Genomic DNA, 116,213 nt, shown 5'->3' on the forward strand with positions numbered 1-116,213 from the left:
GATGGAAGACCTCTCTCTCTCTCTCTCTCAATCTGCCTCTCTTCTTTCTGTGTAATTCTGACTTTCAAATAAATAAATAAATCTTTTTTTAAAAAAAGAAGCTGGATGTTATTTTAAAGAACCAAACGCAATAGCCTCATATATATAGCTTAATACAGTTAAATATTAGATACTAAAATGTTCCTGTTTTCTTAGTCCTAATCTAATAAAAGCAACAATTAAATCTATAATTAGCAGTCTAAATACTCAGTAAATAAACAGGGCCCATCCCATTCTATTCTTAGATAAAATCTGATGCTTATCTCTATATTTTCTTAGTCTATGCAGACAAACAGAAAGGAATTTTCATGGAGGGAATGGAGTGCTTGTTGTTGGTGGAGTATTTGGAGATAACAAGATGGATCAAGGCTGTTTTCCAGTTAGTGTCTTTTATAGATAAAAATAGAAAATATCTATAGAAAATAAATTCATTGATTTGATGGGGGAATATTAGAATTACAGGGAAGGGAATTAAAAATTCACAAAATAAAAATGAAATTATTTTATCTTCCAAGTTCTATTGAAGTACAGGTGCTCCTCTATTGACAGTGAGATTATGTCCTGATAAACCTGTCAAAAATGTAAAATATTGTAAATCAGAAATGCATTTAGTAAACCTAAACTACAAAACTTGATAACTTAGCCTAATCTACCTTAAATGTTCAAGGATTTACACTAGCTCAAGTTCGCCAAAAACGTCTAACATAATGCATATCTTACATTAAAATGTTTAATGCATTATGTAGTTTTAAATATTAAAAGTGAAATAATATGGCTCAATAGGCTAATCCTCCGCCTTGCGGCGCCAGCACACCGGGTTCTAGTCCCGGTTGGGGCGCCGGATTCTGTCCCCGTTGCCCCTCTTCCAGGCCAGCTCTCTACTATGGCCCGGGAGTGCAGTGCTTGGGCCCTGCACCCGCATGGGAGACCAGGAGAAAGACCTGGCTCCTGGCTTCGGATCAGCGCAGTGCGCCGGCCGCGGCGGCCATTGGAGGGTGAACCAACGGCAAAGGAAGACCTTTCTCTCTGTCTCTCTCTCTCTCACTGTCCACTCTGCCTGTCAAAAAAAAAAAAAAGTGAAATAATAGTTATATGGGTATATTTTACAACCATCATAAAATCGAAAAACTATAAGTCAAACCATCTTAAGTCAGGGATAGTCTGAATACTTTTCAGCCATGAATGGTCATGACAAACCTTTTTTGTGCAAGTAATTATGAAGGTACGGTGTGTGTATGTTTGCATGCATGTCGGGGTCAGGGAGAGAGCAAGCAGAAGATTAGAGGGAAAAAAGACATTGCTGTTACAATGCTGTGCCTAGTCTAAAGCACTATATTGTCTGAATTCTTAAGACTATAAAAGATAAGAAAATATCAAAACTGAGACAAGTATCCAAGTAAGTTCCTTCTCTAGATTTCTTTAATGGTATTATTTTTGACATGTAAGGAAAGGATAATAATAACTTCTTTGTTACCTCACAAAATTGCATAAACAAATCAAGAAATATAATGAAATGCAAATTGTTTTGAAAACTGTGGAAAGCAATTTAATAGCAAAAGACTATATTTAGTAATTAACAATTATCACATCAAGAATCTTGCTTAGAAAGAAAGAGAATCCAAAATTTGAGTTCAGTAATGTAACTGGTCTACAGTAATCTTGCTTGCTTTGTAATTTTCTCATTCCTTTCCCCTCTGTGAGTTTAGATTCTAGGCCACTTAATAAATATGTAGGATTGTTAAGTATTTCATTTTTGTTAGCTGACGTCACTTCTTTCTTATGAGAGGAAAGAGGGATATAGATATTTGAGGAATAATTGAAGGATCGGATAATCAAGATAGAATTTTGAATTTGAGAAAAGTACTTTGTTAACCTAATTCTGATCCAAACCCGGTGTCTAAAATACTTCAATCCCATTCATCTAAATTTAATATTTGTGATGGTTTTTAGAAATGAGGAGTGATTAGCAGAGTGTGTGATGAATCTTCTCTGGATTTACATCATTCCCTAAATGAAATAGAGGAAAAACCCTATTTACAGGAGCCAGCTGACAGGAACTTCCAACATTAGGGGTGCTCCTTGAATCTTCTTTTGGCCACTTTTTCCTCTGGGAGATAGTTATCAGTTCCAAACCTCTTATTCATCATTTCAGTAGGTTCTGTGTGTTAGTGAGTTCTTTGCCAGTAATAAGGAAACTGACTCCTTCAACCTTTCCTCATAACAGAGATTCTTGAGAGAGGCAGTCATCTGTTGGTTCTTGTGTTCCACCCCAACACCATTTCCACACCTGGGAATACTGTCCATTTGAGTTAGATATGGGATCATCAGAGCATGTTACACAGTCACCAATTCTATTGTTGGGCATTAAACTTTTGTATCGTAATTATGGAGTATGTGGTTGCGTCTCATTTCATATGTTCTGAAAGGAATGATGAAGGTTAAAAATATTAGAATATCAATATCTAGAAGAGATTTTTATAGAAAGGTACAAGGAATCAATGATGGTTGAAACCCAGCACTGATTTGGTAGATTTTAAGCAGTTAATGGTTTGATTTGTTTTAGGCAGTGTAATTTAGAATACAGTTACAAAATCAAAAAAGGTAACATCTATTATTCTGTTTTAATTTTATTTCAGAACATGATAAGGGAGTTACTTTACACTGAATAACCTTAAAATCTGTTATGATCCATGTTCAAGAGATGTTGACTTCCCGCCGGCTCCGCGGCTCAGTAGGCTAATCCTCCACCTTACGGCGCCGGCACACTGGGTTCTAGTCCCGGTCGGGGCGCCGGATTCTGTCCCCGTTGCCCCTCTTCCAGGCCAGCTCTCTGCTGTGGCCAGGGAGTGCAGTGGAGGATGGCCCAAGTGCTTGGGCCCTGCACCCCATGGGAGACCAGGAGAAGCACCTGGCTCCTGGCTCCTGCCATCGGATCAGTGCGGTGCACCGGCCGCAGCGGCCATTGGAGGGTGAACCAACAGCAAAGGGAAGACCTTTCTCTCTGTCTTTCTCTCTCACTGTCCACTCTGCCTGTCAAAAAAAAAAAAAAAAAAAAAAAAAAAAAAAAAAAAAAGAGAGAGAGATGTTGACTTTCCTTATAATCTTAGAAATTATTTAGGATAATCATTATTATTATAAAATGAAAGATCAGCTGTCATTAACTGTAAAGCTTATCACAAGTACTTGGTGTTGTTCTAAGCATTGCAGGCACACACAGACAGACAGACATATATGAATTCTAAAACTTGTAAAATTGTACAATGTAGATATTACTATCTCTGTTTTATATATTAGCAGACTGAGGCTCGGGGAAAATAAGTGACTTCCTCAAGGCAACATAGCTAATAATTGGTGAGACAAGATTGGGATCCTTGGGTCAGTATTTAGTATAGCAGTTAAGTAATGATTGGGATGCCTGTGTCTCATATCAGAGTGCCTGGATTCAAGTCCCAGCTCTGCTGTCAGTTCCAGCTTTGTGCTGATAAAGACTTCAGAGGCAACAGTGATAGCTCCAGTAGTTTGTTCCTGCCACCCACTTGGGAGACTTGGATTGGCTTCCTGGTTTCTGTTTTCATCAGTTCCCACCATTGTGGGGATTTGAGGAGTAAACAGGTAGATTGGTGGATTGTATCTCTCTCTCTCTCTCTCTCTCATGCCTTCTACCTCTGGCTCTGGCTCTCATCGTTTCAAATTGAAAAGACAAGATTAGAAATAGATTTCCTGCTGGTGCCGCCATGGCTCAATAGGGTAATCCTCCGCCTGCGGCACCGGCACCCCGGGTTCTAGTCCCAGTCTGGGCACCGGATTCTGTCCTGGTTGCCCCTCTTCCAGTTCAGCTCTCTGCTATGGCCCAGGAGGGCAGTGGAGGATGGCCCCAGTGCTTGGGCCCTGCACCCGCATGGGAGACCAGGAGAAGCACCTGGCTCCTGGCTTCGGATCAGCGCGGTGCGCTGGCCACAGCGGCCACTGGGGGGTGAACCAACAGAAAAGGAAGACCTTTCTCTCTGTCTCTCTCTCTCTCTCACTGTTCACTCTGCCTGTCAAGAAAGAAAGAAAGGAAAGAAAGAAAGAGATTTCCTGTGGCCGGCGTGATAGCATAGCAGGGAAAGTTATTGCCTGCATATGGGCACCGATTTGTGTTCCAGCTGTTCTGCTTCTCATCCAGCTGCCTGCTAATGCCCTGGGAAAAGCAGCAGAAGATGGCTCAAGTTTTTGGGCCCCGGCCACCCACATGGGAGACCTGGATGAAACTCCTGGCTTCTGGCTTCTGCCTAGCCCAATGATAGCCCTTGTGGCTGTCTGGGGAGTAAGCCAACAGATGAAAGATTTCACTCTGTCTCTCCTTCTCTCTAACTCTGAATTCAAAATACATTCTAAATACATCTTTAAGAAATAAACACATAAGATATAAAACCAATGTCCATTATGACTTAATGGAAAAAGAGATCATCCATTCTCTGGTTCACTCCCCAGATGGCTGAAATCAGCCAGAGCTGATCCAGGCCAAAGCCAGGAGCCAGGAGCTTCCTCTGGGTCTCCCACGTGGATTGCAGGGGCCCAAGTACTTCTGCCATCTTCCATTGCTTTCTCAGGCCATCAGCAGGGAGCTGGATCAGAAGTGGAGCAACTGGGAAATGAACCAGCTCCCATATGGATGCCTGTGCTTTACCCACTGTGCCACAACTCCAGCCTCCAATTTGATTTTTATAGGAAAATAATTATTTTATGGGGCAGAAAGAGACACATTCTCACTTTGATGGTTCTCAGAATATTGGCATTATTCTGAAGTTGATCTGCCTTGATTAGTTTTATCAAATAACCATGAAAATGCCTTCATTTACATGAAGTGTAACTTTTCATCTATGAATGTGGAGACCTTGAGAAGTAGTAGAATTAAACTGGCTCTGGCCTCAGTCATCTTGGCATTGTTCTTCAGATGCTTTCTTAGGCTGATAGGGTGAAATAAACTGGTAGATATGAAGTATAGTTTGTGGAATGGAAAAAGAGACAAAGGAGAAGGAAAACTCTATAGAAAATGTTACTATATATCTTTGTATTTTATAGTTTAATTCTTCTTCCTTGGGATTCTAAAGAGTGGGGCAATGCAAGAATCAATTTAATTTAGGGAAAACCTGATGGAATCAAAAATTTTTAAGCTATAGTTTAGACAGTTATGGGCTATGGAAGGCTAAACTTTGAGTCTTTTTATAATGTTTGGTTAGAGTATAGAATTAAGTTTTAGAATATAAAACATCATTGAGACATAAAATTTTTAAAAAGTAGTTTTGAACAAGCTTTGTTTTCACAAAGTTTTCGCCCTTCCTAATGTAAAAGGGTGAAGCAGTGTATGGAAGGGAAAGAAGGCAAAACTTGTCTTGCGAGTGCTGGCTTTGCTTCTTCTATCCAAACTGTGTGCTCTTGGGAACATCATTTCTCCTTCTCCAAGTTCCTGTCCCCATGTGTATTCAATTTTGGGATTTTGCAGGTTGTCTCAGGGTCATTCAACTCTATGAGTTTGTAACACTGAATTCAGATACTTCAGAACATCCACAGAGGGAAGCGACAGAAATTCTCAGTTCTCAGTATAAGCAGTGCTCTCCAGGTGTGGAAATCTTTAAATCTGTACCTGACTTGCGGGACAACCAGTCTGTCTTCTCATGCCCTCCTCTCTCCCTTACACAGGAAGCCTAGTTAGAAGCTTATTTGTGGGGCCGGCGCTGTGGCACAGTGGGTTAAAGCCCTGGCCTGAAGCACCGGCATCCCATATAGGCACCAGTTCTAGTCCTGGCTGCTACTCTTCCAATCCAGCTCTCTGCTATGGCCTGGGATAGCAGTGGAAGATGGCCCAAGTCCTTGGGCCCCTGCATCTGTGTGGGAGACCCGGAGGAAGCTCCTGGCTCCTGGCTTCGGATTGGCACAGCTCCGGCCGTTGCGGCCATCTGGGGAGTGAACCAGCGGATGGAAGACCTCTCTCTCTGTCTCTACCTCTCTCTGTAACTCTGTCTTTCAAATAAATAAAATAAATCTTTAAAAAAGAAACCTATTTGTGTATGAGGTACTATGTCTGTGTTGCTGAGGAATTCAGTGTTTTGTATGTTTATGGAATTTTCAACTTCGTGTAGGGTCCTTAGATCTGGTCTATTGCCTTATTTGGGAGGTATTGTGAAAACACATTATACCTTAGAAACAGACATTATCTGCTCAAGTCTGCCACCCTGACTGCACTGTAAGGATGGAAGTCATTTGGTTTGGTATATTAATCTAGCATGAGCCTGACCAACTGGTTTTAGAATGTGTCACCAGTTGTGCCAGTATATAAAAAAGTGAGCTGCATCTCTACGAGTTCAGTCTTGGAGCACCAGCTGAGCAATGCACGGAGTAGACTTGTAGCTGACTTACATCATCTTCACCATGAAAACAGTCACAGTGCCCATGCTTCTGACCCTGGCTCTTTGCCTCATTCAAGGTGAGTAATTTGCATGTAATCTAAGCCTCTTGCCACACATCTCAAAGCTGTGGGGAAAGGACTTTTCTTCCCTTACCCCTGACCAGAAAATATTTATATGAGTATGTGTAACTTTGAATCTTGTGCCAGACTCAGTCTTGGGGATTTATGTAAGTGGCTTTATATTAGGTTGCTGTCTTTAACGTTGGCACATAGTCTAGTTTTGAGATAAACTGAAATTTTATCCATGAGAAATTCTTTCAGTAATTCTATATTCTGAAAAGTTAAAAGATTCTTCATCTTCCATTCACCAAGCATATCCATTTATACCGCATAGAATATAATATAGATATGTACACATATTTAAAACATATGAATTAATATATGTTTTTTATTACTGCACGTGTAGCTAAAATGTTTTTTAAAACAAATTCAATCGCCTCTTGTTTTAAAGCAGTAGTGCCATTTAGCTTATTTTATTTTTGTGTTTTCAAATCCTAACTGGATTGAAAGTACTTCTCCTAAAGTAAGAGGAACTTCTGTGGGGTTTTGTTTGTTGTTTGAATTTTGAAGAGAACACAGATTACCTAGACTTACTTTGCCCTGAAGCATTTGCACTTTTAAAAAGAGAATCTCAAAGAATAAATGAAGTCATTATACACAAATGAGTCCCTAAATAAGTGTGTAGATACAAAAGAGCCTGTTAATGTGAGTGTAGCAGTCCAATTTTAATTGATCTTAGTTTTTTGCAAAAATTCAGAAAATCTATTTTATGTGTATATAAATTGTATTCGTCAATTATGATTGGTATTGTGCATTAGATAGGTATGCTATGATTTTTAAGTAGATCATATTATACTTCGGCATTTTGGAAATGAGATACTTTGAGGCAATCAGAAAGTACATCAGTATTCTTTTCCAAGGTAATTGAACCTTTCTGAGTGATTGGACCTTTGTGAATGCATAAACCTGTCTTCTAGTGCAACAGTCTCATTTTATTTGCCGTGATAACCATAATGTGTTCAAAAATTGTCTGTAGTTTTACAACATATTGTCTTTAAAGCAATCAAGACACCACATGAATGAGTTATTTATTAAATATTTTACATTCCTTAAACTTTGGTTTCTGTATTTTTGTCCAGATGCTGCCAGTGAGGATGAAAATCAGGTTAGTCCTGCTTTGTCTATTCATTGAATTCATTCCCAAATCCTTAAGAAAAATGGTTTGTGGCCAACACCTTCATTTTGATAATACAGTTGTATTATACTGATAGGTACTAAGAGCTTTGGTTAAAAACATAAAAGCAGATCTTTATGAATCAGGACCTGGGTCTGTCAATCTCCTTCACTCTCTCTCTCTCTCTCCCTCTCTTGCTCTCTCTCTCTCTCTCTCTCACACACACACACACACACACACACACACAAACACATACACATAATGATGACAGATGGCTATATGAGGCTATCTACCATGCTTAAGAGTACTTTAACAAGTTATGATACACCATGTAAGAAACTAAAATGACTTTTCTGGCAATCATTATGCAGAGTGTTGTCCGTATTTCATATATAGCCAGTGTATGTATTTCATCCAGTAAATATTTTATGAGCATCTATTATATATCCAATCCTATTTGATATGTTAGAGATAGTATAAAGTGAACATAATCATGACAGATAAGTTAAAAAGTAAATTAGCAAGATTTATTACTATATATTACTAAGATATATTGCATTAGCACATTAACTAATGATTAGTGCTAGAAGAAAAAGCAGGATGCCAGAATGGAATTCCAGGGAATGGAGGTCATGTCCATTCTTAACGGGATAGTTGAGGAAGTTCTTCTTGGAGAGATAGTACTAGAAAAAAGATCTGGAGGTCATGAGAGAGTAAGCCATGAAGATCTTTACAACTTATGGCAGACCAGGCAGAAGCACCTCTGACAGCAGAGACCCTGATGCAGTGGGGCATGTTAGCAATTCTGAAAGATCTTTTATTGGAAAAATAAAGGAATCAATTTCTATAGAACCTACATTATTCATCTATTTGAAAGATAAGAGGGCGTTTTTCTCTGTCTCTCTCTCCTACACACACACACACACACACACACACATTATATCTAAACACATACCACTGTTCATGCCATTATATGAGCACTTAAAACAGTTCTAGGTATATATTAAAATTTGTTATATATCTCCAAGATTTTGAATATTAGGATAATAAAAACATGAATAGGTTTTTTTTACACCATAACTCTTGAGAGTGTAGTTAAAATACTGGCTCTCTGTATTTTATTGCAAGAATCTTTTAAATAAACTCTTAGGGATAGTCTAGAAGATTTCTTCATAGTCTCCATATTCCTTCTAAGTTTTCTGGTTAAGGAGAGATTCAGAAAGAATGATAGAGTAGATCAAAGGCTGGATTTGGGGAAACAAGAGAACATTTTCTCTTGGATGTTTTATATTAGAAAAATAGAAGGATATTGTGTGAATCTAACCGTATATAGAGTCATCATTTTGTTTTTCAGAGTCCATGGTAATGAGTGGTGATTTCTGGAACATATTATTATTTTGTACTGATTTTTTAATTTATTGTTAGCTATTTCACAGAAAAAGAGTTCTAAAAATAGTAGTTTAGCCACCTACTATATTGGCATAAAAGGCAAGAAGAACACAAAATAAACAGAAATATTCTTTGGATAATGTGTCAAAACTAGAAGCTATTGAAATAGCCTTGTGGTGCTGGATATTTTGTTATTTTCTAAATTCAATAGTTTGGGTTCTTTCTTGTGATGTAAAAATGTATAACATATTGAATATTATATGCATGAACTCAAATAACAAGGAAAAGCACTTAAGACCTGCAAGGATCTCAATTATATGCTTAAATTTGCCACCACAGAAGGTTTGTTATGAAGCCCAAAACACACTTGTTGGTGTCCTATAGTTGAGATGGATTAATGCCAACTCCCAGAGAAATTTAACTATAATGTCCCAGGTTAGACAGTGGATGAGGTTGTAGCCCATGAGGCAACCAGAAGGAATTTCACTTTGGAGGGCTCCAGGTTTTCCAAGACATGTGAAGAAAATGAGAACAGTAGCAACAATAGGAAAATAAAACAAAAATTAGCCAAGGGCTGGAAGTTATATTGCAAGTACATAGTTTCTGACAAAGATGACTCTTTGGTTGAGGTCTATTCCTGATTAAGTCCGCTCTGTTGTGGTAATTGAGGGAGGACACCATTTTCCCCAGAGAAGAATACAACTGCTAATATCCATACACTTTGTCTTTTCCTCTTTCTCAAGAGACTACGCTGGACAAAGGCATAAACAAGTTCTGAGATGACTGCATGGTCTTTCCATGGATTTGCAGTTTGATTCTGCAGATAGTGTTAGTTGGTAGAAATGGTGACTGGGGGAGGCAACGGGGGCCACTTTTTGAAAGGTGAATAAAAATTTGAGAGTCCAAATGGCTAAATCTCGTCTGAGATCTTGGGAGGAAGATGTGAGAGTGAAGACTTCTTAAACTTAAAAAAATAACATTTTTTTATTTATTTAAAGACAGAGATATAGAGAAACAAATATCAAAGGTTCTACTTGTTTTGTTTTGTTTTGTTTTCAGAAAAGAAATCAGTCTGGAAATTCCAAATGTGTATGACCAAGGAATCCTTCTTTCATTTGCCAACTGTTCACATTTCTAGCTGTTGGTGTCTTGCCGTATAGCCTTTAGGAAATGTGGGCACAGGCACTTTGTGGTTTCCAGTGCTCATATCAGAAACCTTGTCCTAGTCCTTTCACAATCAATCATTAGTGTTGGCCTGATATGTGCAAGGTGCGTTATATATGTCATCTCAGTATATTCCAGTAGTTCTAACAGCAGGCACTACCACACAATGATATAAAAGGAGAAACAGGAAAGAATGAGCATTTACTTACTGAATATCACTACATATCTTTGAGGGCTTTCCATACATAATAATAGCTAAGCTTCATAAATACACACACACACGTACATACACGTATATATCCACTGTTTTATTTTCAAAATGTTAATTTACTTCTTTGTTGCATACTTAAAGAGAGAGGGAGAAAGATATCTTCCATCTGCTGATTTACTACCCAAATGCCACAGCAACCAGGGCTGGGCCAGGCTAAGCCAGGAGCCCAGAATTCCACCTGGGTCTCTCACATGGATTGACAGGGGTCCAAACACTTGAGCTATCAGCTGCTGGCTCCCAGGACACATTAACAAAATGCTAGATATGAAGCAGAGGATATGAGACTCGAACTGGCACTTTTGTGTATGATGTAGATGTCCCAATCCACTGCACAATGCTCATCCAATATATCCCCTATTTTAGATAGCATAACGGAGCCTTTGAGAGGTTGGCTATTGAGGTAATAAATGAGAACCAGGGGAATATAACCTCAGCTCTTTTGGCTCCAACTCCCTTGTTTTTCTGTTTCACTAATTTTCAGATTACTACATATTATGCAAATTTGCAATCTCCACAGGCAAATCCAAGTCATTTTTTTTGTGTGTTATTTATATCAACTGAGTGTTTTCTGTACAAAGAGGGTAGTGGCCACTAAAATTATGTCTTTGCAAAAATTTATGAAGAGAGGAAAGTAGGGGTTTGGGGGAAGGAGGGAAATATGCTTATCTTGTTAGAAATGTACCTATGAAATGCATGAAATCTGTTCTATTAATTAAAAAAGAAAAGTTAAAAAACAAGTCTAAAAAATAAAATTAAAAAATACTGTTCAGGTAAGTTCATAGGAGAAAGCCTACTTTTAATGCTGTTTCAGTAAACACAACTTTTTTTGTTTCATCCTCAGGAAACATGCAGTAAATTTCGAATCTTGATGAAAAATGGAAAGTTGCTCTGTCCCCAAGATGAAAAACTTTTTCAAACCCCTGATTGGATAACATTCATCAACAAATGTGTCAAGTGCAAAATGATATTGTGAGTAAAGTTTCTCATTCATTTCACATGTTTGAGTTTCCGGCTATTCTCTGAAATAATAAATGTATTCCTTTTCTTTTCTTTCAATTGCATTTTTCTAAACCTGAATGGTAAAATAAAAATGTTCACTAGAATATTCTTACACATTCCATCAGATAAATTGGGCTAATTACTACTCACCTGGAAAGATTTTATTAACTCCACAAATAGGATTTGAATAGCATTCTGGAGAGCCCAGTGTTAATACAAGGGCACTCTAAAAAGCTCACCAAAAAATGTAATTATAAAATGTTTATTGGGGCCAGTGTTGTAGCATAGTAAGTTAAGCCACACCTATGAAGCCAGCATATCCTATTGGAGGACCATTTTGAGTTTCAGCTGCTTTACTTCTGATCCAGCTCCCTGCTAATGTGCCTGGGAAAGCAGCAGAAGATGACCTACATGGTTGGGCCCTCAATACCCACATGGGAATGGGAACTCAGATGGAGTTCCAGGCTCCTGGCTTTAGCGTGGCCCAGCCTTAGTTATTGCAGCCATTTGTGGAGTTAACCAGTGGATAAAAAAACTCTTTCTCTCTCTGTCTCCCCTCCGCCATCATGTTGGCTTTCAAATACAAAATAAATAAATCTTTAAGAATGTTTATTTTGTTATAAAAATTGTGGAAATCCATGCATAGTTTTTTTTTTCTCAATAGGCATTTTCTGTGAACTTTTTGGAGACCCATCATGCCTAATGTAGCACTGCATAATCTTTTGAGACTTTGACCTTCCTGGCTCTGGAGAAAAAAAGAATTTAAGAATGAAAGTCACATTCCTTGGACCTGTTGGGACCTGATTCTGTTGTAGCCTAGGGGCTGAGAAGCTCCTCCTGAGAAGGATGCCAGTCTCTGCTGTGGCAGCCAACCAGTAGAATGACTAAAGCAAAATACACTCTGGTTGTGTGAGCTGCCAGTGTCTTCAGACATCTGGGATTATGCCAGGATGAAGTGGACTAACATGTTGATTGTGACTTTCAACACTGCAGATTAGAAAGAATTAGTATTCTGGAAAATTACCGGTATCCATCCAAAGCTGTTTAACTCAGTTTCCCTCTGTCCATTGACATCTCAAAGGTAGAAAGCATCTTGTGTTATCAATTGCAAATCTTCAACCAGACTATCTTAATTTATTTTTGAACAGAGGAGTCATCCCAAATGTATGAGCATTGTCAAAACTTCCATATTGCTACCCAATCAATTCTAAGCATATTCATTTATTATAATTATGTTATAATTGGCTTTTTATATGTCAGGTTGGTGTATTGAGGGGATTTAACTTGACATGTTCAGTGATATTGGGATAATGAAGCTCCGACTGTAATTGCTGCTTCTAGTGAAGACACTGTAGAAGATGAAGAAAGGCAGATCAAGATTTGAGTGAGAGAAGTCTAGGAAAAGTTGAATAATCCTTTCTATTCTCTTAAAAAGCTCAATGTAAATCAGCAGGTATATAATTTGCCATAAATTTCCTTTTTTTCTACATAGGATGTTTTAATAGGAGAACTCAAACTTTGAATATAATACATGGATTGAAAAATAATATAAAGCAAAAATGAGGCTGGTGCCGGGGCTCACTAGGCTAATCCTCTGCCTGCAGTGCTGGCATCCCGGGTTCCAGTCCTGGTTGGGGTACCAGATTCTGTCCCAGTTGCTCCTTTTCCAGTCCAGCTCTCTGCTGAGGCCCAGGAAGGCAGTGGAGGATGGCCCGGGTACTTGGGCCCTGCACCGGCATGGGAGACTAGGGTGAGGTTCCTGGCTCCTGGCTTCGGATTGGCACAGCACGCCAGCCGTAGCGGCCATTTTGGGGGTGAACCAATGGAGGGAAGACCTTTCTCTCTCTCTCTCTCTTAATAAAAAAATAAAAGAAAAAAGAAAAAAATGAAATACCTGGAACCTCACAAAATAGTCACTTTGGATTCATTCACTTAGTTATTTTTTATTGCCTATGTAATTATATTGGGATAAACTACATTTCTTGACCCAGAAAGGGGACTGTGCGAGACATAAAAGCTATATTCAATTTGCTAAAAGGATCAGCATGTGGAAAAGCCTTTTGATTTGCTCCATAGGGCAACTGAGGTTGGAATCAAAAACATTACAGAAAGGCAGATTTTTGTTTAGTGTAAATATAGTCTTTGAAAGACTGCATTCACACAATGGCATGGACAGCTTTTAGAGTTGGTGATTAACTGGTTGTTGGACCTATTCAAGGTATTCAGGTAAAGGTAAAGATTCTTGTCAATAATATTCCACATTTGAGATATTTTTCCGTACTGCAGGAGTATTTGTGCTACTATTCCTATTTTTGGCCTTACATCTACTGCTGACATGCCAGATTTATCTGGGAAAGAGTCAAAATTGTTTAATATATAATCCTAAAAGTTGGTCAGACAATGTCTTAGGCTGTCTTATTCTTTATTCTCTTCTAGGGAAAAAGAAACAATACCTCAGAGAAAGGCCAGGCATTTAACAAGAACCACCAGGGCCACAGCTCCAGCAGAGGTGAGATGATTTGGAGTCAATCTGTCATGTTTGCTTTCAGAATAATGTTTTACTCTACGTAGAACTATCTATTTCCTAATTATGAGGTTATGCCAGTTTTGAAGCCAGCTACTTAGAAGGGAGGGAACACGGCTTAGTCCAGGGGTGGGCTGAGTATCTGGTATATCTTGTCCCTTGGCCCAACCCATGAGCTGACTCTGAAAACATTCTGGGCACTGAAAGATGCTCAGAGGTGTAGTAGGCCAGGGTGCTGCTGTCTGCTCTCCATGGCCAAGTCTCATTCCTCTTATCCTAACTCCAGTGAACTTTCCTGAGACTAAAGATCCAATATCTAATCTCAGAATTCTTATTGTCTATGTAACTAGGGCAGTTTTTTCATCTGTGACATAGGTTGTATATTAAAAGAGAAACTAACTATGAAAAGCCACCCACAATGGTTAATTTTGTGTTGCCAGGCATTTGACTCTATTTCCTTTCTCTTTTCCTCCTTTGCTTCCTACTGTGTGTCTTTTCTAATATCTGAAGGGTTCTCTGAGTTCAACTAGAATTGCTTGCTGTTATCTGTTTTTCAGTGTGGGACTCAGGCAAATGTCTTTTCTGAGAAAAGTATTTGGTGGTAAAAAAAATTTAAATATTAAATTAAATAGAGAAATTGCTCAGATTTAGCCCACCACAAAACCATTTCACGTTATAAATAGTTAATTAATAAAAAATATAAAAACAGAATCAAGAAAATAAAAACATGGCCCCAGATTGGTTGAAATTTCTGGCCTTCGTTATCTCACAATTACTTAACAAATCTGAAGCTGTCATCAGCTATTTTCACAACTACTCACATCACTCCAGTCCTGTGTGATTTCTTTTCTAGTTTAGTATTTCTCTTCCTTCTCTCTCAGGCCTAACACATAATTAAAATGATCAGTCAGAGCAGACGCACCCCTAATTACCTATAACATCCGTGTTCTAACCAAGCTGCCATCTTTCTTGGCAGTGTTACTCAGGTATGTCTGAGAACCTCAGCCTCCACGGTAAACATTGTCAAGTAAATACTTTGCTTTGGCTTAACCAGTCTCACTTTTAACACAATAACATGGTCACCACCCAACTAGTCAATAACTGCAAATCCTTTATCTGTCACAAAAGGAAGCTACTCCTGTATGCTACAGAAATCTGTGAGGGTTGGAAAGGTTTAGTGGCAACTTCTAATTCTACTTTTGTTTTTCACATTCAAAGTATAATCTGTAAGATTATTATTCTACTCCTCTTCCATAAAAGATAAAACTAATAAATCAATAGCACTTAAAATATGAAATATAAATAAATGACAAAATATCCCCCCGCACTTAAACAAATTTACTTTTTAAAAATATTAATGGAATCAATGTTTCTGCTGGTGGAAACAAATTTATTAAATTTTAATCAAATAGAAGTTTTGAGAAATAAGATTAAAGAATTTTAGGACATTTTACATATCTGCTAATATCTTATGTCTGAATTATAAATTTTGCCTGTAAATAAAATGCCTATGGCTATATGATTTCCTACCAGAAAATGACTATGTATAAGTTAAAGGAGTTAGTATCTCACTGTGTACTTTTCAAGTAATTTTTGTCTAGATTTTTATTTGTTTGTGTTTTGATGAATTCTTTCAATTATAATGTCATTTTCTTCTCTATTGTAAAACAGAAGAATCTACCCACTTTTCTCTCCGTAGATTCCCCCCATCAGAAATGAGCCCTACTATTCACGCTGAAAATAAGGTGCTTTACTTAAGAACTTTTCTGCTGCAGAAATCCTCTGTGTCTTTCTTATCAACTTCTTCATCATTACATCATTCTTTACCTTTCAAGTCATAGTTCACATCATCAACAAGTGTTGTTGGTTCTGCCTTCAAAGTGCATCTCAAATTTTATTTCTTTCCACCATTTCTTTATCATTCTAGTCTCCATAATTTGTAATCTCTCAGTTCTTTGGTCCATATTGATTCTTTTGCATTTAAAATGATGAATTAATTCATTCGATGTTTCTCATGATTCTGATAGCCAGTTTTATAAAATATTCAGTATGAGTGTATGCATGTGTTTATAAACTCCTTGTTCTTTTTAGATTATTTAATTGCTTTAATAGCTAAGAAACTATTCAGGCAAGTCCCCTTTCTTAGAAAATGTTATTAACATTTGGCTTACATGTACATACATTTAATATTAGAAACAGAAAACCACTGAGGTTATTAAAAATTCAACCTGAATTTGGAAATTCAATGTGATCAGAAAGATGATTTATAAATTAATTTGGGTAAAATGACTTTTTAAATATTAATTTACCAAACTCAAGAACATAGAATATCTTATCATCAATTCACCTAATTTCTATAAATTACGAGAATATAATTTATGAAATTATTCTTCAGATATTTTAATAATTTTTGTTAACTATAAAATGTATCTTATTGATTTCTGCTGGTTAGTCTTTTATCAAACCACTTTTGGATATTGTCTGTTAATTCTGGTGGTTGATTCTATTGCTTTGTTCTTGGCAGATGATTTTATCTCCTGCATATAAAAGGATTTTTATAATTTCCCTTCAATATTATTACTCATTTATTTATCTTGCATTGCTTATATTTTTAGCATAGATTTATGATTCAGTAGTTTAACAAAAGTCATGATAATAAACATCAGAACTCCCTCCCATTCTCCTTCTCTCTGTATTTAAGGAATACTTTGGCCAGCGCCGCGGCTCACTAGGCTAACCCTCCGCCTTGCGGCACCGGCACACCGGGTTCTAGTCCCGGTCGGGGCGCCGGATTCTGTCCCGGTTGCCTCTCTTCCAGGCCAGCTCTCTGCTGTGGCCTGGGAGTGCAGTGGAGGATGGCCCAAGTCCTTGGGCCCTGCACCCCATGGGAGACCAGGAAAAGTACCTTGCTCCTGCCTTCGGATCAGCGTGGTGCGCCAGCCGCAGCGCACTGGCCGCGGCGGCCATTGGAGGGTGAACCAATGGCAAAAGGAAGACCTTTCTCTCTGTCTCTCTCTCTCACTGTCCACTCTGCCTGTCAAAAAAAAAGAAAAAAAAAAGAAGGAATACTTCTAAAGTTTCTTCATTAAGTAAAATGTTTATCATAGAGTTTTTTAACCTGTAAACTTTATCAAGTTTCAGAAGATGCTTTCTATTCTTAGTTTGCTGAATATGTATTAGTTATCATTCAGTGACTCTTCTGCAACTATTAAAATAACCTGATTTTCTATTTTAGTCTAGTAATACTAATTTCTTAATGTATTTACTAATTTTAAGCTATTTTTGTTTTCTTAGGGTAAATCATACTTAATCATAACTTTTTTTTTTTTTATTTTTGACAGGCAGAGTGGACAGTGAGAGAGAGAGACAGAGAGAAAGGTCTTCCTTTGCCGTTGGTTCACCCTCCAATGGCTGGCACGGCCGGCGCACCGCGCTGATCCGATGGCAGGAGCCAGGATCCAGGTGCTTTTCCTGGTCTCCCATGGGGTGCAGGGCCCAAGCACCTGGGCCATCCTCCACTGCACTCCCTGGCCATAGCAGAGAGCTGGCCTGGAAGAGGGGCAACCGGGACAGAATCCGGCGTCCTGACCGGGACTAGAACCCGGTGTGCCGGCGCTGCAAGGTGGAGGATTAGCCTATTGAGCCACGGCGCCGGCCTTAATCATAACATTTTAAATACAATGTTAGATTTGGATAGTAACATTTTATTTAGAAAATTTGTGATTTTGTTCATAATTACAGCTAGTATGTACTTTTCTCTTTTCAATTATTCTTATATGGTCTGAGAACCTATATAAAATTACTCTGAACCAGGGTACTTCAAGCTATTGCTAAATTAGTAGGTCAGAAAATCTTCTCCCTCAAAAAGCAACTATAAAGCTAAATAAAACTTACCATTGGCCGTGGCTCACTTGGCTAATCCTCCGCCTGCGGTGCCGGCACCCTGGGTTCCAGTCCCGGTTGGGGCACTGGGTACTAGTTCCAGTTGCTCCTCTTCCAGTCCAGCTCTCTGCTGTGGCCCGGGAGGGCAGTGGAGGATGGCCCAGGTGCTTGGGTCACTGCACCCGCAGGGGAGACCGGGAGGAAGCACGGGGCTCCTGGCTTCAGATTGGCGCTGCACTGGCCGTAGCGTCCATTAGGGGCGTGAACCAACGGAAGGAAGACCTTTCTCTCTGTTTCTCTCTGTCTATAACTCTACCTGTCAAATAAAAAAAAAAAAAACTTATCAACAAAACTTATCAAAAACATTCCTTTTATAACTCCAAGACTACAAAGCTCTGAATAAGATGAACTGGAGTCTGTGATGTTCTTGCTTACATGTTCTCCCTTCTTACCCCCTGGCTGAGGTGGTCTGGATTTTCTATGCAGGGTAGACTGAGTGTATCAGTAACTATTTGGCCACTGTTGAAGGGGGTTCCTAATTTGGAGTAATCAGTGACAACCACACCCAGAGGTATTTTCAGTAAAAAGGGTGATCTTTTTTTTGTTTTTTCAGTAAAAAGGATGATAACATGAGATTGTAGTCATAGTTTTGTCTAGTAAAATTTCTGACTGAATCCTCACAAATGAATATCAGAGACTTAAAAGGACCCAAACAATTCACAAACTACTGGTTGAACACAGGGCTGTGCTCATGCATTTAGAAGACACAAAATATCCCAATGGCAAGCAAATGTGGATATGAAAATGACTGAATTTTATGTCTTCCTCTACACACAATGTTTCATCTTAGAGGGAGGCTTATTTGTTTGAAGTATTTGTGCACTAAGCTACAAAGGGATAAAAATCTAGCAACCTAGAGTTGAAAATTAGCAACAAAAACATTTTTTAAGCACATACATTGGCAACCGCAGATTATGAGAGACCAAGATTTAAGAGCTTTAGCCCAGCCAAAGAAACAAGAAAACAAAAATTAAGATAAATTGGTCATTAACGGAGACATCATAATTCTGAGTACCTACAATATATTATGTATTAATGACAGTTTCAAAAAAATTATGAAATCTTTCAAGTAGCAAGAATATATGAACCAAACGGGGAAAAACATGTGAATCAAAATTGTCTTTGGGTATCTACAGATGTTGATTTTGCAGGCAAAGACTTGAAGCAGCTATTTCAAATGGGATAAATGCAAACTACATTAGTTATGTTCAACAAAAATATTAAAATCCAAAAGCAAAGTTTTGAGGTAACAGGGTAAAAAACACATGATCCATACAGCTTATAAATACAGATTGGTTTTTCATTTAAACTAATGGTGGTAAAAAGGCAATGGAATGAATGCTCAAAGTGCTGAAGGAAAAAGGTTATTTATTTATTTATGACAGGCAGAGTTAGACAGTGAGAGAGAGAGACAGAGAGAAAGGTCTAGTGGCCACTACGGCTGGCTGCAACCAGCTGGCACACTGCGCTGATCCAAAGCCAGAAGCCAGGTGCTTCCTCCTGGTCTCCCATGCAGGTGCAGGGCCCAAGCACTTGGGCCATCCTCCACTGCACTCCCAGGCCACAGCAGAGAGCTGAACTGGAAGAGGAGCAACCAGGACAGAATCCAGCGCCCCAACCAGGACTAGAACCCGGTGTGCTGGCGCCGCAGGCAGAGGATTAGCCTAGTGAGCCGCGGCACCAGCCGGATAAAAGGTTAACCAAGATGCTGTATACTCCAAAAGTGTATTACAAAAATTGAGGCAAAATAAAGATTTCCCCATATTAGTAATATCTGAGAGACATTTTTGTTAACCAAACTGCCTTACAAATCATAATAGAGGAAGTCATTTAGCTAAAAGGGAGTGGCAATCAGATGGTAAGTTGGACTTAGGAAAACGAAGGAAAAGTGCCAGAGTAACTGATGGGTTAAAGAATCAGTCATGCAAAAAATCAGAAAGTCCTTCGAACTGAATGAAAACAAAACACCAATCAGGCATGGTGCTCAGCTAAAAAATTATCTAGAGCTTTAGATGTTTCTGTCAGAAGAGTGAGAAGACTCAAGTCAATAATTTAAAGATTTTTCGTTTGAAAGGCAGAATTATAGAGAGAGAAAGAGGGAGAGGGAGATGGAGAATGAGAGGGAGAGGGAGAGAGAGGGGCAGAAAATATTGTGTCCACTGGTGCACCCCTCAAATGGCCACAATAACCAGTTATGTTTGGCCAAAGCCATAAGCCAGGAAACTCTTCACTTGTTTCCCACTTGGGTGGCAAAGGCTGAAGTACTTGGCACATTCCACTGCCTTCCCAGGCACATTAGCAGGAAACTGGATTGGAAGCAGGATAGCTGGTATTTGGATTATCTGATGTGGGATGCTAACATTGCAAGCTACAGTGTAACCCACTGCACTACAACTCCAGCCCCTCAAATCAAATCAGTTAATTTCTCACTTTAAGAAACTAACAAAAATGAGGGCAAGCGAAATTCAAAGTAGGAAGAAGGGTCATAATAAAAATTAGGAAAAATTAATAATATGCAAAATATAAAGTAATAGAAAAAATAATTAAACCAAAGTTGATTCTTTAAAAGATCAAAAAAGTGAATAAAAATATTAGCTAAATTGACAATAAAACAAAAAAAGAAGAAAAAAATTACCAAAATCAAGGAATGACATAGGAAACATCAAAATATGCTTCAGAAAAATTATAAAGCTTATAATGGAGCACTGTGAACAATACTATTCCAACAAATTAGATAATTTAAATAAAATGGAACAATTCTTAGAAATAAACAAGCTATTAAAAACTGACTCCAACAGAAAGAGAAAATCAGAATATACCCATAACAAGCCAATAAATTGAATCAATAATTAAATCAAAGAAAAACCCAAGCCTAGATGACTTCATTGGTCATTTCTATCAAATAGTGATAGAAGAAATAATATCAATCCTTTATAGATTCACTTAGTAAACAGAAAGAGAGGAGACACTTCTCAACTTACTCTGAGGCCAGCATTATTCTAATACAGAAAACAGATGGGGCAGATATTTGGCTTAATGGTCAAAATGCTGAGTCAGATGCCTACATTCCACAGCAGAATACCTGGATTCAAGCCCTGGCTCCAGCTCTTGATTCCATTCCAGTTTCTTACCGATTCAGGCCCTGGGATCTAGTGGTTCAGTCTCTTCTACTCACCTAGGAGACCTGGATTGCATTCCCTGCCCCCGGATTTGGCCTGCCTTATCCCCAGCTGTTGTGAGCACTTTGATAGTTCAGAACCGGAAATAATTCCATTGTCTAAATGTCCTCTGGTAAACGGGTTAACAAAATTATCTATACTCTTATAATGGAATATTTAGCAATAAATAGGAAAGTACTACAGATAATGTTACAATATGGATGAACTTCTAGGACATTTTGCAAAGGGAAACGTGAGAATCAAACTTACATATTTATGATTTTATTTATATGAAATGTCCAGAAAAAGCAAATCTACAGGGTCCAAAAGAGTTCCATGATTGCCTAAGGCTGGATGTGGAAACTAGGATTAACTATAAATGAACACAGAAATCTCTACAAATGATGGGAATACACTAAAACCAGGTTCTGATGCTGGTTGTCTAACTCTGTAAATTGTCTAAAATTCATTCAATTGTACATTTAAAATGGGTGAATTTCAGGGTATGTAAGCAGTATTTTGATAAAGCTGCTTGAAGATTAGTATTTTAGTTTACATACTTCAATTTTGGACCAACTTTTAAGTTAGTAATATTCAATACAATTTTCCTAAAATATAAGAAATAAAATGTAAAACTATTGGGGGTGGGCAATTTTAGGGGCGGAAATGTTTCAGGCCAATATAGTCATTTAATCAGTATTTATTGATCTCTTCAGCTTATGTATTTTGTACATTTTTTGGTAGCAATATTTCCATTTTGGTTTTTAGATATACTGGCATGCAATACTTATGCTATTTGCAATGATCATTCTATATAATCTACTAGCAATCTGCCCTATAAGTTTTATCATTACTTTTCTCTATTGTTTTTGTTTTCCATGGAATTCATTCACATTTATTTATATTTGCTTTTGATCATTTTACAATGAATTGAAAAATACTTAATTCTTTAATTTTTGAAACAATTTTAATTGATTTCTATTCATTGTATTTGAAAGGCAGAGGAAACAGAGAGAGAATAAAAGAGAATAGATGGAAAAGAATAAAAGAGAATAGATGGAAAGAAGATTTCCATCTACTTTTTCACTCTCCAGATGCCTACAACAGCCAGGACTGGACAAGACCAAGACAGGAGTCCAAAACTCAGTCTGGGTCTCCCACACGAGTGGCATAGACCCAAGTATTTGAACCATCATCTTCTGTCTCCCAGGATACTCGTTAGCAGGAAGCTAGATTGGAAGCAGAATAGCTAGGATTCAAATAAGACTCTCCAATATGGGATGTGGATATCCCAAGTGCAACTTAACCACTGCACCACAACCCCATTCCTGGTTTTTAATATTTAAAAAAAAAATTCTGACAAGTGTATTTAAATATGTTAATGATTATCCCAGGATTTGAACTCAAAAGATTTCCATTTTTATTATTTTATAGGCATTTAAATGCCTTGTTATTTATGAATAAATTCTTTATATATATGGTACATTTTCACATTTTTAATTATCTTAATTTTAATAAATTTGGTGAGAGAATATAGACCATGTAATATTGATCATTTGAAATTTCTTAAGACTTTCTTTGTGGCCCAAAAAATGTTCTGTTTTTATAAATGCTTTATATATTCTAAAAAAATTATTTTTTTTTGTTTCTTGGGTTGTACTTTCTATAAAAAGTTCAATGGATTAAGTTTATAAATTATTTTCCTTAATATATGTTTCTGAAAAATATGTTTAAAATTCTAAACAAATGTTGGCAAAGATGTAGAGAAAAGGGAACTCTTTTTTTTAAAGATTTATTTATTTTACTTGAAAGTCAAAGTTACACAGAGAGAGAAGGAGAAGCAGAGAGAGAGAGGTCCTCCATCCACTGGTTCACTCCCCAATTGGCCGCAATGGCTGGAGCTGCGCCAATCTGAAGCCAGGAGCCAGGAGCTTCTTCCAGGTCTCCCATGCAGGTGCGGGGGCCCAAGGACTTGGGCCATCTGGCTTTCCCAGGCCAGAACAGAGAGCTGGATTGGATTGGAGCAGCCAGGTCTCAAACTGTTGCCCACATGGGATGCCGGCACTGCAGGTGGCGGCTTTACCCGCTATACCACATTGCCGGCCCCTGAAAAGGGAACTTTATACACTGTTAGTGGGAGCATAAATTAGTGCAACCACTATGGAAAACAGTATGTAGAGTTTTTAAAAAAAAAACTAGAAATAGATTGGCCATATGATCCAGCAATCGCATCATTGGATATATATCCAAAGACAAATACACATTGTGTCAAAGAAATACCTGCACCACCATATTTATAGCAGCACTGGAATGATGATTTAAATGTAGTATACCTATGTTTTATATTATGACTACCCTTAACCAAATATCCATATTTTATTTATTATTATTGCTAATATTGTGCCTACTGTTATTAGTTATGTTTCTTCCGCTAATGGATGTTAGCATCCTCTGTTTATTTTCTGAAAACACCATAACCCTCCATAATTCTTTTATTAACTAAATTTTGGCTTTAAGTTACTGTGGCTGTTTTCTATTTCTTTTGATCTTTCAGTTTTTTAATTCTAGAAATTGTCTCTGTTTCTTCAGATAATTTTCCTATATTCATTTCCTTCTTTGGGAAATCATAATTCAATTCTTTGTTTTTTAACTTTTCTTTATTATTTATAATTACTTTTCCATTTTCATTACCTTTTAAGAGAGTTCCTGGGTCTCATCTACTAATTTCACAAATTCATAGTCTATTTGTACATTTTTTACTACTTATTTTCCATATCTAAATTTCCACTTTGTTATTCCTTGTAACTTTTATTTTCTCATTTAATATTCAGGCATTTTCTATTGTCTCTCTGAAGCCTAGTTATACTTTTTGATAAGTTATTTATTCACTCATTCCAATAATTCTGCTTTAATTGATACATATTATTTGGTATATTGTATTTCTTTTATGTTCTTTTATCATGCTATATCGCCAGATATATAGGTATTTTGCCATAAAATTTCATTAGGCCTTTAGTAATTTTTTATGCTTAATTGAGTTGGACAGTTTTCACAGTCGCCTTCATTCTGTACCCTTCTTGCTTAGCATAAGTATGGAAGAAGGTGCAATGCCCCAAGCAGAAAGTTCTGAAACCACTGTTGCTCACTCCAGTTTGCTACCCCTCCACCAGGTCAGGAATCCTGTGTGAGTTCTCATAATTGTCCACATTAGGAAGAGGTGTTTTCTTAGGTTGTGATTCACCACCCCTTGGAGTTCTGAGCAAAAGGAGGTGGAGTAAAATGCTTGCACCTGCGACACCTCCCATCTGGCCTTTAAATCTGCCCTGTTAAATTCTGCCAACACCTGTGACCTAGTATGATGCTGTTGATTTTCTGGTGATCCATAATTTCCTCATGCTTTGCTTGCTTCCCAAAATGATTTTTCAGAGCAAACCAGCAGTTATTTTTCCTTTTCTTTGTGCTCCAGTCACACTTCTTTTCTTTCTGCCCCTTAAACAGAACAATCTGGCCACCACCACAAGTTCTTTGCAGTGGAAGTCCTATGGGCTTGGAATATGCTTTACTCAGACCCTCCTCACAGTCAAGTAGAGAGCCTAGTAAATGTGGAATAAATTTTGTAGAATAAATGAGCAAATAACATGTATGTTCATTACTTATCTTATTTTCATTATTTTTAATTTCTTTCTAAACATATGACCTGGATACTGAAGTAGTGCTATACCTTTATTTTCTGTTTTCAGTTCCTTTTCCTTTTTCATTGCCTTCCAGCAATGTTCCTCAGTCTGATCTTCTTCACATATATATTTGTATCCATCCAATTTTTTACATTATATGGCATACTGGTCATCACAGGTCTAAAATCTAAATTTTTCCATAACTAGTATTAAAATATGTTTATCATAAAAATATTTTTCAAGAAACTAGTGACATCAAAAATTTGTTTTGTTATACAATCTCATAAGGAAAAAAATCTCTTGTATTTTTGTTTTAGATAGATATTAAATTTAACTCTGTATCTTCTTTAGCTAGCTTATGTCAAAATAATGAGTTGCCAAATTGTATTTCACAAGTATTCATGTGCTCCTTACCAGAAATCTGGAATGTGGGCAGGGTGTGAATTATTTTTCGGATGAGGAAAGTAAGGTTTAAAGAGGTGAAATGAGTGGGTGGCAGATCAGTTATAAACTGATGTAGTTGTTTTTCTCACCATACGGGTTTGTGCCCAAGTATATGTTGTATTATTAGAGCAGAGATGTTGGAATTTTACTTTTCATTCATAGAAGATGTTTCATTTTCTTAACTTGGTTTTCAGTAGAGGAAACACTTAAAGTAACAACAGTAAAAGGTTATGAATATGAGGCACGGTTCTAACTTCCATACATATACTAACACACAAATCTCTTGATAGTTTTGAGAGGGTGGTGAAATTGTACCCATTTTGCAAACAAGAATAAGAAAGCACAGAAGAGTTAAGTAATCTGCCAAATTGTGCAGTTAGTGGTGAGGCTAGAATTACAAACCCAGAAATCTGACTTTTAATTATTATATTAATCTGTAACAATAAAAAATATTTTCCATAGAAAATAGAGAGCTTTCATGTCCATTATCTACTGGACCTCTCTACCACTCCATGGAGAAGAGAGACAGGATTTGATAGACAAACGGTATACTAAGTTTCAGAGAGAAGGCACCCTCTTTCACTCAGTAGCAAGTAGATGAAATCACACCTAAGTCCTTTCTTTTACAACCTAATTGCATCCCTGTTCTTTGACCATGTTTTATAGCCCATGATCATATTAGTTTACTGTTCTTCGAATACGTTTTTTTCCCTCCAGCAACTTATTTTATTGTGGGCTTAAGATGTTAACTCATTTGTAATATCTAAGGGATATTTTCTGTCTTACATTTTGGTGTTCCTTGATCATGTCTCTTGCAGCTGCATTGCGATGATTTCAGGAAAGAAGAAAGAGATGGAGGTTTTGTCTGTACTGATGGTGATACAGCTGTTTGTGGCACAGACGGGAAAACATACAGCAACAGATGTGAGCTGTGTGCTGAGAATGAGTAAGTATTCCCAGGAACAGGCATTCTTCCTAGAACGTGTTCTTGTATAACTACATGACACGGTTTTCATATAGTCTTAAAGATAAGAACCCATTTTTTAGGAGTTAGGCATCTATAAACTATTAGTACCACATCTTTTGCTACTCTGAAGAAAAAAGTTATATAATGTGTAATTCTGTCTTACAAAGTACTTTTGTGTGCAGTTTATCATATGATTAGCACTGTCTCTATGAAGTAAACAGGATAGGAAGATTCTATATAAACACACATACATATATGCATACATGTATGCATGCATACCCAATATGTACACACATATGTGTTATATACATACCTGTATATAGACATATACACTCTACCTATAATCTTTTATTCATTATTATTTTCTCTAACAGAGGTTGATTTCATCCTCAAATGACATTTAACCGCTCAGTAATTTATGATATTAGAATAGATAATTAGAATTTTCATATTAATCTTTGCATATATTCAACCTTTGTCAAATAGATAAAGTATTTGACTGGCCTGTATTTTGTCCCCATTTTATTCTTTCTCAACCCCCCCTCAATGTTAGATTTGGTGACTGTTTTCCACTAACAAGAAGGGCATACATGCTTTGCAGTTCTTCGTTGTAACTTCAGTCTTGAATTTCTTTTCAGTTTGTACAAATATAACAATCAGTGGTTGAGAAGTCTAGTTAGGTATATTATATATATTCATTCTTTGAGATTCTGTAAGCTGTACCCCTTCCTATGATTATTTTCATGAGAATGAAACAACATTAAATCACTCTGATCCTGCATATGACTTAAATTATCAGAAAACACTCTTAAAATATGCTCTCACTTGTCAGTATCAATGTAAAGAAACAGAAAGCAGAAGTAGAAAAAGATTTTTATTATATATATATATAATTTGTGATGTTATGGCACTGTACATTTAATTCTTATGATAAATCATATAAAGAATCTTATTGTAGATCTTTAAATCTCTGGGTAAGGTGAAATCTTCTCTCCTCCCTAATTTCTCTTGTACTTTCCTTTTGTTATACAACAAGAATAATATTGCCCATTGTGTTTATTTCTGAGCTCTGAAAGCTAGATTTCGTATTGATACTGAGATTTAACTTTTGCTTCCCTCAGCTGATATCTTTTGAAAAAAAAAAAAAAAACACTTTTTCTTATCAATTTTAAATACTTAGCTTTTCCTTGACATTGGTTTTATTGTGTTTTTATTTTTATGCACATGTTATGATTGTAAGCCACTTTATTTTTTTAGAAATAGGAAGCATCTCTTAAAAAAAAGATTTATTTCTGTGAAAGGCAGAGTTACAGAGAGGTAGGGGCAAAGAGAGAGAGAGAGAGAAGCCTTCCATCTGCTCACTCCCCAAATGGCTGCAACAGCCAAAGCTGGGCCAAACCGAAGCCGGGAGCCAGGAGCTTCTTCAGGTCTCCCACGCAGGTGCAGGTGCCCAAGGACCTGGGCCATCTTCGACTGCTTTCCCAGGCCATAGCAGAGAGCTAGATCAGAAGTAAAGCAGCGGGGACTTAAACTGGCACCCATATGGATGCCGCCACTGCAGGCAGTGGCTTTACCCACTATGCCACAGTGCCAGCCCCAAGAAGCATCTCTTTACCTCTTCTATTTATGTGTTTTCACATTTGCTTTAAAGCCCTATTAGACTGAACAAATTTAATTATCAGGACTTTATGTACTTTCCATGAAAAACAAAATGTTAGTGTAATCCATACGAACAGTGAGATGCTGGAAAATACAAACTTGAATTTACTTATTTAAAATGAGAAAAACAACAAGAGCAAAATTCCTTGGAGGATACAAAATCCCAATTACAAGCCTTCATTTCTCCATCTTCCCATGTGAATCCCCACCCTGGTAATAGGAGGAAAGAAAAATATTTACAAGTCCGAGTCTTATCAGCCCTCCAAACATGATTCCGTATCTTGGACTTCAAGTCATAATCATAGGTTTTCATTGGGAAAAGTAAGTAAAGAAAAGTATGCAATATTCTGTTTTCAGGAACAAAAGAGAATTACAACACAATAGAGAGAAACTCGATTTATGTAGTGGAAAGTTCTGTGACAGTGTGTCTATTAACTTTTGATTACAGGAAAACCAGTTCCCAAGTTGGCATAAAGAGTGAAGGACAATGTGAGAGCAGTAATCCAGTTCAGGTAAGGACAAATGTCAGAGTCATGGGAAATATTGGGGTTTGACATCAAGGAGAAAGCAGAGGCATAGCACTTCTTTCTTTAGTAGAATACTTAATTGGAAATAATTATTTTTCAAAACATTTGTTTTTTTGAATCACGGGGAGAGAGAGCAAGAGAGAGAGAGAATGAATATCTTCCATCCACTGATTTACTCCCCAAGTGGCCACAACATCCATGGTTGGTCCACTCTGAAGGAACCAGGAACTCTATCCTGGTCTGCCATGTGGGTCGTAGGGACACAAGTGCTTGGGCCATCATCCGCTGCCTTCTCAGGTATGTTAGCAGAGAGCTGGATGGGAAACAGAGTAGCTGGGACTTGAACCAGGACTCCAATATGGGATGCCATTGTTGAAAGTAACCACTTAACCCACTACATTACAACACTGGCCAGAAAGGAAAGGATTCTTCCTTTACTTAAAATGGAATAATGGCAGCTGCTTGATAATATGTAAACCCAATTGAGAGTCCCAAAAACTGGATTAGGTTTCTTTGATGGTTAGATGTTTTAGTTCTGTTTCTTCTTTCCATTAAAAAGAAGACTCATTTGCAAAGATGTAATGTTTTTCTTTTTCTCTTAACAAATTTTATTTTTTCAAATTTAGTCTCTGTCTAAAAAAAAGAAATCAAGGGGAAACTGAATATGTAATAGAAATGGTATTAAATATCAGTCATTTATCCTAAGTGTTCAGCATTGTTACTTGTTATCAGGAGACCTTAGGCAAATTACTTAAACTAAATGAAATTTGAACTAAATAGCTTCTTTCTGTGCTAAAATTATGTGAGCCTATGATGATAGTGGAAGGAAGACAGTGTCTTACACATGTGACACTTTTTCTAGCTACACAATTTTCCTAATTTTCAAGGTTGGGTGCGCTTTATGCTTCAGCAAGGCATTTAGCTCATCCTGCTCAATGTCACATCACCTAAGAGATCGTGATCACATTGAGGGCAAGGACTGTGCCCTGCTTGAGTTCTAGCACATAGTAGGTTGTCAATGTTTATTGCATAAATAAATGAATAAGTAAATGAACTCCATACCTAACGGTATGCATTGTAGAATACTTACTAAACTACTTCTACAAGCCAGCACTTCTCTAGGTGGCTAAAGTCCATAATAACATCAGTTACTAAGTTGTGTAAAATTTCTGAGGACACTGTAGTAAGCATTAATATCAGGATGGTGAATGCCAAGTTCTTCTTCCTGTTCCTTAGGATGTATGCAGTGCTTTCCGGGCCTATGTGAAGGATGGACGACTTGGATGCACAAGGGAAAACGATCCAGTTCTGGGTCCTGATGGGAGGACACATGGCAATAAGTGTGCCATGTGTGCAGAGCTCTTGTAAGTATCATTACCCCCAGGGGGACCTGTGAGGGTAACCTCGGCTGCTGTCCTCAGAACCACCCACAGATGAAGCCCTTTTCACAAACAATGCAATCCTTGTCTTTATAATATGAAATAGACCCTACTCTCAGAAAGACATTTTTTTCTTTTTCTTCATATCATCTATTGACATTTCTTAAAAGCAGAAGTGTAAATCTGAAATGGTTTAATTTTTAAAAATTACAATCCCTTGAAATCACATAGTGCTTAATAAGGTATAATATGTTAAAATTAGAAAGCACTTTAATATAGAATAACCTAAGTCCATTATTGGACATCATTGCTTCATTTGGGCCTTTTTAGAGAATCTTACTGAATAATGACAGTATAATTAAAATAATAAAAAGCCATGTGTCTGAATCTATTTTTATTGTAAAAGGAACATTATGAGAGGCAAGAACTATTGAATTAATCTGTCTCTCTCTGAGCAACTGGCACTGCACTGGGAACTGAAGACTCACATGTGGGTAAAGTGCTGTATTTACATCACTGGATCTTTAAGATCTGGATAGAGAAAGATTTGACAGTAAAATTAATCTCTGCCTTTGAAAATTACAGTTAGCCATCATAGAACTCAAGAGAGTATTCTATCAGGTTTATAAAATAATAGTTATAACTGCTTTCTAGATAGGAAATCAGCCTGATTTCCACTTTATCTGGGAGGCATGTCCTTTTGGTGTTTAAAATTACCCTAATTCTGTGATTTGCTATTTCTCTTCATACAGTAACTGAAAAGAGAATTTGACCTCTCTAACTCCTCGTTTCTTCCTCTGTAGTACTGAAATAGCAAATTGTATCTCCATAGTGAGACTGTAGTCTGGTAACAGTTCTACCAAAGGGCTTAGGAGCTCAAATCAGTCTAGCTCTTACTAACAGCTATACTTTCCATGAAGGCAAATACTTTACAAAATTTAAATTTAAAGTCATGGACTGGTGTTTGATATAGTGGTTAAGAGGCCACGTGTTGAGTGCCTGGGTTGGAGCTTCTTGCTAATGTACACTGTGGGAGGCAGCAGGTGATAGCTCATTTGGGTTCCTGCCATTCACATAGGAGAACTGGATTAGCTATTTTGCAAGTATTTTGGGAGTAAACCAGTAGATGGAAGATAAGATCTCTGCATATCTTTCTGTCTGTCTCTGTCTATCTACCTTTATATGTATATATAAAGTATATGTGTATATATATATATATATAAAGTATATAAAGTGTGTGTGTGTGTGCACGTGTGTGTATGGATGTGTGGTGAAAGGGTATGGGTGAAATTATCTTCAGGGCTCAATTTGATCTAACCCTTGTAACAGTATTGTTTTAAAGTCCTTGGTTTTGCCTGTTAAAGGAAATTTTCTGGCAATCTTCTATTTGTCAGTCAAGACATCACACAAACCAGTTTTCAGAACAAAGCTTCTAATTGACTGTCAGTGAGTCACACCTTCTTTATCTTTGGCAGTTTCTCAAGTCAGGCATTCCAGGGAGGGAAATGCTTATCCCCTGTAAGGGGATGAGTTTCTACAAGTTGTAGCAGAGAATAGGAAAGTGCTTAGCATAGGACTGGATGCTGAAAATAGGATCCATCATACATTGTCTAGTTGTTTCCTTCTCTTAACAGTTTAAAAGAAGCTGAAGAAAATGCCAAGCGAGAAGGTGAAGCCAGAATTCCACGAGATGCAGAAAAGGTAAATGACTCACCAACAGATTTGCTTCTTGTGGCGAGGAGTATCAGCAAGCTTAACTGTGAACCCTTGAAATAATGCAGTGTCATTGTTCATTATTATTAAATGGACTTTCCTCCTTAATATAAAAGTCCTGCAAACTGACTATTCCTACTCTATTGATAATTAGATTCAGATTTAAAGTGACATGTCCTACCTATGGCTCAAAATGTGGAGTTTCCACATTTACTTCCCCACTTCCTCTCAAAAAAAAAAAAAAAAAAAAGATGTAAGACAAAGTTTATGTATACTGAATTCTGCTTAATTTCCACTTGTATTCTCTCTGGTTTACTGTATTCGTATTTTGCTTTGATTAGATTTTTTTTTTTTTTTTGACAGGCAGAGTGGACAGTGAGAGAGAGAGACAGAGAGAAAGGTCTTCCTTTGCCGTTGGTTCACCCTCCAATGACCGCTGCTGCCGGTGCACCGCGCTGATCCAATGGCAGGAGCCAGGTACTTCTCCTGGTCTCCCATGGGGTGCAGGGCCCAAGTATTTGGGCCATCTTCCACTGCACTCTCTGGCCACAGCAGAGAGCTGGCCTGGAAGAGGGGCAACCGGGACAGAATCCGGCGCCCCGACTGGGACTAGAACCCGGTGTGCCGGCGCCGCAAGGTGGAGGATTAGCCTAGTGAGCCGCGACGCTGGCCGCTTTGATTAGATTTTGAATAAATTATAGCATATTATGAATTAGACAAGGATATCTTTAAAATGATTCTATTATATCCACAAATGCATTATCTATAAATTCCCTTGACACAAGGTGGACTTACTCACTTTGCCATTATGGTTGTTTGTTATGTTTAGAAAGATCTAAATTTATAAAGATTTTATTCCTGCTAAGACAAAAATTTCGGATAAACACTAAGAATGTGATTTTCTAAATGCCCCTGAAATTAAGTTCTTTCCAAATTATTTGACAATCTAATTTTTCAGTCTAGTAAAACTACCTTTTCCTGGGAGCAGGTATTTAGCATAGTTCACACAGTACAACACACAAAGGAGTATTTGAATTTAAAACCTGGCTCTAGTCTCTGACTCTAGCTTCCTGCTAATGCAGATCTTGGGAGGTATCAGTGACAACTCAAGTAATTGGGTTCCTGGCACCCACGTGGAAGACCTGGATTGCATTCTCTGGTCCCAGCTTCAGCCTTTCCCAGCCCTGGCTCTTTTGGGCATTTGAGGACTGAACCAGTAGATGAGAGCAATCTTTCACTGTCTCTCTGCCTCTCAAATAAATAAAATATTTTAAAATATTTCATGTATTTGCTTGAGAGGTAGAGTTACAGACAGAGAGAGGGAGAGACAGAGAGAAAGGTCTTTACTCACTGGTTCACTCCCCAAATTGCTGCAATGGCCAGAGCTGAGCCGATCTGAAGCCAGGAGCCAAGAGATTCTTCTGGGTCTTCCACGTGAGCGCAGAGGCTCAAGCACTTGGACCATCTTCAACTGCTTTCCCAGGCCATCAGCAGAGAGCTGGATAGGAAGAGGAGCCGCCAGGACTTGAGCTGAACTGATGCCCATATGGGATGCCAGCGCTGCAGGCGAAGTCTGAGCTTCCCGTGCCACAGTGCCGGCCCCCTAAATAAATATTTTTAAAAGGATATTCCTTTCCTAATTAAATTAACACCATAGGCAACACAGTCTCCATTTCTCAAGCACAAAGGTCACTGAAACCTACTTTCAGTGAGAGGGACATGAGTTTCTTTGCTAAATGGCTAGCCTTTTGTCAGAAAGTCAGAAGGCCTTCATTCTGTCATGCTGTGGCTGTGTGACATTGAGTAAATGCTGTCCTCCCTGGGCCACAGGGAAATATGGAAGTTGAGATAAATGACCTCAGTTTTACCCTTCTGTTGAGTAGTGAATCTATGCCTGCACTCTTTTGTACTAACACAAGTTTACTATTATTGTGGAATGTATAGTGTGGCTTTTCCAAGAGGAAGATGCAGTCCTAGTTTCTGGTACTTAAGAGCGGAACTCTGCTTAATGAAGTTAAGTTCCCATCTCAAATCCAGCATTCAGAATTTAAATTAGAGAAATGAAATATTCTGAGCTGTCTATAGTTTGCTCATTACTCACAAAGGGTTAGACAGCAATTCTTTTGTGGTGGTTGGCAACTTTCAGTCTGAAACTTGGGATCATCTTGTGATACTTACCATTTTATTAATCCAAAGGCATAGAACCTACTTTTTTTTTTTAATCAGGTCTGAGCTTTACCTCTCTATTCGGTGTGGCTGGGGTCATTATTGTGGAGGGGTTATTACGCGTAATTATGTTGAGTAGAACTGCTTCGTGGTGATGACTCAATATGTGTCCCGTAATTAACCTGTCAGTGGGTTGATCACAAAAATGCTTCTCCAGAATCTCCGTGGATGAATCACAGCTTATAAACTGAAATTACCATTGTTTCTCTAATGGAACTCATTAAGCATTAATTTATGGCCATGCTGTGATTATCAGGTGACAGTCTTCTGCATCTGTGTTCCTAGATTGTTACAACCAGGAAGTTTGGAGCACACCCATTGCTCCTCCACATACCAACTATCTTTTTGTTAAGAGGAAGCTAGGAATCTCTTTTAAAATACCCTAAAGATTATTAAAAAGAAGCAGAGAACACTGTCCAGAACAGGTCCCATCTTGCATCTACTCCAAAAACCTCACTGTGTAGAGTGTAAGATTGAGATCCCAAAGGAGATGAGCCTTTTCTGTGGCCTCCCACTGAGTTACAGCCTCAGTGTAGTGTCCATGGCGTGACACATTTTTTTGTAAGATTTATTTATTCATTTCAAAGGCTGAGATATGGAGCAGGGGTGGGGATTGGGTGCTGGGGGAGGTGGGGCGGCTGCAACAGCTGAGGCTGGCCAGACCAAAGCCAGGAGCAAGGAACCTTTTCCTAGTCTCCCAGGTAGGTGCAGGGGCCCAGTCACTTGGGCCATCTTCTGCTGCCTTCTCATGTGCATTAGCCAGGAGCTGGAGCAGCTAGGACTTCAACCAGCACCCATATTGGGTGCCAACATTGGGTGCAGTGGCTTAACCTACTACACAACACTGGCCTTCCATCTACAATTTTGATATTCATATTTTGGTTGACATGAGAAAATGAGGATAACACAGTTGAAAAGTTATAGAGCAGTAATTTTTATAGATTATATTATGGTAAAATATTTCATCTCAACCTATGATTCTTGACATAAAGACTTTAAGCCTAGGGTAATTGGAGGTGTACTTTAATGTTCAGTTTAGCCTTAACCAAATAGGAGAATTTTAAAAACAGAAATAAATCTGAAAGTACTGAGCCAAAGTATCAGGAAACCTGAAAAAAAACTTTTGCAGTTTTTTTTGACATTTATGATATTTTTTAGGTTTTCTAAATATTAGTCTTCATGGTCTATCTTTAAAAAGTAGGCATGAAAGGAAGTTAGATTTACTCACTGAGATTTTCACCTACAGTGTCACAAAACACATGGATAAAAGGAAACAAAGCACACAAAAACTTATGCAGAAGCCCACAAGGAAGCAGACTGAAAGCTTCATGCTGTTGGGTACCATATTGTTCATGACTTGATCCCTACTAAGTAACTTTTAAACAGTTCATCTCACAAAAACTGTCTTACTCTCTTCAACTGCTTCATGTTTTGTGTTGTCCTAGTTGTTCCATTCTGTTGTGTTTGTGTTGGAGCCTCATGAGAGATTTTTCCCCCTGTAAATCTAGAAGTTAAAAAGAACTAACTGCTTTTAGTTGCAGGAAAAATTTAGACAGCCTTATTTTTCCCTAGGCTCTTCAAATAGATGCAACACATAACAGACACAAGTTTGAGTAATCTAACAATATATGTACTGTTTCTCATCAATCCTCCAAAATATGTTGTATGCCTTCATCAGTACTTCTAGGGATGAAATCTTTTTTTTTTAACTTTTATTTAATGAATATAAGTTTCCAAAGTACAGCTTATGGATTACAATGGCTTCCCCCCCAATAACTTCCCTCCCATCTGTAACCCTCCCCTCTCCCGCTTCCTCTCCCTTTCCATTCACATCAAGATTCATTTTCAATTCTCTTTATATACAGAAGATCAATTTAGTATATATTAAGTAATGATTTCAGCAGTTTGCAACCACACAGAAACACAAAGTGTAAAATACTGTTTGAGTACCAGTTATAGCATTAAATCACAATGTACAACACGTTAAGGACAGAGATCCTACATGAGGAGTAATTGCACAGTGACTCCTGTTGTTGACTTAATAATTTGACACTCTTGTTTATGGCGTCAGTAATCTCCCTAGGCTCTTGTCATGAGTTGCCAAGGCTATGGCGGCCTTTTGAGTTCACCGACTCTGATCGTATTTAGACAAGGTCATAGTCAAAGTGGAAGTTCTCTCCTCCCTTCAGAGAAAGGTACCTCCTTCTTTGATGACCCATTCTTTCTACTGGGATCTCACTCACAGAGATCTTTCATCTAGGTTGGTTGGTTGGTTGTTTTTTTTTTTTTTTTTTTTTTTTTTTTGCCAGAGTGTCTTGGTTTTCCATACCTAAAATACTCTCATGGGCTCTTCATCCAGATCCGAATGCCTTAAGGGCTGATTCTGAGGCCAGAGTGCTGTTTAAGACATCTGCCATTCTATGAGTCTGCTGTGTATCCCGCTTCACATGTTCGATCGTTCTCTCCCTTTTTTTTTTTCTGACATGAAATCTTAGGATTATAAATCAAGGAGTGGAAATTTCTGGCTTTAAGAGTTTTTCTGGAAAATTATAAATCTAATGATTTATCTTTTTATAGGATCTTTGCAAGGAATATGAGAAGCAAGTGAGGAATGGAAGACTTTTTTGCACACGAGAGAGTGACCCAATCCGTGGCCCTGATGGCAAGATGCATGGCAACAAATGTGCCCTGTGTGCTGAAATTTTGTGAGTATAGAAGCACTTTCTTTAGTCAATGAATAGGTGAACGTGGAGATGGTCTGAATGAGGAATAAAAACAATGTCCTCCACAAATCGTTACACTGCCTCTTAAGTAGGCATTAATGATGTATGTATTTTTCTGAGGACAAATGGATTCTACTTTTTTGCTGGAAGACAGACACAGTACTTCCTAGACTTTCCCTCTGTGACCTTTATGAGCCTCTTTTTGAACTAGTCATAGTATAGAATGGGACATGACTTGGATGGTTTTTCTTCAGTAATTATCCCATTATGACAGAGTTGATGAGATGATCTTAAAAAAATTCATGTTCCAGGACAGGTGCTTTGGTGCAGCTTGTTAAGCTGCCACTGGGGATGCCTGTATCTCAAATCAGAGTTCCTGGTTTGAGTCCTGGCCACTCTGTGGCTCTAGTTCAGATTCCTGCTAATGCATCTGGGAGGCAGCAGATAATGGGCCAAGTACTTGGGTTCCTGTCACCAATGTGGGGGACCTGGATGGAGATCCTCCTCCTGGATTCTGCCAGCCTGCTGCTAGTTCTTCTATTTTGTCTAGTTAATGTCCCCTCCTCTTGTAAATTGCATTTAAGGTTATCCTTCCTTGGATAAGACTGTGTCACTCAAAAGTCACACTAAAGTCACTCAGTGAAGTTCAATTCCTCATCATCCCTGGTAATTTTCTGTAATAGCAATCATCTCAGTTGGTAATTATAATAATTATTTCTATGACTACTTGTTGACTATCACTCCTCCTTCATAAGCTACAAGTACAAAGAGAACAGGATATGTGCTGGTACTCACATTGTACACTATGGTTTTCCTGAGGGCTAGCCCAGGGCTTGCCAAAAATAGAGTCACTAACTAAATGAATGAATGAATATGGGAATAAAGATGCTTGCAGTCAAGAAGCTTAAAGTTAATAGAAGAAATAAACCACAGACATGTGCACACATTTATATATTGCAAGACAGAATGAATACTGGGATGTATGAGCAGAATATTCAGGTGTCAAAACATAGCAACGGACATAGAGCTCATTTCTATTTGGGGTCTGTGTTGCCTTCTGGAAAAAGTAGAAGTTAAGCTGGGGATGTTCAGAAAGATGAGAGAAAGATCATTATACTAGAAGGAAATGGTGTACAGAAAAAGAGAAAGTGAAGGGTGCTTTGGAGAGATTTAAGGTGGTTTGAAAGTGGTTGTACTGGGTCTCAGAAAAGCTTAGCTGCTTTTCCATATGTGCTTAATGACTATTTGGTAGCATGAAGATTTGAAGCATCTCTACTCTTTTATTCTTCTTTTCCAGCATGCGACGTTTTACAGAAGAAAAAAACAAAGCAGATAAAACACCGAGAAAAGCTGAAGATAAGGTTAAAGTTAAAAAAGAAATAGAGGTGAGAATTAGTTTCACACTTTTCTATGTCAGGTGGGTGTATTATTCTGTATGCAATTTCAATATTAGTTAATGTTTCCCCACTATTAATAGGCTTACTGGAAATTAATTTGTAGTTATTTTATAAGACTTAGAAGAATAATTGTGGCATTATAATTTCTAGCTGTTTGGCAGAAATTAATCATATTAGTAAACAGGTTCTATACTCCTAGATGAAGGTGATATATCACTTGAGCATCTGAATTCAAACTGTGATATGTACCCTTCAAAAGTATGATAGTTGTTGTGGAGGTATTCTTAAACGTAATTTTGTAGAATTTTAATGTGTTTCCTTTGAAATCACATAGCATTCTTTTTTAAATTTCATTAATATGAAGAGAGCAGATTTCATGTATTTCATAGATACAGTTCTGAAAGATAACCACATTTCCTGCTTTGTAATCACCTCTCGACTCGTCATCTGTTTGCCTTTCTAGTGCTGCCATCTCAGTTCAGACACTTTTTCCTTTGCCTTAATGCATTAGCATCCTGTCTAGTCTGTGTACTTTTAGTCTCTGTCTCAATCTTCAGATTCAATTTGTCTTCTGCATAGTTTGCATATAATAGGAAATGTTTTTGTGAGAGAATAGCATTTTGCAATTTCAATGTTTGAAGGTATCTTAGAGTATATTTGGACTGTTTCATTCTGTGTAGTTGATTTGTTTCTTAGAGCTATCTAGTTTTCTATATTGTATAGTTCACAGTTTTATGAAGTAACCCACTCCATCAAGCTATCTGCCTACTCCATTAAGCTACCTGCCTTATGGTAATTCCATCTTATTGCTTAGGTATCACCTTTTTTTAAGATTTATTTATTTATTTGAAAGGCAGAGTTACACAGAGAGAGAAGTAGGCAGAGGGGAGAGGGTCTTTCATCCGCTGGTTCACTCCCCAATTGGCTGGACAGCCAGAGCTATGCCTATCCAAAGCCAGGAGCCAGGAGCTTCTTCCAGGTCTCCCACACAGGTGCAGTGACCCAAGTACTTGGGCCATCTTCTACTGCTTTCCCAGGCCATAACAGAGAGCTGGATCGGAAGTGGAGCAGCTGGGACTAGAACTGGTTCCCATGTAGGATGCCAGCACTGCAGGTGGTGGCTTTATTCATTATGCCACAGCACTGGCCCCAAGGTCTCACTTTCAGCTTCTTTCTTCCATTCAGTCCTAGGTTATCAAATTATTTTAATTTTAGTACTTAAATGTTTGTCAAGTTGTTTACCTTTCATTTCTAATCCCTCCTTTCCTCCCTCCCTTACTCTCTGCTGCTGCTGCTGCTCCTTCTCCTCCTTCCTCTCTGTCTCTCTCTCCCTCTGTCTCTTTCTCCATCTCTTGCTGATTCTTTTCTTTAATTTTGATTTCTATTCACTCAAATCTTCAACGCATCTTACTGGCAGTCTTTCTAAAACAAGGATTTGATTCTGTCATTCTCTTTTTAATCTATTTTTGATTTTCCCATTAGCTAAGAATAAAACTCAAGTTCCTGTCAAAGTTTAGTAGCCTTGTTTTGATCAATTCTCAAAGTCTCCTATTTGAGTACTTCCCAAACCTTTTTTCCATTACCCTTTGAATTCTTTAGCCACTATAATAATGGAAATGACGGACTGTTTTCAAAGAACGTGTTCTTTAATGCCCATATAGCTTTGGATATAATAATTACTACTAGAAGATTTTTTTGCCACATTGATTTCTTTGATATATCTTCCATGTAGAATTCAGGTGTAAGTTCTCTAAACTTCCATGAATCTTTCTTTACTTTGTACTTGTGTATACTTTTTTTTTTTTTTTTTTGGTGACAGGCAGAGTTAGACAGTGAGAGAGAGAGACAGAGAGAAAGGTCTTCCTTCCATTGGTTCACCGCCCCAGATGGCTGCTACAGCCGGCACACCACGCTGATCTGAAGCCAGGAGCCAGGTGCTTCTCCTGGTCTCCCGTGCGGGTGCAGGGCCCAAGCACTTGGGCCATCCTCCACTGCCTTCCCGGGCCACAGCAGAGAGCTGGACAGAACCGGCGCCCCAACTGGGACTAGAACCCCGGGGTGCCTGCGCCGCAGGTGGAGGATTATCCTAGTGAGCTGCAGCACCGGCCTGTACTTGTGTATACTTAATTGGGACCCCTGTTATATTCTTTAGGTGTGTCTGTGGAAATGACTCATCCTTTCTACCTGGCTAATGAAGGATCACAATCACATTCATACTTATATCCCTTTAACTTTGCACATTTTCCTTAAATGAATGAATATTACAAGGAAAGAACTATCCTGAAATTTTTGAATGATCTTAAAAGCCTGGGAATTTTTCTATCTGGAATTCTTTTCCAATTTATTTGATAAAAACCACTTAAAATATATTAATAGAAAATAGAGAAATTATGTAAATAATCTCATTTTCATTATTCAGAAACTCTGCAGTGAATTTCAAGATCGTGCAAAAAAGGGGACACTTTTCTGCACCAGAGAAAATGACCCTGTTCGTGGCCCAGATGGGAAAATGCATGGCAACTTGTGTTCCATGTGCCAAGCCTTCTTGTGAGTATAGACTGCCAAAGAAAGAAGGGACCTTACATATAGTCTAATAGAATCCATTTCTGTCAAAGATGGGGCAACTAGCTCAAAATAGGGAAGGGAGTTGAGTCAGTTACACCGAGAACAATAGCAGTAGAGCTGGGAGTAAGGAACTAGAGTTGTTTGTTCACTTGTCTGACACTCCTTCTCTGAGCCCAAGAACCTCCTGGCAAACATGAACTGCTGAAGCTTCATTTGTGAATCTGATCTTCCAAGCCCATTAGGGTCTACAGCTAGCAACTAACATAGAAATTGAATGAATGCAGTCAAATTTTCCATGAGAAAATAATGAATTCCTATAAAATTACAGTAAATGCTACTTTATAAATATGGTTCTTTTTAATAAATTAGAACTAGTAGTTGCCTTTTAAGATTTAGTTGAACTCTCTATTAGGTTGAATTCAGATAACTGTTTGACTAATATTTGGAATCTATGGCTTTGTAAAATAATGATTTTTTTTTTTTTTTTGAGAACAAGAAATGCAGAGGGAGAGGTAGGAGGGAAAGGGGAGGGGGAGGGAAGTGCAAGAGGGAGAACACCCAACTACTGATTCACTCCCCAAATGTCCATAACAGCCAGATCTGGGCTAGGACCAAAGCTGGGAGTTGGCAACTCAGTCCAGTTCTCCATATGGGTGGGAAAAACTCAATTTCTTGAGCCATCACTATGGCTTCGCAGGGTCTGTGTTAGCAGAACACTGAAGTCAGGAGTCAGAGCTGGGTTATAGGCATCTTGATCCCTATAACCTATAAGCTCTCCCTATAAGCTCTCCCTGCTTTTTGTTTTGATTGGCAGCTGTATTAGGTTAAGTCTACATACCAAGCAATTCCACTGCACAAAGTAAATTTAAGTCTAGGTAGTTTATCAGTGTATGGAATTATCGGCCTTTTCTCACCTGCCTCGTGGTTTTTTTGTTTTTGTTTTTGTTTTTTTTTGATAAAAAAGCCACAAATAAGCAATGCATTTATGTTTAAATGCGGTTTAGAGAATGCATGATGTGACAGATACACCATAGACTTGAGAGAGAAGATCTTGATGGTAGTCGTATCTTGAGAGAATAACAGAGTCCCTTTGTGCTTCTCACCCTCTGTGAGAAACAAGAGGATAAGTCAGTGTGCTTTGTTAAGGTCACTTTCACCTCCTTCTGCTTTGTCATTATGGTTCCAGTGTTGATACCTTCTTTTAGATGATGATCCTTTTCTCTCTTTTTAAGGTTTATTTATTTTATTTGGAAGGCAGAGTTACAGGGAGGGAAGGAGGGAGGGAGGGAGGGAGGGAGGGAGGGAGGGAAGGAGAGAGAGAAAGAGATCTTCTATCTGCTACCCCACTCCCCAAATGGCCAAACAGCTGGAGCTTCTTCTCTGTCTCCCATGTTGGTACAGTGGCTCAAGGACTTGGACCATCTTCTACTGCTTTCCCAGGCCATAGCAGAGAGCTGGATCAAAAGTGGAGCAACCATGGCCGGCGCCGCGGCTCACTAGGCTAATCCTCCGCCTAGCGGCGCCGGCACACCGGGTTCTAGTCCCGGTCGGGGCGCCGGATTCTGTCCCGGTTGCCCCTCTTCCAGGCCAGCCCTCTGCTGTGGCCAGGGAGTGCAGTGGAGGATGGCCCAGGTGCTTGGGCCCTGCACCCCATGGGAGACCAGGAAAAGCACCTGGCTCCTGGCTCCTGCCATCGGATCAGCGCGGTGCGCCGGCCGCAGCGCGCCGGCCGCGGCGGCCATTGGAGGGTGAACCAACGGCAAAGGAAGACCTTTCTCTCTGTCTCTCTCTCTCGCTGTCCACTCTGCCTGTCAAAAAAAAAAAAAAAAAAAAAAAAAAGTGGAGCAACCAGGACTTGAACTGGTGCCTATATGGGATGCCACATCGCAGATGGCAGCTCTACCCATTATGCCACAGCGCCAGCCCTTATGCTCCTTTTCATACAACAGGGAAGAAGGCTAATTTATAGGAAGCAAGTTTTCCATATTACTGTTGCCATCTTTACTTTAACAGGAAACAAATTATGAAGAAGTCTTGGTATCATGGCTTAGTGAAGGCTGTTTTCTTCCCACTTGTATATAGTTAGGAAGGGACAGTTATCGCCCCGCCCCCAAGGAGGGGGGACAGATCCCTATGCTGGGGCATGGAGAAATCCTTGCGTTTGTTTGGTCATAACTGATTCCATTCTCTGTAATTCAGCAAAGCAGAAGCTAAAGAAAAGAAAAAGGTTGAAGCTCAACTAAGAAATAAAAGAGAAGCTGGAAAAACACCCTCATATGACGTGAGTGAGATCCATTCAGTAAATCCTTCTTGGCACTATAAATTGAACACACTTCAAAGAGCCTAAATTCAGGGTAGAATTTTGCCCTGGAAAAATCCCCAGAAAATCTTAGCTCTTCTATCTGGGAATGACATTGAAATGAATGCTATGGGAGATTGATCTGCTTGCTCTTGCTGCTTCAAAGAATAACCATGTAAAATAGAAAGAACTTATTTAGAGACTGAAAAACTGAGTTCTATGTCTGGTTTTATCACTTGCAAACTGTGTTAGCTTTTGCTGACCACTTTCCAGAGAAACTCTACATTTATACTTTGTAAATAGGATTTTCTGAAACTTCTCATCAAAGTTGAGATGAAATACCTTGATTCACAAAATGCATGATTTTTACTTCTGAAATTTTACAATATTCATTTCCAAAGCCTTAGATCAGTTATCATCATGTATTATCCCAATGATGAAAGTCTCCTAATTTCTCTCCAGTTTCTCTCCTTTCCCTTATGTTGCTATCATGAAGACAGATAATGTTTCAAAATGTAAATCAGACCATAATGCTCCTCTTCTTAATCCCACCAATAGCTTACCATCAGCTACAGGGTATGTTTAAAAATCCTTCTCTTTCTTATCTGGGTCTTAGTGCCACTCACAAATTCATATTCTTCTATGTACCATACAGTTTCCCACCTGTTTTTCTTGGCTGATTTTATTTGCACAGTCTAGTGTGCATATTTCACAATTCCACTTTTAGGCCAAAACAAATCCTGTTGACTCATCGCAGTCTCACCTAAATCATTCTTGACCTCTTCCCTCATTTCTACAGTCAGATTTCATAGTTCAAACCTTTGAAATGTCAAATATTCTTGAACCTGTGTGTTTGCACTTATATTCTGTTTAGTTTATAGTCAAGTTTGATTGTCTACATTTTCTATTATATTGGGAGTTTATGTCTTATTTTTTCTACCTCCTAAAAATGGTAAGATTTCTTGTATAATTGAATCTTACATTTGAGAGAAACATAATAAAATCCTGGGTTTAATGAGATATAACACTAGTTGTTGCCAACTTGTGTCATAGATGGGAAACTAATTCAAAATAGGGAAGGGAGTTGAGTCAGTTACACAGAGAACAATAGTGGTAGAGCTGGGAGTAAGGAACTAGAGTTGTTTCTTCACTTGTTTGCTCTGACACTCCTTCTCTGAGTCCAAGAATTTCCTGACAAACATGAACTGCTGAATCTTCTGCTTTAAATAGGAATAAAATATTACATCCAGCTTGCTTTCTAAATCTTGGCAGGAGCTTTGCAGTGAATACCGGAACTTGATGAGGAACGGAAAGCTCCTTTGCACCAGGGAGAATGACCCCATCCAGGGCCCAGATGGGAAAATGCATGGCAACACCTGCTCCATGTGCGAGGCTTTCTTGTGAGTAGAGCAGCAGCTGGGAAAGCAAGGGAAAGTTTTGAATTTTCTACTTCACATCTTGTGTTCCATTATGAGAAGAGCATTTCAACAGAAAATAAGAGAATTAGAGTAAATTTAGAGAGATTGCATAATTGGAGAAATGTGTGAAAACCATATCCTTTGTGGATTATGAAGATGGGGCAGTTTAGCAAGGGGAGAGTCTCATCCTTGAAATATTCAAGTAGTTTCTATTTCCAATTGTGGAAACATTTATAAAATATTTTAGATTGTTGCCATATATGAAAGCGAGGAATGAGCTTGTGAGTAATACTCGAGAAGAAGACAGGGTGCAGCTCAGTGCTGGGAGATCTTCCTAACCATTTAGGATTTCTGGTAGAATGACTTAGCATTGGGTGTCAAGGATGATGCAAGTAGAGACATTTCTGACAGACTGAAACAAAAGCTAGTTAGTTTTCAGAGACAGAGTAATGGGCACTCACTGGAAGCTTAGAAAAATATACTAGGTTTTAAATCACTTATATATTTTGTTTCTTTGGGAAAGTGATGCGTTCCATCATTTTTCTTATTTTTAAATTGGGTTTGTGCTAATAGTTTCACTGCATGCAGTTATAAAGATTTCAGAATATGAGCACAGGGTAGGCACATAAAAAGTAAACATAATTTAGTGAGTGCTAACTCTAATAATTATATTATATTTGAGATCACTTCAGTTATGAAAATTCTATGATTCTTACTCATCTTTTTTTCTTATCCATTCTCTTTTAGCCAAGCAGAGGAAGAAAAGAAAAAGAAGGAAAGTGAATCAAGAAATAAAAGACAATCTGAGAATACAACCTCCTTTGAGGTGAGAGGGCCACCAACAAGTGAGAAGCATATGGACCTGGGTACCCATAGACAGCATGCAGGGAACACATAAAATCCCTGATGGTGTGTGAGAGGCTGGTATGATTTGTGTCTGCATATGTGCATGGATATGTATGCATATGTAACTGCTTCTTCATTGAGGGTCTACAGTTTTTATCACTTAAAAATGTCTGTGCCTCCAAAGCTAAAAATTATTCTAAAATAAACCACTACTGATTCCCATTTACACAGGAGTTGTGTAATGAATACCGTAAGTCCTGGAAGAATGGTCAGCTCCTTTGCACCAGAGAGAATGACCCCATCCAGGGCCCAGATGGGAAAATGCACGGCAACACCTGCTCCATGTGTGAGGCTTTCTTGTGAGTACTGAAGTAGCCCCAGGGCCTCTGAGAGCATGTCAAGTTTTCAAACAATTGTGATGAATGCGTTTTCTTCTTTAGTGTAACATTGGGTTCTGAGTTTGTCACATTTAAATGGACAAAAAAAAAAAAAAACAATAATAAAAAAGCAAACGGAAAGTCTTCAGATTATAACCATTGTGATATAAACAGATGAAGAATAATCCACACACACACACTAACACTTCATGATCTCACTGCTTTGTGGAAACTAAAAAAGGGTAAATTATACAAATAGCCAGTAGAGTGGTGATGACCAAAAGCCAGGATGGGGATCAGGAATGAAAAGATATATTGATCAAAGAGTATAGTTGCAGTTAGAAGAAAAAAGTTTTAGAGTACTATTGCATAGCAGCATGGTGAGTAGTTAATAACAATGTATTATATATTTCAAAATGGCTAAGAGTAGATTTTAAATGGTCTCATCACACAAATAATCTTAAGTATGTGAAGTGACTCATAGGTTAATTTATCTGATTTAATAATTCTGCCATGACAACATACATGAAAATACATTTACTCTATAAATATTTGATAATTATTTGTTAATTAAAATACTATTTTTAAAAGAGATACAAAATAATTTCTTCTATGGAATTTCAGAAGTCATCTAGAAACTTTAACCTAGAAAAAGAAATCATCCATAATAATCATGCTATTTTGCTCTTAATTTTTGAAAAAATATTATCTGAAATAATAACTAGATAATAATATATGTAAATATCATAGTGCATGGGAAATTTTATGAGACCTTTCTTATTTTTGTGGCTCACCATTTTTCTTCCCACCATTCTGTGGAAATCTTAAGAAAGAATTGAAATGGATAAGAGCTATAGAGAGAGAGATTTGGACTCATCATGAAAATTGACCTTGTAATATAGTAGGGAAAGATCAGTGATGATTTGTTACACAGGGGTTAGATACACACTTACAGGGGGCTTTAAATTAGCTTTAGAATTGATAACAAGATACAGCCTCTTAAACAAGCATCTATGATTTTGCTAAACTCCTTTGATTATTTTTGGCCAAAAGGTAATCCAATTTATTTTCTATATGCCAGGAATCTCTTTGAAAACACAGAATTGTTCAGTCTTTTCTGATGCACAACAAAATAACCCAGCATGTATCTCATCATCCTACAGAGTTTATCCATGGAGCACGAAATAGCTATTAGATGGAAAATCAAAAAGATGATCACATAATTATATAATCAGTATTTAATGAATGAACATAAGTTATGTTTTCTAAGAGCTTTGCTGTCTAACATCATTTAATCTTCACAATAACCACCTGAGATAGATTGAGATAGATCTGCACTGTCACAAATTACAGAAGGAAAGGAAAACTGCCGACTAGGACGTCAGCGTATACCTGAAAGAGAAGGAAGTCACCGTACAGATAAAGAAAATGATAACATATTTCTTCCTGTTGGGTGCAAACAGTATATTATGACTTATCAAGACTTTTATCAACTTCTTGTAGAAATATTTGTCTATATTTGGGTTCCTTTCCACCTCTTTTTCTCTACATTAATCTTTCGGTGATAAAGAAGTAATTCTGCCACCTAGTGGTCAGCTCTGTTGCCTCCTTTGATAATTTCCTGTTAGGAAAGAAAATGTTTCTTAATTTTTTTGTCACTTCACATTCATGATAAAGTTTAGTTTTTATATGAAAAAGCATGAAAAAAGATAGTCAATAGTGAATGTGTTTTAGTAATTGTCTCCTAAAAATTGAAATTAAAATTTCAAAAGAAATTTTATCACCTCATATATTAGATATTAAAGGTTATTGATTTCCTTGAGACTCATTCTTCCCTCAATAGTAATTATTTTGCACACTTTCATTCAATGTAAAAGCAGTCTTTTTAAGTTTCTGTAATGAGAAATTTTTATATTGACTGGAACACAGTAAAACATTTTCACAAATTGTGTAATTTTTAATCTATACATCATGATTTAATTATTTGTGTTACATACAATTATTTTATAGATCCAGTCTAATAAACTCAATTTACAATGCCATGAGTTATCTAAAATAGTAAAATCTATCAGTCACTTCCTTTCCATCATATGCCCATTTTTGGAGGGTTTAGCTTCCAGTGGCTGACCATGATTATATCAGTCCCTTATACCACTTATACTGATCACTTTCTTATGTACCTGATACTGTACTGCTTTATGTATATCAACTTACTTAATATTCCTATTCCCCACGTCCAGCCCCAGTTGAAGTCGAGGTGGGCCCACGGGTTAAGGCACTTATTGTTCTTATAAAATCTAACCCCAGAATAATTCCATTTAACCACTGTACTGTTCTTCTTGGAAGCCAAATATCACCATGTTAAAAGAGTGATCATAGATAAAAAAGGAATTAGCAAATCATATAGTATTCATGTAGTATGGTGGAAAGTTAAGTAAGATTATCATTAATTAAAGAACTTTCTCTTGCATACCCCTCTCTTGGGGTGGGGTGAACCATTCTGGTTGATTATCTAATGAAATCACAAACTGCTGTGGCTGCATCTTTGGGGTTGCTTGTGAACAATCAAAAGCAATGGATGATTCGTCTCTGAATGTTAAGGATCTATTCTGTATTAAGATCCATTTCTCTCTCTCTCTCTCTCTCTCTCTCTCTCTCTTTTTTACAGTAAACAACAAGAAAGAGCAAGAGCAAAGGTTAAAAGAGAAACTGCAAAGGTAATTATTTCAGGAGTACTAATGCTATCCTCTGAAGTTTTGTTTGTCTTTATAATAGCAGTTGAGCTATCTCATTAACACTAATGTTCCATGTTCACTTTTCATGCCTGAAATGAAAAAAGCAAGTTAATAAAAAAAGATTAAAAAAAAGTTTTGATTAAGTTTTCAGAGTACCAGTTTTATTTAATGATTATTTCAATTTGAGATTCATTTCTGAAGATGTAGAATGTTAACTCTGTAATCAGTTTCCCCCATATTTGGCTTTTATTTGGTTCAATTGCTGCACTCAGAATATTAACATCAATGTTTGCAGCTCCCTAATTTCAATGTATATAATTTATAGTTCTATTGTTTCTTCTTCTTTAAAATTTATTTTTTAATTTGAAAGAGTTACACAGAGAGAGAAGGAGAGACAGAGAGTGAGGTCTTCCATCCACTGGTTCACTCCCCAGTTGGCTGCAACGGCCAGAGCTGCACCAATCCAAAGCCAGAAGCCAGGAGCTTCCTCTGGGTTCTCCATACGGATGCAGTGGCCCAAGGACTTGGCCCATCCTCTAGTGCCTTCCTAGGCCATAGCAGAGAGCTGGATTGGAAGTGGAACAACCAGGACTTGAATCGTCGCCCATATGGGATGCCGGCACTGCAGGAGGCAGCTTTACCTGCTGTGGCACAGCGCAGGCCCCTCTTTTATTTCATATATTAAGTACAAGATTGAAATCATTCTAATTTACAAATTTTAATTCATATATATAATCATGGTTGATCTTTAGCACCACCTAGCTATGAAGAAATTGCTCCTTTTCTTTCCCCTGATTAACATCATTACAAGAGTCCTTCAAAAAGTTCATGGAAAAAAGGAATTAAGAGAAGTTTATTTTGATTCAAAATATTTGGAGATCAATGGGTATGAAGGTTCTTCAAAAACTCCATGGTAATATCTATTAGATGTACTAGGAAATTTTGCATGAATTTCAGTTTTTTTCTTGCACAACTAATGAATGATACTCATCTCTGTCTCTCAGATGTGTTCTCCCTCTCTCTTTCTCTCTCTCCTTTTCAAATAATTTTTTTAAAAAGAAAAGTATGAAGTAAGCATTAAAAACACCTTAAAATTTATTTGTGTTTCTGAGAGAGAGAGGGAGAGAGAGAAACTCCCATCCATTGGTTCATTCTTCAAACACCCACAACAGCCAGGACTGACCAAGGCTGAAACTGGGATCAGAAACCTCAATCCAGGTCTCCCATGTGGGAGACAGGAACCCAGTTACTTGGGTTCACCCCTGACTCCCAGGACTGAATTAGCAGGAAACTGGAGTCAGAAATTAGAGCTGGGAATTGAACCCAAGCACTCTGATGTGGCCTGGGACGTGAATATATTGTAAATTCTAGGCTCAATGCCTGTTCCCTATTTCTATTTCTTAGTGTAAGCTTGTTTTTTTTTTTTTTTTTCTTTTTCTCAACATCCTAAAGACAAACCACGACTCAGCAATATTCTCAGTTTCCCCAGGAAGGCCTATTCAGTCTCCTCACCTTTAATGTTTCACAGCTTTTATACACTGCAATGTGCAATACAACAAAAGCTTACATATGTTTTTATAAGGATATTTAACAATATTTTTAGCCCTGTTTTGTATCTTGATTATAAACAGCCTCAGAAATAGGATGGGGGCCATCAGTATGGTGCAGTAGGTTAATCATCCACCTGCAGTGCCGGCATCCCATATGGGCGTTGGTTCTAGTCCCGGCTGCTTTACTTCTGATCCAGCTCTCTGCTATGGCCTGGGAAAGCAGTGGAAGATGGCTCAAGTGCTTGGGCCCCTGCACCCATATGGGGGCCCTGGAGGAAGTTCCTGGCTCCTGGCTCCTGGCTTCAGATCAGCTCAGCTCCAGCCATTGCAGCCATTTGGGGAGTAAACTAGAGGATGGAAGACCTTTCTTTGTCTCTCCCTCTCTCTGTCTGTAACTCTACCTTTCAAATAAATAAATAAATCTTTTTTTAAAGGAATACAATAGTAAATATTTACAGATCTGCTCTCAAGACAATTTGGAGTTCATAATGAAAGCTTTATAAATACGAATTTACTGCTACATCTTACCATTTTCCTTTTTACTCTGCATTATTTATATCTCATAATAGGAAGGGTAGACAACTGCTTTAGGAAAATATTTTCTTCATTTTCCAGGAAATGTGCAGTGAATTTCGGGACCAAGTGTGGGGTGGAATGCTCATATGCACCAGGGAGAATGATCCTGTCCGTGGCCCAGATGGCAAAATGTATGGAAACATGTGTACCATGTGTGCCAGTGTGTTGTGAGTATCCCTCCCACTGAATTTCTTCATCCTAAGTCTCAGATTCTTCATACACATGTATTATCGACTATGTCATGGATTGTATGCTAGGTAGTTTTAAAAACAGATAAAGAAGACATTAAGTTACATTGAATTACATAGTGTCAGTGTGATTTTCTACTTGGTTATCATTTTATCTTCTGGTTAATTCAAGGAGAAAGTCAAACAGCACTCAGTTTAGTGCTATTGTTTTGTAACACTTAATAACCTTCATTTATAACAGAGAATAGAAGTTTCGTGATTTGAATTAGATCTTGTTGAGCTCTTTCCTGTTTTTGATTTTGTGAATATATTCAGTTGGGAAGAAAGCCAACTGGAAGGAGATGTGTGGGGTAGTATATAATGACTATTAAAGTAACTTGAGCAGGGTTAGCCTTGTGGCACAGTAGATTAAGCTGTCACTTGCCTCACTGGCATCCCCTATGAGAGCACCAGTTTAGCTCCTGGCTGCTCCACGTCTGATCCAGTTCCCTGCTAGTGCACTTGGGAAGAGAGCGGAAGATGTCCCAAGTACTTGGGTCTCTGTCATGCATATGGGAGACCTGGAGGAAGTTCCTGGATCCTGCTTTGGGACTGGTCACAACATGGCTATTGCAACCATTTGGGAAGTAAACCTGTGTATGGAAAATCTCTCCCCTAACCCCATGCTCTATCTTTCAAGTGAATCTTGGGGCCAGCACTATGGCTCAGTGGGTTAACTCCCTGGCCTGAAGCACTGGCATCGCATGTGGGCGCCTGTTTGAGACCCGGCTGCTCCACTTCCTGTCCAGCTCTCTGTTGTGGCCCAGGAGAGCAGTGGAGGATGGCCCAAGTCCTTGGGCCCCCACACCCACATGGGAGACCTGGAGGAGGTTTCTGGCTCCTGGCTTCGGATCGGCACAGCTCCGGCTGTTACGGCCATCTGGGGAGTGAACCATCAGATGGAAGACACCTCTCTCTCTCTCTCTCTCTCTCTCTCTCTCTGCCTCTCCTCTCTCTGTGTAACTCTGACTTTCAAATAAACAAATAAATAAATCTTTTAAAAAAAAGAAATCTTAAAAAAATAACTTGGAATAGAGAAATAGAAGTGGTATAGAGAGGATTATATTTATTCTTTCAGGTATATTACTACAGAAAGTAGGAGACATACATACTTTGATAAGTGGTTTAGTGTAAGGTAAAACCTTACGAGGCAGACTCCACTGTAATAGATTTATTAAGTATACTAAGTCATATAGTTGTTAAGCCAGATCAGGGCCTTCTAGGCCTTTAATTTGAAATGTACTTGGTTAAATTGTAGACAGAACTCAGTCATGTGGGACAGTATAAAAATTGATTTTTCACTTCCTCCAATTCTTAGTTTCCTAATCCTATCTTGAGCTTCACCTTAAAATAAGTGTTAAGAAAAATATTTACATAATGTCTGTATAAAGAATTGAAATTATTAATTATCTCAGGTCTTAGTCCAACCTTAAGTATATACACATAGTTCCTTAAAAGGAGAGATTGACAGAGCAGGAGAGCAGAATCAACAGTGGCCTGAGATCCAAGAAATCATATTTCTCCCTCACCTTTTCTGTGCTAGATACAGGAAGTGCTGAGGATTTTCTAGCACTGATACGCTACAAATCAGTAGAAAATGGCAACCATACAAGGATATTAGGCTTGGCATTAACCTAAAGAAATTCGCTGTTTTATCTTACTGGACTTGAATCACTATTGCATCCAAAACTCAAATTTCAACTTGAACTTTATCTCCATTAAAATAGCATTAAACATTTTTATTTTATGGTGACATGTTGTTTGCATGAGGCTGGGCCTGTTGTCTGATTTGTCATCATCTCTTGCTTTCATCATTGATATGGTAGTTCTTTGGATAGGAAAAAAGTTTCACAATTAAAGGAAATCAAGATAATTGTGGTTTCTTTTAGTTAATTTATTGAAGTAACTGACTTAGGAAAATAAGATCATCCAAGGGCTTTGCACTGATAAAAATGCATGCTTATTTTAATATTTTTTTAGAGGGGAGAATGTAAACTACTGAATTGATCTCCGTTACTGGCCAAAGCAATAGCCCCTCTTGGGCTGGATGAATTTATACTGGACACTGAATCTGACCTCTTCTGTAGAATATCTGCATTCCTTTTAAAAAATGTATTTGGAGGCTGGCGCCACGGCTCACTAGGCTAATCCTCTGCCTTACAGCGCCGGCACACCGGGTTCTAGTCCCGGTCGGGGCACCGGATTCTGTCCTGGTTGCCCCTCTTCCAGGCCAGCTCTCTGCTGTGGCCAGGGAAGTGCAGTGGAGGATGGCCCAAGTGCTTGGGCCCTGCACCCCATGGGAGACCAGGGTAAGTACCTGGCTCCTGCCTTCAGATCAGCGTGGTGCGCTGGCCGCAGCGCACTGGCCGTGGCGGCCATTGGAGGGTGAACCAACGGCAAAGGAAGACCTTTCTGTCTGTCTCTCTCTCTCACTGTCCACTCTGCCTGTCAAAAAAAAAAAAAAAAAAAAAGAAAGAAAGAAAAGAAAAAGAAAAAGAAAAAAATGTATTTTGAAAAAACATGGGGAATTTCTATTTAGCTTCTATCTTACGTTTCTGTTGCAGCAAACTGGAAGAAGAAGAGAAGAAAAATAGTAACAAAGAAGAAAAGGAAAAAGTCAACATTGATAAAGTTAAGAGAGCAGCTGTGCAGGTAATTGTCTCAGATCACCAGAACCACATAAATAGTCAGCGAGCATTCTCCCTACGTAATACTCCTGCTTCCTTCTAATCCAAGTCATCTTAGTGACTTTGCACACAGAGAAAGTGTATTGAGTTGTCTTGTGTAGAGAACACCATTGCCTTATTCACTTCATGCAATTCTAGAGAGAAGAATTCTTCAGAGAATAGAAAAATCCCCCTTTCCCTATTGGCCACATGAATTATATTACTCAGGACGGAGATGTATACAGATCGTCATCTTGCTGTCTAAATACAAATTGGTAGACGCTCATGTTCAGCTTCTCTCAAATTCCTTTTTGAATAATGGTGTCTTAACTTTAAAAAAAATCTAGGGTTTTGTCCCAATTAATTCTCTGTGATGTTAGGGAAAATACTTAAGTATATCTCTGAGCCTTGGGTTTGCTTTCTGTAAAATCACGTGTGGTGATGATAATGGTGATGACTGTGATGGTGACGATTGTTAATTTTTTAGCTGTAGCTACATTCCTCATGATATAAACATTTTCTGGCTTATCTTTACAGTAGCTATCCAAGGTACATATCATTATCTGTATTTTATTGAAGTGGACTTGGAGCTCAGAAAAGAAGTTACAAAATATATATAATTAGTAATATATAATTATATAGTATGGGATATAGATTAATATAAGTATTATAGTATAATATTATAAGTATTATATATTATTTACTACAGATAATTATAATTATATATCATTAGTTACTTAAGAGCTAATTATTAACTACAACTTCTGGCTTTAAGATCCATGATGCACATTAAATTGTATACCCTTCTGCCTTTTTGTAATATTCTTGCAGGCTGTGTCTTAGGCCTTCATTACTCCTTTCCTTTATCCTTTGCCAGTTTGGATGATGTCATTTCCAACTGCTCTTTCTGCCTTTACCTTTGCTGCCTACAATGTACTCTCAAGTCAAAAGAATTATTTTAAAATAAAATGCAAGTCATGTCACCCAGTGGCTTCCCATCTCTCTCAGTTAGAACCTAAGTCCTTCTGTTGGCTTGCAGTATCATACATGGGCTGGCCTCTGTCATTTTCTTTATTCTACACATTGTTCTCCTTATAATAGTTATACTGACTGCCACCTTGTTGCTTCTTGGGTATGCCAAGAATTGATCCTATGACTTTACATCTTGTGGACTCAATAACATTGTGGTTAAAAATTGGACTGTTAACTCAAACCATCAAGGTTCAACCCTTGCTCCATTGCCCTACCAGTAGGGTCTGGTAGTAAACATCTTTGTGTCTTAATTTCTTCTGTTATAAAATAATATTATAACTATATGTATTATTTTTATCAAGTCTCAAGAAATTTACCTATGGGTAATAGCAAAGTGCTTCACATATCTTGAATATTCAATATGTAGTATTATATTTGTTATTGCTAATATTGTTTATCTAATCTAATAATTTAATATATTTATCATATCTAATAATTAACTTCATCTAGTGGGATGCACCACATTGACTAGTTCACCAGTTCTCCCACATGCAATGACATTTACCTTCTCTGTGACTTTAGGCATAGTCAGGGTGTCCCTTTCTTCTATATACCACAAATCTGGCCACTTTTCATGGTTCAGAATCAGTGTTCGTTGATCCCTAAAGAATTTCCTCCTTTGTACACTATACTTTACAACTACATCATTTATTATGCCAGCAATTTTATTTTTAAATTCACCTATTTTTTTTTTAAATAAAGAAATGGTAGTCTCCACATCACAGTTCCTTAACTTAATTACATCTGCAAAACCGATTTTGCCATATAAAATAACATATTCACAAGTCCCAAGTATTAGGACTTGAGAATATTTGGGGATGGCGTGGTATTATTCTGCCTAGCACAAATTCCTTTTCCAATTTAAGGCACATAAATTATTCTGTTTCTTTCACAGTGCCTCCATCAGAATATTATTGAAAGGTTTTCCAGTGAATTGTGCAACAGCAACCTTATGTTGCAAATAATGTGTGAGACCTAGGTCTCTAAAGCATCCTGGCAAGTTCCAATCACCTGCACCACCTTTTCTAAGCAATTATTATAATTAGGGCCATTATGTCATCTTTGCCAAAGGGGCAGTGTTAAAGGTTCCCAGTGTTCAGTTACCCGATTCTCATATCCTCCGTCATTTGGCAGGAGCTGTGCAGTGAATACCGCAACTATATGAGAAATGGACGGCTGCCCTGCACCAGAGAGAATGACCCTATTGAGGGCCTGGATGGGAAAATCCACGGCAATCCCTGCTCCATGTGTGAGGCCTTCTTGTAAGTAGAGCTGCAGCCACTGCTGCTGCTGGCGGTAGGAAATGAGCCTCAAGGAGGCAATCAGGAGAACCTTTAAGATTTTATTCATGATACAGATGATGAAGGCTGTCTTTGCATTAACTTCAGGGATTTAGTGTTATAAAGCCATATACTTGGTACCGTTTTTAATAGTGCTTCAGTGTTTTGAAATATACTTGAATCACCATGAAAGGAAGTCCGTGTGCTAAGGGTAAATTATCCCAGAGTTAATGACATGGATGGATTAGGACATCTGTTCTCTGCATACATAGATCACTGTCATGAATAACCCAAAGATATAGTCATTGGATATGAATGAATAAACTTAACCTTTGTTACCATCTAACAAATATTTTCATTGCTTTCTGGGGAGAAGACACCATCTTTATTTTCCAAAAAAAATTAGTGAAAATTTTATTTACTGGTTTATTGTTGCATGCATATCTTATTTAAAAAATTAGAAATAAAAATGATATGGTAGGATATGCATTTACCTGTCTTCCCCCAAGCTAATTGGCACAGGCATAGAAGTTATGGGCCATTTCTATCTAAAGAGATTTATCCTTTCAAATAATATGTATTGATTGCTAGAAATGAATCTTCCCTATCTGCTATTTCCTGTATAGCCAGCAAGAAGCCAAAGAAAAAGAAGCCAAAGCCAGAGCAAAAGCTAAAAGAGAAGTCAGCAAGGTAGGTGTCCATGGGTGTTCATCTCACAGTGAAATGATGAGCTTTGCAGCATCACCATGGAAATAACTTGGGAATTACTGAAGGGCCTAGCTTGAGGGGGCTCAGGGTTCATTTTGCCCAGTGGTTGAGAAGCTTTTTTCGTAAAGAGCCAGGTAGAAGATAATTCAGGTTTTATGGCCATATAGTTCCTGTCACCACTACTCAGATATTTTACTGAGGCTCTGTTACAACAGTTGGTGGTACAGGACCTCCAAAGTATTCATGGGAAATTTGCATTGCAGAAAATCATATATGGATTTCAAATTTTTTGCACCAAAATAAATGTATCTTTTAATTCCATTTTTCCATGAACATCTTTAAGTACCCTTCTACACAAATCATGGCCAGGACTGTGTTCTCATACTGTTTTATTTACCAGAACTGGTCATTGGCAAAATTTTGTTCATATGCCACAGTTTTCATACACTTGATTTATTCCATTCCCATATTTTAAAGTGAAAATTTAAGATGTCAAGAGGAGGTAGGTATTTGGCAAAGTGGTTAAGATGTAGCTTGGAATGCTCACATACCATATTGGAGAGTCTGAATTGAGTCCTGGCTCTGCTTCCAGCTCTAGCTTCCTGCTAATGCACATGCTGAGAGGCAGTAGGTAACGGCTTAAGTACCCTGGTTTCTGCCACTCATATGGAAGTCCAGGATTGAGTTTATAGCCCTTGCTTTTTGCCTGGCCTACATCTGGTCTTTTCAGTGTTTAGAGAATAAATCTGGATTGAAGATCTCTCTCTCTGTCTGCCTCTCAAAACCATAAAAAATAACTAATAATTAAAAAAATAAATTACACAGAGAAGGAAGAACTTACTTAAAATTAATAGGGATATTAGTATTAGTACCATATATTCATATTATAAAGTTCATACAGTATAAATAATAAGATTTATACCTAGATTTTCTGACACCAAATCCAGCATTCTTGGTTTTTTCTTAACTTTTATTTAATGAATATAAACTTCCAAAGTACAGCTTATGGATTACAATGGCTTCCCCCCCATAACGTCCCTCCCACCCGCAACCCTCTCCTTACCCACTCCCTCTCCCCTTTCATTCACATCAAATTTCATTTTTGATTCTCTTTATATACAGAAGATCAGTTTAGCATACATTAAGTAAAGATCTCAACAGTTTGCTCCCACACAGAAACATAAAGTGAAAAATACTGTTTGAGTACTAGTTATAGCATTAAATCTCAATGTACAGCACACTAAGGACAGAGATCCTACATGAGGAGTAAGTGCACAGTGACTCCTGTTGTTGACTTAACAAATTGACACTCTTGTTTATGGCATCAGTAATCACCCTAGGCTCTTGTCATGAGCTGCCAAGGCTATGGAAGCCCCCTGAGTTCACCGACTCTGATCATATTTAGACAAGGCCGTGGTCAAAGTGGAAGTTCTCCCCTCCCTTCAGAGAAAGGTACCTCCTTCTTCGTTCTTTCCACTGGGATCTCACTCGTGGAGATCTTTCATTTAGGTTTTTTTTTTTTTTTCCCCCAGAGTGTCTTGGTTTTCCATGCCTGAAATACTCTCATGGGCTTTTGAGCCGGATCCACATGCCTTAAGGGCTGATTCTGAGGCCAGAGTGCTATTTAGGACATCTGCCATTCTATGATTCTGCTGTGTATCTCGCTTCCCATGTTGGATCGTTCTCTCCCTTTTTTATTACATTGGTTATATTTGCAGACACTAGTCTTGTTTATGTGATCCCTTTGACTCTTAGTCCTATCATTATGATCAATTGTGAACAGAAATTGATCACTGGGACTAGTGAGATGGCATTGGTCCATGCCACTTTGATGGGCAAATCCAGCATTCTTTTAACATACTATGTGTATTTGTTTATCCTAAGTGGTCAAACTAGTTGTAGGTTCCTTGTTTTTATATTTGATTATTTTCAGGTGTCAGACTAGGGGAGAAAAACTAAAAATAAAAATTAGTGTTCTCAAATGATATTTTCTTGAGTTCAGAAAGACCTATTCTAGGTAGATTGTTATTGGTATAGTTATTTTCCTGCCCCAATCAAAGACTAATGATGATCTCTAAAGAAATATTTCACTTGAAATCTCATCTGATTAGCTTATTTATAATCATGTTGTACAGAATTACAAATATGAATTAAAAATAATACCAGTCGCTGGCGCCACGGCTCACTAGGCTAATCCTCCGCCTTGCGGCGCCAGCACACCGGGTTCTAGTCCCGGTTGGGCGCCAGATTCTGTCCCGGTTGGGGCGCCAGATTCTGTCCCGGTTGCCCCTCTTCCAGGCCAGCTCCCTGCTGTGGTCCAGGAATGCAGTGGAGGATGGCCCAAATACTTGGGTCCTGCACCCCATGGGAGACCAGGGTAAGTACCTGGCTCCTGCCTTCAGATCAGCGTGGTGCGCCGGCCGCAGCGCGCCGGCCACAGCGGCCATTGGAGGGTGAACCAACAGCAAAGGAAGACCTTTCTCTCTGTCTCTCTCTTTCTCACTGTCCACTCTGCCTGTCAAAATTATAATAATAATAATAATAATAATAATACCAGTGGTTTATATGGAAAACATACAGGAAAATCTACAGGAATACATCCTTTGGTATGAGACTATTTCCAATTTCATATTAGCTGCTACAGATAAACTCTTCTTTTATATAATTTTTGGAATTTGGCAAATTAGTGAATCTGACAGTGAATCTTGATATATAGACAGAAGACAAAATTCGTTTTGTCATCCTCACTAAATTTTAACTTGAACAAAAGGATTGATGAAAAAACACAAAAGCAATTCTAATTTCCACCAGTAATTAAATCCATGATCTTCAGTGATTTGATTGTTCTCTCTCAATTCTTCAGTTAATTCCAGAGGTAACTGTAACACATTTGTGTATATTACCATATTCTCATGTTATTCTCAAAACAATCAGGGACATATGTTGAATACTTAATGCCTGTTGCTATTACTATTCAAAATATGTTGCATACATACTATTATTTCCTTATTTCCTTTTATTGCTAAGGTAACTGAAATACAGAAAGGCAATATTCCTCACTTGGTGGCAGAATTAGAATTCTTTTTTTTCACTTTTATTTAATAAATATAAATTTCCAAAGTACAGCTTATGGATTACGATGCCTTTCCCCCCATAACTTCCCTCCCACCCGCAACCCTCCCATCTCCCGCTCCCTCTCCCATTCCATTCACATCAAGATTCATTTTCAATTCTCTTTGTATACAGAAGATCAATTTAGTATATATTAAGTAATGATTTCAACAGTTTGCACCCACACAGAAACATAAAGTGAAAATACTGTTTGAGTACTAGTTACAGCATTAATTCACTTTGAACAACACATTAAGGACAGAGATCCTACATGAGGAGTAAGTGCACAGTGATTCTTGTTGTTGACTTAACAAATTGACACTCTTGTTTATGGCGTCAGTAATCTCCCTAGGCTCTTGTCATGAGTTGCCAAGGCTATGGAGGCCTTTTGAGTTCACTGACTCTGATCATATTTAGACAAGGTCATAGTCAAAGTGGAAGTTCTCCCCTCCCTTCAGAGAAAGGTACCTCCTTTTTTGATGACCCATTCTTTCTACTGGGATCTCACTCGCAGAGATCTTTCATAGTGCTGTTTAGGACATCTGCCATTCTGAGTCTCCTGTGTATCCCACTTCCCATGTTGGATTATTCTCTCTCTTTTTTTTTATTCTATCGGTTAGTATTTTCAGACTAGTCTTGTTTATGTGATCCCTTTGACTCTTAGACCTATCATTATGATCAATTGTGAACTGAAATTGATCACTTGGACTAGTGAGATGGCATTGGTACATGCCACCTTGATGGGATTGAATTGGAATCCCCAGGCACATTTCTAACTCTACCATTTGGGGCAAGTCAGCTTGAGCTTGTTCCAAATTGTATATCTTCTCCCTCTCTTATTCCCACTCTTATATTTAACAGAGATCACTTTTCAGTTAAATAAACACCTAAGAATAATTGTTTGTTAATTACAGAGTTCAACCAATAGTATTAAGTAGAACAAAAGAACATACTAAAAGGGATAAAGTATTAAGTTGTACATCAACAATCAGGACAAGGGCTGATCAAGTCATTGTTTCTCATAGTGTCCATTTCACTTCAACAGGTTTCCTTTTTGGTGCTTGGTTAGTTGTCACCGATCAGGGAGAACGTATTATATTTGTCCCTTTGGGACTGGCTTATTTCACTCAGCATAATGTTTTCCAGATTCCTCCATTTTGTTGCAAATGACCGGATTTCATTGTTTTTTTTTTTTTTACTGCTGTATAGTATTCTATAGAGTACATGTCCCATAACTTCTTTATCCAGTCTACTGTTGATGGGCATTTAGGTTGATTCCAGGTCTTAGCTATTGTGAATTGAGCTGCAATAAGCATTAAGGTGTAGACAGCTTCTTTGTTTGCCAATTTAATTTCCTTTGGGTAAAGGTAACTGAAATACAGAAAGGCAATATTCCTCACTTGGTGGCAGAATTAGAATTCTAACAGTATGCTGTGCTTGCAAACATGCTACTGCTAGTCAGACCATACCTGGGCCATTATGCTGAATTCTTTAGAAAAGGAAGAATCTGCAATGAGAAGTAGTATTGAAGTCATGTTATAAACAAAATAACTGAAGTGGTAGCAGTGGTTGGCTTTTGTGACAGAATATATAGAAATATGAGAGAAAGATAAGAAAACTTTCTCCAAATATCAGAATGAATCTCATATGAAAGAAGAAAAAACTTCTAAGAGAAGTAAAACACCTCCCTTTGTTTGTTAGTGAAAGAATATATTTTCCTGTTCCCATTTTCAGTGACAACTTAGAAAAATAAATGTCTGGAGGATAGATCCTATAGGATTTAGGAGAGTTCTTTTCCAAGATTCCTCGAAAGTGGCATCATGGCTAATTTATGGGAACTGCCTAGTAGAAACTTTTGTCGGGAAGGTAATGTAGTTGTGGTCACTGTAGATATTCCAATAGAGATTGAATGATTTCTTGGCAGGTATGATATGAAGGGGATTAAGGGATAGAATGAATAGTTGGCACAGATAGACTTTGATGTTATAAAAAAAACCTGAAGTTGTTTGAATCTATATAATATGAAGTGTTTTTATTGCATTATAATATAATAAGCAATAAAACTCTAAGCTAGAACTGTGATCGGTCCTCAGAAGACCTAGTTTATTAACACACTTTGGTGTGTAGGTTCAGTCTTGATTTGGAGACAAACTATCAAGAAAAAAAAATCCTTTTTATTTCCTATGTTCTTAGTAGGTATTGAACAGGACAATTGCCCAAAATTAACCTTCAGGTCATTTTTTAAATCAGGAACATTTGATTGAAATATAAAAATAACAACTTCCAAAAAAATACCCAAGCTCTTATCACTTTTCCTCCTTTTAGGATGCATGCAATGAATTTCGAAGCCTTTTGCAAAATGGGAAACTTTTCTGCACACGAGAAAATGATCCTGTGCGTGGCCCGGATGGCAAGACCCATGGCAACAAGTGTGCCATGTGTAAGGCAGTCTTGTGAGTGCCCAAACAGCTCCTGCTGCGGGTTGGCAGAGATGGGAGGCAAATAGATGGGAGATGATATGTACCACGTTGGTTTTTTCCTTGTGTATATAAGAAACAAATGATTATCTGTATAGCATTTTGAAGTGAATGTTTCCTTACAAACGTTAGGACTCAACAGTTTTAGAAATAGACAATGTATTACTAGGTTATTACACTCTGTCTTAGCCTAGGAGTAGAGTTTACCAGTAAGTCACAGCATCTTTCTTGATAATATTTTACGACATTTGCTGTCAAGTGGATTCCTTCTCTGGATTGTTTTGAAATTCTCATTGGGAAGAAAGCATGTACTTTCACTCTCTATATAACTCTTCTACTGACATTTTGGAAAATATCACTTTTTTAGAAATGAAAAGTAGCATATAACACAGTTTGGGACTACACCTAAAATATTTAAGTCACTCAGCAGTGATTTGCTGAATATCTACAATATATAATAATTATACAGAGAGGAGTATTATATACTGTTCTCAGAAACTGTATAGTCTGCCAGTGTTAGCTATGGACATAAGCTAATAAAACACAAAGGAGAAAATGTTAAATGAAAAATAATGCTGTAATATATTATTGATACTTTAGGAAAGAGAGAGCTAATAGAAAGTTTTATATGGGGAATAAAACTGGACCTTGTAATTTGGATCAGATACAGGCATGAAAAGAAGCAATGAGAGAAGAAAAAGGCAGCATAGGTGAATACATTAATTAAGAGACTATATTATGTACAGTAAAGAGAAAGCCATTGAGGTTGGTTAGAACTTTACCAGCTTTGAATGCCAGACCACACATTTCTGTGTGTTGTAGGAAGCTGCTAAAGTTTTTCAGCTAGGAGCGTAAGTGTCACAAAGAGGTCCCTTTAGGAATATCTGTATATTAGCAGTGAAAAAGGAGCAAAAATAAGAAAAAGACTAAAACTCAGGATGATGTGTGTCCGTAGGGCAGGGGTAGGCAGTTGTTTTGCATTAATCTAGTGAGAGGTAACTAGAGCAAAGGGAGTAGGATAGAAAGTCAGTAGATGAATGTAGGAGACATTGTGATGGGGAAATCAATGATATGTGGCAGCAGCTATGCTAGCTGAAGGGGAGGGGGTGACTAGAGGTGCTTCCAACGATTTATTTTTTGAGAAGGCAGAAATCTAGGAGGAAGAACACATTTGGTAGAGAAAATAGTTATTTTGGGAGCTCTTGGATGTCAAGTATGCTCCTATGAGTAATTATAGCCAGGAATCCCTAGTGAGCATTTATAAAATGCTAATGAATTGCTTACTTTGTCTTGTTTATTAGTTATGTATATGTTGGTTATCTGAGAGCATTTCCAGACAAAGGACTCCACATAACTTTCTTTTAATTTTCAGAGAAGAGGACCTGCAATACATAGATGTTAAGTAGATGCTAGTGAAATCTGCACACATTTAATACGGTTATATGATAAGAAACTCCCAGATGTGCACTCCGCTCTCTTTAAGTTATTATTCCCTATCTCTCACTTTCTCATTTCCAGCCAGAAAGAAGATGAAGAAAGAAAGAAGAAAGAAGAGGACAGTCAGAGAAATTCTGCAGGACATGATTCCAGTGGTGGTGGAGGAGGGAAAGATGAGGTGAGAACCCCTGGTTTCCATAGCCTACGGTAAGGGTGAATGCGGTTTATGCTGTCGGAAAGCATCCCTATAAGAACAGAAGAGTTTTCCTTAAGCGTATACAGGGTAAAATCCAAGCAATTATTAGCTTCTCCGAAGCACATTCTGATTTCTTTACACCTGGATAATTAGCAATATGATGACCTTATCCCAGTCTCCTGACCCCTGTTTTAGTACTCTAGCTCTCAGGTCAGTAATCATTCTCATCATCATCATATAGTCTTCATTTTCTTTCATTATTCTTTATTGTGTTGCATGAAGCCACTCTTTTGAGGTTTCTTTTCCACTGATCCAAAACAGCACAGTATGGTGAGAGAGCAGAGACTTTGTAGTCAGATAATTTGGAAAATAGCCCTGCTAAAGTAGTAGTACTTGAATTGTGAAGCATAGAGTAGATTACATCTCATAGAACTCCAGTTTATGTTAATTAGCAATTAGCAGTGCTCTTAGAGGGATAAAGTGAGAAAAAAAAACACAAATATTTTTAGTGCATTTCCTCAGACGTTTTAAAGTGTTATCTTTGCAATATTGCAGGTAAGATCACTCCTTAGGCTTTGAACACAGTATCACAAGATTCTAGCCATCTATTGATCATCTTGCAGCCTTGGAATTATCAAGACCATATGGGTTGCCAGATACGACACAAGCCTAATATTTACCTTTGATAAATTCTAATGTTTTTTGTTTTTTCTATCTTTTCTTTGGTTCTGCGTAAAGAATGAACCTGTTAAGACTTGTTGTCTGTCTTTTCATCATTTTGTCAAGCCTATCTTCCCTGGCATTTTGCATGACTTTGTGCTTTTCCCCAGCACTCTCCTCTTCCCTCCATATGCACACTAGACGCAGCACATTCCTTTTTTCTATAAAAGGCCAGATAGTAAATACTTGAGGTACTGTGGATCACATAGTATCTCTTACAACTCTTCAGGTCTGCCATTGTTGTGGGAAAGAAGCTATAAATTACATCTAAATAAATGAATGAAGATGGGCCAGCGCCGCCGCTCACAAGGCTAATCCTCCGCCTGTGGCGCCGGCACACCGGGTTCTAGTCCCGGTCGGGGCTCCAGATTCTGTCCCGGTTGCCCCCCTTCCAGGCCAGCTCTCTGCTGTGGCCAGGGAGTGCAGTGGAGGATGGCCCAAGTGCTTAGGCCCTGCACCCCATGGGAGACCAGGAGAAGCACCTGGCTCCTGGCTTCAGATCAGCGCAGCGCGCTGGCCGCGGCGGCCATTGGAGGGTGAACCAACGGCAAAGGAAGACCTTTCTCTCTGTCTCTCTCTCTCACTGTCCACTCTGCCTGTCAAAAAATAAAAAATAAATAAATAAATAAAAATTAAAAAAAATGAATGAAGATGTACTTTGGTAAAACCTTCATAAAAGAACAGACATCAAGAGGGATTTGGCATGTGGGCTGTGGTTTAATCTATGCTGTTAAATACCAGCTTTATGATTTCCCTGTGCAGAGTCTTAACAGCAACATTAGAAGCTATGACAACTGACTCCTTACAAATATAATATAGATAATTCTATCCCCTCTTTGTCTGCAGGAAGCAATCCTTGATACTAAAGTTCTTTTTTTTTTTTAAAGATTTTGTATTTATTTATTTGAGAGGTAGAGCCACAGACAATGAGAGGGGGAGACGGAGAGAGGTCCTCCCTCCGTTGGTTCACTCCCCAGATGGCCGCAATAGCCAGAGCTGTGCTGATCTGAAGCCAGGAGCCAGGTGCTTCTTCCTGGTCTCCCATGCGGGTATAGGTACCCAAGGACTTGGGCCATCTTCCACTGCTTTCCTAGGCCATAGCAGAGAGCTGGATTGGAACAGGAGCAGCCAGGAGTAGAACTGGCGCCCATATGGGATGCCAGCGCCACAGGTGGAGGATTAACCTACTACGCCACAGCGCCGGCCCCGATAACTGAAATTCTTATAAAGGGAGATAACCAAGATCTTTTCTTACTCAGATTTTTTAACAAATTTAATAACAATACAATAGTCAGTATAATATGGGGGACCTATTTTTTTCTCCCTTTTCAGGATCCTTGTGCTGAGTATCGAGAAAACATGAAAAACGGAAAACTCAGTTGTACTCGAGAGAGTGATCCTGTGCGTGATGCTGATGGCAAATCATACAACAATAAGTGTACCATGTGCAAAGAAAAACTGTGAGTCCTTCTGTCAACATGCATGCGTAAAATGCAGTCACGTATTGTTCCTGAATTAGTGGCTATTTTTCATTTACTATGTCTCCCTCCATGAAAATTATTTGTTGGTTACTTCCTAAATATCTCTTCTTATTGCATCCCCTATGGAACAATGAACCACCCAGCAAAGGTAGCTCATCAAGTGGCTGATTCCTGCTCTATTTTCTATCATAATCCTATGACATCTAAGTTCTGTTGTAATAGGTAATTGTTTTTAGAACATATCCTGTCCACATCCTAGACGAGTTTGTGTTGGCAGTTTTTGAATGGTTGACTGGCACAGTTTGAGGGCTGGTTTATGAGAACTGGATTGGAGAGCTTTATGACCCAGATCTCAGCTGAGATTCTCAATTTGTGTTGTTGGAGCAAGTGTAACGTAAGTGTTGTTAGTCCTATGTGTAAATTCAGGTCATTCTAGGTCACCTCAAAGAGTATGTTTAGTTCTGAAACCTATCATAATGGTCTTTAGTATTTAGTATTGCTTTTTAGTATTTAGATATATACTTAATAAACTTGTAATGTTTCTTCTCAAAACATTCTTCACCTTTCTCCCCCCAGAACAAAAACCAAACAAACAAAAAGCACAATTTGAGGGCAGTAGAGCTCAAGAAAAAAAATTTAATCCAAATGCTACATTTTACCTAATGTGAAAAACTGAAGCTGCATTATTCATGTTGAGTAAGCCTCAGGCTAAAACTGGAATCCAGTTCTTCTGAATACCTACAGGAGATGCAGAGATTTCCTGTGAAAGAGAAGGTTCAGGATACATAAGCCCTCAGGCCCCTTCCAATGCTGAGTATGTGTGAAGACAATAACCAGTGATTTTTTTTTTCCTCATCTAGGCAAAGGGAAGCAGAGGAAAAAAATAAGGATTCTAACTTCAGATCAAATGGGACCGGGTCAGGATCAGGAAAGGTGAGCCATTAAGTGGGTTTTGACAAGAAAGGTCTTTCTGAAGGGGAACTCATGGCCTTCAAAATTATGGAAATGCAGTGTCAATATGGTCAACCAGGATCTTGCCTTTAGCAGGCCAAAGGCCATCATTAAGGTGAATATCTCTGATAAAATTCAATGTACAAATCTAATGCCAGATGCCAGTTTAACACTTTACAAAGCACTGTTATAAATAGTGATTTATTTAATTTTCTCAGAGCCTGGTCAATAAAGTTCCTCAAGTATATTAATTTGTCATTGTTACTATAACAAACTAATGCAAGCAATGGCTTACAACAACACAAAGTTATTATCTTAGATTTTGGAAGTTCAGAACTTCTAAGCAGTCTCACTCAAAGCAGGGTGTCAGATTGTGTGCCTCTTTGGAGGACTCAGGGAAGGATATGTTTATTTGCCTTTTCCAGCTAAAAGAGGCCACCAATATCCTTAGTTTGTGGCCATTTTTAAAGCTAACAATAGTCAGTCAAGTTTCTCTTATGCTGTGCCATTCCAGCATGGACTCCTTCATGGATAAGAACCTTTGGACTTACTCCAGTAATACAGGATAACTTCCCCATTTCACATTCATCTGACTAGCAACCTTAGTTCCATATTCACCCATGTTTCCTCCTTGCCATGTAAAGCAACATATTACAGGTTCCAGGAAACAGGAGGTGAATACCTTTGTGAATCATGATTCTGCCTACCATAGACATCAATGCTAGTGGCTGCCTGACTCTTAGATAAAAGTCTTCATATCCTCACGTCCAGTCAATTGCAATGTGAACATAGCATTTCTAATGTAGTCCACTGTCCTTTTCAGGATGTATGTGATGAGTACAGAGGCCAAATGAAAAATGGACAACTTCTCTGCACGCGAGAAAGTGATCCCGTGCGGGGTCCAGATGGCAAGACACATGGCAATAAATGTGCTATGTGTAAGGAAAGGCTGTGAGTATTCTGTAAAAATGGGTTTATATGACAGTGAGTCTTAAAAATATGACACTTATTTCTCATCTGTTTGAGGGAATGACAGTTGTTTTAAATGAGGATCTAGCCATTAATGAGATATTCACTTTGGCTGAAACATTTCTTTCCATCCTTTCTTCTAGGGAAAGGGAAGCAGCTGAAAAAAAAAAGAAAGAGGATGATGACAAGAGAAATGCAGGAGAAAAGAACAATGACAAGCATGTAATATATGTTAGACATACTACTACCTAACTGTGGCTGGTTCGTTGTACAGTTAACTCATTAAACAAGTATTTATGGAATGCTGACTCTGCCCCAATCATTGGGTATCTAATGGTAAACAGGAAAGACATGGTCAGACCTTTCGAAGAAATGCCATGCTATTCAGTGCTCTAAGTGCTACTCAGATACAGTTACTACACACTTAAGAACACTAGTGACAGTTGTCTGATTATTGTGACAATCCAGGGAATTTCATTTGTGAAGTTTTAAAACAAATAAATAATCAGGCAAACAGATGCCAAAACAAAAAACCAAGTATCAAAAATCTGGGGTTCCAGATGATAAATTCTTGAGTTGGCATTTCAGTGCCACCTTGTGTTCAATTTTGGGCTTCATATAAAATCTCAAGCACTACCCAGAGAATATTACATTACAATCTCTTTTAATCCATCTGTGGACTCCAGTTAGAAAAGAGAAGTGGCAGAATTTTCCCAGGAAGGTATTACTGTTAGCAAGGCAACTTTTCATTAGGCTTACATGAACTAAACTAAGTGAAACACTGATATTATTTAAAAATATTTGGGGAAAATCTATTGCATTTGGTAGATGAATGACTTTGAGAAAATACTTACAACTTCAAATGATCACTTATTGGCCACCTATTTAACCTCTTGGTCAATTTATAATCTAATTTTATTTATTTTAGAAATTTCAGGGAAATGATGTAAGCAGGCGGATAGGATCAAATTGATTAGATTCATAAACTGGAGACCACGTCCCCTGTTCAATCTCACACCACTACTTAACCCCACCTGAACACCCACCTGCCAATCACACTATGTAACCACTCCTCTTTGGGAGTAGATAAAAGGCCTGGAGCACGGTGGGATCTTCCCTTTTTAGATTGTGCACCCTTGTTGCACCCTTGTTGCCTCAGGGTGAGTGGCCTTCTGGCCACCTGCTCTCTGCTTTCCTGCCTGCATGCTTGTTCCACATGGCACCTACCTGCTCTCTGCCTGGTATGGACCCAACTTAGCTTCTGGACTTCTTTCTCCCCTAATTAAAACCCTCAATTCCCTATAAATTTCTCTTACTGAACAAAATCCTTGAAAACTTTAAAAAAATTTCAAACAGGAAAAAAATACTGTATTCATGAGAGTACTTCAGAAAATTCATGGGAAACTGAAATTAAAAGATGAATTTAGGGGAGGTGTTGTGGTGCAATATGTTAAACACTGATTGGGATGCTGACATCCCAAATCATAGTACCTGGGATGAAATTCCAACTCTGCTCTTTCTGATCCAACTTACTGATGTGCCTTGGAGGCAACAAGTTGATGGCCCAAGTACTTGGGTTCCTGCCACCCAAGTGGGAGACCTACATGGAGTTCCTTCCTGGTCTCATCCTGGTCCATCTTCAGCTGTTGCAGGTTTTCAGGGAGTGAACCAGCAGATGATTAGATCTCTCTACCTCTTCGTCTGTTGCTCTGCCAATAGGTACATAGGTAGGTACGTACATAGATACACAGATTCATAGATAGATATAGATAGATTTTTTAAAAAAGATGCTTATTTTGGTGCAAAATTTTTAAAAACATGCATTTTTTTTTTTTTTTTTTTTTTTTTGACAGGCAGAGTGGACAGTGAGAGAGAGAGAGACAGAGAGAAAGGTCTTCCTTTTGCCGTTGGTTCACCCTCCAATGGCCGCCGCTGCAGCCGGCGCACCGCGCTGATCCTGGCAGGAGCCAGGAGCCAGGTGCTTTTCCTGGTCTCCCATGGGGTGCAGGGCCCAAGCACCTGGGCCATCCTCCACTGCACTCCCTGGCCATAGCAGAGAGCTGGCCTGGAAGAGGGGCAACCGGGACAGAATCCGGCGCCCCAACCGGGACTAGAACCCGGTGTGCCGGCGCCGCAAGGTGGAGGATTAGCCTATTGAGCCACGGCGCCGGCAAAACATGCATGTTTTTAATATGCATTTCCCATGAACTCTTTGAAGCCCCATCATATGTATGTATATTTATTATATAATATATAATATCAAGACTGTGTGTGTGACAGAGAAAAAAAGGGGAGTGTGTTACAGTGTTATCTATCTATAACTCTCTCTACATATGCACACAAAGTAAAATAGCTTTACAAATTTTCATATTTAATTTTTCCCCAAATCTATACAGTAGACTGTTAGAATTTTATACTTGAGACAAATTCAGTAGAAATTAATTACACACAAATAGTAAATAGGAGAGCCAGAGACCAAACATATAATGTACAGGTTGCATTCAGGCAAATGGCTGCTATCATATACCTATATGTAGGTAGTGTTGAGGGCACCTGGAAAATAAAATAATTCTCATACCTTCTAAAAATAACAGCATGTGATATTTTAGCAGGCATTCAGTCTCAAACTAATATTACTATGTTGCAGCTAGGGGCCAGCGCCGTAGCTCACTTGGCTAATCCTCTGCCTGCGGCAATGGCATCCCATATGGGCACCGGGTTCTAGTTTCGGTTGCTCCTCTTCCAGTCCAGCTCTCTGCTGTGGCCCGGGAGGGCAGTGGAAGATGGCCCAAGTTCTTGGGCCCTGAACCTGCATGGGAGACCAGGAAGAAGCGCCTGGCTCCTGGCTTCAGATCAGCGCAGTGCCGGCCGTGGCGGCCATTTGTGGGGGTTGAAACAATGAAAGGAAGAGCTTTCTGTCTCTCTCTCTCACTTTCTGTAACTCTATCTTGGCTCCTTGAGTTTAAAGGAAGTTTAAAAGACTTCTGTAAATCTCCAGAGATTTCAACAGAGGTCAGATCCTTCTGGACTACCTCTAATTTGGCTTTGATTTTAGGTCTTTATTTTTCAATTTTAAGTCCATTTTTATACAACTGGATAGGAATTTTACTGTCTGCCATGTAGAAGCAAAGAGTTTTTTAAAAAGTGTAAATTGGCTGGCGCCACGTCTCAATAGGCTAATCCTCTGCCTGCAGCGCCGGCACACTGGGTTCTAGTCCCGATCGGGGCGCCGGATTCTGTCCCAGTTGCCCCTCTTCCAGTCCAGCTCTCTGCTGTGGCCCCAGAGTGCAGTGGAGGATGGCCCAAGTGCTTGGGCCCTGCACCCACATGGGAGACCAGGAGAAACACCTGGCTGCTGGCTTTGGATCAGCGTGGTGTGCCGGCCGCAGTGTGCCAGCCACAGCAGCCATTGGGGGGTGAACCAATGGCAAAAGGAAGACCTTTCTCTCTCTCTCTCTCTCTCTCACTGTCCACTCTGTCCAAAAAAAAAAAAAAAAAAGTGTAAATTGGTTAACAGGTTTCTGGTCACAAATCCAATTCTGACATTAACCTAACACTTAATATTTGGAGACTTATTTTTCTCACCTGTAAAATAGGGTTAATGAGTATTTATACAGCAGGATTTTTATGACTACTAAAGGAGACCCATGAGAGCATACAACAAATGCCTGGTGTATAATAAACATGTAACTTGAAAGTTTTTCATAAAGAAAATTTTCTATTGAGAAACAAAGCTGAACACTTCCATGTTTGTATGTCTTGACAAAGGTAAGACTTTTTGTGAGTGTTTTTGCCAGGAGACAAGCTTGGGGATCAGCATAATATAAAACTACAGATACAGAACAGGATGCCTTAGGCAACAGTAAAATTCCACTTGGGGCAAGATAGTCACTTGAAAGGGGTTCTCTGGCAAAGATTCAAATTTTTTAGATAGAAATTGGATAAAGTGACTTGGAAACATTCCATCTCTGACATCTCATTTTCTCTATTTTTCTCCCTGAACTGTTATTAATTCACATTTAACCAGCCAATCATGGTTTTCAGAACTTACAGATTGGACTATCATAGTTACATATTTTTCTGTTTTTATTTGCAGGATGAGTGTCATGAATTCCGGAGCCAACAGAGAGACTTGGGAAAACTTGTCTGCACCAGAGAAAATAACCCTGTTCGAGGCCCTGATGGCAAGATGCATGTCAACAAGTGTGCTATGTGTCAGAGCATATTGTATGTGAAGAGACTAACCAATGATTTTGGCCTTTTGTGACTTTTGTGTCAGAAGATAGTTCCTGTCACCTTAAACCCAAGGCACTTGGCATCCACACATTAAAATCCATTGCTCTTCACTTGTGCTGAGATAGTTTCCAAAACACTTTAACACATTTTTTAAATTTTTGATGATACACATGAGGACACCTGGAATTGCTAGGGTAGAAAGCCAACTATTTTATAGTGATAATCATTGATCTTTTTATAAAAAAGATTTATTTATTTACTTGAAAGGCAGAACAACAGAGAGGGGAAGATACAGACATCTTTCATCCACTGGTTCACTCCTCAAATAACTGCAACAACCCGGTGTGGGTCAAGCAGAAGATAGGAACTCCATCCTGATCTCCCACATGGGTGGCAGCGGTACCAGCACCTCGGCCATCATCCACTGCCTTCCCCGAATCAGAATAGTGAGGTTTTGAGCCATCGCTCAAATATAGGATATGCATATCACAAATGGACTCTTAACCCAATTCACTACAGCACCAGCCCCAATCATTGATTTTTAAAGAGGAGACTTATAAACTAAAAAACCTAGGATAGGCCATAGTTCCAGTTCCTCCACTCTATGGTGAGTATTCAAAAAATTCATGGAAAATTTATATCCTAAAGAAGGGTCAAATTTTTTAACTAAAATGAACTTATTTTTCAATTATATTTTCCATGAACTTTTTGAAGTACCCACATACAAAGATCATGACTATACAATATAGTTTTTGTTTAGAATCAAGGAAATGGTATTTTTTTAAATGTTCATCAATTCCAAAGTATTATAACTATGTAAAGAATGATCAAAACTTAGATTTTTACAAATTAATTAGAAAAACTGAAAGGGGAAATGAAGCATCATCTCAATGAGAACCATAAATATATACTAGCAAGGACAAAAGTACTATAATAAACTTTTCATATCAGATCATTCTGGAAGACAGTATAGTAACTGAATTCGCGAAACTTGAGAGCATTGATATAAAAATATTCTTAGGAAAATTCCAACATTCAGAACTAATTAGTAAAAATAAATAGTAGTTTTATATATTTTAAGGTATGCAAAAATAGTGTTAAATTTGCTATTGTTTATAATTAGAGAAATAGTTGGTTAAAAATAGCCATATAAAAATTACCCTTTCCTTTTTTAATTTTGCAGTGAGCGAGAAGCTAATGAAAGAAAAAGTGATGAAGAAAAACCAACTGCCAAGTCCTCAAATGATGCAAAGGTTATACCAAAATAGTTATTTTACTTTTCATTCTCATAATCTTGCATTCTATCCACTTTATGGACAATAAAGATACTAATCTTCTACTTCAAAGAAAATTCACTTCACTGTTATTGTCACTTTGAATCAACATAAGTTTTTTCCCCAGGCTTTGTGGTTCGATGATTTTGTTGATTTTGTAGAGAATAGTCTTAGAGTATATGTCAGTTGTTGCTTGGGTCTTTTCTCTTTGGCAGAAACACGGATTGAAAAAGAGAGGGTACAAAAATCTTTACCACTTTGACTGCATGCTTCTCTCTGACACTTCAAATGTGAAATGAGTTTAGGGTAGCTTATTGACATTGATTTTTAATGATTCAGATAATACAAGCTAATCTTAAGCCTCCCCTTTAGTTTATCTCCTTTATATCTTTTTTCTGTTTTCTCCAGATGATTTTCTCAGCACCAGTGAATCAGTAATGTGTATGCATCATACTGCCATTTCTATTTGCTTTGCAAGACTAAAAAGAAGACATCTTCCTTCAGTCACTTACCAGTGACAGTCACATTTGTAGAGTTAGATTCCTGTGACAGTGTCCAGGGGTCAAGAGCAAACCTCATGTGGAAAATGGGAAAAAGGATGGATGAAAGGGAGAGGGAGACCAGGAGGTCTATCAAGTGTTTTTTTGTTTGTTTCCCCATATGTCCAGGACCAGTGCAGAGAGGTTCCGAATGAAGCAGAGGAAGCCAAGTTTAGACAGTCAGGGAGTTCCTTGGCCACCAATGGCAGAATAAGTGCAGCTTCCGAAAACCATTATTTGAGAAAACCACAAAGAGAAAAGGGGGAAAATTGCATGTTCATTACCTCATTCTCATTTTCTAGGACGAATGTAGTGACTTTCGAAACTACTTAAGGAACAATGAACTCATCTGCACTCGAGAGAATGACCCAGTGCGTGGTGCTGATGGAAAATTTTATAAAAACAGGTGCTACAAGTGCAGAGCTACCTTGTGAGTAAGAATATTCTCTGCCTTTTGCTAGAGAAGAAATTGCATTCTTTAGAAACTGCTGATTGAATAAATGTGGGTGCTCACGAATCCAGGGGATCCTTAAAAAGGTCTTTAGAATCAGCCCAAAAGTCGAGAATGCTTGATGTTGTGATGGAAAGAATGTTTGGAAATTAAGGCACGGAATCTAGATCTAACTTCTAACCACAATATTTAGCAATTGTGTCACTTAATTTTTTCAACTTTAAGCATTAGTTAGAAAAAATATTCCAAATTAAAAAAAATTTATATAAGGTGAAAAAATTTCATGTATCACTTAAACAGATTTAGGAGCATAATGATACTTCCCACACTACCCTCCCTCTTGCCTACCCTCCCACCTGCCCTTCTCCTTCCTCTCTTTTTTTCCTTTTAGTTTTTTTTGACAGGCAGAGTTAGACAGTGAGAGAGGGACAGAGAGAAAGGTCTTCCTTCTGTTGGTTCACCCCCCCCAAATGGCCACTACAGCCAGCGTGCTGCACTGATCCAAAGCCAGGAGCCAGGTGCCTCCTCCTGGTTTCCCATGCAGGTGCAGGGCCCAAGCACTTGGGCCATCCTCCACTGCCTTCCCGGGCCACAGCAGAGAGCTGGACTGGAAGAGGAGCAACCAGGACAGTATCCGGTGCCCTGACCAGGACTAGAACCCAGTGTGCTGGCGCCGCAGGCAGAGGATTAGCCAAGTCAGCCATGGCGCCAGCCCTCCTTTTAATTTTTACAATGAAATACTTTATTTTATAGTTATAAGCTTAAGTGTCCACTAGTTAAAGAATTCAACAAATAGTAAGAAGAAAAAAAATACTTCCTAAACAGTAGAGTGAAGGGCTGTAAACAATAATGAAACCTCAGAATGGCAATTTCACTAATGTTGTATTTTATGTACTGTATTAGTTATCACAGATCAGTGAAAACATATGTTTGTCTTTTGGGGACTGGCTTATTTCACTAAGCATAATGGTTTCCAGTTGCATCCATTTTGTTGCAAAAGACAGGATTTTATTATTTTTTATGACTAAAGAGCAATAGTGCATAAATACCACATTGTATTTAACCATCATCAAGTGATGAACATCTGGGTTGATTCCATATTAGCTATTGTGAATTGAGCTGCAATAAACATAGGGGTACAGATAATTTTTTCATTTGCTGATTTCACTTCATTTGAGTAAACTCCCAGGTGTGGAATGCCTGGTTCATATGGCATATCTATTTTCAGCTTTCTGTGGTATCTCCATACTGTCTTCCACAATGGCTGTGCTAGTTTACATTCCTGTCAACAGTGGATTAGGGTACCTTTTCCCCTCTTCTTCATTAGCATTTATTGTTTTGTGATTTCCATATGATAGTCATTCTAACTGGGGTGAGGTAAAACCTCATTGTGGTTTTCATTTACATTTCCCTAATGGCTGGTGATCCTGAGGGTTTTTTCATATGTCTGTTAACCATTGAATTTCATCCTTTGAATAATACCTGTTGAAGTCCTTTGCCCATTTCTTAACTTGTTATTTGCTTCATTGTTGAGTTTCTTGAGCCCTTTATAGATTCAAAATAGTAATGCTTTATCAGTTGCATAGCTTGCAAGTATTTTCTCCCATTCTGTTGTTAACTCTTCATTTTGTTGAATGTTTCCTTTGCTGTGAAGAAGCTTCTTAGATTTATGTAATCCCATTTATCTATTTTTGCTTTTATTTTGTTCCATAACTAGACAAGACTCAACAGAGAAACCTTGCTTTAAAAAATTATAGATTTGGGCCTGTGCCATGGCTCACTAGGCTAATCCTCTGCCTGCGGTGCCGGCACACCGGGTTCTAGTCCCAGTCGGGGCGCTGGATTCTGTCCCGGTTGCCCCTCTTCCAGTCCAGCTTTCTGCTGTGGCCCTGGAAGGCAGTGGAGGATGGCCCAAGTGCTTGGGCCCTGCACCCGCATGGGAGACCAGGAAAAGCACCTGGCTCCTGGCTTCGGATCAGTGCAGTGCACCGGCCGCAGTGTGCCAGCTGCAGCAGCCATTGGGGGGTGAACCAACAGTAAAGGAAGACCTTTCTGTCTCTCTCTCTCTCACTGTCCACTCTGCCTATCAAAAAAAAAATTATAGATTTGTAAACCTAAAAATATATTAGAATTTCCAGGACTAAGTAATTTGTTTTTTAGAAAGAGGTTCTAGGTTATGATAATAAACAACCAAATTTGGAGACAATGAACATGATAAATGATGGTGATAATCATGATTATATAAAACAACCTCTATGAAAATAATAATAAACAGTATTTACTTAGCTTTTCACAACATGGATCTTTTGAGAAAGGAATTCCCAATGCTATTTTGTTTTTATGTTCCGTGAAATTCAAACTCAAGGACCTTAAGCAACTTGCACAGTCAGACATCTATTATATGATGAGAGTTCTAAAAGACTCCCAGTTCTGTCCTGTTCTTAACTTATCATCCTAGTCACTCATTGATTGAATGTTCTCTGCTTCTATCATATTTTATTAGGGTTGCTTAACTTTCCAACTTGTCCTTGTGAATATTATTTTAAATTATTTTTTATTTCTTTTTCCAGTCAAAGAGAAGCTTTGGAAAGGGAAAAACTTCAAGAAAAGTTGTCCCACATTCAAGCTTCTGAGGAGAAAGACAGCCTAGATTCCATCAGTTCTCTGGTAAGAATGACTGTGACTGAATTGCTACAGGATTCTTTTGGTCTCTGGCTCTTCCCTTCCACATCTCTTTTCTACAGACGGCACAGAGGAAGGCTGAGTCAGCCCAATCTGAAGTCCTTTGAGTACTAAATGCATATTTTTCCTGGTGAGAGTCCTGGGAGTACTTGTCAGCATGTTGTTATTTGCTTTTTGAGATTTTTTAGCTCTACCTCAATTTAGCATTTTTTGAAATTTTAAAAAGTGGGTGTGTAATGAGAGTGCCTACTCTCATATGTCAAAAATGTAGTCAGGTGCCTCAGTTCTATAAGTCAGCAGACCAGAGAGGCTCAACAGCTAACTTCTCTCATTTCCCTCCCCCATCTAACTCCTTTCCCAGTAACCTGGAATGCTGTGCTGAGCGTGCTCACGCTCACAAATTTCTACCTGTAAATAAGAGTGTTTAAATCTTTTTATTTAAAATATAGGCTGATGGATACCTGCAGTGCATGTCTTAGTGTAAATTAGTCTGATTTATTTATTTAATTATTTGAAAGTCAGAGTTACACAGAGAGAGAAGGAGAGGCAGACAGAGAGAGGTCTTCCATATGCTGGTTCACTCCCCCCAGATGGCTGCAATGGCTGGAGCTGTGCCAATCCAAAGCCAGGAGCCTCCTATAGATCTCCCATGTGGTTTCTTCTACTGCTTTCCCAGGCCATAGCAGAGAGTTGGATCAGAAGTGGAGCAGCCGGGACTCAAACCGGCGCCTATACAGGATGCCGTCACTACAGGCCATAGCTTAACCCACTGCGCCACAGCACCAGCCCTAATTAGTCTAATTTTTTTAAAAAAATATTTATTTATTCTAAAGGCAGAGCAGCAGAGAGGAACATACACACCACACCACATACACACACACACACACACACGCAGAAAGAGAGAGAGAGAGAGATTCCAAACATTGGTTCACCCCCACCCCCCAATGCCCTCAGCAGCTGCAGTAAGGGCCAAGAATTCCATTCAGGTCTCCCTCTTGGGTAGCAGGAATCCAAGTACTTGGGCCATCATCTGCTGCCTCCTGTGATGCGTTAGCAGGAATCTGAATTCAAAGCAGAGTAGCTGGGACTTGAACCAGGCACTCCAAAGGAGTATGCAAGTATCACAAGCAGCAACTTAACCTGCTGTGCCACAATACCTCTTTCTGGATTTCTTTTCTAGAGCCCTGACAAGGTGAGAAATAGAAAGCAGCAAAGTTAATATGAGAACATGAAGCAGATTAATGAAGTAGAATTTTAAGACTGGACCCCAAAGGGACATGATAGCACTTAGGCTGAGGATCTGAAAAAATAGAAAGAAAAGTATCAAAGGTGAATTTCATAAAATTATTTATCCAATTCAAATGGTATAACAGATCACTTACACAATTGAAAGTGCTTCAATTACACCATTCTAATAAATTGAGCTAAAATATGAGCTATTCACAAAACTAGTTCTTTCTTAAAAATACATTTTACTGAAGTGTAGCAATCATATGGTAAAAGTGCACATACCCTAAGTCTCTAGCTAAATGAATTATCACAAAGTGATCACATCTGTGACAGCAGTTCCTAGGTCAAGAAATCTCACCAGTAGACCAGAAGACCCTCCATGCTCTTTGCCAAATCCACAATTGGATTTTGAACTCTTAAGATTTCTTTAGAAAAGGAGATTTGTGTTCATTGTTTTTCCCCAACCTGGCAGTCTATTTGTCGTTCCACAAGTATTTATTGAGCACCTAGTATTTTTCCAGGCATTATTTATATTTTCTGGGCTAATAACCATAAACAAAACAAATAGGAATATTTGCACTCATAGGTTTGTAGCAATATGTTGTTACTATCCATGAATGCAGACGTCCATTGCCTTAGAATGTATTCCCTGTGGATATGGGGGACCACTATATTATGATTAATTATTTAATTCATATTTTCCAAAACTACAAAGAGCAAACATATTTGTTCTTTTCCATGGTAAACTTGGTTTTCCCACCATGGAAAATATACTGACAACAAGTACTGAGCACTTAGTATAGGACATTGTGTTAAGCGTGCTTTTAAGTGCATTTTCTGTGATAGGCAGTTGGTGTAGGTTGACTCTGCTTGGGACACCTGAATTCCGTATCACAGTGTTTGTGTTCAAATCCTAGCTCTGCTTACGATTTCAGCTTCCTGCTAATGTGCACCTTGGGAGGCAACAGATAATGGTTCAAGTAGTTGAGTCCTTACCACCCTGTTAAAGATCTGGATTGTGTTACAGGCTCATGGCTTCACCTGGAAGTTGTGGTCATTTGGGGAGAGAGTCAGCAGATGGAAGATCTTCCTCAGTATCCCCCCCTCTGTCACTCTTTGCCTTTTGAATTTAAAAAAAAGTGTCATCTGCTTTAATTCCCTAAAATAATAATGCGAGGTAAAGGATGATATTTATTATTCTTGGTTTTCAAACGAGAAATTTAAAGCTCAGAAATGTTAGGTAAATCATGTCTCCAGTATCGACAGAGCTAGAACTCAAAAACTCATCCAATTAACTATATTTACTTCTGAATTTTTCCTGAATTAGATATAACCCGAGTTAGCATTTAAAAATGAATGTTATATCTAGCATGATTATCATTCTGATTTTCTTCCCATGAGCATTACCCAGCTTACCATGCCCCACACTATGTAATGATTCTAATCTTTGTTGATTATTTTCTGTAGTAAAAAGAAGGCAAATCCAATATATGAAGGCCATTTAATGTAGAGGGAAATACATCTGTGATTTATATAACCTAAAGCACAGTTGCTTTGTGAATCATTAATTCAAATGTGACTGAGAAAACCAAGAGGTTCTCCCAAGCTCATGTGTTCATTTGAATGCTATTAAGCAAGTCTGTTTTATGTTTTTCTTTTCCAGGATTCTGAGATGTGCAAACACTACCGAGTATTGCCCAGGATAGGTTATCTTTGCCCAAAGGATTTGCAACCTGTCTGTGGAGATGATGGCCAGACGTACAACAATCCCTGCATGCTTTGTCATGAAAACCTGTAAGTTTAAAGGTTGCACCACACTCACTCCTGGAATCCCCATAGCCTGCTATGGAGTGTGTTGTTAGCTTCTTTGTACAGAGGCTGAATCTAAGGCTCAGAGGGTCAGGATAATTTGTTTAATGTCGTTAATCTAGGAAGTAGAGCAGATAGGATTTTAGATTTAAATATAATTTTCTTTTCCCCCCAGTGTATTATCATTGCATCAAAGGGAGTAACCCTTAAACATTAGGAGACTAAAGGTTCCTTTGATAATTTGAAGAAAGGTACCTCTTTTAAGAAAATTTTAAAGATAATGTGATGAATAATTTGTAGATACAATGTTTATGAGTTCATGGACTACTTGAAATCCACCCATGAAACTTACAGAATTTAAGAATTAATGAATTATTATTTATTCACAAATATTATCATCCAGAAATTTTATTACTGTATTTAAGGGGTCTTCAAATAGTTCATGGAAAATACATATTAAATATCTTTTTATTTTTATTTTTTTTAATTTTTTTGACAGGCAGAGTGGACAGTGAGAGAGAGAGACAGAGAGAAAGGTCTTCCTTTGCCGTTGGTTCACCCTCCAATGGCCGCCGCGGCCGGCGCGCTGCGGCCGGCGCACCGCGCTGATCCGATGGCAGGAGCCAGGAGCCAGGTGCTTTTCCTGGTCTCCCCATGGGGTGCAAGGCCCAAGGACTTGGGCCATCCTCCACTGCACTCCTGGGCCACAGCAGAGAGCTGGCCTGGAAGAGGGGCAACCGGGACAGAATCCGGCGCCCCGACCGGGACTAGAACCCGGTGTGCCGGCGCCGCAAGGTGGAGAATTAGCCGAGTGAGCCGCGGCGCCGGCCTAAATATCTTTTAATTCCGTTTTATACAAACTGTTTAAAGTGCCTTCATGTATCTTAGTATAGTCTAGAAATCCTTTAATTCCTCTCTGTGGTAAATGTTAGGGCCTAATTATTCATATACTTTTCATTGACTATACAGACCCATAAACAGTAATTGTCTACTCACAGAAACTTTGGATTCAGAAACTCAAATATTTATGAAATGTTAATAAAGCATGCTTTAGGATGGATTGTTTGGTTAAGGAAGGCAGGAGAATACATTAGAGATAAAAGAAGATTCAGGCTATCCCAAGGAAGTGACCAATACTGATTTCTGTGGTCTGAAACGAAGTTTTTGGAGAGCAATTGCAATTGAAGCAACATCTAAAGACAAATTGTACAGTCTTGATAAATGATGCACTTGCCATCATCAGAGGCAACAAGTAGACATTTGATTCAAAATATTCCTTAAGTGAGAGGTATTAAAATTCCTACTCTCAGAGATCCTTTCACACTGTAAAATTCAAACTGTGTTATGTCTTGCTATATTTTAAAATTTCTAAGTCATATTATAGATACTCAATATATAGTCAGACCTCTCTAAGATCTAATTTTCCCATCTATAAAATAATGACTTTTGAGTGATCTCCACGTTTATTTCCAACATTCATCAATGAGGTACATATACTAGTGAATGAAATGCGATGGAATAGGTCCAGGGATAGAGGACAAATCCAGAGCAGAAGAGAGAGCATGCATGACGCCTACTGGAAACAGTTGAAAGCAGATTCATTTCTGCCCCCAGTTTAGTTTGGTACGATGTGTAAACATCACCTACATTGTCATTGTTTTTTCTCATTTTAATTCTGGATTTTCCCATCATTGAAGCACCCTCTGCTCTGTTTCAGGATACGCCAAACTAATACACACATCCGTAGTAAAGGGAGATGTGAGGAGGGCAGCGACCCAGGAGCCACACCTGTCAGCCTGCCTACATCTGTGAGTACACTGCCTACATGATTACAATGTTGGAAGCAGTTAGTTCTACTTTTATTCCCTTGCATTACGTGATGGAAAATCTCAGGCCAGAGAACGATGCATTGTCAGGTGGCCTCAGAATTGATCACATTGTCATTGTGAAGATAATTAAGCAATTGCTGAAATACATGAGAGCAATAATATAGCGATTGGCTAATTGCTTATAAGCAATGTTCCCAATCTAGCATTACTTTTTGCAGGGTAAATTTCATTCTCTGTGATCTACAATTTTAAAAACAACAGAGAATAGAGAGTTCAGAAAGTGACATTGCTATATTGAAATCATTTCATTGCAATGTCTGTTGCATGACATTTTCCCCCAACATTGCAAATTGGTCTATTTGGTTTAAACATGTTCAAGGACATTTCAATACAGTTACTGAGTTTGAAAGTCGCCCTTGTTACTGTGTTTGAGGAGTGTCTTTCTCAAGTAAGATGATGTGTACCTTGGAAAATATAGGAATTTTCACATAAGAGAAAATGTTTTATTAGAAAAGTTGATTCAAACTTCACTTTTTATATTCTTCACATATGAGACCTTTGATGAATCACATTATTACTCTAAACCAATGTCTCAATGAACTAATGGAAATATTCATCAAACACTAGTTTTTAAGCATTTGGCATTTGGCACAGTATCTGAAAAATTATGAGCGTATTTTATTATTATAAGGGCTGTGACCAAAGTATGAATTCAGAGCAAGAGAAGAGTTTGAAGTATAAACTTAGGAAAATGGACCCTGGAACAATGCTTATTAATTTTAATAAATTATTTTATTAGTTATATTTTGATAAAACTGCATGAATATTTAACAAACATTTGTATTTAATAAAATTTTTGATACATTATGTTTAATAAAAGTATTTATTATTAGCAACAACTATCTATACTCCATTTCACTGCCACAAAAAATGTTGGCAATAATGGTGTTAGAAACTATTCTGCTAGATTTGGGATCTTAGTTAAGTCAGCAACAATGCTAGGTGAGGCCATAGTCAGAACTACTCAACAAGCTTTGATATGGAAAATTGGGAAAACAAGAGCTGCATATTCCAGTGCTTCTGTTTTCAGGTTAGCAATTGGTTGGCAGAGGCCCAGGATAAAATCAGAATACCTGCATTTCTTTCTTGAATGTTGATCATTTACCTATCTGATTCTTTATTTATCCATAAAAAGGGGGTTTAGACTTTTGTTCTAGCCCCCATATTGGGCTTGCTATCTAATTACATAGAAATTCTTACTGATTTGCTCACAATTTTATTGATACAGCATACTGTTCCCTGTCCTTACAAACATGCTTAGTCACATGTATCTCTGAACAGGGAGGTCAAAATAATTTTTTTGCAAATCAATAGATTATCTTGAACCACACCTCCCTCTACTGCATCCTATGTAGGAAACTTTGCAAAAACTGCTTTATAATGAACTTGCTATATGGTTATACTGATAAAATGTATTAGTTCAAAGAATGAAGAAATTGCCAGCTTTGAGCACATAGGTTTTGTAAGGAACTTTGTTCCTTATATTTCTGGATGTTTTCTTTCCACTAGGGCTACATTGTAGGCATTGGTGATAGGAATTACTTATGGTGTTAGTTGGCAAAACCAGTCATTGAAGCAAAAGATGTCTAGGACATAGCTGAAACTTTAGTTCTACTCTGACCAGTGGTATGATGTTGGGCACTGCCCAACATTGTTCTGATGACTGTTATGGGTATATATTATACTGGTTGGCATCTATTGACTGAACTTTATTCCTTCCTGGGTGAAAGATTCTCTAAGACAATCTAGGATCCTTAGAATGGAATGAAGAATTAAGCCATTTCTTTCCTAGAAAAGAAAGTTGATGATTCTGGTTTTTGCTTACCATATTATATATTACTATATAATAAGTATGATATAATAACTACTAAGGCTTATGTAGCTTTCAAGAGTTTTCTGTACATTTTCATTTTTCATCTTGGTAATAGTCCTGTGACTATGGAAGGGATCATTGTCCTCCCCATTTTACAAAAAATCAGCTTTTGGAAAATTTGTCATTTGTTAAAGCTACTGAGTACCATATCTTGGATCCACTAAGAATCTTCTGAATTTGTTATGCTCTTCTGTCGCCATCACTTACTTGTCTGAAAACCAGGATTCTAGAGATGATATTAAATCAATTAAAAGAAGATTTGTTTTGAAGAAAAGTCCTATATTAAGGAAAACACCAATATTATTTAATGAGTCAAACAAGTGAATGCTTAACAGTTTCATGAGGAACCTTATCAAGGACTGGACAAGACCATAGCTTTCTCTTTCAAACAACAGAAAACTTCATGGAGTTGATGTAGGCCTGAGAATAGATGCCTGAGTTTGGAATGACAATGCTACTCATACCTTGATAGTACCAGCTGATGATGTACATTTCCACAGAAGAAAACTTCCTGAGCTCCTTGACCCTTTTAAAATATTTTAAAATCTTTACTAAATGTCTAAAACATTGATTTCAAGAGTATATGAATTCATGAATGACTCAGCAAACAAAACAACTGATTATATTTTCATGACCTAAAACAAACTGTAAGAGAAAATCATTAGTATTATAAGAATTTGATTCGGAACTGGCATTGTGGCATAGCAGGTAAAGCTACCTCCTGTGAAGCTGACATCACATATGGGCACCAGTTCATGTCCCAGGTGTCAACTTCTGATCTAGTTCTATGCTAATGGCCTAGATAAAACAGTGGAAGATGGCCCACGTGTTGGGCCACTACCTACTGATGTAGGAGAACTGAATGAAGCTCTTGGCTCCTGGCTTTGGCCTGGCCCAGAGCAGGCCATTGTGACCATCTGGAGAATGAATCTGTGGATGGAAGATTCTCCCCCCGCCCCCCACCACATACACATTTCTCTCTCTCTCTCTCTCTCTCTCTCTCTCTCTGTGTGTGTGTAATCCTTCCAAAATAAATAAAATATTTAATAAAAATAATTTGATTCATCATAACCTTATATGAGACCTTGACAAATTATTAAACTTCTTGGAAGCCCAGTTTCTTCATTTGAAAAATAGTGTGAATGACACCTATCTTTTTTATTACCGTAAAGGTTATACATAATCAAGAGCATAGTTAGGCCATGATCATTTTTGTATCCACTTCATCAGGTAGTACAGACTAAGTGTTCAATTGATACTCATTGAATTAAATTATAGAAAAAATAAAATAGTGGTCTTAACATTGTTAGTTCTTGAGAAAATGCATCAACCTATGGATTTATTTGATTAAGATACAGCTATAAATGTACAACCCATAACACTGCAGCATCCTTGAGTTCTAGCATCTAACCTACTCATCTTCTCTTCTAGGACAAATGATGTGAGGACTGGTGAAAGCCACATTGGAGAAAGATACCCCCGTTCTGAATCACCTCCCTTCACCTTCTGTATATACAAGGAATTCTTCAAAAGCTCATCTTATTTACTATAGAAAATAGCACAGTGCTGTTGGGAATGGACTCACTGATTTTCAGGCTTTTCCATCTCTTTCCTCCTAGACTCTGTGATCTGAGGTTACATAGACATCTCTACCCAGTCTTTTCTCTGGAAATGTCATCCTGATCACAATGCTGTCTGTCCAACTGCCTGTTTAATAAAAGTAGACTCAGCAGAACACTCTTTCTGGGATTTTTTTTGGTCACTGCTTAGATATTAGGAATATATTTTTTACTGACACTGAATAAACTCTACGTTTTGGCTTACTAAGCCCATGGGTGGATAGAGGATGTTAACTTTTTTCATATTCAACTTTCTATCCTAATTAGGAAAAGTGTCTATAAAAGAGATACTGCAAAAAGCTCTCAGGCAGCCAACAGCTGCATAATGCCCAGGCAGCCAACAGCCAGATAAAGCTAAACCAGCTATGAATAAGCCTCTCTGTAGCTGTCTATCACCCACCACTGCCCCATCTTGTTATTATATTTCTTTTTTTTTTTTTAACAGGAAGAGTTAGTGAGAGAGATAGAAAGGTCTTCCTTCCTTTGGTTCACCCCCCAAATGGCCGCTACAGCCAGCGCACTGTGCCGATCCGAAGCCAGGAGTCAGGTGCTTCCTCCTGGTCTCCCATGAGGGTGCAGGACCCAAGCACTTGGGCCATCCTCCACTGCCTTCCCGGGCCACAGCAGAGAGCTGGACTGGAAGAGGAGCAACCGGGACAGAATCCGGTGCCCCAACTGGGACTAGAACCTGGGGTGCTGGTGCTGTAGGCGGAGGATTAGCCTAGTGAGCCGCGGCGCCGGCCAATATTATATTTCCATGAATAGCATTACTGTCCCATTTATATAGGCCCCATCCAATGACACAAGTCAGTAATCTCTCATAAATGATCATGTTGCCTCTGGATAATTTCCCAATATAAGGGCCTTGTACCTATAATCTGGGAAAGAATAGGGAAATGAGTTACCAACATGTGCAAGGCTTTACAATGGACTCCCTAAAAGAAATGTACTGTGAGCCATGTACACAATTTACATTTTCTATCAGCTTCAGAAATAGGTAATATTAATTTTAAATAGTCTAATACATCAAAGTTAATAATATAATCAATGTATACCTTCCTGCTTACTAAGTATTTGATACTGGTGTGTATTTTACACTTTTAGTACATCTCAGCTTGAACCAGTCATATACTGAGTACTCAAAAGCTTCCTGTAGATAATGGTTACCATGTTAGACAATGCAACTCTGTCCTGAGAAAACGTGTGGAGAATACTTTATGGTCTAAGGCATTCTCTCAGCTGCAGAAAAAATGTGCCAATTGTGATTGACCTGGTTAGATTCGGAAAGTTAATTTGACATTTTCCTTCTATCTTTTTTTTTCCCAAAAAGTCTGCATTAGGCTTGTTACAGTAGAAATTTTTTTTTATCTTTGTCCTTTGGGACTGAAAGAGAATCAGTCTGTATGCTGTATTCTTTCTATGTTATTAAGGAAAAAGAAAGAAGAATTATAAATCATTTTTTAAGCTTGAAAAATATAGATTCATTTCAGGAAAATTTAGAAAATTTTGTTGAATTTTTTTCTTCTGCAATTTTGGGTTGTGGGATGAGTTTTGAGATTCTATGGTATGTGAGATTGTATCTCTTTCCAGTAAACTAGAAAATCCAGAAACTACATTTTCATGAGTAAGACATAGGCTTTTTTTAAAAGAAGTAGTTATTTTGTTATTCTCATTTTTACATTTTATTGAATTCTAAACAAAGCATGTTTTAATTTCTTTCAATATCATTATTACATAATATTTACAAAAATTTTACTCCACCCTTAAGTTATAACCAATTCTTGAAAATCACTCTGATTATCAGGAAAGGAGTGGGCTTAGGGATAGAGTGAAGGACATGGTAATCTAGAATGGGATGAGACATACAGATGGAGAAACCCCAAGGACTTCAGGGGTAAGAGTGAGTGGTTCAGAGGTCACAAAGGGGATAGGGACCTGGATAAATAAAACTGAAGATGAAGTGAGCCTCGAGGATGGGACATAAGAGTGGGAAGATGGGACATAAGAGTGGGAATATGTGGAACACATTAATTGCCATTAAAAAAAAGTTGAAAGTTGGTTTCTTTTTAGATACACAGACTGTGTCAAGGTATATAAATACCATCTGTGCCAAAAATGTCACAACAAAATGGCTACATTGAATGTCAAGTCAACTACTCTTTGTGTTACTTCTTCAGTTTTGTTCTGACTGGAGGCAAGTTAAAGCAAGTCGTTTAACCGAGGCTTCACAAACCAGCCCTACAATCCTAAACCATGAAGAGGCACGTGGATTGTGAGTTGGAACTAGGGAAAGCAAGAATTTTTTTCTGTCATCCCTTCCTGGCCAGAAGTACAGACTTAATGCATTTCTCTACAACTCTTCCTCAGGCTCCATTTGCAAAGTGTGGATCTTCAGAGATACATGCCTTTCAAACTCCATAGTTTCTCATATAAAAGACTTTGCTTAAGCCTTTCTCACTCCCTCAAGAATTCAGGAACGCCCCCAGAAGAGCACTTATATAGACTATGGATTGGCAACCTTTTCCTGAAAACAGCCAGATAGTAAATATTTTAGGCTTTGTGGAAGACAGCATCTCTCTCACAAGTATTCAGTGCTGCCATTGTGTGAATAAATGCAAATAAATGGATTTATATTATGTAAATAAATCCACCTAACTTTGTTCTAATAAAATTCTACAAATTCAGCATTCTTAATCCATAATCTGAAATCCTAAATTCTCCAAAATCTGATAGTTTTTGAGCATCAATATGACACTACAAATGGAAAATCCAACACTGTGAAACTTTATTTCACACACAGAATTATTAAAAATATTACATAAGAGGTGGGCATTTATTTAGCCTATTGGTTAAGCCACTTGTTAAGATGCCTGTGTCTCTTTGGAGTACTTGGATTTGACCTCTGGCTCTCACTTCTCACTCCAGTTTCCTGCTAGTACAGGCCATGAGAGACAATAGTGAAACTTCAAGTAACTCTGTTCTTGCCACCCCCATTAGAGACCCAAATTGACTTCCAGGCTCCTGCCTTCAGCCTGGTCTAGCTCTCATTGTTACGCTCCTTTGGGAACTAAATCAGCAGATGAGAGCTCTTTCTGTGTGTGTGTGTCTCCCTGACTTTTAAATAAATAGAAAAATAATTTATAAAACTACCTTCAGGCTGTGTGTATAAGAAGTATATGAAATATAAATAAATTGTATGTTTTGACTTGAGTTCCAAATCCAAGATATCTCAATACATATATGTAACTATTCCAAAATATGAAAACATATGAAATACAAAACACTCTGGTCTCAAGTATTTTGGATCAGGGATGGTCAACCTGTATTTACAAAAGTAGGTGATGGGCCTGATATAGACCAGCTCAGTAATGGACAAGCATTTTTGTGTTGTCCTTTCTTGTTATTTGACCAGTCTTTTCCGGCTGTGTTCCCTTAAGCCACCCAGGCTTCTCATTCTATCCTAATGGTAGTGATGCTAGTAAATATTAAAAAGAAAATAATATAATGATAAAAAAAAGTTGTTGATGAATACTTTACATGTTTTAGAAGCTGAGAAATGCAAATGGCAAGATTTACAAGGTGCAATTTGACCCTGTGAGCTGTGTCATGTACTGAATTGCGTGCTCTCAAAATTCTGAAGTTGAAATGCCAACTCACAATGTGACTATATTTGGAAACTGCCATTAAGGAGGCAATGAAGGCTGAAGGAGCTTACGATAGTGAGGCCCTAATCTCACAGCATGGATGCCTTCATGAAAATGAGAAAGGGACACCAGAGGTCTCTCACATGCATGGAGGAAAGTTCTTGGGAGGACACAGTGAAAAGATGGCAGCCGTCTGCAAGCCGGGAAGACAGCCCTCACCATAAAATGAATTTCCTGGCACATTGATTGAGGCGTGAGAAAATAAATTTCTGTTGTGTAACTCACCCTCGTTGTGGTACTTTGTTATGGCAGCCCAAACCAACTAATACACTGTGCTCTTTGTCTTATGGTTTGCAGAGTTTTGAGCAAGGCTAGGCTCATGTGTTACACAGTTAAATCAAGAATGACTCCTCTCTGTGGACTTCACCAGTGATGGCTGATATCCCACACTGTTCACTCTTAGGAAGAAGCAAAACAGGATATCCAGTTCTATCCATGATACCAACCTGACACACAGATTCCTTTCTGGTTCCAGTTTTGAAATCAAACTTGTCTCTAAACAATATGTTACGGAAAATCATTCATATCTGAAGGATAAACAGAGAGAATGACTTTGTCAGTTGTACATAGATTTCCGGTGTTACGCTTTTATATAATTTCCTGGATGCTGGCTTTGGCCTGGCCCATTGGCTAAGTCTGGCTGGTGAAGACACGTAAGGAATGAACCAGCGGATGGAAGATCTCTCTCTTTGTCATTCACTTTCTTTTTTTTCTTTTTTTTTTTTTTTTTGACAGGCAGAGTGGACAGTGAGAGAGAGAGACAGAGAGAAAGGTCTTCCTTTTGCTGTTGATTCACCCTCCAATGGTCGCCATGGCTGGCGCGCTGCAGCCAGTCCACCACGCTAATCCGATGGCAGGAGCCAGGTACTTATCCTGGTCTCCCATGGGGTGCAGGGCCCAAGTACTTGGGCCATCCTCCACTGCACTTCCCTGGCCACAGCAGAGAGCTGGCCCAGAAGAGGGGCAACCGGGACAGAATCCGGCACCCCGACCGGGACTAGAACCCGGTGTGCCAGCACCGCAAGGCGGAGGATTAGCCTAGTGAGCTGCAGCACCGGCCAAAAAGCACAAAATTCACTTTCTATTAATCTATGTTTTTGATAAATAAAAGCAAATTTTAGGAAGATACTGTTCTATTCACAATAAAGTGACTATAGATAATATGCTATATATTTTTCTTTTAAAAAGTTAAAACAGATTTTAAATGTTTTCACCATAAATAATGTTTGAGGAAGTAGATATGTTTAGTCTGATTGGACATTACACAAGGTACATATGTATAAAATATCACAAGGAACCCTGTAGATATGTATAATTTTATGTGACAGTTAGAAATAAAGATACAGAGATATGAAAACTCTGTGCCCTGAGGACTTTGCTTTGAATCCTCTAACATCACTTGTTTGTCATTTGCAAGGTGGAGATATTAACATTATCTGCCAGAAAGCTAATGTGAGGGCCACGTCAGGTCACGTGGGTGAAAGTGTTGAGTGACTGAAAATCACTGGACTGTGGGAGAACTAGTAAAATAATTTGAAATTAATTATGTAGACAGACAGAATTATGTAGATATGTGTGCAGGGAAATGTGGCAATACAAAAGCACTTCAAAAATTTGGTGTAAGATTAATCAACACATAAATTTAGGTTGATATAAATATATTTTATATCCATGCATATGAATAATGTGCATCATGCAAAAACTATGAATAAATTTCAGTATTTCTTGCACCAACCTAACTTATCTTTGAATTCCACCATAGGCATTTTGAATTACCCTTGTATCATGGTTAAAGTCTTATGATATATGTGACAGTATTCTAAAATCAGCACTTTCTTGATAAATATCCATTTTGGTCATGAAATGGAAAAATTTTTGAAGAGAAATATAAGATTTTAGAGAATAAGGTCTCCCTACTGTTAATGACATGACTAAATAGAGTGTGCTTAATCTTTCTGAGTTTGTTGCTCTAACTGCGAAATAATAATGATATGATTTGCATATTTCATAAGTTTATTTTAGCCATTCAACAAGCAAATGCGTGTTAAATTCCATTGTAGAATATTGTGATATATCTTCCTACTCCAGAAGCAAAGTACTGTCAGTGTTAACTGTTAACATTTCCTGTGTACTTAAAGAACCGTCCTCATTGCCTCTACTTTCTATTTCAACTCATCTGTGTGTAATATAACAATGATGTCCTTGATAAATGTTATTTTAATGTTGGTTTCTTCTTACTATACCCATGATTGTATTTGTTCTCCAGTACAGTGTTGCTGTTGTATTTGCATAGGATCATTACATAAAATATCTTTGAGTATATTTGTTTCCCCATTCCTTCTCTCTACTGCATATCACTCCACTCTCCTGTGGTGATCCAGCAGAAGGGACAGAGGTGAATGTAGCTTTCTCTGTGTGGTCTTTATGCAAGTGAAATCACAGCTAATGTTGAGTGGAGTTGTAAAAGTAGCTACAGTGGCTCACAGTGGACTGGAGTAGTTCCTCAGAAGCTAGGCATGTTACTGTCTTGCATCTCCTTTGGACTTTCTGTAAAGTTTGCAAAAAAGAACCTCCTTATAAAAGGAGAACAGAGAGAGAGTAAGCATTTACCTTTGGATAGTATTTTAAACTTCTCTGAATATTTTTCACATTCAGTATTCCCTTGTGCTAGAGATGGATTTGGGCATATTTTATTTTCCTTAAGTGCAATCTTAAAAATATTTTCACAGTATGTTATGCCCTATACATTTATAAGAATATTCGTGTGCTTTAAAAAGCCTGTCCCATAATAGAAGCTATCTTTGGTACTTGTCCCAGGGAAACTGCTATGAAGGTTAAGATTAAGGTAGTTCACTGATAATCAGAATATTTTACGAAAGAAAACAAAGAGGAAAAGAGAAAGAGAAAGAAATGATAAAAGGAAGAAAATGACCTTAGGAACATGAGAGTCTTGATGGACATCTTAATGTTTTAAGTGGCAGCTAAAAGAGAATTTTCTGGATTGCTTGGTACCTAACACTGGCTTTTACTACCTCAATGGATCCCTCTTTTCTATCATATGAAAGCTTAGTGATTAATTTGTCCCCTTTCATGTCATGTACTCATTTGGCTTGCTTGATTTAAGAATGTAAGATGTTTCATTTCAGGTCTCCAAGGGCTTCCTTCAAAAATATGATTTCTCCTGTAGGAAGAGTTCTGGTTCAATTCTTTTTTTTCTCTTTTGGCTAATTATGGGTTGTACTGAGTCTCTTTGGAGCTTTGGCAGATTCCACTTAGAGGAGCAGAGTCCCCAGTATGGCTGAATGGCAGGCAAGAGCCATCCACAAATATGGATCTGGATCTGACTCCTCAGTGGAAAATTATCTGAAGGAAACTGATCTCAGGTCTGTCTCTATGAATGTGATTCTTCCACAAGAAAAATATTTAGAGTCATTTTTTCCAAATCATACGTCACATTGAAATATATCCTCTGTTTCTGTGCAAGTTGAGGGCTGGTGATTGCCCATATACTGGTGGGGAAGATTCAGATCATCTCATCTAATTTTAAAAAGACTCAGGCTTTTTTTTTCTTTTTTTAAGGATTTTTTATTTATTTCTTTGACAAGTAGAGTTACAGAGAGTGAGAGAGAGAGACAGAGAGAAAGGTCTTCCTTCCATTGGTTCACCCCCCAAAATGGCCGCTACGGCCTGCGCACTGCACCAATCCGAAGCCAGGAACCAGGTGCTTCTTCCTGGTCTCCCATGTGGGTGCAGAGCCCAAGCACTTGGATCATCCTCCACTGCCTTCCTGGGCCACAGCAGAGAGCTGGACTGGAAGAGGAGCAACCGGGACTAGAACCCTGTGCTCATATGGGGTAGCGATGCCGCAGGCGGAGGATTAGCCAAGTGAGCCAGGGCCCCGGGCCCACACTCAGGCTTTTTTAAGTAAATGGGGATCAAACATGGGCAGTTTAATCTCCTGCTAATTTTAGCACACAAATGAGGACTTTGAAATTCCTCATTTATAAGACAAGCAAGAATCCAAACAGAATTCAGAACAGATCCAAAAAGAATCCAAAACAGATCAAATCAGACCAATAATAGTGCGTATACTCTGAGTGTCACCATGTGAAGAGGACTCAGTTAATTATGCACACAAGTAAAAGAAGGTATCATACTGAGACAAGAGATTTAAAACTACGATCTGATTAAAAAGGTCTCAGGAAAATTCAGGACAGCTGGGAAAGATGAGGATGCATGCGGAACCACCACAAGAGAGAGCAGAGTTTTCTCAATGTTCTCAGCTCTGGGGATCCACAGAGATCACTGACAGCATGAGTTTAACATGCAGAGTTAGACTTTCCCTTGGTAAAGAGATGAATTTTCTTGTAGACAATCTGAACATGAACAAAGCCTCTGTACATTCATCTATCGAGAGCACAGTGGTTTGTTTAGCACTGACTGGCTACAAGCTTGTTCACTGTGCTTGAGAGATTTGGGTGGTTTTTCTGGCAATACAAATAGGTCGCGAGAAGTCAAGAGAAGTGTTATGTGGGGAATGGCAACACAAATAGATAAAAAGAATTCATGTCATCAAGGAGTTTTAAGACTAGCCAGGAAGTTAGATTTTTAAAGAGTTGATTATTATCCAAGGTAACAAGGACAATAATCCAGAATGCTAAAAGTTTAATCAATCGATCAGTCATTTCTTTTTGAAATTTGCCAGAAATATTTTTAGCAAGTTGAATACAATAATGTATTAAAAAGCTAACATCATGTTCAGTTGAGGCTTGTCTCAGAAATTACAGTTGGTTTACCTTTTGGAAATCACTTCTGTGTAAAACTGCAGATGTCATTGTGGCAAACGTGACTGAAAATTGTGCTTATTTTCCCCATCTTTATTCTTCCAACAAATCTTAGTTATCTATTTCTTTACTGGTTTATTAATATTCCAAAGCCTTCATTCTGCTAGCTTGGATATTTTGCAAGTTTTTCCTGGTTGGAGGGTTGTTCTGATTATTAGTCTTCCAATTCCACAAGTGGAAGTCAGAAGTGGAAAACACATATGACAAAGTTTTAGGGCTAGAGAATATGTTACCAATGAAAGCGTTAAGAAAGATCTAAAGAAAGTAACACAAGGATCACTAAGACATTCAAGAAATTCTATGGACAGGAATCATGGTGGAAGATGGCATTCAACAAATTCAAATATTGGAAGTTGCTTCCTCAAATCTGCCTTCCATGAGAAAGTATTTATTTAGTGATTTTCCCCTACCATGATACTAAGCCCCAGGAGCTTAAGCATATTGCCCACCTTTATCCCAGCTGGATTTCCAGTGCTCCTCATAGTTCCTGACAAATAGAATCCCAGACTGCAGAAGGCCTGTGGGAACTAACGGATCTCCTCCATCATTGCCACTTCCTATTCTACCTTAGGTGGTTCCATATATTTTTCATTCTGACCCAAATTATTAGTTAATGCAGTAGAATATGTGCTCTTTTCGACTGTGGTATTTCCTCACATTATTGCCTCTCTTGGATTGCCTGCCAAGGGATGGCATCTTCAGTGATCCGTTCCCGCCTCCCAAGTCTTCCCCTGCTGAGATTTGACCTTGGCTTAAACTGAACAGTTGGCGTCTCAGGGTCTGTTCAGTCCAGCACACAATGCTTCAATGCTTTCTCTCTCCTATCTACTGCATCCCTTCTGAAGCCCTAACACAGGATCCTTAAAGCACAGATACAAAACAGCACATTACATTCTTCTTCCTTTTCTTTCTAAGATGGGGCAACTGTGGGCTGGGAGTTGGGTGAGTGGGTTTCTGGCCCACTTGTATGTGCTTTTGGCCTTTGGCTTCCACTGTTCTTGCTCCGTTGCTGGAGGAATCTCTGGGAAGTGGAAGGAAACAATGGGCTGTGCTTAATAAAAACATGGTGGCCCAGATTGTCTCAGGAGTAGGCAGCTCTGGACGTCATACCAAAACTTACAGTCTTCTGAGAGAGTGGAGTACTTTGGAGGCAGGATGATGTCCCTAATAACACAATTCACATCATAACATATTTGCAAAAACTCATGTAAGTTACTTATTGATAATGTTGCAGAGTAAAAATCAAGGCCCAGAGGATATAAGGAAGACCAGATCCCATCTGTAATATTAGGAACACAGACGTTAAATGTGGTCCTAGGCCAGGCCCTGGAGAATGCAGATGCCATTCTTCCGGTCACACATGCTGCTACAAGGGAAGGTGATCCTGAGGAAGGATTTGATCACTGACTCCTCGCTTTAATGTGTCTGGATTAAAATACCATTGGGGACTCCATAAGGTAGCACAGAATGATTTTTCTTCCCATGGGCTCTCTAAGAATTGCCCCCAAGAGAGTCTAACAATAAAAGTCAGAAGATTTTAAGCATAGCCAAGCATGCCTGAAATACCAGAAATCTTTCCTTAAAGCAGAGGCAATCTCTGTGGCATGAGCAAGTACTGTTTCCTCTGTTGAGGTTCTCTTGTTGTCTAGAAACCTCTAGTAGCCCAACTGTTGTTAAAATAATTTAGTGAAACTTTAGGTAAAGAGTTGCCTTTTCAAGATATCTAACATAACTCTACACTTAGATAATACAATTATGCACATATGGAGTATTCAAAAATAAATGTAAAATACATAGTATAAAAAACTACACATGGATTTCATTAGTTTTGCACCAAAATAAACTTTTTAATTCTGTTGTGCATGAATTTTTTGATGTACACTGGAAGCACAGCTACTGATTTACTTTTGAGTCTTCACAGATCTGTCACTTGTATCTATACTTTTAATCTTTAAAGTAGTTAGTCAAGGTTTAGCTACTCCCAAGCATTTCTTCTTGTGGAAGGGTGGACTGCGCTTTCCACATTCAGTACACAGAAGACCCAACAGGCAGACTGAAGGTGGCTGTCCATTTCAACGTTGTCTGTCTGATGTCCTGATTATTTACTACGTTGCTGATTGAATTAGACGGAAATACCTGGAGAAAATATCTCAGAGCATCATTTCAAAAGCACCCGAGGAAAATGGCCAAATGCTTACTAGTATTCTGCTCACTCTCATTCTTCATCCTGACACATTTGGTGTTCACTTCTGGTAAGACTTTTGGATAGCCCTGGCAGGCATGTAAAGTTGATCTGTGGGCTTTGACATCCAATCTGAAAGAGGGTGTTTTGAATTTCTTTGAAAAGAATCATAACTGATTATTAAATCTATGTATGCATTTAGAAGGGTATTATGTGGTTGTCTAAAAGACTCTAGGCCAGTTAGTAGAGGCGTAAGTTTTCCTATCTGTTCCGCGCTGATTGAAACCTGCGCATGGGGCAAGGAGCGTGGACGCTTCAGGGATGTCAGTGTAATGGTGTGTGCCTCCATCAGGGTGCATCTCAGAACTTCAGGACTTCGGAAAATGCTCTGCCATCTGTTTGAGCCGATCATTATATTTTATTCCCTCTACTAAAGAAGAAGTCGTCTTGGCTTTTCACATATCTACCCTGAATTTCTGAGTATTACCTAACAGTGTTCTCTCTCTGTTCAATACAGGGCTTGAACCAAAAGACCACAAAGTTCTATCATTCCCTATTTCTTTCATGTGTTGGCTTACAACTCTCAATCATCTAGAAATACATGTATAAAGAAATGTTTCCAACTGTTAATACTTCCTAGGAAATACATTAGAACACTTTGATTCTATGAATGGATTAAGCTATGATTTATCAGGGATATTTTGTAGTAATTTTTATGTTCTATTTATTTATTTATTTATTTTTGGTTTCAGGACCTCGACACTGGTGGCCACCACGTGGAACAGTTAAGGTAATCTTCCAGTAGATTTTCCAGATTGAATATTCTTTTTTTCTTTACTTTTTAAAAATTTTTCTTTAATTTTTAACAGATTCAATATGATTGTAAATACAATTCTAAGAACATAATGATATTCCCTTTGTCTTTCCCTACCTCCCTCTCCCTACTTCTTCCCACCCTCTTCCCCTCTCTCTTTCTGTTTTCAGTTTTTGAGAGAACATATATTAAAGTTACATCACATTAAGAAGGCTTAATACTTCACAAAATTAGATTAACAAGTGAAAAGCAAAAAGAATCTAGTTTAGTGGGAATATTGACAATGGCTATAAACAATAATTGAATGGAAAAATGGCCAGGTCACACATATATAGTCCATTTTACAGTAATCACAGATTATTAAAACTATAAGGACTAAGATTCTAACATGAGATTTCTTTGGAATTATTATTTTGGAATCTCACTGCAGCAAAGTTATTCATTATGTTCTTCAAAGTCTGTTCACATGAAAGTGACAGCTGCACTGCAGGTACAGGAGTCAATAGTAGGATGATTCAGCCTGGAAACTATGCTGAAATTTGGTCTTAGGTACACCAGAGAACGCTTTGTAGTGCCTGGCAAGTATTTATGAGCCTTGACAACTGCCGGGGCAAGAAAGGTTCTTAAGGGCCTACAGACTCCAACAATTCCTGCTCTTCAGGAGGTTGCAGTTTCTTGGAGGGATTGCTCCAAAATGCCCGAGATGTTCTGAAAACAGTTGTGCGAATTTTGAATAAGGAAAGCAGCTCTTCAGATGTGATTATGATGGAGGAAAATGAGAATAGAGAGAAATTTCTTAGCAGGGCCAGAAATTATGTTGGCAACTTACATGAGAGCAAAATGCAGACACCTTTTTTCTGCCCACCTACCCTGTAAGCACTGCATGCACTATGAGATCAATAAATGTTTGATAAGTAAGGGAAAGGATGGATGCAAGATTATTCTTTTTATTTTGATGGAGTTTTGCTTCACTGCACTGCTTCACTTTATTTGTGATTTAAGCTTTGTCTACTTGGTGAATGTTCAATTTTATGTATTATTTTTAAAATAATACATAATGAGTTGACTGGTGAAAAAGCTATCTTGAAAGCAGCTCAGTGGAGCACCTGTCAGAGTCTACAGCTCCAGCAAAAGAACCTGAAGAATTTGTCCAGGATTAACACTCTTGTCTCACAGTTTCAGTTCTGGAATTTTTCTCTAAAGAGGTGGTCTCCTTTCTCATCAATCCATATTTATCACCTCTACTGGCTATAAATACAGTATTGAAGAAAAGAGATTTCCTTCTGTTATGAAAGAAACAACTGTGATTTGTAGTAAATGCTGTAAATAAAAGAAATAGGCAAATAAGATAAATAATATTTTTTGAGGGTAGAGATACTACATGAACAGTGTGGTAAGTGAAGGCTTCCATTTCATGGGGACAGCTAAGCTGGGATCCGAAGAGTGAAAAGGAGCCTCCGGGGTGGAGAGCAGTAGGACCTTACCTACGTGATGCACTCATAGAAAAGCTGTATGACTAGGGTGCTGAAAGGAAGAGGATGAGGTAGATGTTAGTTAGTGAGGCAGGTGAGGATGCTCACCTGACAAATGTGTATCCTACTCCAAAGCAGGAGGGAGAATTTATATTTATAGACAAGGATACTAACTATTCTTGCTCAGGTTCAACTATTTATATCTCATTTATTCATATTGCAAATATTTTTAGAGCAATGACTAAATGCCAATCTGTATACTAAGCACACACTGGATATCCTAATCAGTCTATCATTCTTTTTAACTTTCAGGTGAAGTGTCCATATAAGAAAGTAGACTTGAGTTGGTACAATGGAACAGCGAACCCTTGCCCAGGCTTAAAACAACCCATCTGTGGAACCAATTTTATCACCTATGAAAATCCATGTATTTTGTGTATTGAGAGCTTGTGAGTATTACTGGGGAAAAAGAAGAGAACCATGACTAAGTCTATCCATAACAATTGTGATCTATTGCTCTTACCAAGTGTATCAGCTTGAAAGCCAGGAATTTGCTCTACCATGCACAGATTATAATTAGCACCATTCAGAATATGTGGAAATGGAAAGCCCACTAGAATACAAAGCAGACTTACTGCACATCATGGTGTTCCTTGGGTCTTACTTTTTCATATGCCTGCTGATGGATATCTACTTGGAGATCTCAAGTATACCCTTAAGACCCAAAACATCGATTTAAGACACAGTGTGGTTTTGCCTTCTCTTAGACCTCTTATCTCTGTTATGTATCTGAAACTCTGAACTAAGTTTAGGTGATTACAAAGAGTCAATGTTTAGTTTTCTGAATGCACATGACATGGAATCAGGGATTAGACCCTAAAATACACAGCATAATAATTCCTCCTTGATCCTTGTATCAAAGTACCAGTGCATTTTACAGGGAGAGAAACTCCCCATGATATCAGACCGTTGCCATTCTGTAATTTTGTGCAAGGACTAATGAAAACAATGTGTAATCTCTAGGGCGTCCTCACTGGTGAGTAATATAGCCAACATGTGGGAGCATTGACAGAATAGCCAAAGACTGATGTGCCTTAAAAATCAAAAATTCAAGTTGAAATAAATGGATTATTTTCAAAAAGGCTGTCATTTCGGCCATGCTATTTTCAATAGTATTTTGACATTGTGGCAAGATAACAAGATAGGAAATCTAGTAACCTGGCTTCCTTCTTTAGTCAATTATCTTTATACTCTGGAACTTAGTTTCCTCAAATATAAAATAAAGGTGCTAGCTAGAATAATTTTAAGGTATTTTGTATTGCTGCGACCTTCACTTATTTAGTGAAATGTTTATTGTAACTCTTCATTTAGGAAATCTCATGGAAGGATTAAGTTTTACCATGATGGACGATGCTAACTGACTGGACTTGGATGAGGAGAAAGAAATTGCCATTTTTTCTTCTCCATGAAAAGCTTCCTATTGTACCTTGGCCCTCCTCTACTCCTCCTTAGTGTTTCTTGGTGACAGAACTGTCCCTTACTGATCTTAGCAAATAGTTCAAGGTTCCATCCATGGAACCTCTCCCTTCATTGATTTGTAACTTTCCTATTCTCCCGAATAAATAAACTTCTTTAAAAGTCTGGTTTGATTTGTGTCTGAGATCTGTGTCTAAAATCTCAGAAGTAGAACAATTTGAACATTGGAGCCATGAGTCAAAGGTGGACTCTCTAATGCGTGAACAGTGAAGCAATCTATGCAAAACTTCCAGGTTGTCTTCCAGAGAATATCACAGAACTTTCTCCTACACATCTTCGGTATTTAAAAAAACAGTAGGAACTGTGGGACATTGTGCTCTACCTGGCCAGTTCCTGATGCTCAGCTTCTGCAAACTCCTCAGTAAGCATTCTCGTATTTAGACTCAGCCTTGCAGCCGAAGCATTTATACCTGCCTAGCTTAGATCAACAGTTTCCTGTTTGTTCAGTGGCCTTTCTTTGCTCCATAGAAGAAAGTCTACATTGTTGGTATCATGAGTGCCCTATTGGTCACTGGTCTTTTTCTGAAAAGGTCTGGATACATTTTAACCTTTAGGACTTAAAGGGTCATTATTGGGACATGTTCCTCTTCATTATACCCCTTTGTATGAACAAATATATGAGTTACATGAATGTAGGCCATATATGTATGTATATATTATCTGACTGACATGTAAGTCTATATTATCTGTTTACCTCTATTAATAGGAAGGATAGAAGAAAAGGTACTAACATGCTCTCTTCTCAGTAGCTTGCTCTGTGCTGGCCTGGTAAGGAGCATCTGTCTGTTCTGCCATGTGAGGCTGTGCTCAGAATATGTGTATGTTTTATTAGATCTTTGCTCTTAATGACTCCGTTGATTACATTGTGGCTGCGTGGCTCCAGGGAACAAGGAAGAAGTCATCTTTGGTCAATCCATTTTAGAATATGAGGAGCAAACAGCCCCAGGGACAAGATAGTCTCAGTCTTACAAAATGTCGCTTTCCATCCCTCCGAGTCCTGGGCCATGCAGGAACCCCAGAAACTCCAGAGAGGATTGCATCCCAGTGCTATTGTTCTAACTTCACATTCATAACTCTTTTCTTTTTTTATCAATCCACCATTAATGTCATCCAGTAGATTTTTTTCATCTCACACAGGCACAGTTTCCAGACTTGAATAGGACCTGGGCTCTGATGTACCTAATCTTGGGTGACAGGGAGGCCCCTCACACTCAAACACCAGTCAGTGCCCTGATGAGCCTCTCTCTGGTTCTCGTAGGCTAGAGCGTGAAAACTCTGGCCATTTTGGCCTCTCCTCCTCAGCTGTGCATACTCAACTCAGGGTCCTGCATCAGTTCCTTTTTCCTATTCCTAGACTCTGTCATAATGAGGAAATGAGGGCCAACCACAAGCTTAACATATTTGTCTCTCACTTCTTTATCAATGTTCTTTAATGCCTGATGATTTAGTGATTTTTGTTCACATATTTGTTTGACTCTTCATAGTTTCAAGTAAGAAAGTATATATGTTTTCTCTTACACCATATTGTCTGAAAGCAGAAGTGGACTTTATCATGCCATTGGACCTATTTTTCCTTCAGATTTTTTCTAAATTGTAGACTAGGGTACAATGCCAAAGTTTTATTTTTTCTGAGAATTTCAAAGGACAAGTCTTGTGCTCTGCTGTATTAGAAATATTTTAGTGAATAATAAAGTTCTTACTTAAATTTGATACACACAAGAGTAAGAAAACAATTTGAAAACAAGATTTTTTCTTGGCCGGCACCGCAGCTCACTAGGCTAATCCTTCGCCTACGGCGCCGGCACCCCGGGTTTTAGTCCTGGTTGGGGTGCCGGATTCTGTCCTGGTTGCCCCTCTTCCAGTCCAGCTCTCTACTGTGGCCCAGGAAGGCAGTGGAGGATGGCCCGAGTGCTTGGGCCCTGCACCTGCATGGGAGACCAGGAGAAGCACCTGGCTCCTGGCTTCGGATCAGCGCAGAGCGCTGCAGCGGCCATTGCGGGGTGAACCAACGGTAAAGGAAGACCTTTCTCTCTCTCTCTCTCTCACTGTCCACTCTGCCTGGCAAAAAAAAAAAAAAAAAAAAAAAAAAAAAACAAACAAGAATTTTTCTGTCATTTGATAGGAGACACTTCCAAAAAAGCCAGCATGTATCCAAATGAGATTGTCTTTTTCCAGTAAAACCCCCAAATATAATTTTCACAAAATGCTTATGGCTGCCCACATAAAAGGAGCTTCCCACTTTGTGGTCCTCACTCTAATAGTCACTGTGTTTCCCTCTCCCCTCCCCTCCCCTCCCCTTCCCTCCTTTCCTCCTCCTTCTTCTTCTTCTTCTTCTTCTTCTTCTTCTTCTTCTTCTTCTCTCTCTCTCTCTCTCTCTCTCTCTCTCTCTCCCATTCTTTCCCCTACTCCTCCTTGGCAGCTGATTTGAAATTCATCTTGTTGGCCTTACTTTCTACTCTCTAATTATTGATTAACCCTAGGCTTTTGTCATTTCTGTCTTCTCCTTGCCCATCCATCCTACATTCTGTGCTTGACAGTCCCACTCACCTCTGTCCTTCCCCTATTGCCCCTACAATGTAAAATTCACATATTCATATCATGAGACCATACCCATTTTCATAATATCAGATACTGGGCATCTTGATATCGTTTGCTCAGGAAAAGTTTCTGTCAATATGTCCAATACACGTCCTATTTTTTTTCTTCTAAGTATGCTCCTATATATGTTTTGATGTAATTAAACTAATTGTCATTGTTCTCTAAGTCCTTTCTCAAACTCAATTTCAATTTAAAATTTCTATATATTCCTTAAAGCATCTTCAGTATTAATTATACCCACAAGCAACCCACATTATTATGACTTAATAGATTATTTTGATAATCATCTTAACTGTTACCTTTGGCTCCATTATATATTCCCAAACATAATTCTTTGACCATTTACAATCATTGAAAAAAAAGAGTTAAAAAATCACCACCGTTTGTGAGTAGTAATACAAATAAATAGCTTAATATGATTTATAGGATGCTTTATTTCATCTGATTCAGACCCTCTCAATGTGCAAACTGAACCATAGTAAACTCTAGCAGGACTTGTAATAGACATATTTGACCATAAGGTGGCAATAAAGAATTGCTGTTTAGACTAACAACTTAAAAAATGTGGTTAACGTCTCATATACTAGCAGGTAACTAATGTTCTAGGAACTGCAGGTTTTTTCATCATTTAACATGATAGTATTCTTCCCAGGAAGCTGAAACATCTGAACTTATAGCCAGGCTTATTACTTTTTTAGGTGTCACATTGGATCGTAGAGCTGGGAATATTTTTAACTAAGGAAATGTTACTGACTAAAGAACTAAATGTTAAACTAATTCTGTGTAGATTGTGTTTTTCTGATTAGTTTCCTTTTACCCAGCGCCTCCCCCTCCGGAATTTTATCAATTCAAAGGAAAAAAACCTCAGTAGACTCTTTCATACATTTTCCAAACAAAAATTAGAAATTATTTGGGTATAGACCTGTGGAAGCAGACAAAATGGTTCCTTGTTATTTGATAACATTCAAACAATAAGACAAACTTACATTAATTCTCTTCACTATTTTTATATTATTAATTTTCTTTAAAATTAGTTATTTTTATTACTATTATTTTACACAGATCAGAATAGTATATACATAATATTTTGAGACATGTATAAAGTACAGAATGTTTAAGTCAAGTTAGTTAACGTATCACCTCACTTAGTTTTGATGATAAGATATTTGAAATTATTCTCTTAGCTGTCATAAAATATCAGATATTTGTACATTATAGTCATATTGCTATGCAACAGAACTCGTAAAATTATATTTTCTGTCTAACTGAAATGATGTACCCTTTGATCTCGAAACCTCAGTCTCTGGTAACCAGCATATGCTGTACTATAGTTCTCTCAGTTTTACCTGTTCAGATTTCATCTGTAAATGTTTGCCTTTCTGTGCCTGGTTTATTTCACTTAATATACTGACCTCTATGTTCCTCCATGCTGTCAAAATTGACAGAATTTCCTTCTTTGTCAGGGATGAATAGTATTCCATTGTGTTTGTGTACCACATTTGTTTATCCACCCATACACTGACAGACTCTTGAGTTGGTTCCACATCTTGGCTACTGTGAATGGTGTAGCAATGAACGTGGGAGTGCAGATGTTTCTTTGACTTGCTCATTTCATTTCCTTTGGGTTTATCTCCAGAAGTCAGATTGTAGAATAATGTGGTAGATCTGTTTTTAGTTTTTGGAGAAACTTCCATATTATTTCACATAATGTCTATACTAATTTACATTACCATTCAGAGTATATAAATGTTTCCTTCTCTAACACTTGTTTTCTTTCATCTTTTTGATACTAGCCAGCATAACAGGGATGAGGTAATGCCTCATGTGATTTTAAATTGCATTTCTCTAATGATTGGTGGTATTAATTAATCACCTTTTTATAAACATATTGGCCATCTGTATGTCTTCTTTTGAGAAATGTCTGTTCATGTCACTTGTCTATTTTAAAAATTGGGTTATTTGTTTTCTGGCTATTGACTTGTGTTTCTTACATATTTTGTACATTAACTCTTTCATTGGATTCGTGATTTACAAATGTTTTCTCACATTCTGTTGGTTTTCTTTTCAGTATGTCAGTTGTCTCATTTGTTATGCTTCTGTAATTGATGCCATCCAATTTGTTTATTTTTGCTTTTATTACCTCCATGGTTTCAGAGTCATATCCAAAAAAGCCATTGCCCAGACCAATGTCAAAAGGCTCATTCCCTTATGTTTTCTTCTACTTTTATATTTGGAGTTTTCTTTGTAAGTCCTTAATCTATTTTGAGTTGACTTTATATATGATGTGACATTAGGATCCAATTTTATTCTTTTTATTAAATTTTTATTTATATAAGTGGAACAAATTTCATGTATCTTGTGCATACAGTTTTAAGAACATAATGACACTTCCACCCCATCCTCCCTCCCTCCCGTGACCCCACCCTTCCTTCTTCTACCTTTCTTATTTTTCTTTTGTTTATTGCAATAATATACTTTTTTTGAGGAAAAGTTTTATCATTAATTGAATAAACACCTAAGGGAACAAGCAATGGAGTTGGGCACTTAGTCTTATGTAAAACTTATGCGACATAAGAATATCCTCCACTTAATCCACTAAAATGAAGTAAATCTTTGAGAACAAGTTTTACTATTAAGTCTCATAATACAATTCTTTGAGGACAGAGGTCCTTCATGGGAAATTAGTGCACAGTGACTCCTGTTGTTAATTTAACAATTAACACTCTTATTTATGACCTGCAGCTCTTGACTCCATGGTCTACATTCAATTTCATTCTTATACATGTGAACATTCAATTTTCCCCACATTTATTGATGAGGCTGACCTTTTCCCATTGTGTGTTCTTGGAACCTTTGTTGAAAATGAGTTGGCTGGATATGTGTGTACTTAGTTCTAATCTATTCTATTCCACTGGTCAATGTATCTGTTTTTAATGCCAGTACCTGGTTGTTTTGCTTACAATAGCATTATAATATATTTGGAAGTCACATAATATGATACTTCCAACTTTATTCATTTTTCTCAAGATTGCTTTAAGTATTCAGGGTCTACTGTAGTTTCATATGAATCTAAGGACTTTTTTCTCCTATTTATGTGAAAATTGATATTATTAATTTTTAAATATTTTATTTGAAAGGCAGAGAGAGAGAGAGCACGCATGCTTCTATCCATTTGTTCACTTCCCAAAAGCCTGCAAGAGCTGAGAAATGAGGTAGGCCTAAACCTAGAAGCAAAAATCCAATCCAGTCCTCCCATGTGGATAGCAGGGACTGAACTACTCCAGCTATCACCTGCTGCCTCCCAGTGTGCACATAGCAGGAAGCTGAAACTGAGAGTAGAGAGCCAAGACTCTAACTCATGCACCCTGATTTGGGATGCAAGTGTCCCAAATAGCAGCTCAACTACTAGGACTGATATAGGAATCACTGTTTTCTTTTGGTTTCCATTTGCTTGAATATCTTTGTCATTTGCTTGAATATTTTTTTCTGTCTATATATGCTCTTATCCTCATTGTTTCTGTCTATATATGTCTATATATGTCTATATATTGTTTCTGTCTATATATGTTTATATATATATATATATTTCTGTCTATATATGTTCTTATCCAGCATTATTGGGCCTAGTTTTTCATTCATTCAGCTTCTCTCTATATATTTTATTTTGAGAATTTTATCCATTATTCAAAGCAATTATTCCCATGTAAGGACTTGCTACTGCCTTTTTCTAGTTTGCCTTCTGGTTATTTTGTAGATTCTTTGTTTCTTCTTTTCTTGCTGTCTGTCTTTGTGGTTTGATAGCTTTCTGTGGTGGTGTGCTTTGAGTACTTTTCATGATGGATTCTTCTTTTATAACTACTATAGGGTTTTGCTTTGTGGTTTCCATGAGGTTTACATTCATTCATGGTAATAATGAACCAGAAATAGAGTAGATTTCCTTGACAAGTTAAAGAATAACTTAAAAAAAAAAACAAAATGTATTTTTTAAAAAAGATTTATTTATTTATAAGAAAGACATCATTACAGAGAGAGAAGGAGAATCAAAGAGAGCAAGAGATCACCGTCTGCCGGTTCAGTCCCCAGATAGTTACAGTGATGGAGAGTGGGCCAGACCAAAGATAGGCTCACAGTCTTCTGTTGGTTTCAGCCAATAGTTGGTAACTACTTAATTTCCCTTACTTCTTCCCTGTTTGGGCCTTTGTGATTAAACACAGCATCTCAGAAATGTTTGTTTATCACCTGCCTTAAGTGTTATTAGGAGTTATTTGATTGTACTATCTGATAAATATAGGACTCGGTTTCTCATACACTCAGGCAACATGACAGACACACATGTTGTTCTCTGTATGCAACATAGGCACATAAAATAATGCAAGGTTTGGAAATTAAATCATACAAGCCTTGGTCTTTCTGCCTAACATAGTAATTTAGCTGCTATATTTTTTTTCTAGTGCTTTGAAAGGATATTGGCATATGTCAAGTAAATCTCTAACATTAAAGGCTGTGTAATATTTATTCCAAAGAATAAATAACTGAGCAGGCAAATGCCAGCATTCCATCTGAGCACCAATTTGTGTCCTGGCTGCTCCTCTTCTGATCCAGCTCCCTGCTAATTCACCTGGGAAAAATGTTGAAGATGGTCCAAATGCTTGGGCTCCTGCATCCACATGGGGAGATCTAGAAAAAGCTTCTGGCTTTGACCTGGCCCAGTTCTGGCCCTTGTGGTCATCTAGGGAGTGAAACAGTAGATGGAAGATCTCTCTCTCTCTCTCTCTCTCTCCCCCCCAATTTCTGTAATTCTGACTTTCAAACAGATAAGCAAATCTTAAAAAAAAAAAAAAAAAGCAACTTATACAATTAAGTTATATCATCATAATATGTCATATGCTATATTCCTAGAAAAGTGAAATATTTTGTTTTATTTTAAGCTAGAATAAAGAGATTGATTCCTTCTTGGATCACTGTGGACCACATTTTAGAATAAGCTTTCTTTTAGGTTGACCAGAAAAGCTGACTCAGATAGGCAGAGGTAGCAAAAAGTGTTCTAGACATAAAATATTAATTGGCAAAAATATAGGAAAAGAGATGGTTTTTGTGCCCCAGTGGATTAAACCACCACGTAGGGCACCACATCCCCATGTAAGAGGGCCTGAGTCCCAGCTACCCCACAGTTCTGGTCCACTTGCCTGCTAATGCATCACAGAAGCACCAGATGACGGCCCCAGTCCGTGGTTTCCTGTCAGTCACATGGTGGACCTGGATGGAATGCCTGGCTCCTGGCTTCAGCCTGGCCCAGTTCCAGCCTACTGCAGGCAGTTAGGGGGGAACCAGTGAATGAAAGATCTCTAGCTCTGTCTCTCCTTTTCTTTATGTCACTTTCTATTTCAAATAAATAAATAATTCTATAAAAAGTACAGGAACAAAAAAATCCAGGTTGCTCAGACTTTTGGCACTTTGAGCTTTTGGCAGTCCTAGTTAATTTTCCCTGAGGCATCTTGGCCGGACTAGAGTTGACAAGCTTTGAAGAGATGTTGGATAGCAGAAATAATCAGATTTTTGAACTTAGAAATAAACATTTTTATAGAATATTTTTATTCCTTGGGGCTGGCACCGCGGCACAGCAGGTTAAAGCCCTGGCCTGAAGCGCCGGCATCCCTTATGGGTGCCAGTTCTAGTCCCGGATGCTCCACTTCCCATCCAGCTGTCTGCTATGGCCTGGGAAAGCAGTAGAAGATGGCCCAGGTCCTAGGGCCCTTGCACCCACATGGGAGACCTGGAAGAAGCTCCTGGCTCCTGGCTTCGGATCGGCACAGCTCCGGCCATTGCGGCCATCTGGGGAGTGAACCAGTGGATGGAAGACCTCTCTCTGTCTCTACCTCTCTCTGTAACTCTTCCAAATAAATAAAATAAAAGTCTGAAAAAAAAGAAAGATAGAAACCATTAAAGAAACCATTAGGCCAATTGTCTACCCCAATTTATATTTAAACAAAAAAAGAAGATTTTTATTCCTGAAGTTTAAGACATATTTAATAATGAATTTTTTGAACTAAATCATCTAACTTGAGAAGCACTGCTTCCTGGTGATTTTTAGGATTTTGTCAAACTTTTCCCTTCATATTGCATTGTCTTAGCAAACAATAAAGAGGCTTCTTTTGATGCCTGTAATTAAACTTCAAAGGGAACAGGCAAAGCCAGACATATACCTGGGCTGGGACAATTTCCGTTTTATTATTATTATTATTATTGCAAATGTGCAATTCAGCTTTGTTCATTTCCCATTACAATCTCTGGAGAGTGAACAAATGTCCTGATTCCTGGTGGTAGGGACAGTCAGCACACTAGCAGGAGTTTTAAGTGCTGCCTTATTTAGAGCTGGCTTCCATCTCTCCTGGGGCCACTGTACACATTGTAAATGTGTGTACCTTTTAGCTACTGTGAATAATGCTACTGTGAACATGCACTTAAACATGTCTTTGAGATCCTGAATTTTGAGATTCTGCTGTATATATCCATAAGTCTGACCTGCACTTTTTGATGCCCTTGTGACTATCACTGTCTTTCTTCTTTTAACCGATTTTATTGAGAAATCTGATGTGATCATTGAATGCTGGATTCTGTCAGGAGTCTAAAAGATCTCTATATACGGAGAATGACTGACCAGCATGAATAAAGTGAAAGTTCATTAAGTGATTTCTCCATAAGCTAAGAGAATGAACCACAAAAGGGAAGCTTGGCAGAGATGACTTCAGCTTTAAAGCACGCTTTCCAGATCTTCATTTAGGTCAGTAATAAAAGCGTAGACTAGAGCATAATCCTGTGCCTCTTGGTTACATTAATTAATTCATTATCACCTTTTTGTTTAACTGTTCAAGCAGTTAGAGCTACCGTACATCTTTATCCATTCCCATTTTAGGCATGAGATACATTTTCTAATGCCTGGCTGATGTTCAAATTCATTATGTGGACCTCAGATCTACTAATCTAGTTTCCTGGTCAAAGAAGAAAAACAAAATTATTCTGACCTATTTTATTTTACATCTAAGGTTTATAGCATCATTTCATTATGATCCTAAGTCTATACTATACTATATTAAAATAATTTCTTTTATTATCTGAATTAATGTTAAATTTAAAAATAAAAGACTTGGCATTCACTATAAAAACGCATATACAAAATTCAGCTTTGAATGTGAATTCAAAGAGTTTGTGTTTAACACAGCAGTGAAGAGGCCACTGGCAATTCCCACATCACGTTTCAAAGAGTCTAAGTTCATTTCCTGTCTCCAATTCCAATCCAGCTTCCTACTGATGGGCACCCTGGAAGGCAGTATGGCTCAGGGATATGGGTAACTGCCACTAAGTTAGAAGACCCAGAATGAATTGTGGGATCCTGGCTTTGTCCTGACCCAGCCCTAACTGTTGTAAACATCTAAGCAGTGAATAGGAAATCTGCCCCCATCTGTCTCTGTCTCTCTGATTTAAAATTAAATTTTCAAAAAGTGAATTCAAGAAGAAATAAATTAAGCATAAAAAATAGCAAATTAAGAACCAAAGGATCTTTGAATGATCTTAATGTTATATTAAAATTTATAACATCAGTTAACATAAAATGCTTATGTAGCAATCTATATGGCATAATTTTATTTCCATTGTGGTTAAAATAATATATTTAAGTACATATTGTCTTGATTTTAGTGAGACAAGATGTATACAGATGGAGGGAGGTGGTAGAGCAGATGATGAATGGTACAGGCTATATGAATTGGAAAGAGAGATAATTGCCATTTAGCAATTTGTAAATTGTAAAAACTGACTTCTAGTTATGTGTTTGATTGTCTTTGTACTTTTGTATAACAATTAGTGAGTACAAGGCTTCTCTAAAATGTTCACGGAGGGGCCAACATTGTGACAGCAAGTTAAGCTGCCGCCTACAGCACTGGCATCCCGTATGGGATCCGATTCAATTCTTAGCTGCTCCAGTTCCAATCCAACTCCCTGCTAATGTGCCTGAGAAAGCAGCAGAAGATGGCCCAAGTGCTTGGGTTCCTGCACCCACATGGGAGACCTGCATGAAGCTTCTGCTTCCTGGCCTCAGATCAGGTAGTTCCAGCAGTTGTAGCCTTTTGGGGAGTGAGCCAGCAGATGGAAGACCTCTCTTTCTCTGACCCTCACTCTCTCTCTCTCTTTCTCTAACTCTGCTTTTCAAATAAGTCTTTTAAAAAAAATAAAATCTTCATGGAAAAACTAAACGCAAGTTTATTTGGTGTGAAAAAATGAAATCCTTACAGTTTTTAAATAATATACACTTTCCGTGAACATTTTGAAGATCTTGTTTATGAACATCTTCCTCTATCTTATTAAGAAGTGGAAAGGGAAATAAGGACTTTCAAGTGAGATTACAGCCATTCTGAAACATGGTTTCAGAGGTCTTTAAAAATTCAGGGGTCTTTTAAAACAGGGGTCTTTAAAAGTTCACAGAAGGTGTGTACTGTAGAAAAACTGTATGGATTTCAGAATTTTTTTGCCCTAAAATAAGCTTATCTTTTAATGAAAAATTTTCATGAACTATTGGATGTTTCCTCCTTAGCTACAAGAAATTAAAGGAATGAAAGTAAAGATGGAAAACCAGAGTTAAGCAAATACCTACCAGTTTAAAACAAGGAACAAGATGGATTTGAGGAAATGTTGATCAGAATAGTTATTAATGTTCTCTGGAGAACATGTTTCAATAAGTAATCATAGAGTGATTGCTCAATATAGGATGGACAATTTAAGGGTAAAAGATGTAAAAAGATACAGATTCTTCCTGCAAGGAGATATAGACAAGTACAGGGGGTGTCAAGTATAATTTTACAAAGTAGAACAGTTTCACAAGAAAAATAAATTTATATGGAAAATTAAGAAGTACTGTTAGTTTCAGAAGTTAGGATTTTCAAACTGAAATGTCTCCTGAGATCAATAACAACCAAGGCAAGTTAGTCCAATAAAAGCACATTTCAATGAGGCAAGAACACTGGAGCCCAACTGACTTTGCAATAACAAGGGAAGTTCCAAATTTTTCAGAAAATCTCATGTTTTACTTCTATTTTTGTTGAGTATTTAAATTTTAAAAGTTGTGGTCTGTTTACAAAAAAGACCATTAAGACCATTGTATGTGGCAAATAAAATAATATTAACAAGTTAGATTTAGTTTGTGTTACCAGCTTTAAATTTGAGGATAACGAACTGTCAAGAATATTGTGATTTGGGCTTTTCTTTGTTTGATATGTGGAAATGAGACACATAGTAACTAAAGAAAACAACTCAGAAGAACATAATGAGCTAAAGTAGGCAAATCAGAAAGTAATTGAAATAAACGAAAGACTATGAAGAGCTTATTTTAGGAGAGTGTACAGTCTATGATGGGAAAGAGCAGGAAGTATGAGGACATGAGCATTTGGGAAAGAACGTGAAGCTAAGTGGTTGCACACAGGGAGTCATTAAAAACAAGTGATGCCAAACCTGCTTCATTGCATTTTATGAGGGTGAGGAGTTTGGCACTGTGCCCCCAAAATGGAAATATTGATTTCAGTAGAATAAACTTAGAGATAAACTGTCGAAATATCTTTGAGCCTATCTTTTTCAACACTTTGCAATGACGTTGATGGCAGGCATGGCTAACGTGACAAGATATTTGAGTCTAAACAATCTTAAGAGACTTAAAGTTCATTCATAAAATTTAAGGTGTGTATATTTAAGGAAATCAGTGAAATAAAATGCATAAAAATAACCCAGAAAAACTACCCTTATCAAGAATACTAAGACCCAGAAAGATCAATTAATGTCCCTCAAATCATAACGTGTGTGACAGAAATGTAATGCACATCCCAAAACTCTCTGGGTTCTAGGTATATATTCATTCTTCGCTATCATGGAACCAGGAAGTATGAAAGTATTTGTACATTTCTTAGGAGAACGTTAGATCATATTTTGTATTGGGTGGAAGATGAGGTAAATATCTTTTGAGATGATGATCTAAGAATCTATATTTTTTCCTCATAAAACATTGTTGAAGTTTGGACCGAGTATTCTGAGCAAGTGAATCATGTGAGTTAAGACTTCAATGTGTCAAAAACTGAAATGTTCTTGTTTTAACTGTTTTTGTCTTCATTTATTAGTGATATCAGAAAATGCTGATGTTACCAGTTAAAAATATTTGAAATTTAGTCATTCAAATATTTTCAGAATGTCTAGTAATTATTAATCATGGTTGAAAATACTATGGAGCCCACATGGAACAAAACAAAATTCTTCCCACTACATAGTCAGAATTTTGTGAAGTATGTCTTTCTGCTTTTCCTTTCTCATTGGTTTTTCTCATTACTTTCTGTTTCCCCAAAAATGGCATTTGGATCCCAGGGACAGCTTATATAAATTAATAACATTTGCATGATATTGGTACCTGTTGATGTTTCTTGCAAATATTGACTTCTGGGTACTGAATTCTGTCATCTGGATATGTCTAGAATCTCTGTAGTATGACACAGCTCCAACAGTCACTGTCTCATAGCAGCCTGTGACTGCTTCCTCTCCTTGTTATCCACCTAGTGTGTTAGCACCCTCTGCTGAATGACGTTCTGCCCCTTTCAATTGTAATACCTCTTAACTCTAAGCCTCCTCTTCATCTATCCTCTCAGCATGTGTTTATGTTGAAATTGTAATTTTAAGTTATTCTTAGTGATCTTTATTGCAGTATGAAAGGTTTTTATGAGATTGCTATGAGGTCCAAGCCTGGATGCCTCTCTCATTATTATTATTCTGTTTCACCCATGCCAAGTGGGATGATACATCATTATCCTACTCCAAAAGCCAAGGAGTTTGAACTGAGCCAGAAAAATGAGGTCTAGACCCTAGACTCCATTGCTGCTTCTCTTCCCTGACCCCTCTTCTCATTTCTCAGAAAGATTACCTTTTCCTATGTGCTTTTATAAAAGTTCCAACAAAAAAACAATCCTCTTCACTCTGAATAAATATTGCATCATTGCAAATCCAAAATTCCTGATTTTGGTTTATTGTATGTCTAGGCTTGTTAAAATTTCAATATTGAACAGTAACTTCCTTGATTACTACTTTTTTGGATTAAGTTGGTGGCTCTTCTTTTTTGAAAACATGCCTCCATCTCATGACCTAGGATAAATGGTAGAAGAATCCAGCCATTTAGGGGAAGTGTTGATAGCTACCTGGGAAGTAATATTTCAAAGTAGTGCATGTTGATATATATGAACAGTAGTGGGAAAAGTAAGAGTTACATGAGTAAGTAAAATATTCAGATGCATACAGATATAAGTATATCCTTGGATCCAGACTAAGCATTTTAAAAACAAGGGAGTTAAATCTCAATAGCTGAAGTAGTACCATAGATCAGCAGCAAAAATCATAATTGAATTTCAATTCCCTTATATGTATATTAAATAAACGTAAATGATTTGTGTATAGTCAGGTAATATTTATAAATAAATGCATAATGTCTATATAGCACCTTTACTTGAAAAAATAATGTATTTTTCTCTTTATAAAAGATATGCTTAGCTAAATTTTGGAAGTCAGCTGTATAAGTTGGGGCTATCTTTTACTATGCATGAAGCAGTGACTTGTCTCACATCTGCTTCCTTCTTCCACACCCACCTTCCTTTTTGTTCATTTATGTTTTTCTGCATGATTTAATATATTGAAATATCATTAAATTTTGAGATTCTTAAGATTTTCCTTTCAGAATGATACAGAAAACAACATTTAAACTGCTGTCTTCTACTTCATCTGTAGCCAAAAGACTAAATCATTGTGAATAATTACCTGTAATTTGTTTATAACCTTCTATTATCTCAACTTCTTATTTAAGGAGCTAATTCAATGATTCTCCAAAGAATGTTTCTTCCCTTTTCCTTTAAGTTGTAGTTTAAAAATATTTCACATTGTCTCAGAAACCTAACAAATTGATTACTCAAATTTCCAACTTTTTAAAATATATACATATGAAATATGTATATATACATAAATATATATATACTTATGAAAGATTTTTCTCTCCCCCACAGCATTTCTGAGCCAATACATGGATTTTTGTGCTGCCAAGCTTTGTTTTGGTGAGTAGGGTAAATGTTGAAAATATAGAATTGAAAGCATTCAAAGAAAGAGGGTAGAATTGTACTGCAAAAAAAAAAAAAATCTATTGGGAAGGAAAAAAACCTCTTGATGGTTGCTGAGAGACAGGAAAGGAAAGAATGAAAGGTAAGGAGGGAGCAATATTTAGGTGAACAGTGAGAGTTCAGAGTTTGAGAGTTTAGAGCAAGATAGGAGAAACAAGTACCAAAAAAATAAAGTTTTTGAGAGCGGGGGAGAAATGTAACAGATATTTTAGAAAGGCTACCATAGATTTCATGATGGAACATGGCAGACTACTGCTGTGTTGTCTTCCAGTGTTTGCTGGTGTTTTCCAGCTCTTGTCCCTATTGGACAGCGCATTGTGCTTTGACTCTGTCCTGTCTAGTTACAGAATGAGAAGGAAAGAAAGGAAAAGAAAGTGAAGGGAGGAGAAAACACTGGACATGGGATAGGAAGGAGGAAGGCAGCCACAGGGCCTGAACCCAAGCCTACATAATGTTTGTGTATCAAAGAACTGCTCTTGATACTATTTCACTTCACAAGAAAAAACACTGCAAGATCATGACAAGTAGGCAAACTTCTGTAATCATCATTAGGACACTTCTGGGCTTTTATTAAGCGTGTTTCCATTTACTCTGTTCTTCCTCCTTTCACGAAATCTTCAAGGAAAATTTAAACACAGTTTTTAAGGTTATTATTTAGCATCTTTGAAACATTGAATGCCTAATATCTAACTTACAACTTTTGGTAAAGAACTTTAAGGCCGGTGTCGCGGCTCACTAGGCTAATCCTCCGCCTGCGGCTCCGGCACCCCAGGTTCTATTCCCGGTTGGGGCGCTGGTTCTGTCCTGGTTGCTCCTCTTCCAGTCCAGCTCTCTGCTGTGGCCAGGGAGTGCAGTGGAGGATGGCCCAAGTGCTTGGGCCCTGCACCTACATGGGAGACTAGGAGGAAGCACCTGGCTCCCGGCTTTGGATCAGGATCAGCGCGGTGCGCCAGCCACAGCACGCCGGCATCAGAGGCCATTGAGGGGTGAACCAACAGAAAAGGAAGACCTTTCTCTGTCTCTTTCTCTTTCTCTCACTGTCCACTCTGCCTGTAAAAATAAAAATAAATAAAAATAAAATTAATCCAATTATTTTGATATATAATATATGATTTATTTGCCCATAGATTACATTAATCTCTTGTGTTTCAATTGGGTATGTTTTGCACTATAATCTATGCGTACCTTAACTTGATCCATTTTTCTCTGTATTTTAAGTAGCAGTTTGTGGTTTGAGACAGATTTTCTCATTATTATTATAATTATTCTTTATTTCTTTTGTTCCTCCAAAGAAAGTTACCAGCACCTCACTCTTTGAACTACCTTGCAAATAAATTGACCATGACAGTTAATGAGATTTATCTAAATTATATGCACAGTCTCTTTTCAAGGAGTTAAAACTCTAAGATCTTCATCATGCCTATTTTTCACTTTGCAGGAAAAGGTAAATAATAGCTCTGACATTACATCCTTTAAATATTTAATTCAGTAACTTTAAAATCAGTATTTTTAACAACTTAAAAATAAAACTTTGACTTCTTTTTCACTCAATAATTGGAAATCACTAACATTTGACTGCAATAATGATTTGAGAATTCATAAGTGGATTCTTGTCCAGAGGTATACTTGCTCCTCTACAGCTCTGGTTACAGTGTAGAATACCTGTCTCCTTAGGTATATACCTTTGATGAATTTGGCTCTGAAAATCCCAGTTACACCCAAAATTCCACTCCCCTGGAGTGGCTGACTCATCTGGACCACAGACAGGTAGCACCAGTCTGAAAGAGTCCTGGGGCTCAAGTGGAACTCACCCAAGTGAATCATCCCTTTAATGTATG

The 116,213-nt window shown here is 38.0% G+C and overlaps 2 protein-coding genes across 2 annotated transcripts; both read left to right on the plus strand.

Annotated features, from left to right (window-relative positions):
- Positions 1-6,350: 6,350 nt before the first annotated feature.
- SPINK5 (serine peptidase inhibitor Kazal type 5) lies at positions 6,351-85,156 on the plus strand. Its single transcript, XM_008255208.4, has 33 exons — positions 6,351-6,505; positions 7,627-7,652; positions 11,327-11,454; positions 13,921-13,993; positions 26,045-26,172; positions 28,301-28,364; positions 29,616-29,743; positions 31,393-31,459; positions 36,275-36,402; positions 37,718-37,805; positions 40,237-40,364; positions 42,582-42,663; positions 43,954-44,081; positions 44,847-44,925; positions 45,177-45,304; positions 47,991-48,039; positions 50,223-50,350; positions 52,975-53,062; positions 55,243-55,370; positions 56,015-56,078; positions 61,533-61,660; positions 63,203-63,299; positions 65,370-65,497; positions 66,379-66,451; positions 67,293-67,420; positions 67,582-67,660; positions 71,535-71,665; positions 72,858-72,927; positions 73,790-73,917; positions 76,509-76,605; positions 79,514-79,644; positions 81,377-81,467; positions 84,853-85,156. Exons 1-33 carry the CDS (start codon positions 6,451-6,453, stop codon positions 84,859-84,861), a joined length of 3,177 nt encoding a protein of 1,058 aa, XP_008253430.2. The 5' UTR covers positions 6,351-6,450; the 3' UTR covers positions 84,862-85,156.
- An 8,567-nt stretch (positions 85,157-93,723) lies between these two features.
- Positions 93,724-99,691, plus strand: SPINK14 (serine peptidase inhibitor Kazal type 14 (putative)). Its single transcript, XM_017341576.3, has 4 exons — positions 93,724-95,838; positions 96,515-96,560; positions 98,369-98,505; positions 99,428-99,691. The coding sequence occupies exons 1-4, from the start codon at positions 95,771-95,773 to the stop codon at positions 99,471-99,473; spliced, it is 297 nt and encodes a 98-aa protein (XP_017197065.2). The 5' UTR covers positions 93,724-95,770; the 3' UTR covers positions 99,474-99,691.
- The last annotated feature ends 16,522 nt before the right edge of the window (positions 99,692-116,213 follow it).

This window comes from Oryctolagus cuniculus, chromosome 6 (genome assembly GCF_964237555.1).
Source record: "Oryctolagus cuniculus chromosome 6, mOryCun1.1, whole genome shotgun sequence".
NCBI lineage: Eukaryota > Metazoa > Chordata > Mammalia > Lagomorpha > Leporidae > Oryctolagus > Oryctolagus cuniculus.

Bases quoted from the DNA above. Each gene is read 5' to 3' on its own strand.
- SPINK5 (XM_008255208.4), top strand. From the start codon at position 6,451: ATGAAAACAGTCACAGTGCCCATGCTTCTGACCCTGGCTCTTTGCCTC. The intron at 53,063-55,242 runs GTAATTGTCTCA...GTCATTTGGCAG, and splicing joins TTAAGAGAGCAGCTGTGCAG to GAGCTGTGCAGTGAATACCG. The intron at 67,661-71,534 runs GTAATATATGTT...TTTTATTTGCAG, and splicing joins AAAAGAACAATGACAAGCAT to GATGAGTGTCATGAATTCCG.
- SPINK14 (XM_017341576.3), top strand. From the start codon at position 95,771: ATGGCCAAATGCTTACTAGTATTCTGCTCACTCTCATTCTTCATCCTG. The intron at 96,561-98,368 runs GTAATCTTCCAG...TTTAACTTTCAG, and splicing joins CACCACGTGGAACAGTTAAG to GTGAAGTGTCCATATAAGAA. The intron at 98,506-99,427 runs GTGAGTATTACT...CTCTTCATTTAG, and splicing joins ATTTTGTGTATTGAGAGCTT to GAAATCTCATGGAAGGATTA.